Here is a 126,945-nt window from a genome sequence, read left to right on the forward strand (position 1 = left end):
TTCAGCCCCACCTGCCATCCTTACGGAGGGGAGAAGGGCTGAGGATAACTGATGACCATGCCAACAAGGCAAAGCCTCCAGAAAAACCCCTAACAGGAGGTTCACAGAGCTCCAGGGTTGGCAAACACACCCATGTGTGAGGAGGGTGGTGTGCCCCAACTCCACAGGCACTGAAATGCCTTCACTTGGGACCCTATCAGCCCTCACCCTGTGTCCCCCTTCTGGCTGTGAATGCTCCCTTTCTACCAGCTTTTATAATGAGCTGGTAAATGTTAGCAAATGTTCCCCTGAGTTACATGAGCTACTCCAGCAAAGTACTGAACTGGGGGTGGAGGGAAGCCAAGTTGGACAGAAGTGAAGGTACCCTGAGGACCCACTCTTTGTGACTTGTGTCTAAGTGAGAGTAGTCTCCTGGGCCTGATCCCTTAAAACCAGCGGAGCTTGACACTAACTCTAGGTAGCTGGTTTCAAAATTGAATTAAACTATACAATACTCAACTGGTGTCTAGAGAGTTGGGAAATTAGTTGGTAAAAGAGGAAAAAAACCATGTTGGGTGTCAGAAGTGTTCCGAGAAATAATTTTCTTTACCATCCACTAGAATCTAAGTTCAATGAGAGCACAGATTTTTTTTTTCTCTTCTGATTTCTTCAATGCTGATTCTAGAAGACATTGAAAATACCCGGCAACAGCAAGTGGTCAATATATAGACTGAATGAGTCAATGAAGGGGCGTACATCAGAACAGGAATGAGTACATGAGGACCAGAGAAGACCACCCCAAACGGAAGGAAGTATGAGCTGCATGCCCAGTTCAAGGGCAGGTCAAAGGGTCACCGCAGCTGGGAAGAGTTCAAAGAAGGCACAGAACTAGAAGCACAGCGGTGAGCAAAGAGGAAGAAGAACGGGGCAGAGGAACTGCAGGGCAGACGCGTGGTGCCTCACCCTGGGTGGCTGGTAGATACACCAGCAAGGTCAGCAAGGGCTAGAACCTGGGAGCCTTGGAGGCTGGAACTGGTTTGTTCCAATGGCAGTAGAGAGCCACTGAAGGGTTTGGAGCAGAGAAATGACCCAGTCTGAAAAACTGAAAAATATCATTCCAGCTGCCAAGTGGAGCAAGGTCAAGCAAAGGCAGGGAGGCCGGGCAGAGGCTGCCATGGCGATCCAGGCAGAGATGCGGAGGGAGACTCATCACCCAAAGAGCAGCTCATGGGGGAAGTTAAAAAATCCAAGGCTTGGAAATGGGTTCAAAGTGGAGGCAGAATAAAACACCACTTAAGCTTGTGGGTTTTGAGTTGCTAGAAGGACGTGGGTGCTCCATCCTTCTTGGAGATGAAGGCTTTGAGGGAGACATCTAGGACTCTGGGTGTCTTCTGCAGGGAGACGTCAAAGAGATTGGCAGAGAAAGGGAGGGACTGAGTTTGGCACCAAAAGCCCTCAGCGCAGAGACTTGCACTATGACTGCTATGCCTGCTGCAGCCACCATGGGGGAGCGAGATGCGGGAGCATATTGGGGGTATGCTGCCCTTGCTCCTGAGTTAACAGTGCCCACTTCAAAGATCAATGAATCCAGAATCCGAAATATATTCTTTATTTTAGGATTGGAAATAGGATAAGGAAGAGACAGCTTTGTTAGTTGCCACTGAGGTACCATCGAAAGAACATCCTGGGGACACAAGGAGATACATGTATTGGAGGAGGGATTCGTAAGAGAAATATAGGTACTGAAGCCTTGATTTTGGGATCTCAAAAGGTGAGCAGGGCCTGACTCCCAGGTCTGAGGAGGAGGGCTGGGGTCTGGACCCCTGGGTCTGAGGCAGGAGGCACTGGGATCTAGAGTCCTGCGTCTGAGGGAGGGACGACGGGGACCTGGTCTCTTGGCCGGGGGAGGGGGCTTGGTGGGACCTGGACCTCTTAGGTCTGAGGGAGGAGGGCTGGAGTCTAGAGTCCTGGGTCTGAGCCTGGCTCCCTGGGTCTGCAGGAGGGGCAGCTGGACGCTGGGACTCACCACACCAGCATGGTCGCCATCGCAGATGCCAGGGCGGCTACAGCTGCGAGCATGCAGAGATTGCCCAGCGTCAGAGCCTCGGGCCTGGCCAGCAGTTCGCCCAGGCTGGGCCGCCAGGGCTCGATCATTTCCGCGTCCTGCGGCGCCCAGCTCACCACTTCCCGAAACGCTACTTGGAGCTCCGTCTCGCCGCGCGGGGGCGGGCCCGTCACTGCGGGGGGCGCGCACGTCACCGGGCAGAGCCCCGCCCCCGCGGCCCCCCGGCCCCCCGCCCCCCCCCCCCCCCGCACCGTTCAGGAAGAAGTAGAGGCGCGCCAGGGGGCGCTGGTCGTGCTTGATCACGCAGGAGAAGGTGCCGCGGTGCTTGGGCTGCACTGGCCGGATCCGCGCCAGGTACCCTCGGGCCTGGGGCACTTCTCGGAAGTAGGACACGTCCCCAGTGCGCATCTGCCGGGGGCGGCGGGGCGCACCTGAGCCAGGTGGTCCCCTCGCTGCTCCCAAGCCCCGCACCGCGCCAGGCCCCGCCTCCGGCCACGCCCAGGTCGCAGCTCGCCGGGCAGCCCTGCCAGCGCCCCACCAGCTGCTCCCCAGACCCTTCGGGATCCCGCCCCGACTCACACCTCCCGCAGCGAACTTCCAGGTATAGGTGACCTCCTCGGGCGGCAGCTGGAAGCCCACGACACAAGAGAACATAGCCTGCTCCCCCCGATTCACCGTCACGTCCTGAACTGAAGACCAAGGGGCGCTCCCGCGGGCCGCCACGGGTGCCCTGGGCCCCTTCCCTTCCTCACAACAGCCCCTTTTCTCCAGTGGTGGTCCTGGCACCTCAGGCCCCGCCCCTCACCTGGACAGTCCAGCGGAAGTTTGCAGAGACTGGAGAAGCACTTGTTGCAAAAGAAACGCCGGGCGACCTCCTGGACCCCTGTGGGGCGAGGACGCGGGATCTACTCTTCTTTGGGTCAACTGTGGGCTCCCTGGGTCCTCTGGGCCAGGTGGAAGGTGACCCGCCTTCCCCGCGTCATTCCTGAGGTGCTTCTCACTCCTGGCCACCCTCTAGACCTCCCGTTGGTTTACTTGGGGACCCCGGAACCGTCTTCTTTGAGCTTTTAAAGCAACCTGGCTGACTTCTCTCCAGGGTTCTTATTGGCTTCCTTCGGGTCTGAAGCCCACCCATGCCCTGCCACCTTAACTCCCAGATTTCGACCCGACCGCCCCTGTTCTCCGCGATCCTATTTGTATTTAAGACCTTACCGCAGGGAGGGACGCAGGGCTGAACTGCGGAGAGAGGGGACGCATTACTACCCGAGAAATCGCTGGAGGGACTCAATCTAAAGTTCCGCTCGAGGGTGGCACCAGGCTGGACACCTTCCCTCAAGGGGCGGAGCCAGGCCTGGGGCACTCCCCCAGCCTAGATCTGCAATGCCCCACCCAGGAGCGGGCCCAGGTCCTCAGAGAGCCACCCAAGGGGCGAGGCTAGGCCCTCAATGCTCCACCTAGGGGCGGGGCCACGTCCTCAGGGCCCCGTGAAGAAGTCAGACTTAGGCCTGTTCAGGATAGAGGGGACATCTATCACACCTGTGCCCGGAGGAGTGAGGGGACATCATAAGTGTATTCCACAGGGGGAGCAGGACTAGATGCTTGGCGATCTTTGGAGAAGCCAAGACCTAATTATTAGGAGGCCGAGTTAAAGAGGTAAGGCCAATCTAGTCCACTAAGGAGATCCAGTTGGAGAGGGAATCTTTCAGAGGGCGGGCAAGGGGTGGGGGACACGCTGAGATCCAGGAAGAGGCCTGGACAAGTCTGGTCCGCACTGTGCTAAGACTGATGGAACTGAAAGGACACCTGCAGTCCAAGGGGCAGGGCCAGATGCAGAGTGGTGCAGGCGGGATGGACAGCTGCCTACCAAGGGCTCCAGCTCAGAGTCCACCAGAGGATTGTACGGAGTGGTCAGGGTTTTCAGGAGTGGGGTTTTCCAGCTGTGTGTATCTGGGGCCGGGAGGAGGCTGGAATCTATTTTACCTTCTTTAAGCTGTAGAATGGCCTTCTTCATTTCTTCTGCAGCAGCAGGAAAGGCGTCCTCAAAGGACCCTGGAGGGTGGAGGGGCCCTTGTAGAGGTGGCCTTTTCCTCTGACCCACTCAACAGGGCTCGCTGTCGTGCCGTGTCCTTTCTGCACTCATCTGTTACTACTACACCTGTCTTCCTGCCTTCTTCATCTGTCTACTGGGAAGCCTGGCAAGTCCCTCCTTGTGCCTCCTGGGAGTCTCTCTCTCTCTCTCAGACAGAAACCCTGTCCTGAAATATTTGCCCTTACCTTGTTGAGAAAAAAGGGAAAATAATGACAAAATCCTCACCCAGGCCTACAAGGTCCTAGGTGGTCTGGCCGAGAGTTCTGTCTTCCTCTTTTCTTTCACATGAAAAGAACCACATTCCTAGCACCCCAGGGACTTTGCACAAGCTGGCTTCTGATTCCAGCACATCTTCCCCACTGATTATTCTCCAGTGTTTACACCTCAAGGGTCACCTCCCTACGATTTTTTCAACAATCATAAATCTACAGTCTTCTTGAGTTCCCTGTTATTATCTGTCATAGCTCCCCATTCATTCCATACATAGTTTTCATCAGTTTGCAGTCTCTCTCTCACACACGCGCGCGCACACACACACACGCATATACAGAGGTCTATGCTGATCATCGAAGTATCTATCTTAGTAATATGTCCTTGTTTAGATGGGGGGGGGGGGCCTGAGTCTTAAAAAGAGCTCAATAAATATGTGTACAATGAACTCCAGAATCCAGCTGGAATTGGAACCCACAGGCAGTGGCCTATGGCCCAGATCCACCCTCGGATGTGTTATATTTGGCCTGGAAAGTGTTTTTTTTTTTTAAATGAACTGGTTGCCAAGATATAAAATTTGGAAAAGTCACATAAAATATTTGGCATTGCGTTTAAAAATTTTGGAAAGGCTGAAATGCAGAGGCTGCATCTCCACGAGGCAGTGATGGGCTGGAGCTTCGTGCCCCCCCCCCCTCCCCGCCTTAAGAGGCCCATCCCTGCTTGTCCCCAGCCCAGGCCCTGTTGGGATCTCCACTCTTACTGCCTTGCTCCCTGGTGCTCAATGGGGTTTGACCATTGCCATGTCCAAGCTGCTGGGTTGTGGCTCTTTCTGCTGGACCTCTGCAGAGAGCCTGGACGGCTGGATTGATCTCACGGTGGTGGTGGTTTTGGATCAGAAATGTGGCAGGATGCTATGGGATGGAATGTACCCTCCCCTTCCCCAAATTCATGTGTTGAGGTCCTTGTCCCCAGTGTCTCAGAAGTGACTGTATTTGGAGAGCATCCAGAGAGGTGACAGAGTTCAAGTGAGGTCATTAGGGTGGTCCCCAGTCCAGAATGGTGGGTGTCCTTGTAAAGAAGAGGAGTGGGATGCAAACCCTCAGGAGGGAAGGCCACATGCACCCGGGAGAAGACAGCCATGGGAGCCCTCAGAACAGCCACACCTTCACCTCCAACTTCTAGCCCCCAACACTGTGAAGACATGAATGTCGTCTAAGCGGCCCGTCCGCCCCGGCGCCTGTCTCAGCAGCCCTAGCAAGCCAGCCACAAGCACTGTACGCTGCCTCCAAACACCTAATTCTTCCCTCTAATAACAGAATGCTGGGTTTCACCTGGGAAAGCACTCCCCTTCCCCATCTAGCTAAAAGGCTGTGGTCATATGATCAAGTTGTGGCTGTTAGATATAAGTGACAGTGTCATGTGAGTCACAGCCTTAAAAGGGAGGTACTGTCACACTACTGATTCCTTCCGCTGCCTCCATTCTGCTACCTGAAACTTGGTTTGGATGACTGGAGCTCCAGTAGCCACACAGGACCATGAGGACCAAGGTGATGATAGAGCGGAAAGCTGGAAAGAACTTAGTTCCCCATGAAACTGGAGCTCGCCCTAAGAGCCTAACTCAGACTTATTTCATGTGAGAAAAATAAACTTCTAGTTTGCTTAAGCCATGGTGGGGAAGGAGGAAAGGTTCCTCTGTGACTCAGTGAGGATATTGGCAGGAAAGTGGCTTAAGCCGTGATCATCGGGTGCACACTCAGAGGGGTACCACTGAAGCTAAGGAGTGCGTTCCAAATGAGAAGTCGGGGACTTAGAGGTCTTTGCTTGGCCACAGAACAGGAGTGTGGTCTGCAATGGCAGGGTGACCAACACGATGAGGTCACATGGGACGCTCCTGGGAGGCCAGGAATTGAAGGAATCACCGTGAGCTATCTACGGGTCGAACCAGTGACTCACAAGGAGAGTGAGTGGGGGACAGCCCAGTGAGCCGGGGAGGCAGGGGTGTGACCCAGAGAGGGTGGGGGTGTTGGGAAGTGTCCCCCAGGGAGTGGCCAGAGGGAGGTGCTCCATCTCTGGCTCACATCACCTGGGGTTGAGCCCTGGCATGTCTGAGAGCACCTGTCTCACACCCAAGGGATTCCCTGGGCGACCCTGGTCAGCCACTTAACTTCCTGACCCTGAGTCTCCTCCTTCATAAGGTGGACACAGTGTCTGCCTCCCAGGGCAGGGAGGGGGCTAAGTGCCCCAGGATATCTAAGCTGTCTAGTGGCACCACTTAACGCCAGCCTGAGGTAGTGTCTATCAGCCCTCAGAAGGACATGCAGAGGGCACCCGGGGGACACACAGGAGGGCAGCTAGTATTGTCACCACCTCCCAATCTGAGATGGAAAGGCAAGACCTGAAGAAGTCAGGGAAGTGGTCCAGGGTTACACGGCCACCTTGAGCCCTGCAGGCCTCTCCACCCACTCATTCGTGTGACCTATGACTGTCCTCTTTCCCCACAGTTGAGCATTTCTCATCCAAGTGCTGAGACCAGAAGTGTTCCGATTTCTAGAGTTTTATAAATTTTGGAATAGTTGCTTGTACATAAGAGAGATGTCAGAGAGGGGGCGCGAGTCTCTGCATGGCGCCCCGCTTGGGCTTCATGCACACCTGATATGCAGCATTTTGAGTGCACATGTCATGTGAGATCAGGTGTGCAGTCAAGTTGTTGCTCAAAGTTTCAGTTTTGGAGCACGTCAGATTTCAGATCTGGGGGTGAAGGACGCCAACCCTGCCCCACTATCCACCCCACGGTGCATACACAGGAGCGGTCTCCCCGTGGCCACTAAGAGCAGCACTAGTCCCGCCATCCATCTCTCCGGTCCTCCCCGGGGAGTCATCTGTTCTTCCTGTTCCCCGCAACCACATGCCTCTGGACCTGTCCATCTCCAGACATCTGAGTCTGCCCTTCCTGTCCAGCGGAGCCCCAGCTTGCCCCTCTGGAAAGTGGGGCGGTGATGCCGCACCTCCGGGAGCTGGTACAAGGATGCATTTTAGGGCGGTAATTAGCACAAGCCACAGGGCGGACACACTCCTTTCCCATGCACATGCGCGGGGCAGGCCTGGCGCCAGGTCAAGCCCTCCCTGGCCTTCCTCCTGCCCCACCCGATGAGTCCCAGACCTCATCTTGGCCGGCCTGGACCACTGCCACTGGCAGGCCACCACTGGCAGACCTCTCGCTGTGTCCCACATGGCTGCCAGAGGGAGTCCTGTGTCTCTGGGTAGCATCCTGCCGTAGCTCCCCACCTTAAAACAGAAGACCAGGCCATTCCCCGGCCCACAGCAGGCCTCCTCGGTGAGTCCAAGCCAGAATCAGCAGCACTTGTGAACTTGGTAAAAATGTCTATTCTTGGGTCCTACCTCAGACCTGCTGGTCAGAAACAGAGGGCAGGCCCAGCAACCTGCCTTGTAACAACTCCGAGAGGTTCCGACATCTACTAGGGCTTGAGGACCACTGTCTGCGTGGACTGATACCACCTAGTCTCTTGCCACCTCTCCAGGCTCAGCTGTACTCCAGACCCACTGGCCCTGTTTTCTCCTCCTGAGACTATTTCTCCAGGTCTTCTGGCTCTCACTCAACCTCATCCCATCTTTGCTCCACTGGATCCTCTCATCTGCACCCACTCTGACCAACCCACATCTTACACAGTCTCTGCATTCCCTTCTCCCATTGCCTCCACAGCACAGATCACCTACTGACATTATTTCATTGACTGTCTGTGCTCTGACCCTCAACAGTAAGCAACCGAGGGCAGGTGGTGTGCAGTTTGGGGCTTGGCTGTGTCCCCAGTGGTATTCCTGGCACATTCAGTGACCGCCAATTGACGTACTGCACCGCCTGTCCCAGCCTCCAGCCTCTCCCCCGGTCTGTCCTCCACAGGGCCCCGGAGGTCCTTGCTACATCAGAGTCGACCCTCTTCACCCGACATGGTCGTCCCAGGTCCCCAGCTCCCCCAGGGCAGTCTTTGTCTCCTGAGTCCTCTCCTGAACCTGGCATCTGGGTATCTTGCTGCCTCCTGGATGTCCCCCTAAGTCATTATGTCCTTCCTAACGCCCATGACTGTCCCCACCCCAGCTCGTGTTCCCACGCCCCTCATCTCAGGAGTGACCCCAGTCCACCCAGGCATGGAGAGGAACCCCAGGCACTGTCCTCAACTCGGCCTCCCCCTCCCCACGCAGCCAGTCCGATGGCCCACTCCGAGTCCCCTTCTGCTCAGGCCTCCTCCCCGCTGGCCTGGCCCTCACCCCAGAGCCACGCACTCCACTCCAGGTAAGTTCCACACGAGGCCTAGAGAGGTCTCCCGTGTGCCTGGTCTTCATAAAACCTTTGCAATAGGCCGCCCCGTGGAAAGGGCGTTTCCGGGAATCCCGCTCCCGCTCCTTCTGACTCCTGGGCTCCCTTGGTGGGTGGGGAATCCACAGCAAACCCTCTCCAGGCTGCCCCCGGACGCCCCTGGATGGACGGGAACCTCTTTTCGGCTTCTCTGACATAAAGCTTGGTGGGAACAGAGGTACCCTGGGGATGCAGAGTCGAGCCCTGGGCTCCCAGACCCCAGAGGAGGCAGTTTATCCTGGCAACAGGGCTCTGTGGCCTTCCCAGCACGCCCTCCCTACCAGGCACCACTGTCTGGCATGTTTGGGGAACACGGGCCGTGTGGGCAAGGTGACCAGGTGTGACTGCTGCTAAACTGCCTCTTGGCCACCCTGTGTCCTCAGCAGGCTGTCTCTGCACAGGACTCTGTGCATTCCTGGGGAGCCACACGCGTTGCTTCCACCCCGACGCTGGCAGGAGCCATTCTGCATGACCATCACCTGAATGATCGGCACCGCTGTCCCCACCTGTCTTCCTGCCCCCCATAAGCCTCATACATCACGGCTGCAGACTTGCTGGATGGGCTGTCAGGACTACATGTCTGTGTGTCCTGTCTCCATGACTACCCTGGGAGGCAGGAGGCTGTCCCACTTTACAGATGGGTAAGCGGAGGCCAGGCGAGTGATACAGCAGACCTCGCGGGGGGGGGGGCGGGGGGGGATTTCTACACCACTCTTGGGCTCCTTGTCACCATCTGTGGCCTGGTTTGCACTTGCACTTTTCCCTCTCCCCAAAGAATAACCTAAGCCACTCAAGTTCAGGGCTCACCCCGCCCAGACCACTGCCCAACTCCAGGGGTCCCTCCAGCCCTCTCAGTCTGGAGGCTTCGGGCCAATCCCACAAGACACTCACCCTGGGCGGCCGCTGCTTCCTGGAGGGAATGGGCCATCTGGGTGAAGGCGTCCTGCAGGTGGCTTCTCTCCCAGTAGTCTGAGGGTGAGGGACACGCCGGGGCTGGGAGGCAGCTCCACCAGCACCAGGCGCCAGCCTCTGCCTTCTCTGCCCCTCCCCATCACTGCCTCGGTGGCCGTCCTCCCGCCCCTGCCTCTCCAGGTCTGTGGCCTCCCTTCTCTGAGCAATCCACTCCCTTCTCCTGTGCTGTGGCGGCCCTCTGGGCGGGCACTTCTCCCTCTGCCTGTGTCTGTCTCTCCCTCTCCCTGCCCTTCTCCCGGCCTCACCAGCCCCTGCTCAGGGCCCTGGTCCAGGCAGGGTGGAGTCCTTACTGATCTCCACGTTGGAGAGGCCCTTGAAGGCAGCCGTGAAGGCCTCCTGGCACTGCTCAACCTGGGGGCCCCGGGCCCACATCTTGCAGAGGCGGAAGCGCTCAGCGTAGGATGTGAAGCAGAGGAGACAGGCCCAGGTGGATGCCCTGAGGACCAGCAGGGCCAGCAGGGCAGACGGGACAGCGCTCACCAGGGACAGTGGGGCCATCTAGGAAGGTCTCAAGGCCTAGGAGAAGCTGGTGACCTTTGTGAGGTCACTGCAGTGGGGGAGGGGCAGTGGCCTGGGGACAGAGGTTGGGTTTCAGTTGGTGGTCAAATGTCAGGCTCCCATGAAGGGTTCCAGGGGTCAGCCTACAGTCCCTAGGTTTGTAGTTGGTCCAGACGCCAGGCTCCCAAGAACCTCACCTGTGACCCTGGACGTCCTCACAGGTTAAAGGGTCTCAGGGACCCAGAGGCTGGCAATGCAGTGTGTGGTGGCCCCCAATAGACCCTAGGATGGGGGTGGGGGAAAGACGAAGACAGACACAGGGACACTGAGTGCCAGAAAGAAGACCAAACAGAGACAGGGAGAGATACCAACCCACCTCCTGGTGGGAGAGACTGAAGGGGCGAGGTGCAGGGACATGGACAGAGCACACAGCCCAGCTCCTTCCAAGGTCCCTAGGGCAGTGGTACAGGCCTGGGGTCCCTGCTGCCCCGTCCTGTGCAGGGCGCAGCCTGGGGAAAGCTAGGAGGCCGTATAGTGATCTCCGTGGGTGTCCTCCTCAACTATACAACCTCCTACCTCAGCCCGGGGGGCGCGGTAGGTGGACAGACCGGACAGATGGGCAAGGAGGGACAGGGAGGGTGGGGAGGGCCGGGAGGTCCCAGCCGCGATGGTGAGCCCCCGACACAGACCCACAGACACGAGCTTGTGTGCGGCGAAGGCCCCGCAAGGTCGGTTCTACGGGTGGGTGCCAGGACCCAGGAGTCCGGGCCCCCGGCCCCCTCCTCCCCAAGAAACCTAGGAGTCTAGGGCCCAACCACCTCCTCCCTCAGACCCAGGGTCCAGGCCCAGCCTCCTCCCTCAGACCCAGGGTCCAGGCCCAGCCTCCTCCCTCAGACCCAGGGTCCAGGCCCAGCCTCCTCCCTCAGACCCAGGGTCCAGCCCCAGCCTCCTTCCTCAGACCCAGGGACCTGGCCACTTCTCTCCAGGGGTCCAGGCCCAGCCTCCTCCCTCAGACCCAGGGACCTGGCCACTTCTCTCCAGGGGAGGTACAACCTGAGAGAAGTGGCCAGGTACCAGTCCCTGGCTTCCCAGGTACCAGTGGGACAGAACTTCACCAGTCTGGGAATTTGGCTCTTGGCCATCTGTGCTCTCTCCCTCCCAGACAGGCTGCCTGGACTCCAGGGCTGGGGAGAGGAAACCTTCAACCTGGGCATTTCATCCGGGACCTCCTCCTCCTCCTGACCTCTTGGCATTCACAGTGATGACAGCATGACCCCCAACCCCTGACTCTGCACAGCCCAGTCTTCTCGGCCACCTCCCAGCCCAGGGAAGGAGGTGCTAGCTCTCTCCCATTTTTGCAGGTGAGCCGGAGGAGGCTGAGCCCGAGGGAGGAAGAGACCCAGCCAAGGTCTGCCGGCTGCAGGTGGGAGGGGCCCTGGCAGCCCACACCCACCCTCCCCACTGGACCTCAGCCACGGGCCTCGCGTCTCCCAGCCGCACCGGGCCCCGCAGCTCACTCTCCTCAGCCCTGTCCCTCGTCCTGTTTCTCTCCTACCTGCCCCTTCCCATCCCCGCCGGCTCAGCGGTACCTTACCTGGCTCTGGGCTCACCCCTCCGCTGCGGGGCTCCTGGGTCCCGGTCTGCCTCGCCCCTCCGGGCTCCTCCCTCCCTCCCCTCCCTCCCCTCCATTCCTTCCCTGTCCCTTCTGCTGTCCTTCATCCTCCTTCCCTTCCGGCTTTGTCTCCTTCTCCGCGACCCTCGGCGCCTTCCCCACCATTTCGGCCTCCCTCGCGCCCTCTCGCCGGCCTCCTCCCCGGCCCGGCCCTCTCCCCCTTTCTCCTCCCCTCCCCCTCCCCCTCCCCCCGTCTCCCCTCTCTTTCTCCTTCCCTCCCTCCCTCCCCCTCGCGCTCGGAGCCAGGTCTGGAGCTGGGGGTGGGGTGGGGGTGGGAAGGGGCCCGGGCTGGGGAGCGACCTGCCGAGGAGGGCGGAGGGCGGGAAGGGGCGGAGGAGGAAGGGAGGCGGGGGCGGCCTGCGGTCCGGCTCCTTCCCCCTTCCCTCCTTCCCGGCCTCCCCGACCCTCCGCGGGGGCGAGAGTCAGGCCAAGGTGGGGAGGAAGGGGAAGGGAGGCGCCCCCCCCCCAGCCAACCTGGCCCGCCGCCCGGCCGGCTCCCGGCATGCCCCGGGGCTGCCTGGGGCCTGGGGAGGGGGTGAGGGGAGCCGGGAAGCGCGTCCCAGAGATTCCTGGGACCCGGGCATCGCCCCCACTCCCCGCCGGGCTCTCCCGGGAAACTGAGGCCCGGGGACAAGGGTCAGGGCTCGTTCAAGGTCACCGGGCGAGGCGTAGAGGAGCTCCCTAGGTCCGCAGGCCCGCTCGGGGAAGGGGTCGGCACTGTACATCCCCAGGCCTGGGTCCCCCTCCCCCTCTTCGCGGACCCTGGGGAGCCCCCAAGGGTCAGAGAGCAGACCCAAACAGTCTGGCACCATAGCAACCGGATGGCCCCGCCCCCTTAACCCCTGGAGGGCTGGACTCCAGCTGGGGCGAGGGAGGAGGTGGGGACCCCTGGGTTCCGGGGCAGGACCCCCACACCCCCTACCCCAATCCCGGCTGCTAGATCCTGGGGATCTGGACTCTGGGTTCTAGAGGAGGAGGGGTTTGGGGTCCGTTCCTAGGGAGGAGGGGCTGGGGTTCTGAACTAGGGTTTCCAAAGTGGGTGGGGGTTACGGTGTGGACTCCTAGGTCTGAGCGCAGAAGGCGGAGTGGGGGTGGACTCCTGGGTCCTGGGAAGCGTTGGCTAGGGGTTCGGATTCTGGAATTCGGGAAGGGGCAGGGTGGTGGACTCCCAGGTCTGAGGGAGGAGGGGGCTGAGGCCTGGAATCCCGGGTCCCCAAGGGAGCCTGGACGCTGGGCCTCTCCTCCGCCAGACATCCCCTGCCCCCGGCGCTGACCCGGGCCTGTCTGGCAGCCCAGACAACCTCCCCCTCCTCCTCAGCCCCCTCCCACTTGCACGGCTCACCCTTGACCCCTCAAAGCCCCGCAGCCCCATCCCTCCCCCTCCCCCTCCCCTGCAGCCAGACGTTAACCGTTCCGCTGCCGGAGGCACCTCCAACGCCAGACTGTCTTCCTCCACCTCCCCAGCGGTCCCTCAGTCCCTTCCACCCTCCGATCCTACCTATCCCAGCCCACCTCTCTCCTCCCTCTTGAATCTAGGAGATGTTCCCAGCTTTTGCAGCCTCTGGACCCCGGAATTCAGGTCCCTAGCCCCCTCTTTCAGTGATTCCCAGCCCCCCAGCCCCAAGAACCCAGAAATCCAGGCCCCGCAGCCTCCTCCCTTGGGGACCCTGGAGTCCGGCCCAAGCCCCATCCCCCTCTGGTTCCGCAGACTCACGGCTCCCGCGGCTCCCGCGTCGGGGGAAGGGGTCTCCTCCACTAGCCCCAGGCCCGGCGGGAGGCCGGCCGCCGCCGCGAGTCCTCTCCATCCTCTCCCGCCTCCGCCGCCCGCGGCCTCTCCCCTTCCTCCCGCCGCCCCGCCATCCTCCTCCCGGTCCCCGCTCCCTCCGGCCGGCGCCTCCCGGCTCTGCGGTCCGGGGCTCCCCTCCCAGGACCCCGCTGGGCGGCGCGGTTCGGACCAGCCCCCTCCCCGGGGGGCCCCCGCCCGGCCCCTCCCCGCTGCCCAGCCCAGTCCGGCCTGGCTTCCCCCCTGCCCCGGAGCTGGCCCCGGTCCAGGGGAAAAAATTCCATCCAGCCCCGGGGAGGAGGAGCGGGGCGGAGGAGGGAGCGGGGAGGGGAGGCCGGGCCAGGGGAGCATGACGCAGGGAGGAGGGAAGGGACAAAAGAGAGGCCGGGAGGCGGCGGGCGGCCGGCGCGCCCACTGCTCCCTCCCTCCTCCCTGGCCAGTCCCCGTCCTCTCGCGGCGGCTTTCCCTCGGTCCCCTCCGCCTCTCCTCCTTCCCTTCTCCGGCCTCCTCCCTCTTCTCGCCAGCCTCCCTCCTGGCCCTGCGCGCTCTCCCGTGCCTCTCCCTCCGCTCGTGTCATTGTGTCATTCTTTCTTTCCTCCTCGCTCCCGTCTCGGTACGTCTGTCCTTCCACTGCCGGCGTGTCCTCGTCCTCTGCGCTGGGGCGACGGGTCTTCGCGTCTTACTCTCTCTCTCCGCCGGCCCCCCTCCCTGTGTGTCCCCTGCCTGCTCCCGGGGCTCCATCCTCCCCTTCTCCGGCCTCCTCCTTCCGCGTCTCCTCTCTCCTACACCTTCCCCAGGCAGGCTCTGCAGTTCCCGCTCCCTCTCGGCTCTCCCAGCCTCCCTCCCCTCGCTGAGGTTCGGTACCCCCGCCCCCCACTGGGGACTCGAAGGTGAATCAGACCCAAACGTGCCCTTGCAGCGGGAGCTCACGGTGTGATGGGAGAGACAGACCCAGCCGCAGACAGTCCCATTCCGGGGTGATGGGGTGTGACCGAGGGCGAGACCAGAGGCTGAGAGAGCCGGGGCGGAAGGAATCCTCGCAGCAGGTCCACCAGGGGGGACCTCCAGAGAAGGCGTGGTTGTGGCGTGACCTCCAAGAACCAGAAGTTAGACCTGAATTGTTGAGAGGGGCAGCAGTAAGGGCGTTCCAGGCCCAGGGCACAGCTTAAGCAAAGGCCCAAAGGCAGGAAACCAAGGTGATTCCGGAGGACAACAAAGCAGTCAAGTCTGACTAGAGCGGTAGGGGCCGGGAGCCAAGGAGCGTAGAAGAAGCTGGGGTGAGTGGGCGGGGCCGTTCTCGGCGTGTCCAAGGCCAGGCTGGGAACTTAGTCTTCCCAGAGTGACAGGGAGCCACGGAGGGTTGTGAGCAAGGGGAGGGACGGGGAGAGATGGATGGGGTAGGACCAGCGGGCAGAGAGGACCCCGAGGGACTGGGCACTGCTGGGTTGTGGGTGAGGGTGAGGAGCCAGGGGATGGGAGTTGTTCCCAGCGGGGAGCCAGGACGAAGAAGAGGGTGGAGGAGAGAGAAGACGACGCTGTGGGCAGCTTAGAACCTAGGGGAACGTTAGGGGCTGGGCACATTTCGGGAGGACATTCAGGCAGTATAGATTTATGGTTCTAGGGCTTCCTCCCACCGTGCCCCCAGACATCCAGTTCTCTGGGGACAACTTTTGCTTACAAATTTCCTGCGCATTTTTCCAGAGGAATTCTTACACCTATGCAATATGTTATACCATCCTCCTCTTTCTTGTCCCTAGATGGAATCACGTTATTCTGCACCTTGCTTTTAAAAAAAAAAAAAAAAACACTATGCCCCAAAGATTCACCCACATCCATGCCATTAGAGCACCCTCGTTTGTTTAAATGGCTCTATAGTATTCCCTTTATTTATCCATAATTCATGCAATCAGTTGAGAGACTGGGAGTTGAAACTAATGAATATTGCCTATTCAAATCTTCTGGTTTGTGTGTTTTTTTAAAATTGATTCCATTCAGTGTTTTTTAAGCCTCTGAAACCAGCTATTTGATAAATACCTCCAGATGTTTTAATTTTTTTTTTATAATTACTACAGTGGTGCCCCCTTATTTAGTTCCATTTTCCAAAGTTTCAGGTATCCACAATGAACTATAATTTGAAACATTATACACAGAAAATTCCAGAAATAATTGACAAGTTCTAAATCGTGCGTTCATCCAGGCAGTGTAACGAAATCTTGCACCATCATTTCCGGAACCTCTGTCATCCTGTGGACAGGTGTATCCCCCTGTGTATGCCACATGCCCATTCAGACTTTCAGTAGCTGTTTCAGATTGAGTTAGCAGATTGCCTTTTGTGATACTTCAGGGTTGTGTTTTACACAAGCCTTATTATACTTAATCGTGGTCCCCAAGTACAAGGATAGTGATGCTGGTAATTTTATTACAAAATATTGTTATAATTGTTCTATGATTGTTGTTAAGCTCTTAACTGTACATAATTTGTGAATTAAACTTTATCATATGTATGCATGTATAGAAAAAAGAAAACATAGAGCATTTGGTACTATCCAAGGTTTTAGATGTTTATTGGGGGTCTTGGAACATATCGTGTTCCCCCCATGGTAAGGGGGGAATACTTGGATGACAGAAATAATAATGTGAGAACCCATACCCTTATTGAATGACTGCTAAGGGCAGTCCCTACACTAAGTATTTGCTATGCATTACATAATTTTTCACATGGCCACCATGTTATTAGAAACAGTTATTATTTCCATGTAAGAACAAGGGACTTGAGGTTCTGAATAATGAGTTGCCCAAACTTACAAAGTCAGTGACAGAGCTGGAGACTTGAACCCAGGCCTCTCTGACTTGGGGTGGGGGTTCTTCCTCTGTGAAAATGTGCTACTTCTAGGGGTTGATGTTGTGCACATGTGGACTTGTCATGCCCACAAATTCACGTGTGATTCCAAAGGACCCTTTGTCAGACCCTGTACTTTGGTATCTGGAATTCTGTCCCTCTGCACTCACCTTACATGCCCTGTGGTCAGGACAGGACAGCAGCTGCACAACCATGCTGACCTTGTCCTGCCCTGATCCTGGTGTGTTGTGATTTCAGTGTCTGGGTCTGTCTCTGGGAATACACTGAGGGCACAGTCTAGGTCTGAGTCATCTCTGCATCTTCAAAATATCACCCAACATAGGTGTGGCTCAGAGCAGGGTCTCAGGAAAATGATAAGTGAATGAATAGGGGGATGGGTTGTGCTGGGACTTTGATGAAGTCCCTGGGATAAGAGAACATCATTCCCATAACTTCCTGAAACGTGAGGCCTCCATTCCTATCAGTTGGTAAGTCATGGAGACTACTTTTGCCACCATTCTCTAATGTATACAGTTCCAAATCCCTCAGCATGTGAGCCTCAGCTGTAACAATTTCCACAAAGACTGAGACACTCCCATCAGCCCTGGGGACTCAGGGACCCCTCACTCCCATCCCTCTGAGACTCGAGGCTGGCATTCCTGGCAGACATTGGCTCACAGGCATACTAGACCTTCTCTGCCTCCCTACAGCCGTAATTCCCACAGCCCTTACACATAGAGACTGCTATTCTCTTGACACCCAAGTGCCACCATTCTTGTTCCTGGGTTGGAACCATACTCCAATGGAAAATAGAAATTTTCTGCCCTTCACAAGGCCATCCCCAAATTTCTGAAATGGGAACAGCTAAACAGGAAGACACCCTGAACCTGTTCCAAACTAGGTCTGAGTTTAGGACTCTGACATTGATACCATGAAACAGGAGGCAGTGGGTCATAAAGAACATCAAAGTAATGCAGAATCCTCCTCGAATGAGAGATCAAGTCCAAACCCAGGGTAATCCTTGAGCAGCACATAATCCTTACAGGTGGGATAATCCTCAGACCGGCAGAACATAAAAACGCAGATGATCCAAAGGCCACAGATGCTTCCATGGCACTATTAAATAATCCAAAATGGTCACTTGCTCCTGTGGACTTGTAGGAATTGGAGATGGAGGCATCATTTTTGTTTTGGTGAATGACAAATCCCATTCCCATTATCTCTTCTGGTCAAGGAGCCTGGGAGATGGGTGTGGTTATTTGGGGAGGGTCTCCCCACAGCCTTCCTCTTTGCAATGGGCCATACCTACTAATTTTGAAAGAAAGCCCACATTCACATGACTTTTAATATAGTATATTGTTGTAATTATTCTGTTTTTATTATTGTTGATCTCTTGCGGCGTTCAATTTACAAGTTAAACTTTCTAATAACTATGTATAGAGAAAAAAGAGTCTACCTAGGATTCAGGACTATCTGTGGTTTCAGATCCACCGTGAGTCTTGCAATGTATTCCCAGTGATGAGGGCGACGACTGTTTGAAGACACAGAAGAGACATTGGAAAGAAGACCACGTGAAGATGCAGACTGAAGCGAGGCGTCTACATGCCATGGAGCAGAAAGGATTCCTACCAGCCTCCTTGATTTCCAAATCCCATCCTCCACAACTGTAAGAGAATAAATTTCTATTGAACAATAACATTAGAAATGAGAACAAGTCGTGTTGTTCCTATCTACTGTCAATATATTAATAGTCACTTTCAAATGTAAGCATTCTAATGTAACTTGGAGAAGAAATCATTGTCTGTTCAAGGTCAAATTTTATCATTCAGTTGAAGTGTGTGTGTGTGTGTGTGTGTGTGTAATTACATAATTACAGGAGTAAGAGGCTGAAATAATTAATGATTGTGAAAGCCAGCAGGATGCAGGTGGGTTCTTCAGGAGAATGACTCTAAAGTAGATTAGAGTTCAGCAAATTAATTGGGGGAGCCCTCAGAATTCACTTGTGTAGGGGAGCAAACAGGTGAGCCAAGGAGAGGTTGAATGGTGTGCACTTATAGTAAAGGCCTCAACCAATCCCATAGGGAGCTGGGGAGCTGGATGGCTCCACAGACGCATCCTGAATTGGAACAATATAGCTAGGCCTTATACTGCTCATTGACCTGTTAAACAAAACTCTTTAGGCCAATTAAACTTAGCAGAGTTAATATGAGCAAAGAATGATTCATGAGTTGGGCAGCTCTCAGAACCAGAAGAGATTCAAAGAGCTCTGTCCAGCAGTGTTAGCAGAGAAATTTCAAAGCCTGAACACAGAAGCAAAACAGAAATCACTTGATTGGCTACAGCCTAGTTTCTGCCTTGCTTGGGCGTGGTGTGGTTAACCATTTGCATTGATTCAGCAGGTCTGATCAATTATCTGCCTGTGATCCCCTGAAGCTTGGCTGTTTGTTACAATATTACTGCCAAGTTAGTGCTATGGTGAGCGTATCCCCCCAAAACACATGTTTTGCAAGGTTAATTCCCAATGCAACAGAGTTGATAGGTGGGCCTGGTGGGAGGTGTTTAGGTCATGAGAAATTCATCCTCATGGATAAATTTATACTGATTATAAAAGGGCTTGGGGTTGTGGCTCAGTGGTAGAGTGCTTGCCTAGCATGCCTGAGGCTCTGGGTTTGATCCCCAGTGCTGCATACAAAAACTAAATAAACAAAATAAAAGAGCTTGAGGTCACAGGTTCAATTTCCCTGGTCTTTCTTACCCTCTTACCTTCCTCCGAGTGATGATGAAGCAAGAAGGCCCTGGCCAGATGTTGGCACCTTGCTATTGGGCTTCCCAGACTCCAGAACTGTGAGAAAGAAATTCTTTTTTTAACAAAATAAATGGCCCAGTCTGTGATATTCTGTTTAGTAGCACAAAATGGACTAAGACTGTTAGCTTTTCTCTTGTTTGCATACTAAGTTAGGTGGTTTGTTAGGGAACTCAAAGGGCAGCCAGCCTTAGGCTCATGGCCTCCTGCTTGTTTTGACTCAGTCGACCCATCACTGGATATGTGCTGACCGGAAAGGGGCTGTGACCTCCGTCAGGCAGCTCCCTTGCTCCGAAGGGGGTCTTTGTGAGGGAGGACTCAACTGCAGGCTCCCAGTCACCAATACTCCCAGCAACTACATGGACAGTACTCATGTCCAGAGGGGGCAGTCCACCCTCTATGCCATGTCTTTGACACCCAGGAACAATGAACAACTTCCACATAATCAAACAACTCATGAAATAAAACAGTGGTGTGTGTGTGTGTGTGTGTGTGTGTGTAGGTATACATTGATATATCAATAATGATATCAATAGTAAGAGTGACTCAATTAGATACTGTAATTAGGAAGAATATTTTCTCCTCTTGGAACCAACACGTGGATATAAAAACTGTAAATGATAACACAAGGCAGAACAGTAAAGACTAGAGAAGACGGAAACCCAGACCTCGTGTTTGCGCTAGGCAGCCTTTGTACAATGGTTTGGCATTCCAGCTTTCATATTACTAAAGGAAATAATCTTTAATAACTGTATTTAATTTTTTAATCATTTAATTCCTTTTGGGATGTACATCTTTTAAGAAAAGATGTTATTTGAAAGTTCTTTATGTATCTGAAGATGAATTTTAAAAAGATGGATGACTTTGTTGGCTAAAATTTCTTGAAGTGGAAGTAAAACCCTCTAATATCATGTACAGCAACTTCTATGAAGAATCATCTTTGATCCAGACATTGTAACGAATACAGAGAGCATAAAAGAAACAGGAAAGTTTGGGGAATGAGGTGCCTCAAACGCATTTTGTTCTTACTAATCAAACTTCAAAACAACAGATTTTTAAAAGAATACTTTTAAAACTACGTTCTTTATAGTTTTGAGTCCATTGAAGCTAAAACCTTAAATCGAAACTGTCAAGTTTGCTGCATACTACTGACCACCGTTTTACTGCCTCAGGATCTTGTATGTGAAACATTTGGGCATTAAACAATGAGGTGCCTTTTTAGTTGATTTATGACTACCTTAACTGTGACTCTGCTTGTTGCTGCGATATTTCTGGGTCTTGCCCGTAATGGACAACACAGCACGTGTGAATCATGGATGCACATGGAAAGGAAAATCATCATTGATGATGGAATAAGAAAGAGGCTGAGTGAATTAGAAATTACAAGCATATTGTGATTTGTTCTCTCTTCAGTTGTGTCCAGAAATAGACAGCAGCATCGGGCAGAAGAATTGCTGGTCATTATCAGAAAGATGGTCACATCACATCTGATTATTCTTCAACCAAAATTGACTCATGACCTAAGGGAGACTTGGGCATGGCCTTCCCACAGCATCCGAGCAGCATGGCGAAGCAGGTCTTCTATGTTCAAAGAGCTACCCGCACAAAAAGGAGACAGTATACTCTGCAGAAGAGAATCCCCACGTAGCAGGACTTACCGATGGCCAGAGGTACTTGTGGAAAACATGGTTTCTTTGGCGAACTTCCTGAAGAAGCCTCAGACCGACGTGCTCAGAGAGTGGAAGTACATGATGCATGCTGTAGAAGCTTTGCTATTCTGCTTCCACTAAGGTGCTGAAATAGGCGTGCAGCTCTTGAAAGTTGAGATAGGGATGGAAACCGAGGCATCATATTCACAATGTTGTCAGCCTTCCAGAATGTTCCCAGTGATCTCCACTTCCTGGTGGTCATTCATTCCTTTAGGCAATCTCCCCAAGTACACACTGGCCCTGCTGACTTGAGTATAACCTGGAACATGGCGAGGGATGGGATGTCATTGCCGAGATTGGATTACCAAGGGCTGTGACCTCTGTCTTGTTGGCAAACTCTTTGGGCTCCCTGGTTTTTCACATATGAATGATTAATGAAGTACGTGGTTATATTGTGAGCTGCCATTTTGGAAATGCCTATGTGTCAAGACACTGAGGGAAGCCCTTGGCCAACAGCCAGAAAGGAGCCAAGGTTCTCATTCCAATACCTCATGAGGAAATAAATGGTGCCACAGACCAGTGTGTGAGCTTGGAAATGGGTCATTCCCCAGTAGCATCTTCAGGGGAGATGGGGACCCCAAGTCAGCATGCCTGCCTGGTGAGGAACTGTGAGCAGAGGATCAAACTAAGCTATGCCCAGATTCCCAACCCACAGAAACTATAGGATGATGAATGTGTGCCGTTGTAAGCTGCTTAATTCTGGGGTGATTTGTTACGTAACAGTGGATAGCTTGTATGATTTTGAGATCTTGAAGGTCAGTTGGATTGTTCTATTGTCCTATTTCTCATCCAAGATTTAAGGACAGATTCTACCCAAGTGATATGTGATGTGTCAAGTGTGTGCAAAAATCTTAGGGAAAAAAACGAGAGGGCAGGACTTTCTCATTTTTGACAGTGTTGCACCAGGTGAATCAACCCTTCTGCGAAGACAGTTACCAGTGTTGGTTAGAGAACTAAAAGGGCCTTTACAAAAACCCAAAGAACGTTTACATGTTAAGGGAGCCTTTAAGATCACGACAGAGACGCTCCTTTGGGGAGGAATTTCCCAGCTGAGATTTAGAAAGTGAGAACTTGGAGAAGCACACAGGGCACTGGAAGCTGCTCAGACCCGGGAGCATTTGCTTATTCTGACGACAGAAAACGAACTGCAGAGTCTTCAGCAGTCTCCTGGAAGGTACCAAGCTGGCAACATGGCACACGGGAGCCTCCGGAAGAAGGTTCTTCAGTGGCAGAAGGAAAAGGATCCCAGACAGATGGGCTCAGGCAAAGCACCAAGGAAGTGTGCTAGCACAGGAGTCTGGACCTCTGCAGAAATCAAGGGCACTCCAAGGACTTAAGGGAACATAGATCAAAGAAGGGACTAGAAACCACGTGCAGGTGGCATGAAGGGGCTCGACGGGACAGGCAGTGGTGGGCAGCCATGACCACCTGGACCTGATGGGCAGGGAAAAAGGACGGGACCTGAGGCAGGAAGGAGTGTGGGTACCAGTCCAGCTTGTGGACACAGGACAGCGCAGCTGCAGCCAGGACTGTGGGGAGGGACCCAGGGGACTAAAAACCCTGCCTTTCCAAAAGCCCAGCGCTGCCTCCTGCTAATCCCAGAGGGCAAGGGGAAGCCAAGGACACAGTCCTGAGAGGCCAGCCTTCCTGGGAACACCGAGCAGAGAAGAGTGACTAGCAGACCGGAGGGTTCGTGCCTTCTTGCCATTTAGCACGTCCTTGTCCTTTGTTCAGACAGAGAAGCTCACCTGTCTAACACACAGGGGCGCCATCCCAGGAGCTCAGCTGTCACAGTGGAGTGAGGCCCTCTGAGTTACGCTCCTAACTAAGCCACCACTGTGCTTGTCACAGGAGACACTGAGATGAAAATGTCAGGGTGACTCCAAGGACCCAAGTCATCAGTGCTTCCTCTTATCATCCTGCCACAGGGTCCCGTGGGCGTTATTTGGAGATGGAGGTGTGAAGAGATTGCCCAGGGAATACTCTGGGTCCACTTCTAATTCTCCTTCATCCCCTGGTGTAGCAGCAACCCAATTTCCTCTTAGTAACCGGACCAGTCACCCTAGCCCAGTAGCCAGGGCCCTCCCTCTGCCTTTGGTCCAGCATCACGACTCGCCCCGGATGGCCCAGAGGCTCTCTCTGCTCCCTCTTCAAGGAACCAAGACTGTGTCCTCTGGGACAAGTGTTTCTCCTGAAGGCACTAGGAGCCCAAACCCACCCGCTCCAAGGTTGCAATTCAGGAAGCGTAAACGGCTAAGCATGAAATTAGGTGTCTCAAAACACAGGCTGAAAGAAACGTAAAGATCTTAACAAAGTCAAAGCTCTCGATTGGCTCCATTTGCGCTTCTAGAATCGGACAACACTTTCTTCTTCAAAATAGAACGAGCGATCCCATGAGAGCACAGGAGGCTGGTTTTATAGACGGGAGGGCTGAGGAAAGCAGAGACAGACAAAAAGTGGTTTTGCTGCTTCAAAGTTACTTGCCTCGTAAAGGTTAAAGGAGGGGGTTTCCTGGTGGTGCCAGCTAGCGCTGGCCTGTTAGGGATTTGGCTATTATCCGTCTCTCCTAATTATTCAGAAGGTCAGATCAACAGTTTGGTTTTGGCTTGGCGACGTGGAACTTTAGCGTGAGTGATGCCATTTTGGTCTGGTCTGCTGGGTCGAGTGTGGGGACTGAGCCAGACCAATGGCCTCCTGTACATTCTACTTCCAGGTGGAATAAGCAAGAAGGGCCAGTCCTGCTTCCACTTCTCAGTCTGGACACTGTGTATTCGGGCTCTGGAAATGCTACAGTGCACCGGAGGTGGTTTAGGGCAAATGCTGTTCTCTGGACCCCACCCTGCCCCTCCCTGGGTCCCCCAGATGGCACCACAGCTGAGCCTTCAGTAAGTCCTTCCCCCATGACATTGACTCATTGGCTTCTGGGTGATGGGACATAATTTCACTTCTCTGTCCTCCACATTCGTTTCTGATTCAGTGTGGGGGACCCTTGGGGCTCCTCCTTCAGCCGCCATCACGGTAAAGATAAGGGACTCTTCCAAGGTACCACAGAGGCTTTCTGACATCTGCCACCTGTGTCTTGAGATGGGAATGCGAGGTCTGAGCTTATCTTTCTTTCTTTCTGTACCAGGGATTGAACTCAGAGGCACTCAACCACTGAGCCACATCCCTAGCCCCTTTATTTTATTTAGAGACGGGGGTCTCACTGAGTTGCTTAGCAACTCACTTTTCCTGAGGCTGGCTTTGAACTCACGACCCTCCTGCTTCAGCCTCCAGAGCTGCTGGGATTACAGGTAAGTGCCACCGTGCCAGGCCTTATCTTTCTTTTTATTGGTCTCCAAGTCGGTCAGAGGCATACTGTAGGCCATATGGTCTTCATGGTGGCCTTTGTCACCAAGGTGACTGAGTGTCACTTAATCTCCCAGTACCTTGCCCTCTGTCTTATTCCACCACTGGTAACAATCTGAGCACTCACAACACACTAACAATGACTAGGGGGCTAAACCGCAGGGTGGGTATAAAGTAAGAGAAACAGTAATATATCGGAGATGCACAAAAAAATTAAAGTGTTCTAATGTCCTATCTTGGAGAAGTTTAAATAAATTAGCTGCAGATTGTTAAGTGTATGCATTATAATTTTAGGATAACAAACAAATTTAGAGTATAAAAGTTCTGAACTAATAGAAGAGAGATTAAATAGGAAGGAAAAATTTTAGCCCAGCCACCCAATCCTAGGCCAGAAGGGAGGAGGAAATAAAAAGGGAATCACTGAAAATGGAGTATTTAACCCCAAATATGTTAGTACTTGCATTAAATGTAGCATAAGGGTTCTGTTAAAATCAGTTTGCCAGGTTGAACCCCCCTCAAAATCCAAATGTACGCTTTTCACAGGACACATCTAAAATGTAAAGGTACAGGAATGTTGGACTGAAAAGATAACAGAGTGGCAAGTGGCCACCAGAGGAGCTGAGGGATGTAGTAAGGTCAGCTAAATAGACTGTAAAGAGGGTCGTGTCAGGGTTGGGGGTGTAGCTCAGGGGTAGAGGGCTTGCCTGGCATGCACGAGGCCCTGGGTTCAATTCCCAGCACCTCAAAAACAAAAACAAAAAAAAAGGTAGTATCACAACAATAAAAGTCTCAGCTCATCAGGGTATTAAAATACTCAATTGGTACACACTGAATCGCAGCTCCCCAAATGTATAAAACAAAAGTTGACAGAACTTCAAAAAGAAATAAAAATCACAGTGGTGAGTTTTTAACATATTTCTCTTTAATGAGTAAATTGAACATGAAAAAAATCAGTGAATATATAGAAAATCTAAACAATATCATTAATAAATTGATGTAAGCAAAAGACAGACATTGTACTCGTAACTGTCAGATACGTACATTATTTTTAATCTGTAAATATCCATCATCTTTCATGTGTTATTAAAGTTCATGAGGACTATTATAAACATTGACCAGAGACTGAGCCACAGAGAAAAATCTCAACTTTATTCACAAGGTTCACAGCATAGAAAGTGTATTTTATGAACACTTTCCAGTTAAGGTAGAAATTTTAAAAGATGATTGGATCTTGAAGGTTTGGAAATTAATAAATCACTTTAGAAATTCTTGGGTCAGCTATGCAGTCATATTGGAGACTAGAAAACAGTTTGAGGGTATTAATAGCTTAAAATGCTTATTATTGGAAGACAAATAAGCCAGATTAAATTAGGCATTTCTTCTCAAGGGATAAATAAAAATAAAGTAGAAAGAAATAATAAGTAAATAATAAAAATTTTAAAACCCATAAACCAGAATCAACAGAGCTCTTTTCTTTGAAAGAGTAATAAATTGATAAACCTCTAGTGAGTCTAATCTCAATGAAAAGATAGAAGGCACATTTGGCTAATGTCACGAACATAAAAGGACATAGCCACAGATATTGCATGCATTGAAAAATAAGAAAATAATGTTTTAAACAATTTTATATAAATGCCTTTGAAATTTAGATTAAATGTATAAGTTTTCTAAAATAGATAGACATGAATTTCTGAAGTATTTAGGACAACAACGTCAGAAAAATACAGAAAACCTGAATGGTTTTATAACTGTAGAGAAGAATCAGGTAAAAATCATCTCACAAGGAAAACTCTAGGTCCCAAGGGTTTAACCAGCAAATCGTATCAAAACTCAAGGGAGAAACAAAGAATCCCTTCTTCTCCAAATGCTTTGCTTATTTTTGGAGGCTAATGTGAAATTTATACCAAAACTCAACAGAAGTTAATCAGGCAAATATGGTGTGAATAGTAAACCAAAATTAGCAAGTTAAATTGATTTAAATATCAATAGGTGAATACGTCATAGCAGAAATGTATTTGCTCAGGTGGGTGTGGTGGTAATTTTCATTGGCCTATAATCCCAGTGGCTCCGGAGGCTGAGGCAGGAGGATTGCAAGTTCAAAGCCAGCCCCAGCAACTTAGTGAGGCCCTAAAGAACTTAGCAAGACTCTATGTCTAAATGTAATATAAAAAAAGGCTGGAGGAGCGGCTCACTGGTTAAGGACCCCGGGGTTCAATCCCCAGGTACCAAAAGAAAAATGTTTTTGCTCAGTCTTATCAGGCACACTTCAGGTGCTCAAAAGCGACCTGCGGTCAGTGGCCACAGCACTGGACAGCAGAGAGAACATGGCCATCATTGTAAAAAGCACTACTAGACACTCTATACATGAGAATCATGGAGCTATGGAGCAAAACAGTAAAACTCACACAGAGCAAAAATGGGGAAAAGGCATTCTCTGACAATAGACCAAAGAGAAAATCAAAATCAGTATTGCAGAATACCTAGAAGAAAATGTATCAAGCAACAATAGAATACAGTAATCTCCACTGCTAAAGAAACGTCAGTCATTGGCAGTAGTGGTGAGACCCGGAAGTCTACGCGTGAATCCTCAGAGCGAGGCAGAGTCCCACAGGGGCCATTGCTCTGCAAGTGCCAGGAAAGGTACCTGGACAGGAAATGAAGGTGCAGTATAAATAAGAGCCACGAAAAGACGGGACTGTCAACTTTCACAGACAATATGATCATCTACCTAAAAAACCCAAGAATTTACAGAAAAATCTTAGAATTCATAACCAAGTTGTTTGAATTAGCAGACACAGCTCTGCATACTAATCAGGATCTTATAATGAATCAACAAGTAGAATTCGATCCCTGTCTCACACCATACACAAAGCCATTCCAGATGGGGTCACATGATTTTGAGATGATTTAAATATAAATTATTTTGCATTGAAATTTTCCATGGTTAATTTTTTAGGTCATTGATTTTCATAAATTAATTTTACATCAACTTGGGGTGATTTGCAAGTCTGGACCTTTGTGTTTGCCACAACTGGGTGAGGGCAAGGGTGCTCCTGGTGTCTACTGCGTGAAGCCAGGGGTGTGCTAGGCACCCTACCATGTACAGGGCATCCCCCTCTCCCCCACAACCAAGTACTGTCCAGTTCCAATGGCAACAATGCTGAATTAAAAACTCTGCTGTAACCTGACACTTGAATGGGTTATTGTGTTGCCTCTAGTCATTTTCCCAGTTAACTTTGAATTTTCTAGGTATATAATCATACCAATTGCACATAATATAAAAGTATATACATACTAATTGCATAGAATAATCCTTTCCAGTACTTAGAGTTTTGATTTGGTTGTTTGAGAATGATGTTCACGGTGCACCCCTAGACTGTGTTCCCCTGAGGACCCCATCATGGTGAGATTCCTATGTCTCCCCACTGAGGACCCCAGAGCTAGATTTTGCTTTTGCAGGGACCTTGCAGGTGGCGTGCAGGTGGCGTGCAGGTGGCATGCAGGTGTGTGCCTGAGCTCACCCTGAGGCTTTGTGGACGTGGAGAAGGGCTCTGTGCTCACTTTGGTGGCCTTGACCCTGAATGAGGCTGTCCCTGGGTCAACTGGGCCGTGGTTCTCCCGTCGTTGTTTCCTTAGATTCTGACCCACTTTCTGCACTTGGAACTTTAGCACCTGCGATCTGTCAGATGCCAATGTCCCATGAATGGCTTCTCTTTTTTGGCTTAGGTTAACCCAAATTGGCTTAAGTTAACCCCCCCCCCCCACACCTTGGAATGTGAAGTAACGGTCGTGGTATTGGGTGCCCTTCTTTCTGCTGTTCCTGACTGTGAGAAGCCATCTCTGCTTCCCATTCATTCCTGAAACAAATATTGAAATCCACAAGTTCATTCCAGGCCACCAACATAGGGGTCCTTCTGGTTTTCTGTCTTTCCATGTGTGTCAATACCTTCTTCAAGAAACTAGTTTCCCATTATTGGCGTATGTTTGCTCATTTCTTTTTCCCCATGGCTGTCACTAGCGGCTGCTCCTCCCTGCGTGGCTGCTGACCTGGTCCTGCGAGGCTCTGCTTCCCCTTGCCTGGACGCCCTTCGCCATCCCCAGGAGGCTCCCACAGCACCCTGCTGGAGCTCTGACACCCCCACAGGGCCATCCCTGAGTGCACCCACACCCAAATGCCCTCCCTGCTTGAGTTCTGACGCTCCTCTCTGATGTTCTTGGATAGAAACCATCACACTCTTTTGGGGACACCCAACTGCATACAGCCCACCTTGATCTTTCATACCTGCCGGCTCTAAGGCTGTACTGGTTAGGAAAGGTAGAAAAGGGGGGAGAAGGGGCGGGGCCGGGAGGGAAGGGGAGGAGCAGGGACAGGAACAGTGTGGTGGTCCTGGATCTACTTTGATGTCAAGCTGAGAGGGTTTCTGAGTGGAAGTGGGGTAAAGAGGAGGAGAAGCGAGCGCGACTTCAAAAGCTTTGGCCTGAGCTGCTGGAAAATGCAGCTAACATTTACTGAGGCAGGGGACAGGCTTGGAGTGGAAATCTAGAGCAAGGTTTCCACGTGACGAGTTTAAGTCACCTATAGGTATTTGGGCAGGCAGTTAAATGGGTGGGTCTGGAACTCTAGAGAAGGAAGCAGGATGAAGAGCCGTACTTGGGGGTGAGCAAGAGTTGGATAGTGTTTACAGTCTTGGGCTGGATGAGATTGCTCTGGGGCTGGGTGGAGATGGCAGAAGCAAGTGGCTCAATCCTAGGGTGGAACCGAGCCACGTTTATTCAGAAGCATTTAACTTTCTTTCGGTTTTTTTGCAACTAGATAGGTAGGTAGGTGCCATCCTAAATTAAGGAGATGATTTTATTTCAGGAGGCTTCTGTTGGGAAAGGTGCCTGAATTTTAAGAGATGCTCCTTCAGCCTCTAGCAAACTCCTGCACAGCAGAGTTTCCTCTAGTCTATGTTTGAAGATCTATTTTAATGGATTTTCTAGCATTGAACTATATGAGTAATTCTTGGCATTTGGCCATGGTATGTCAAAAACTTGCTGGAGGTTTTCAGTTGCCACCTGTCAGCTTGGAATTCTCCAGGTGATATTCACAGGGAGATTCATCTGCAATTTTTGCCTTCTTCTGTTACCATGTTACATTTTATGTTCTGTGATGCCTTCTCTGTACACATAATTGCAAAGGTCTGTAAAACATTTTTTCTCTTTATGTTGAATCACAATGACCTGTTGATATTTTGAAATGATTTAATAAGATTCTGTAAGCATGTATCATTTCCCAGTCTCTTTAACAGGTCCATCTTTTCTTGAGACTACTTTTATAATTTACAAGTTCCTGAGGAGTCATTTGTTTATTACAAGTTTTTCAGTTATAAGCAAGGAAGTGAACACAAAACTCTCTAATGAACTGGAATCTTTCACAGGGACCACCTTCCTGCTCATCATTTCCATCCTTTGGTCCACATCCTGTGTGAATCTGGACTCTGAGCTACTGATTTTGGTTTTTGTGCTAAGCATTTGAGCTTAGGTCTCTGATTTGATTTGGCTTTTTCACTATGATCATTTTTCTCCTTTATTGTTGTCCATGGATGGTTTTCTTTTTTATTCTGTCTTATTTTTGTTTTGTTGATCATTTAAAAGTCTCCTTTTTTTTTCAAGAGACTGAGTTGCTTAGGAACCTTGCTAATTTGCTGAGCCTCCTGCCTCAGCCTCCAGAGCCACTGGGATTATAGGCGTGGGCCACCGCGTCCGGCCTCCTTTTAATTTTTAATGCTCTATTATTTTTATACTTTATGGTTTGTCGAAAACAGTGCTGGAGCTGGGCGTCTGCACTGGAGTGCTTGGTCTTTTCAAGACTTGCCCAGGAGCTCTGATTCTTGTCCAGCAGGGGGCACACCTGGACTTGGATGGGCTCCCTGCCTCCGCGTGAGCAGAATCCCCTGCTGGGAAACGGAGTTAGACCGTAAATCTCCGACAAGGAGAATTTTTGTTTGATGAGTCAGTGCATCCATTTGCCCAGGTGTTGCAAGATCAAGTGGCTACAGGACAAAGGCAGGCGTAAGTGTGTGCAGTAGCCCTGGGGTAAGCAAAGCAGCAGGGCAGAGGACACCTGAGCTTTCGCTCAGACAGGGGACCGGGGACAGGGGGCGGGGCTCAGTCAGAGGACAGGGGACCGGGCACCGGGCGGGGAGTCCGGACCAGAGGGAGCCGGGCCGTTCCTTCAGCTGCAGCGGAACGCCGTCGGGCTGGATCCCAGATCTTCAGATATTTCAAGGGAAGCAAAGCATTCGGATTATTGGACAAGATCTCCAAATTTTAAACCACAATCAATGAATTTAAAATATTTGGAGAAGCCGCAAGCAAACTGAATGCAACCGTGAACTGGAAGATTTTTTTGGCGCGTGGCGCGGGACCCGCTGTACTTACTCAGCACGGGATTCCAGTTATTCATCACTTTCCCCTAGGGTCAGGAAAACTACAAGGACGTCTGCTGTCCACACTCTGGTCAGTACTGTACAGAAATGGCTAGAGGGCGCAGTGAAGCAGGAAGAGAGTAAAAGGAATCGGGATGGGAAGGGAAGAAACAAAGCGTCATTGTTTTCAACAAGACCCTGTGTGGGGAGAACCCCAGATATCCTACCGCGCAGATTATCGGCCTTAGCAAGTGCGTTTAGCAGAGTAGCTGCGTTCAAAGACCAGCGAGAGAAATAATAATAGCAATATACAATACAATATATACCATGCTCATAAATCAGAACTTGTGCTATTTTAATTCTCCAAGACCCTGGGTGTGGAGGTGGGCAGCGCTCAGAGCTTTGTCCTCCCAGACCCAGCCCAGCCTGGCAGGGGGAGGCTGCAGGTGGCTGCCAAAGAGCCCAGGTGTTCTCCATCTCTGTTAGTTCCTGACGTCCGTCCTGTTTTTTCGAGACCATCCCATGCTACTTTTCTGCTCTCGAATGCTACCTACCTCTTTCTTCAGGCCCTTTCACATACGGATCGTGGTTATCTTTAGATTCCCTGTGAAATCCCACCAGTAGGTACAACTATAATGCATCAGTTTTTAAATGTGTGTGTGTGGTGGGGGGGGGGGAATTCCCTGTGAGATTAGGACACCTCTGCATTGTATCTGAATCTGATTCTGTTGCTTGGTTTGTCTCTTCAGATTACAGAGACGTTTTAAAAGTGGGCCTAATATGGTGGTCCTTTGATTTTCTGGGGGACTGGTTCTGATACCATCATGGGTACCCAAATCCACAGAGGTTCAAGTCCCTTCTGTGGAGTGGTGTAATATTTGCATATTTGCATAACCTGTGGGCTTCCTCCTGCACGTTCAACTCTCTCTACATTACTGAGAATACCTAATGCAGTGTCATGCTGTGTATTTGTTATGCTGTGCCATTTAGGTAATAATGATCATAAAACAGAACCTGTCCGTGTTCAGTACAGATGCAATTAAAAAAAATTCTGTATTAGCAATCGGTTGATCTGAGGGTGCAGAACCAGCAGATAAGAAGGACTGTGTACCTATGAGCAATGACCAATCTGCAGCAGCAGGAAGCCAATCCTCATCTCCAGTAACTAGCCCAGCTGCCAGTCCACTGCCAGAAGTCAGGCTCCGAGGAGATCAGACCCCTGTCTCTAGCAGCCAGCCCAGGAAGCTCAGCAGGGACTTCTGCAATGATTGACCCCAAATGGCCAGGGCGTGAATAACTGACAGCTATCAATAATTGACATTATTAATATTATTAGTAACTGGTAACTTCCTGTATTTTCATCCCTGCTTCCCTCATGGGACCAATCAGAGAAAGTCAAATATGCCCCCTCCCCGGTCCCAGAGGATTTCTCACTCTGGTTAGCCTGCAGACTGCTGCTGCGCCAAGGCCTCCGACAGGCGTGCCCGAAGCCCGCCCCTTAGCCACCACAGAGCTCACCCCCTCTTCTGCCTGTGTGGAGCCTCTGCCAAACACAAGTGGTGGTGGTGGCTCCCTCCGGGTAGCCAGCTGGGATGCCTGTCCTTTGCCTGTCCTCATTGGCTTGGACTTTATTTCTACAGTGGGTTATTCGTTTTGGTTTTGTATCCATGGGCTCTGGAGAGGTTCTTGTTAGAAAGCACGAATGTATGTCAGCATCGTTCCCAGAAGCCCAGGGAGGGCTTGTAAACTCTGAGACTGAAATCAAGCTTCTTGGGGAGGCTTCTGCCCCTTCGGGTGCTGGGCAGAGCAGGTAACCTGTGTGGGCGTGGAGGTTAGGGAGGAGGCTGTCGCGCAGAGGGCAGAGGGGTGCAATCAGGATGGGCACCGCTCCAGCTGTCCTACTGGGGGAGAGAAGCACCAGTGCCCGGATTTGGCTGAAAGTTCTGATGTCCCCAGCTTTGGGAGCAGAGATCCCCAGGCTGGCTGGTCTACCCCCAATCCTTTGCCTGGCCTGTGGGCCCCCCCGCTCTGCCTTCTTCCATGGGCTTTTTCCTTGGGGGGGCTGTGGCCACGTGTTTGGTCTGTGGAGGCTCCGGCTAGCATCTTCCCAGTTCAGGGGTCCTGGGAGGAGGACAGCGGCTGTTTGCAGCAAAAGTCCTGGGACTCGACTCACTGGAGGAAATTGGACGTGGCCCCATCTACGAGCTGGTAAAACTGCCTGCCTGGTTGTGGGGGGATGCGTCCTGCCAATTGGCCAGTGCCGGTCACAGACTCCCCAGGAGCAAGGGCGGGACCCACCATGGAACAGTGGTCCTCACCAAAAAGTAAAAACGGGGTCAGAAGGGAACCAGCCCTGAGCAGTCAAAACCAGCAAGTAAGCCATGGAGCCCAGGAGGACAGCCCTGCGGAGTCACAGGGACACTTGGGTTTCCTCTCGAGCCTGGGAAGCCCAGAAATGCAGAGAGGGAGTGAGGATGAGGGGACCAGACTCAGGGAGGCCGCTGCAGACGGAGCTGTTGTGTCACCACCTAGATGCCCTGGAGCGGGCTGGGCGCCCAGACCGGCTACACCCTTCCTCCTCAGTCCTTGACCCTGCTGGTCCAAGGCCTCCAGTCCAGCCTGTGCCCTGCCGTGGTCCCATCCTTCCTTGGACACGTGGCAGGGAAGCTCCTCGTGCGTCGGGCGGGTTCCTTGTGTCTGCACCCTGCGGCTTCAGTTCGCGACTTCCTTCCTGCTATCGTCATTTCTAAGTTCCGACTCCTGATGTGCATCAGAGCCGACGTTAGAGAATGAGCTCATCCTGGGGCCAGTGTCAACTCTCCGACCCGGCGGTGCGCTGACCTCCCTGTGACTGATGAGGACAATGGCCAGAGGGAGGGTGGGCAGGATCGGGGGGTGGGGTTGGTCCCACGGAGCCCCATTGCCCTACAGTCTGGGGTGTGCAGGAAGGCATGCGCCACCGCAACCCCTGCTCCCCGCCCCTGATCCTCAGGACCACGAGCCCCCAAACTCAGTCTGCTACATCCGAAATCTCCCCAGTTTGCACATGACTTTGGGGCTCCATTCCTGGTATGGTTTGGATGTGAGGTGTCCCTCCAAAAAGCTCCTGTGTTAATGCAGGAATATTCAGGGGTGAGTGGTTGGCCTGAGAGGGCCGCACCCTAATTAGTCCTTCCTAGTTTGCGAGGACTGCCTGTGTGGTGACTGCAGGCTGGCGGGGGTGACTGGGGGAGGAGGTCCCTGGGGGTTGCCCTAGTGTAGGGTTGCTCTCCCCACGACCCCTTCCTCTCTCTTTCTCTCTCTGCTTTCTTGACGGCAGGAACTGAGCAGCTTCCATCCATCCCCCTCCCCAAGGATGTTCTGCCTCACCTTGGGCCCAGAGAGAAGGAGTCGGCCATCTACGGACTGAGACCTCTGATACCATAAGCCAAAATAAACTTTTCCTCCTCTAAACTGTCTTTGTCGGGTGTTTTGGTCACAGTGACACAAAAGCTGACTAAAACAGTGCCCTTCTCTGCATTCGCAGCCCATCCTAGATTCTGGACCTAGGATGGGTCTGTTTCTTGTCAGCCCTTCCATGGTTTCAGGATTTAAGATCATTCAAAACACTCACAGAAACACCCAGAATAATGTTTGGCCAAATGCGTGGACACCTGGGGCCCAGCCAGATGGACATCTGAAGTGCAGTGTTTCCCCGTGGTACTTCCAGCATGGAGATGGATTTATACCCAGCTGTTAGAGCCCCTGGTGGTGGTCTTGTCCTCTTTCCATTCAGACCTGTGCCCTTTGTGGCATCGCACAGGTTCACAACTTCAGATACCACCTGGATCCTGAGGATTCTGTGTTCTCGTGTCCAGCCTGAACTCTTTCTCCAGATCCACGTATCCACCTCCTCCTGCCTTCTCTCCACTTGTGTGATAGTGCACACCCAGCCCGGCCTGTCCCAAGCTGAGCTCTGGCACTGGTCGCTTTAAGCCCACCATGGCTCAGACCCAAAACACTGGCTTCATCCCTAACTTTTCTTCCTCTTCCTGTGGCATCTGATCTGTCAACAAACCCTGTCTTTTCACTCACTCCTCTGCCCTGCACCACACCCATCTGGACCCCAAGTCCCCATCTCCTATCCCTGGCATTGCAACTGGCGAGTTTGTGCAGCAAGTGGGGTGATCACTGGAAACAGGAGAAACTCCTGTTCGAGAACAGTCCTCACAGTGCACTCAGGGTAATGGCTCATCTTAGGCGTCATCCGGACTGGGTCATGGGTTATCTGGACATTTGCTCAGATGTTATTCTGGGTGCTTCAGTGAGGGCATTTGGAATAAGATCGACATTTAAATGAGCAGACTTTGAGTTAATTGTGTTGCCCTCCTCAATGTGGGTGGGCCTGGGCCTACCAGTTGAGTAGACTAACAGACCCTCCTGCAAGTAAGTAGATCTAGTTTGCTGACTGCTTCAACCTGGGGCATGAGTTTCTTTCTACCTTCAAGCTGGAACTGATATGTGGGCTCTTCCTGCCAGCTGTGGACTCGAACACCAGTGGCTGTCCTGGGTCTCCAGCTTGCAACTACACATCTTGGAATCTGTAATTGTGTGAGCCAATTCCCTATCCAGGACTTACCCTTATCCATAAGGGACAGCTTCCATGAACCCCAGGGGTGCCTGAAGCTGCAGATAGTGCCAAGTCTCCCACAAGCATCGAGAACTTTCACATTTTCCCTGAAGGGAAGAAATTTGCACTTCTCTTTGGCAAATCTAAATTGTTGACATAATTTTTCTTGTGCTCTGGGGACATTAATAAGTAAAGTAAGGGCTACTTGAACACAAGCCCATGAAATGGCAACAGTTGGTCTGAGAACTGAAATGGTTAGTAATGGGAGGGTAACCTATACAGCTATGGATATGCTAGAAAAAAGGAAAATACATATCTTGGGCAAGATAGAGCAGGACAATACATGATTTCTTCACAGTGCTTAGAATGGGGAGAAATTACAATTTCTCGTTTGGAAAACAGAGTCAGTCATTGAAATGCTGTGTGAGGGTTCCATGATTCATGTGTCTCTATTTTCCAGATGAGCAAATTTAGACACAGAGAGTGCAAGTGACTTTCATAAGGTTGAACAGCTATAGGCAAAATCTGGGTTCCTCCTCGGGCACTTCCTGTGCTCCAAACACCCAACTCTAAGGCCTGATCTGGACATCGTCACCTGATCTGGACATAGATGAGGACGATCACAGGGTCAGTGACCCAAATCCAAGGGACCAGGAGACACCATGGTAACTGACCAGGAGGGTCCACATCTTTCCTGACTGTTATGGGCCAGTTCACATCCACGTGGTGTATGTGTGGCTAAGAACTTGCCACCCTTCCTGAGGGGGGACACCCCACCACCTGGACACAGCCCAGCCTCCCCTCGTCACAGCTCCTGACAGTGAATTTGCTCTTTGTTCCCCCGAGGAGACTCAATGAGCCTCAGGAAAGGCAGTCCCCACTCAGGGTTCTGGATCTTGAGTCTGGGCACATCCTCCACTCCCAGCTGTCCTTCCTCTTTGCCATCGGCATCCACCCTTGATGATCCACTGCTGACTTACACCATTTTGCAGGGAGGCACTGCCAGCCTCCTGTCTGGACAAGACTCCACCCTCTGGGGACCTCAGCTCATCCCTGAGGCAACTGTAGGCTTGGGGAGGCAGCTGGGTCCCAGCCCCTCCTCAGCACCAGCAGCACGAGGCACCGAGTTCCCCTTTGGAGGGTGACCACAGCTGTCACTCACCACTGGCTTCCTGCCAGGACTTCCTCTGTCCTGCCCCACCCCAGCTTCAGAGGACCCTGGACTGGCTCCGGCCCTGGCACATGCAGGATGCTGCCCCTGCTGCTGCTGCCCCTGCTCTGGGCAGGTGAGTGGGCTGAGGGAGGGGCGGCCAGGGCGGGGGCGGGGCTGAGCTGAGCCTCTGTGTGCCCCCAGGGTCCCTGCAGGAAGATGCAGGGTACAAGCTCCAGCTGCAGGAGTCGGTGGCAGTGCAGGCTGGGCTGTGTGCCCTGGTGCCCTGCTCCTTCTCCTACCCCTGGAGTGGGTGGAGTCCCCCCATCAAGCTCTACATCTACTGGATCCGGGAAGGGGACAGGACATACTATGATGGTCCTGTGGCCACAAACAACCCAGACATGGACTTCAGAACAGAACACAGGAATCGATTCCATCTCCCTGGGGACGTCAGGGACAACAACTGCTCTCTGCTCATCAGAGACGCCAAGAAGAAGGACACAGGAAGCTACTTCCTGATGGCAGATATAGGATGGAATACAAGATATACTTTCAGAGATAAGAAGCTGACTCTGCAGGTGACAGGTAGGCGGGGCCCAGGATGGTACCCAGGTAGTGAAGACCCCTGGGTTAGGACAGGGTCAGGACACTAGAGCTGTCCCTGCTCTGGTCTTGGGGCCGGGGTGCTCAGAGGTGGTACGGGACCCAGGGCCAGCTCGGGCCCTGAGGCTCCAGTCACTCTCAGCGTCCCCCTGGGTGTCCCGTCTCTCTGGGGCCCAGGCATCTCGCTCTCTCCTCCTCAGCCCTCACAGAGAAGCCCGTCATCCACTCTCTGGAGCCTCTGGAGTCCGGCCGCCCCACAAGCCTGAGCTGCCGCCTGCCAGGGTCCTGTGAAGGGGGAAGGCCTCTCCAGTTCTCCTGGACAGGGGCGGTCACTAGCTCCATGGCCCCCGGGGCCCTGCAGTCCCCAGTGCTCAGCCTCACCCCACGGCCCCAGGACCACGACACCAACCTCACCTGTCAGGTGAAACTGCAGGGATCTGCGGTGAGCACGGAGAGCACCGTCCAGCTCAATGTGTCCTGTGAGTGCAGGAGGCCAGCGGGGTCCCCAGGGTATTGTGAGCAGGGTGTGTGTGTGTGTGAGTGTGAGTGTGAGTGTGTGTGGGTGTGTGTGAGTGTGGGTGTGTGTGTGAGTGTGAGTGTGTGTGAGTGTGTGTGAGTGTGGGTGTGTGTGTGAGTGTGTGTGTGTGTGAGTGTGTGTAGGAATGTAGAAGGATAAAATCAGACAACTTGTTTGTGGAACTGAGCGCTTGGAGTCCAGGTGGGGGGGGTCAGAGGGACAGCACCCCCCCTTCCTGGTGTCCATGGCCCCCTTGGGCTCCTCCATGGCCCACGCCCTTCCCACTGCTCACTCTGAAGCAGGACCCTGTCTTTGCTCCCAGATGCCCCTCAGAACCTCAGCATCCGCATCCTCTTCGGAAACGGCACAGGTAGGAAAGCGCTGCCCCTCCCGGGCTGGTCTGGGAGGTCTCCACAAGCCCAGGGCTCAAATCCCAGGGATGGGAACCTCCCTCCTGGGCCCTAGCGGGGGCCATCCCACACCCTCAGCAAGGTCTCCCATGGACACGCCCATCAACGCATTTGGGAATCCCTTTCTCTTCTTTTCCATTTTATTCCTGATCGTGATAAAATAAACATGTGCAAATTACCCTCCTGGCCACTTCTGTGAGTTGGCCTGGGCAGTGCAGCGGTCCATTCACAGGGTCATGCAATGAGTCTGCAGAGCCTTCCCCTTGCAGAACTGAAACTGCCCGTGAACAGACCCCTTCCCGCCACTGCGGCCTCTGCTCTCTGCCTTAGGCTGGCGCTGCGCCCTGCTCCCGCAGTCCTGTCCACCCCCCTCTGATGCGCGGCACCTTTCCTCTTATTGGCTCCTCTGTCCCCAGGGCCTTCAGTGGCCCCTCCCCCCACTGCTCTGCAGGGACCTCTGCTTCTCTCTCTTTCTCTTTCTGGGTGACCTCATCTCTCCTCCCACCCTGCCCTGATGCCCCCCACAGCTCTCTGGCCAGCTCCTGCCCTGGGCCAGGAGCTGCACACTTAGCCGACTCCAGCCGGTGCCTCCCCAGCACTCCTTCCCTTATCCAAGGGGTTATCTGCACATGCACCAAGTAAGTGCCTTTCCCCCAGCTGTGACCCTGCATCAGTGAGTTCAAGACCTTTCCTTCTGAGGTCACTCTCCCCCTCTCCTTCCCCTTGGCCCCTGAACCAGCACAAGTCTTGAACTCAAACCTAGGCCCTAGCTTCAGCCTCTTCCCAGCCTCCCTACCTCCTGTCCAATCTCTCCCGTCCAGGCCCTGCCTGGTCCCCGCAGGATCTTCTGGTCCCAGTGCTGCTCCTGAACTTTGCCTGTTCACAGCTCCCTTCAGCTCTGCAGAACCTCAGGACAAAGCCCAAGGCCTGCAGCCTGGCACAGAAGGCTCCAAAGTCCTGACCCTACTCTGTCCCAGCTTTAGTGCTGCTTTGGGGGCACCTGGTTCTCACCACTTGGTTGCAGATGTGTACATCTTCCTGGACTTCAGAGCTGGGTCAATTGCTGGCCCTTGGCTCTCTGAGTCACCCCTCCCTGTTACTATGAGAGCCATCCTCCTCCATCCTGGCTCTGCCCACCTGTCCTTCTGACCACCTGGCCTGACCCCAGGGCACCTTCTCAGTCCTTGCCACATGGTCTTGTCTTTCTGCTGTGCTCAGTGGGAAGAAGGAGGGAGCAACAGACCCGTCAGCTCCCTGCCTGCTGTGTCTCCCCCCAGCCCTGAAGGTCCCAAGTGGACCCACATCACTGCCCATCCTGGAGGGTGAGTCCCTGCACCTGGTCTGCATGGCGGACAGCAACCCACCTGCCTTGCTGAGCTGGTCCTGGAAGACCAGAGCCCTGAGTCCCTCCCAGGTCTCAGCGTCTGGGGTCCTAGAGCTGCCCTTCCCAGGGGCTGAGGACGAAGCGGAGTTTACCTGCCAGGTTCAAAACCCGCTGGGCTCCCAGCAACTTTTTCTGAGCCTCTCTGTTCAGAGTGAGTAGCAGGTGGGTGCTGGGGTGGCAGCCTGGCCAGGTGTTTGGGTGGGCGAGGGCTGAGGCCTGGGGACAGAACATTACTCCTCCCCTCTCCCAGGAAGCTTCTCTTCCTGCCTGTGTGTTCCTGAGAAGCAGGAGGGCTCCTGGCCCCTGGTCCTCACCCTGGTCAGGGGGGCTGTCATGGGGGCTGGCTTCCTCCTCACCTATGGCCTTACCTGGATCTACTACACCAGGTGAGCTGGCCTAGCCCTCTCCAGGGAGCCCGGGGAGGGGTCCCAGAGTTCTAGGAGGGCTGAGCTGTCCTGCCACCTGGAGCTGGAATTAAAGTGGCAGGCTCTGATCCAAGGCTCACGTTGGCTCTGCAGGTGTGCAGGTGCCCAGGGGAGCAGAGCCAAGAGGCCTGGCTGAGCCCCCTACCCAAGACAGAGTGAGGTATGGACACCCAGCCCAGATGGACCTCCCTGCCAGCTTCTCTCTGAAGACCCTGGGCTCACCTACTGACCACCTCGTTGCCTCCTGCCTGCCCATCTGCCTACCCCACCCATCCCGGCTGGTCTCACTCCGCTGCCTGATTGTACCAACCCACCCCTTCTTTCCTGCCTTTCTCTTCCCCCTCCATCCCCAGCCCTGCAGAGGGAGTGAACTTGGCTCCCTGCCCCAAGACCAAGAACCTGCCATCTCAACACTTGAGTCTCCGGCCTCCCAACTTCCTGGTCAGCAGAGACCGGAATACACGAGGCGTCCTGAACCCATGAGTACACGTGGCGTCCTGAACCCAGCACTTCTTTTCCAGTTGAAGACTCTACCTCATTTTAATTACTGTAAAATATTGTAGCATTTAACTATGAGTACACACTTATTAAACAATGCAACATAAAATTGATTTCCCTATTTACAATCTCTGCAGCAGTTTTTGGAACACAATTATGTCTGAACGTTTCATTCCATTTTGTTGGGCATATTTTAACTAAGGCTTGCTGTGCATTTTCTTCCTTTCTTCCTCTCTTATTTGTGCTGGGAATGGAACCAGGCGCCCCTACATGCTAAGCCATGCTTGCCAGAGCTGACCCCGCCCTGTGTGTTCATTTTTTGATGCCTAAGGTCAGTTGAGTAAGATGAAGATCTGAAGGGCACGGTAGGCGGAAGTTCCCTTGTGGCCACACCTTTGACTCCACCACCCAGCGCAGCCTACCGATGTCCAGCCCCCCACCCTTCCATGGCTCTCTGGGTCCTTCCAGTTTACCCACTTCCACAGGGGCCACCAATCCCTCTTCCAACCATATACTTCTGTATTGCCAGAGTCTGGGCTTCCTACCCTGGGGGGATAGCGTGGGGCCTCCCTCCCACCAGTACTAGGATTGAATGAGCAACTCTGCCCAGCCCCACAGCCCCAGGTGATTTTAATACTTTTATTTTGAGACGGGGTCTTGCTAAGTTGCCCTGTCTAGCCTTGAACTTGCGATCCTCCTGTTCCGGGCCTCCCGAGTCACTGGGATTACAGGCGTGTCCCTCGCGGGGGCGTGTCCCTCGCGGGGGCGTGTCCCTCGCGGGGGCGTGTCCCTCGCGGGGGCGTGTCCCTCGCGGGGGCGTGTCCCTCGCGGGGGCGTGTCCCTCGCGGGGGCGTGTCCCTCGCGGGGGCGTGTCCCTCGCGGGGGCGTGTCCCTCGCGGGGGCGTGTCCCTCGCGGGGGCGTGTCCCTCGCGGGGGCGTGTCCACCACCGTGGGCGTGTCCGCCGCCACAGTGCACAGTCCTGCTCCTTCCAGGCTCTTCAGAACGCGTCCTGGCCTCCTGTTCAGATTTAAATCTGTTCAGTGATTTCGGACTGGACTTTAAAGGTCATGACGTCGTGTTGCCGCGCTCCAGAGCCAGCCCTGCTCCTCCCCGAGTGTCCTTTAGCAGTAATTCGGTTCGGGATAAACTGCAGCTGTCCCTTGGCCCCGCTCCCCGCTGGGATCCCGCTGGCTGCCTGGGGTGAGGGCTGCTGCAGTGCCCAGTGCTGGGCCTGGGGGGCATTGTCCCCGGAGGCTGGACTTTCTCCTGTGGCTTCACCTTAGCCTGGCGTCCTCAGTTACCCTGGGCTCTGCCCCAGCCTCAGGTGAGGAGAAGGCAGGGTTTCTGTGGAGTTGAAGCACCCTGCTTTGCACCACAGCTCTGGCCCGCGCCCTGCAGTTTCCTGCTCATTCTTTGGTTGGTCCCTCCGCCCAACACCAACACTTTGTTTTGTTTTGGTTTTTTGGACTGGGACTGGAAGCCAGGGACCTTTAACCACTGAGCCACATCCCCAAGCCTTTCTATATTTCATTTAGACACAGGGTCTAACTAAGTTGCTTAGGGCCTTGCTAAGTTGCTGAGGCTGCTTTTGAACTTGTGATTCTCCTGCTCAGCCTCCCGAGCAGCTGAGATTACAGCCATATGTGTCCTCTAAAATTTATAGGTTAAAACATTTTAAAAAATATTTTTAAAGTTGTCGAGGGACATTTGTCAAATTAATTTATTTATTTATAATCAGTACTGCGCGCGACTCAAACCCAGGGTCTCGCACGTGCTGGGCCAGGCCTCTACCACTGAGCTACAACCCCAGCCCCATGTAGGTTGAAATCTGAATCTCCCAGATGAGGTCACTAAAAGGTGGGCCTAAGTCCTGATGGATCTGCCCTCACTAATGGGGTTAATGGCCTTGTGAGAGCCAGGAGGGTGTGTGCCACCCCTTCTTCCTGTGAGGACACAGTGAGAAGATGCCAGCTACACAGCAGACACTGAACCCCCTGGTGCCAGGATCTTGAACCACACTTCCTGGACACAGAAATGTGAATAATTAATTTCTGGTGTTTATGAATCACCGAGTCTCGAGTATTTAGCTACAGGAGCCCAGTTGGATTAAGACAGTTGTTCTTCTCTTTTATTACTGTTTGTACTGTTTTTGTTGCAGGAGGTAGACTGGACCTCAGTGGTGGAAGGAGAGTCCAAGCAAGAGAGAAGCTGTGCTCAGCTCCAGCAGATCCATGCCCTGGGGAATAGCTCGTCTTCCCATTGCTGAGGAAAGTTGTCTTCCCATACCATTCCAACAGACTTCACAATATTGACATGTTGGAAATGAATTGATAGTTAATAAGTTTAAAACTATGGCATGTGTGATTTTTTAATGAACAGCGATCACTATGAAAATGCTAATCCAAACTACAATGAGCCTGTAATCCCAGAGACTCGGGGAGGCTGAGGCAGGAGGATTGCAAGTTTGAGGAGAGCCTCAGCAACTTAGCAAGACCTGTCTCAAAGTTAATAAAAATGACTGGGGTTGTGGTTCAGTGGTAAAGCACCCCTGGGTTCAATCCTCAGGACCAGAAGCAAAAGCAAAAGACAAGAAACAAAACGACAGCAACGTGACACTTCACGCTCTTTGAAATGGCTACTAGAAAACCAAACCAGAAAACAACAGGTGTTGGTGAGGATGTGGAGAAATTGGAACACTTGTTTGGGAATGTGAAGTGGTCCAGCCACTGGGGAAAATGATACAGCAGCTCCCTGCCCCGCCCCAAATAAATACAGAACTACATGATTCAGCAACTCCACTTCTAGTAGATACCCCCCTCCACGTTGAAAGCAGAGGCTCTAACAGGTATTTGTGCACCAATGTTCATAGCAGCATTCTCTATGATGGCCAAAGCATGGAAGCTACCTGAGTGACCACTAGTGCTTCAAAGAATCAGCTGAAGGTGCACACACAACAGGACCTAGTACCAAGCCCTAAAAGCCCCAGTGCAGGCTCCAACATAGATGATTCTGAAGACACCTTGGGAAAGGACCAGTGTCTCCTTCTACTCATAAGGGCTGTGCAGCCAGACCCACAGAGACAGCAGGAAGAAGAGTGGCTGCCAGAGGCCCAGGGGAAGGGAACTGGGTGTTGGTTGGTCACAGGTGCAAAGTCGCAGTTTGAAGATGAGAACATTCTAGTTGCCCAGGAAGTGAATGTATTGAATGCCACTGAATAATACACACAAAAAAAAGTTGTGAAAAGGGTAAATCTTAGGTTATGTATATTTCCCCAAGTAAAATATTTTTATAGATACTGTAATTCAAACAAAATAAAAACAGAACCTAGGTATCCTACCTGATGGAAGCCAGCTTGAAGGAGGGACGTCATAACACCTAGGCTGTCCCTCAGCTCAGCCTGTTCCCTCAAACTCCCCCCCCCCCACTGCTGACTTCCAAGCCTTCATAATTGTCCCCTGCTGCATGGACTCCACTCTTATTCTGGAATGCTCCTAGAGGCACCTGCTCACCTGGTTGCCAGGAGTCTAGGACTTTGGGCTACACTGCCTCTGTCCTCCACAGCGGGGAGCCCTGCAGTTGGCAACATTGCCTTATCCAGCATCCTATCAGTTTCCTCTTCAGCTCAGCCTCCCAAATCCTTCACATCCAAAATCACCATTGATGATTCCATCTCATACGAATCTCACGTCAATAAAAATACCATATACCTATGTATGGACTCTCTCGGAGATCAACTCCATCACCATTCTTGCATGTGAAAATGGCTGCTGCTTGGGCCCCAGTTCAGTGATTTGGGTTCCTTTACATTTGATGGGCATTCTGCCCTGAAGCAGGCTAGTCTGGCCTCCTCCCCACCCGGGGCCCAGCTCTCCTGATAGAGGATATGGGGTAATTTCCTTCTCTGCCTCTTTATCCGTGCCTTGTGGTGTCTGGTTGCAACTTCCTCTCCCTTCACCCACTCCATTTTTTTCTCACTCCTAGTGCACAGGATAGGTATGGGCCTATGGGCATAAGACTCTTTGAAAGACCTAGATGCTCCTTCAGGAAGTGTGCCTCTAGTTTTGGGCAGGACTCAGGCTGGAGAAGCTGGGGGTGGGGGTTTGAGGCTGACCCTGCAGGGTTTGAAGCTCCCTCCGCCTGTCTTTGGCTGTTCCCCTGCACAGCTGTTTCCTTCCCTCTGTTTCTAGCAGTTTGGGTTGCATGTGTCAATCAGAACTTGCAACTAGTGGGAGTTGATGCTAGTGTGCTATGGCTGTCCCCCCTGGAACTCATGTGGAAGTGGAACCCCACTGTGGGATAGGAAGAGGTGGGGCGGGCCCTTGAAGGGTGCTGCGGGCTCTGCCCTCCCTGTGGATTCCCGAGCTGGTGGATGGACAGGTTATCTGGAGATGGGTCTGCTGTAACAGCCAGCTTGGGTCCTGTCTCTCACCAGATGCCACTGCCACTTCAAGACTCTGGCAACAAGAAGGCCACCACAGAGACGCGGCCCCTTCCCCATGAAGCAGAACCATGAGCCCAGCCAACCTCTCTTCTTCATAGCTCGCCCAGTCCCTGGCACTGTGCTGTTAGCACCAGAAAACGGACTACGACAGTTAGGACGTACATGCTGCTGGGGAACCAGACTGACCTCATCCTACTTCACCTAGCCATGCATTTTGGATACACTGTGACACATATGTCCTGAATCCTAAATTGTCACTTTCATACTTAACACTGGCTTTGAGCTGGTTGTCTTCCCAGTTCCCCTTCTCTGCATCCAGATCTCTACTCTATTTTCTGTCCTTCTCTATCATCTCTGCTGAGGTGTGTGATGGTTCCTGTGGCTAAGGAATCTATCCAAGTTCTCTGTTGTCCTATTGGTCAATTCCCGTGTCAATACAACACCTTCACAGCTTTTATAGTGTAAGCAATCGTGATATCTCGCAGAGCTACTCACTGTTCTTCATAATTCCTTGGCATACTGGGACATTTCTACTTCAACATAAAGTTTACAATACAGTCATGAGTTCCCCGCAAGTCCTCGAAGGATGTCATGATGTAATGTGGTGATTCTCGTGATTGATCTGGGTGAGGTGATGTTTCTGTAATGTTGTTTCCAAACCCATTAACGTGACATATTTTCAGTTTCTTTGCACCTTGAATGTCCTTAGTACAGGTGATCTAATTCCTCTATAGAGGTGGTGACACCATGGTTTTGTTAGGTAAGCCTCTAAGTGCTTAGATATGTTCTAGTTTTATCATAATTCTTGATATGTTAAGTAAATTGAGGCCCCAAATAATCATTTTTTGCATTTTATTTATTTATTTTACAATAGAATGCATTTTGACCCATTGCACACAAATGGAGCACACCTTCTCATTCCTCTGGCTGTCCTTGGTGCAGAGCCACCCCAGTAGTGTGATCATACATGTATAGGGGTAGTAATTGAAAGAATTCCCCATGCAAAGACACTTCGCTGGGAGAATTCCAATTTTATTGCAAAAAGCTTATATAGAACTAAGGGGGAGATGGTAGGGCTTAGATAAATGGCAGGCAACCCGTTTATTGGCAAGTTCTTCCAGATATCAGCTCCGGAGCCCAGGAATTAGTTCTCACTGGGGCTAAGGTTCCCCGCCAGCGAGATTTGAAATTGGCGCTGGCGGGAGAGTTCACACGGGCGGGAACTTTTCGGGCCACTGCAGAAAAGAAGAAGGTAGGAAGAAGAGGTCCTTAGGCGCCATGTTGGGTTTTTTTCTCTGGGGTATGGCTGCCGTTTATACTTTTCCCAACAGTAATGTGCTGAGAGCCATTGCCAAGTAGGTATGATGCATGGCATGACCCAGGTCATTTGCAGTGACATTGCATGTAAGGTGACCTTGCTCAAGGACCAGGGCGGATCCAGGTTTAGGGTGTATCCTGCTGGGATTAGGGAGTATCCCGCTCCTTGGGTTTAGGGCGGTTCCAGGTTTAAGGTGTACCCTGCTGGGAATAGGGCGTATCCTGCTGCCTCAGGCCCGCCTGCTCCTTGAGTTCCCTTTGAGTTCTCCGGGATTCAGAGAGTATTTGGGATTCAGAGCCCTGTGGAGTACGTGGATTTCCCCAGAACGTGATTGTAGAGTGCCGATGTGAGTTCGGGAATAAAGAATTGCTGTTTGAATCTACAAGGCTGTGAGTGGCTAGTGATTTTGTGCCCAGCCAGACTGCGGCAGTAATGTCTGTCTCATTCTATTGCCCTTCCCACACCCACAGTCTCACCCCTCCCCTCACTCCCCTCTGCACAAACCCAAGTTCCTTCCTTCTTTCCTAACCCTCTCCCCACTATGGATCAGCATCCACTTATCAGAGAGAACAATAGGCCTTTGGTTTTGGGGGACTGGCTTATTTCACTTAGCATGATATTCTCTAATTCCATCCATTTACCTTCAAAGAGGCACAATATAATCTTTTTTAAAAAATTTATAGTTGAGTACCAATGGAGTGCCTTTATTTTTGTGGTTGTTTATTGTATGTGGTGCTGAGGATCAAACCAAGGGCCTCACGCACGCTAGGCAAACGCTTTGCCACTGAGCTACAGCCCCAGCCCCAAAATATATAATCTTAAAGAATTCTATTTTTTTTTTGTTTTTAGAGCCAACAGCAGTTCCTGAGCTGGGCAGCTCCAAAGCAAAGTGCTTTGGGCTCCACGGAGGGAATGCAAGGGTGGCATCTGGGGGACAGACACAGAAGACAGCAAACCTCCCTGAGGCCACAGTTGTCCAGCTGACTTTGTGGATCTATCAAAGGTCCCTTAATGAGTGTTGGCCAGCTCTGACCTTCTTCACAGCAAATAGCTCAAACTTTGCTTTGCAACCCCACACCAAGGGGGGCTCAGGTCAGTGACAGGCAGAGCTGGTTTCAATGGCTCGGGATCCTTCAGACCTGGTCCCTGCTTGTGGCTTCCTCCCACAGACACTACTGCCAACAGCAGCGTTCACAAGATCCCATCTCTGTTATTCCTGTGATACGGAAATACACTTAATTTCTGTAGTTAGACTAATCTCTGGCAGCTTCGCTGACTCCCCTCTTAAGCCCCGAGTTCATCTGTATGCACTCTGGGGTTTTTCTGTCTGTGCAGTCACATCCTTCATGAAGAAAGTCGTCTTCTTGTCTTTCTGCATTTTCATGGGTGCCCTATGGTTGTACATAGTGATGGGATTCCTTGTTATATATCCACTCATGCACACAAAACAACAATAAAATGAGGCCAACATCACCCCCAGCACTTCCCCTGTCCCTTTCCTCTGCTCATCTCCCTATGGTTTTCATGAGATACACCCCAACTGTCTTTTCCTTTTTCCTCTCTAGCTTTCACATATAAGGAAAAACATGTGACCTTGACCTCCTGGGTTTGGCTTACTTTGCTTAACATTAACATGGTCTCTAGTTCCATCCATTTTCCTGCAAATGACATGATTTCACTCTTCTTTATGGCTGAATAGCACTCCACTGTGTGTATAGGGCCATATTTTCTTACCATTCACCCATTATTGGACACCTAGGCTGCCTGGCTGGTTCCATAGTGGGGCTATTGTGACTTGTGCTGCTATAAACATGGGAGTGCATGTATTGCTGTAGTTAAGACGACAAATTCCTCAGGATAAAAACCAAGGAGTGGCCTAGCTGGGTCATATGGTGGGTCCATGCCTAGTCTTTGGAGGAAACTCCATACTGATTTCCACTAAGACAGCAAAAGTCTTCCTTTCATCCACATCCTCTCCAGCATTTATTATTGTTACAATTCCTGATGACCACCACTCTGACTGGTGTGTATGAAATCTCAGTGTAGTTTTAATTTTTTTTTCTATTCTCAATTCTTATATCTTTTACTTATTTTCATGCCTTAGGACCTGATGCTGCTGTTCCATTTGGCGTGATGTTTGCTGAAGACACCTTTTAACTTGTCGGGGGAAATTGCTCTTGTTCCCAGCTGGCTCTAATTTATCATGAAGGCGTTTGAAATTTCCAGTGTTGATCTTTTTATCTCTTCAGATTTAATGAGCTAAGGGTCATATGAAAACAGAAAGAGATTGTGTGTCTGTGTGTGTGTGTGTGTGTGTGTGTGTGTAAAACTGAAGAGGGCCTCCAGGGGCACTTAACCACTGAGACACAGCCCCAGCCGTTTCTATTTTTTTTTATTTTGAGGCAGGGAGTCACTAAATTGCTGAGAGTTATATTAAGATGGTGAAGCTGGCCTTGAACTTGTAACTTGTGATCCTCCTGCCTCAGCCTCCCTCTTCACTGGGATTACAGGAGTGTGCCACTGTGTCCAGCTGTCCTTCCTCTTTGCCATCGGCATCCACCCTTGATGATCCACTGCTGACTTACACCATTTTGCAGGGAGGCACTGCCAGCCTCCTGTCTGGACAAGACTCCACCCTCTGGGGACCTCAGCTCATCCCTGAGGCAACTGTAGGCTTGGGGAGGCAGCTGGGTCCCAGCCCCTCCTCAGCACCAGCAGCACGAGGCACCGAGTTCCCCTTTGGAGGGTGACCACAGCTGTCACTCACCACTGGCTTCCTGCCAGGGCTTCCTCTGTCCTGCCCCACCCCAGCTTCAGAGGACCCTGGACTGGCTCCGGCCCTGGCACATGCAGGATGCTGCCCCTGCTGCTGCTGCCCCTGCTCTGGGCAGGTGAGTGGGCTGAGGGAGGGGCGGCCAGGGCGGGGGCAGGGCTGAGCTGAGCCTCTGTGTGCCCCCAGGGTCCCTGCAGGAAGATGCAGGGTACAAGCTCCAGCTGCAGGAGTCGGTGGCAGTGCAGGCTGGGCTGTGTGCCCTGGTGCCCTGCTCCTTCTCCTACCCCTGGAGTGGGTGGAGTCCCCCCATCAAGCTCTACATCTACTGGATCCGGGAAGGGGACAGGACATACTATGATGGTCCTGTGGCCACAAACAACCCAGACGTGGACGTCAGAACAGAACACAGGAATCGATTCCATCTCCCTGGGGACGTCAGGGACAACAACTGCTCTCTGCTCATCAGAGACGCCAAGAAGAAGGACACAGGAAGCTACTTCCTGATGGCAGATATAGGATGGAATACAAGATATACTTTCAGAGATAAGAAGCTGACTCTGCAGGTGACAGGTAGGCGGGGCCCAGGATGGTACCCAGGTAGTGAAGACCCCTGGGTTAGGACAGGGTCAGGACGCTAGAGCTGTCCCTGCTCTGGTCTTGGGGCCGGGGTGCTCAGAGGTGGTACGGGACCCAGGGCCAGCTCGGGCCCTGAGGCTCCAGTCACTCTCAGCGTCCCCCTGGGTGTCCCCTCTCTCTGGGGCCCAGGCATCTCGCTCTCTCCTCCTCAGCCCTCACAGAGAAGCCCGTCATCCACTCTCTGGAGCCTCTGGAGTCCGGCCGCCCCACAAGCCTGAGCTGCCGCCTGCCAGGGTCCTGTGAAGGGGGAAGGCCTCTCCAGTTCTCCTGGACAGGGGCGGTCACTAGCTCCATGGCCCCCGGGGCCCTGCAGTCCCCAGTGCTCAGCCTCACCCCACGGCCCCAGGACCACGACACCAACCTCACCTGTCAGGTGAAACTGCAGGGATCTGCGGTGACCACGGAGAGCACCGTCCAGCTCAATGTGTCCTGTGAGTGCAGGAGGCCAGCGGGGTCCCCAGGGTATTGTGAACAGGGTGTGTGTGTGTGTGAGTGTGAGTGTGTGTGAGTGTGTGTGGGTGTGTGTGAGTGTGTGTGTGAGTGTGAGTGTGTGTAGGAATGTAGAAGGATAAAATCAGACAACTTGTTTGTGGAACTGAGCGCTTGGAGTCCAGGTGGGGGGGGGTCAGAGGGACAGCACCCCCCCTTCCTGGTGTCCATGGCCCCCTTGGGCTCCTCCATGGCCCACGCTCTTCCCACTGCTCACTCTGAAGCAGGACCCTGTCTTTCCTCCCAGATGCCCCTCAGAACCTCAGCATCCGCATCCTCTTTGGAAACGGCACAGGTAGGAAAGCGCTCTTCCTGTCCACAGCTGAGACCACCTCCAAGTACAGGGGACTCAAGCTTAATGGAATTGGATTTAGGAGCAGGAAGAAAGAACCATCCCCTTCCATCACCTACCCTCTGTGCACCCCACGTTCACACACTAGGTTCTTCTCAAAGTCACAAGCAGTCTCTGGACCCTGCCTGTCCCCTGTCCCTGCCAGGTCCACTTCTTACTAGGATATCCAGGACCCACAGATCCATGCCACCCCACCTCACCATGGCTCGGCTCTGGGGGCTCCTGCCCCTGCGCTGGCCTCCTGAGTCCTGGTCCTGCTGCACTGACCTACCCTCTTTCCCAAGGCCACAGGGCTCTCTGATTTCTCTGCCACACAGTCCACACATGTCCCTGTGAGACGCTGAGTCTCCTCTCAAGACTCGCAGCCAAAGTCTCCAAGGGTGTAAAGGCCCAGCCTTTGATAACCGACAGGAATCCAGTGGGGATGGGCCAAGGGAGTGGGGAGGTCCAGTCAGACCTGGGAGCAGGGTCCCGTGAGTCCCCCACTGGCGGTCTCTTAGCACCTCTTTCCCCCCAGCTTTCCTGGAAGGCCAGGCTGTGGTGCTGTGCTGTGCTGCAGACAGCAACCCTGCGGCCCAGCTGAGCTGGTTCCAGAGGTCCTCCACCCAGAACGTCTCCCAGGTCTCTGACACTGGGCTCCTGGACCTGCCCCGAGTAGGGGCTGCGGAAGGAGAGGCCTTTACCTGCCGAGCTCAGAACGCACTGGGCTCCCACAGTGTCTCTGTGAGGCTCTCCTGTGAGTTCGGGAACCCTGAGGTGTGGACATCTGGATTCTGGAGGAGGGGCACCTGCTGACCCTCCTGCTCCTTCCCCACAGACCCCCCAAGGCTGCTGGGACCCTCCTGCTCCTGGGAGGCCCAGGCTCTGCTCTGCAGCTGCTCCTCCCGCGCCTGGCCGGCCCCCGCCCTGCACTGGCGGCTGGGGGAGGGGCTGCTGGAGGGGAACAGCAGCAATGCCTCCCTCGGGGTCACCTCCAGCTCCGCGGGGCCCTGGGCCAACAGCTCCCTGAGCCTCCACGGGGCGCTCAGCTCCGACCTCAGGCTGAGCTGTGAGGCCCAGAACGCCCACGGCACCCAGAGCGCCACCGTCCTGCTGCTGCCAGGTCAGGGGCCTGTGGTGGAGGGAGACAGGGTGTCTGAGGGGAGCCTCCTGGATCTGGGGACGGGGGCTGGGTCTGGAATAAGCGGCTGGGAGTGGGGCCCTTGGCTTCCTGACTGAGCCAGCCCTGAGCGGCTCCACCAGGAGCGGGGAGAGTGAGTCCTCTGCCCTTCTTCTCTGCAGGAAGGTCCAGGCCAGGGGTGTTGCTCGCAGCCCTTGGAGGTGCTGGTGCAGGGGCCCTGCTCTCTCTCTGTCTCTGCCTCGTCTTCTTTTGCATGTAAGTCTTGGTCCCCGGAGTTGTGATTCAGGATCTTTAAGATGCGGAGAAGGGCTCCAGTGATCAGGATGGAAATAAAGATTTTACTACTCACAGACCCTGGGTTTGGGGGGGTGCAGGTGCCTGAGGTCGTGCGCATGGCAGTCAAGGAGCACCCCGGCTCCTTGGGGGTGGGTGGGTAAGGCATTATCCAGACAGGCGGTGTCAGAGGGGTTTAATGGAGCAGGTGAATGTGAGCCCCAGGGAGTCACATTCACAGGGTGACATCTGTGCGTCCATGCAGGGTGTGGGGGCAGGGGCCACTCAGGTGTGCTGTCTGCAGCTGTGATCTCCAGGAGGGAGGGGCTGAGGCAGATGTCTGGTGGAGCACACTGAGGGACAGGAGGAGGTGGAGAGCTAGAGACTGTGGCTGAGCCCCGCTTCCAGCATAAGGAGCTCAGGCCAATGCAGAATGGCTGCTGAGGCCCCACCAGATCGCGAGAATCCACTAGGAAAGGACAGGGAGGTACGTGGCGGTGAGCAGGCGAGGGGCCCCTGGATCCCAGAAACGCCACACTCAGTAGATGCAGAGGGGCCTCTGTTCTCATTCCTGACAGCCTTATTGGTCCATGCTGCGGGTACTTGCCATCTAAGGGCTGAAGGTGAATAGCTCAAGGGCTTTCAGCGTGTTCACAGAGGAACGCACCCATCGCCACCATCAATTTCGAAGGTTTTCATGAGGCCAAAGTGAAAAAGGGTTCAGCTCCCTCTCGTGGTCACCCCCCCCCCCCCCCCGATTTTCCTCCCGCCCTAACCTCTTCTGTCCCTGGCTTGGCCTAGGTGAAACCCTGCGGTACTAGTCCTTTGCGTCTGGATCCTCTCACTTCGCACAGTGTCTTCAGGGTTCTCCCAGGTTGCAGCCCGTGTCAGAGCTTCAACCCTCTTGGTTCCTAAAGGGCACTTGCTTGGGGGCTGGAGCTGGAGCCCAGTGGAGGAGCACGTGCCCGCCATGCTCAGGGCTCTGGTTAGACCCCAGCATTGGAAAAAGAAAACAAGGCTCCAGTAATATTCCACTGTATGGATGACACATATTTCCTTCATCCATTCACTATGTGATGGGCACTTGGGTTGCGTCCACCTCTTGGCCATTATGAATAACACTCCTATGATCATTCATAACCAAGTTCTTACTTATAAGGGGGTCCTGTAGGAGTGGAAATGCAGGCTCAGGCCACCTCAGCCTCGTCCCTGGGTGTGCACGGGATGGAGTCCTCTCACATGTCCAGGCCTCTGGGTCGGCTGGGTTCTCCATCTTCGCGGGCCAGAGGCAGGCTGCCCACTTGTGCTGGAGCTGGTTTGACTGCCCGTATGTTCCTTCCCTCAGAGTGAAGTCCTGCAGAAAGCACAGGCCTGGGAAACCAGAGGTCATGGATGACAGGGACCCTGTCATGGACACCGTCCCCTGGGTGAGTGATGTGTGTTGGGTCATGTGGGGGGGCGGGGAGGTCTGTGCACGTCCACACTGAGGCCTTCAGCATTTCCCACACCTGCTCCTCCCTGGTCACCTGGCAGAGACCCAGGAGGTTTCCTCTCTCCTGTTCTCGGCCTTCATCTCCTGGAGCCAGTAACGGCTACGTCTGCCCAGCCTTCCTTCTAGGAAAGCTAACTGGCCCTCTACTCATCCTCCTGCTCGAACTCTGCTGGACACTCAGTCTACCTCCCTCCTTGCCTCCGCCTTTCACCCTGGACACAGGCTGCCAGAACCTTCTCCCCAAAGCTCTTACCTTCCAGCCTACCCAGAGCCCCGAGTTGTTGCCCCATTGCTGGGAGAATCAGGTCTGCACTCCCGGGCCCACCATCTGATGGCCAGCCCCCACTATGTCCTGTCCCCTGGTCCAGCCACAGTGGCCTTCTCACCGTCCACACACAGAGACACACACTTCCAGCTCTGGCCTCAGCATGCACAGCTCCTCCTGCCTGGAACACCCTTTCCTCCCCCTTTCTACCAGGCCCCCTGGTCTAACCCTCAGCTCTAACCTCCCACTCCAGGAAAACCACGTCTCCCTCCCTGCGGGCACCCCCCCCATGTCCCCAGGGTCCTGCAGGCCTCCCTGTGCTGAGGGGCTCATGATGCCCTCTTCACCTGTCTCCACCCTCTCACTGTATTGGTGACATTCTTCAGGACCAGGGCTGGCTCTCCCTCAGCCTGCCCCTGTCTAGCATGTTCCCCTTCATAGAACCAGGTCCACGTTACCCCTGACGGAATTACCCAGGGTGCTTGGTTCCTGATAAGCACTTAGCCCAGGAACAAGCATTGTTCACTCTTACTCCCTCATTTTTATTCATAATATGTGAAACACCGTGAGCCTTCCTTCCAGCCCGAGGCCGAAGGCGTGGGCGATGGCTGACACCTCACCCTGCCTGTGTGGCTGCTTGGTCCCCGCCCAGGGCTGCTGTTCTGGGTCTCCTCCTCCTAGTGCTGACAGGTACATATAAGAAGCACACTCCACTTAGTTTTTCCCAACCCACAAAGGGCGCCATGTTCTGCTCACTCTTCTTGGACTTGCTTTGTGGACTCTGGATCACACTGATGATTCAGACACATTATTGTGCAGAACTGCAGCTTATTTCCCCTCATGTACCATAGTTTATCTTGTGATCATGTCGATTATCTAGGCTCAGACAGATGGACAGTTGAGTTGTTTCCAGATTCAGGGAGTTTTTCTTTAGCATCATGTGGGAATTGAATGGCTGGCTCACGGGTATGTGAAGGACACGCACTTTCCCAAAGCCCTGGTATCCACATACACTCCCACCTGTGCCTGTGAGACCCAGGAGGTACGCCCTCAGTCTTCGTAGTTGGTTTTACCGCTTGTCTCAATGTGTTCTCGTCTCACTCTCTCACTATGGTGTCGATTTGCATTTCCTTGGTGTCCAGGAAGATGAAAATCTTTACATTTTCTCTGGCATGTCAACACTTCTCTATGCAATGCCTGCCACATCCGGAGCCCGTTCCTCTACTGAGTGTTCAATCTTGTCAGATTAAACTTGAATTTGTTGGGGGGCTTTATGTATTGATACACTAATTTTTTTTTTTCTGGAAATATGTACCTCCCAGTGAGTAGTTGGCCTTCACTTTTCCCAAGGTGACCTTGGATGAACGTAAGTTCTTAATTGTAATGTGATCATATTCATGATCATCTTTATTCTACTGAGTGTCTTTTAAGAAAATCTTTCCCATCCTAAGATTGGGATATTTGGGTAAAGTTTCTACTAAAATTTTCATATTTTGCTTTTCACATTAAAGTACTGAACCTACCTGGGGTTGGTGTCTGTGTGTGGTGTGCAGTGTGTACCCACAGGTACTTCCTGTGTTGACACACATGCCACTCTGTCATGTATCCTCATACCATGTGGGAGCAGGCCCCTTCTGTGGCCTCTGCTATGATGCAATGACCATGTTTATTGTCTCCGAGCCAGAACGGTCTAGGAGTAAACAGAAAGGCCCCCATGTCTAGTGGGGCAAGAACCCTCCTCCGTCTCCTTCCACAAATAGTCTTGGCTATTCTTGACCCTTTGTTTTTCATGTGACTGTAGAATCAGTTTGTCAAGTTCTAAAACAGACTTCTGTTGGTTTTTTTTTTTTTTTTTTTTTTTTTAAAGAGAGAGTGAGAGAGATAGAGGTAGAGAGAGAGAGAATTTTTTAATATTTATTTTTTAGTATTTGGCGGACACAACATCTTTGTTTGTATGTGGTGCTGAGGATCGAACCCGGGCCGCACGCATGCCAGGCGAGCGCGCTACCGCTTGAGCCACATCCCAGCCCCTCTGTTGGTGTTTTAATTGGAGTTACATTGAGCCTGTTTGTCAGTTTGGGAAGAATTTGCTTATTTATGAATCCTTCTTATCGACACAAGTATATTCATCTTAAATCTCTTTTAGTGTTTTCAAGGAAGATGTAGGATTTCTCCACACAGGGCTTGTTCCTCTTTTGATGTTTCTTCCTAAATATGGTTAGGGTTGCTATTATAATATCTATCTTTTAAAAAGTGTATTTTTAAAAATTTCATATTGCCTAAATGATGAGTGAGAGCCTTTTTTTAAATGTGAGGTTTTTAAAATATCACAGGCAGGACTTTGGTGTCATTTAGGGTCTCATTACTTTGGTAGCTGAAGAATGCTTAGGTCTTTTTCATGAGCCTGCTGATCTGTTAATGATTGATTGATTGACTGGTTGCAGTGCTGGGGATTGAACCCAGGACCTCGCTCGTGCTTCACTAACGCTCTGCCCCTGAACTACACCGCCAGCCCTTTTTATTTTTTATTTTGAGACATAGTCTCGTTAAGTTGCTGAGCCTGGCTTTGAACTTGCCGTCCTCCCACCTCGGTGTCTCAGTCAGCGATTTGGCTGCTGTGACCGAAAGACCTGACAAGAACAATTTTAGGAGGAAAAGGTTATCTGGGGCTCATAGCTTCAGAGGTCTCAATCCATAGAGAGCCAGCTCCATTCATTCCTGGGAGCTCAAAGTGAGGCAGAACCTCATGGCAGAAGAGTGTGGCGGAGAGAAGCCACTGGAGACATCACACCAGGACGCAGAGAGAAACAGACAGAGACAGAGGGGGAGATCCCTTCATGGACAAAATATAAACCCGAAGGGCAGGCTCCGGTCACCCCACCTCCTGCAGCCACACCCTATCCAGTTGTCACTGGTTTCCCCATCAGGGGATTAGTGCACTGATTGGGTGTAGCTCCTCATAACCCAATCATTTCTCCTCTGAGCTTCTTGCATTGTCTCACTCATGAGCTTTTGGAGGACACCTTATATCTAAACCATAACACTCAGCCTCCCAGGTCACTGGGATTACAGGCGTGCACCACTGCACCAGCTGACCTGTTCTTTTCTCAGAGAGAGATGACATCTCAGAGATGTTATCCTTGACTGTCATGATTTGCTGAGTCAGAGCAGCTGAATTTGATGCAGGTGTGATTCTATTTTCTTCAACAATCAGCTCATCCTTTTGGACTTCCTCTCATGTGCCCTGTAGGTGTATTTTCTTCTATGAGATTTCAACAATTTACCCACTTTCCTGAATACTCACTTTGAGGGGAAGTGAAAGCACACAGACCTGGCTGCCTGCAGCCACAGAAGCTGCACCACCTCTCAGACCACAGGGTGAGATCCACTGAACTGCAGACAAATGCTTTTCACTTCCTCACTGTCCGTCAGCACAGAGCTTCTGCTTTTTCTTTCCAACACAGATGGAGCTGAACTCCTCTGGTGGGCTCCCCAGGGCTTCTCTGTGACTGCATCACTTTATGGTGACACCCACCTCCACAGGTGACACAGCACCTCCACAGATGTCTGGGTGCCGAGAACCAGCTCCATTGTCTAAGTAGCTTCATCGAGTGAAACTCAAATTACTAATTTTTTATTGTTGTTTTGGTGCCAAGGATTGAACCTGAGGCCTTGCAGATGCTAGGCAAGTGCTGTACAAGTAAGCCACATCCCCAGCTCAAATTACATTTTTAATTTATCTTGTATCCTTTTTTTTTTTTTTTTTTTTTTTTTTTTAAACATATTTATTTATTTAGTTAGTTATTGGCAGACACAACATCTTTGTTGGTATGTGGTGCTGAGGATCGAACCCAGGCCACACGCATGCCAGACGAGCGTGCTACTGCTTGAGCCACATCCCCAGCCCCTCTTGTATCCTTTTGATTTGGTAAGCTAGCCTATTAATTGAAATAATCTGTATATATAAATTGAATTATTTTGAATAATTTTAAAATTTAAAAACATCATATATTTGTTGGTGTGGGGTATTACTTCGAATCCTTTGGGATTTCGAATTAGATGATTTTGGTCAGCTACAAGATCAGACTGCTTATTTCTTCTCTTTATATCCTTTGTTCCTTTTGCTTATTCTAATGCACTGGCTGAGACTCCGGTCAAACTCAAGGAGAAGTGTGTGACCTTGGGCATCTTTTGTTACTCCTGACTTTGAGGGAAATGAACTCTCTAACTCACTATCCTGCCATTCAGGTTGGTTTCTGTCAACCTTATTCAGGTGAAGGAAATTTCTTTCTATCACTAAATCACTATACATTTTTTATTATAAATTTTATTGAACATTTCAAATAAAATCCAACTGATAGGATTTTTGCCCTCCTAAATCTATTACCATTGTTAGTGACGATTAATTTTTTGTTGATGTTGTACTGGGGATTGAAGCCTGGGTCTTGCTCATACTACACGCTTCTGTCAAAGATTTTTCTCAGGTGAAACTACTCTGTCTTTCCTGGGAGAACCACATTGTTCCGGGCGTATGTTTTTGGTACCCTGTAGATTCAGTTGGTTAGTGTCTTTGCCTCTCTATACATCAACAGACCTGTCACTTCCTTTCTTCTCCTGTCGACTTTGTCTGGACATTGTTCTGCCGCGCGACCAGCACGCTAGCTTCATACTAGAGGTCCTAAGCATAGAAGTTAACTAGTGAGATCAAAATAAACACACATAAACTCAACTTACCTTTTTCTTGACCAGGTCTGAGAGGCTCCTGCCTCGAGCCACCCGGTGGGGTAGCAAGGTTTACACAAGAGACCAGCAGGAGAGAGGAAGGGGCATGCCAGGGAGTGGCCTTTTATTGGGGAACAAGAAATTCAAGGGAAAATTCCATCCGATGAAGGTGGAGGGGGACAGCATTCCAAGGTCAGGGTCAGTGATTGGTCTCAGGGTCAATGGTCAGTCACACCCCCACAGGGATGGGCTCTCCCACCTAAAAAGGGTGGGGATTAGTTCTGACACAGCTTGGCCGGAAAGCCTCACACCCAGGCAGGGAGGTGCCCAATCACGTGCGAGAACGGCTTCCCACACATTGAGATAACACTGAGGTGGTGAAGACAACTGCTCCTTTCTATCGTCTGGAAGAGAGTGCATGAATCTGGGATGGCTCACTTCTTGACAGGCTGATAGATGTCAAGGGCTCACTCCATTTTCCTAGATGAGTCATTTTATGTGTTGTTCAGTGAGCTTTTTCCTGGGGACATGTTAGTTTTTTGACAAAGGTCATGTGTGTGTGCATTCTGCAGTCTCTGTACTAGTTTAGAGAGTTTACTTCCCCTTTTATACTCCTGGTAGAGTGCCCAGTGACTTCTCTCTTTTTCTCTAGGTAGATCTCACTGTCTTCTTATTTATTATCAGTTTCAGAGAACCAACTTTTGGGATGCTTGACTTTCTCACTGCACCTTTGTTTTCTTTTTTTTTTTTTTTTTTTTTTGGCATTATAAGCTGGAGTTTTATTTATTTTTTTTTTTTAATTTTTTATTGTGGGTTGTTCAAAACATTACAAATTTCTTGACATATCATATTCCACACTTTGATTCTAGTGGGTTATGAACTCCCACCTTCACCCCATACACAGATTGCAGATTCACATCAGTTACACATCCATTGATTTACAAATTGCCATACTAGTGTCTGTTGTGCTCCGCTGCCTTTCCCATCATCCACCCTCCCCCCTCCCCACCTCTCCCCTCCCCTCCCCTCCTCTCTCTCTACCCCCTCCACTGTATAACCCTGAGGGTCTCCTTCCATTACCGTGCAATTTACCTTCTCTCTCCCTTTCCCTCCCACCTCTCATCCCTGTTAAATGTTAATCTTCTTCTCCTGTTCTTCGTCCCTACTCTGTTCTTAGTTACTTTCCTTATATCAAAGAAGACATTTGGCATTTGTTTTTTAGGGATTGGCTAGCTTCACTTAGCATAATCTGCTCTAATGCCATCCATTTCCCTGTAAATTCTATGATTTTGTCATTTTTTAATGCAGAGTAATACTCCATTGTGTATAAATGCCACATTTTTTTTATCCATTCGTCTATTGAAGGGCATCTAGGTTGGTTCCACAGTCTTGCTATTGTGAACTGTGCTGCTATGAACATCGATGTAGCAGTGTCCCTGTAGCATGCTCTTTTTAGGTCTTTAGGGAATAGACCAAGAAGGGGAATAGCTGGGTCAAATGGTGGCTCCATTCCCAGCTTTCCAAGAAATCTCCATACTGCTTTCCAAATTGGCTGCACCAATCTGCAGTCCCACCAGCAATGTACAAGTGTACCCTTTTCCCCACATCCTCGCCAGCACTTGTTGTTGTTTGACTTCCTAATGGCTGCCAATCTTACTGGAGTGAGATGGTATCTTAGGGTGGTTTTGATTTGCATTTCTCTGACAGCTAGAGATGTTGAGCATTTTTTCATGTACTTGTTGATTGACTGTATGTCCTCCTCTGTGAAGTGTCTGTTCAGGTCCTTGGCCCATTTGTTGATTGGGTTGTTTGTTCTCTTATTGTCTAATTTTTTGAGTTCTTTGTATACTCTGGATATTAGGGCTCTATCTGAAGTGTGAGGAGTAAAGATTTGTTCCCAGGATGTAGGCTCCCTATTTACCTCTCTTATTGTTTCTTTTGCTGAGAAAAAACTTCTTAGTTTGAGTAAGTCCCATTTGTTGATTCTAGTTATTAACTTTTGTGCTATGGGTGTCCTATTGAGGAATTTGGAGCCCGACCCCACCGACTGTAGATCGTAGCCAACTTTTTCTTCTATCAGACGGCGCGTCTCTGATTTGATATCAAGTTCCTTGATCCATTTTGAATTCACTTTTGTGCATGGCGAGAGAAAGGGATTCAGTTTCATTTTGTTGCATATGGATTTCCAGTTTTCCCAGCACCATTTGTTGAAGATGCTATCCTTCCTCCATTGCATGCTTTTAGCCCCTTTATCAAATATAAGATAGTTGTAGTTTTGTGGATTGGTTTCTGTGTCCTCTATTCTGTACCATTGGTCCACACGCCTGTTTTGGTACCAGTACCATGCTGTTTTTGTTACTATTGCTCTGTAGTATAGTTTGAAGTCTGGTATCGCTATACCGCCTGATTCACACTTCTTGCTTAGCATTGTTTTTGCTATTCTGGGTCTTTTATTTTTCCATATGAATTTCATGATTGCTTTCTCTATTTCTACAAGAAATGCCATTGGGATTTTGATTGGCATTGCATTAAACCTATAGAGAACTTTTGGTAATATCGCCATTTTGATGATGTTAGTTCTGCCTATCCATGAACAGGGTATATTTTTCCATCTTCTAAGATCTTCTTCTATTTCTCTCTTTAGGGTTCTGTAGTTTTCATTGTATAAGTCTTTCACCTCTTTTGTTAGGTTGATTCCCAAGTATTTTATTTTTTTTGAGGATATTGTGAATGGAGTGGTTGTCCTCATTTCCATTTCAGAGGATTTGTCGCTGATATACAGGAATGCCTTTGATTTATGCGTGTTGATTTTAAATCCTGCCACTTTGCTGAATTCATTTATTAGCTCTAATAGTTTCTTTGTAGAGCCTTTTGGGTCTGCTAGATATAGAATCATATCATCTGCAAATAGTGATAATTTAATTTCTTCTTTTCCTATTTTTATGCCTTTAATTTCTTTCGTCTGTCTAATTGCTCTGGCCAGTGTTTCGAGAACTATGTTGAAGAGAAGTGGAGAGAGAGGGCATCCCTGTCTTGTTCCAGATTTTAGAGGGAATGCCTTCAGTTTTTCTCCATTCAGAATAATGCTAGCCTGAGGCTTAGCATAGATTGCTTTTACAATATTGAGGTATGTTCCTGTTATCCCTAGTTTTTCTAGAGTTTTGAACATAAAGGGATGCTGTACTTTGTCAAATGCTTTTTCCGCATCTATCGAGATGATCATATGGTTCTTATTTTTAAGTCTATTGATGTGGTGAATAACATTTATTGATTTCCGTATATTGAACCAGCCTTGCATCCCAGGGATGAATCCTACTTGATCATGGTGTACAATTTTTTTTATATGTTTTTGTATCCGATTCGCCAGAATTTTATTGAGGATTTTTGCATCTAGGTTCATTAGAGATATTGGTCTGTAGTTTTCTTTCTTTGAAGTGTCTTTGTCTGGTTTAGGTATCAGGGTGATGTTGGCCTCATAGAATGAATTTGGAAGTTCTCCCTCCTTTTCTATTTCCTGAAGTAGCTTGAAAAGTATTGGTATTAGTTCTTCTTTAAAGGTTTTGTAAAATTCTGCTGTATACCCATCGGGACCTGGGCTTTTCTTAGTTGGTAGCCTTTGATGGTTTCTTCTATCTCCTCAATTGATATTGGTCTGTTTAGGTTTTCTATATCCTCCTGACTCAATCTGGGCAGATCATATGACTTAAGAAATTTATCTATGCCTTCACTATCTTCTAATTTATTGGAGTATAAGGATTCAAAATAGTTTTTGATTATCTTCTGTATTTCTGAAGTGTCTGTTGTGATATTGCCTTTTTCATCCCGTATGCTAGTAATTTGAGTTCTCTCTCTTCTTCTCTTCGCTAGCATGGCTAAGGGTCTGTCGATTTTGTTTATTTTTTCAAAGAACCAACTTTTAGTTTTGTCAATTTTTTCAATTGTTTCTTTTGTTTCGATTTCATTAATTTCAGCTCTGATTTTAATTATTTCTTGCCTTCTACTTCTTTTGCTGTTGTTTTGCTCTTCTTTTTCAAGGATTTTGAGATGAAGTATGAGATCATTTATTTGTTGGTTTTTTCTTTTTTTAAGGAATGAACTCCAAGCAATGAATTTTCCTCTTAGAACTGCTTTCAATGTGTCCCATAGATTCCGATATGTTGTGTCTGTGTTTTCATTTATCTCTAAGAATTTTTTAATTTCCTCCTTGATGTCTTCTATAACCCATTGATCATTCAGTAACCTATTGTTCATTCTCCAATTGATGTATGCTTTTTCCTTCCTTCTTTTATCGTTGATTTTCAGTTTCATTCCATTATGATCAGATAAGATGCATGGTAATATCTCTACTCCTTTATATTGTCTAAGAGTTGCCCTGTGACATAATATATGATCTATTTTTGAGAAGGATCCATGTGCTGCTGAGAAAAAAGTGTAACTGCTTGATGTTGGGTGGTATACTCTATATATGTCAATTAGGTCTAGGTTATTAATAGTGTTATTGAGTTCTATAGTTTCCTTATTCAACTTTTGTTTGGAAGATCTGTCCAGTGGCGAGAGAGGTGTGTTGAAGTCTCCCATGATTATGGTGTGGTGGTCTATTAGACTCTTGAACTTGAGAAGAGTTTGTTTGACGAACATAGCTGCACCATTGTTTGGGGCATAAATATTTATGATTGTTATGTCTTGTTGGTGTATGGTTCCCTTAAGCAGTATGTAGTGTCCCTCTTTATCTCTTTTGATTAACTTTGGCTTGAAATCTATTTTATTTGATATGAGTATGGACACGCCTGCTTGTTTCCGAAGTCCATATGAGTGATATGATTTTTCCCAACCTTTCACCTTCAGCCTATGTATGTCTTTTCCTATCAAATGTGTCTCCTGTAGGCAGCATATTGTTGGGTCTTGTTTTGTGATCCATTCTACTAGCCTGTGTCTCTTAATTGGTGAGTTTAAGCCATTAACATTTAGGGTTATTATTGAGATATGGGTTGTTCTTCCAGCCATATTTGTTTATTTCTGTTACTAAACATTGTTTGTTTTCCTCTTTGATTGTTTCCCCCCCCCTTTACTGTCCTACCTCCCACTGTTGGTTTTCATTGTTATTTTCCATTTCCTCTTCCTGTAATACTTTGGCTAGGATGTTTTGAAGAGATGGTTTTCTAGCTGCGAATTCTTTAAACTTTTGTTTATCGTGGAAGGTTTTAATTTCATTCTCCATCCTGAAGCTTAATTTCGCTGGATACACAATTCTTGGTTGGAACCCATTATCTTTCAGTGTTTGAAATATGTTATTCCAGGATCTTCTAGCTTTCAGAGTCTGTGTTGAAAGATCAGCTGTTATCCTGATTGGCTTGCCCCTAAATGTAATCTGCTTCCTTTCTCTTGTAGCTTTTAAAATTCTCTCCTTATTCTGTATGTTGGGCATCTTCATTATAATGTGTCTAGGTGTGGATCTCTTATGATTTTGCACATTCGGCGTCCTGTAGGCTTCTAGGATTTGGGATTCTGTCTCATTCTTCAAGTCTGGGAAGTTTTCTTGTATTATTTCATTGAATAGACTGCTCATTCCTTTGGTTTGGAGCTCTGTACCTTCCTGTATCCCAATGACTCTTAAGTTTGGTCTCTTAATGTTATCCCATATTTCTTGGATGTTCTGCTCATGGTTTCTTAACAGTCTTGCTGAGCTGTCTATGTTCTTTTCCAGTTGAAATACTTTGTCTTCATTGTCTGATGTTCTATCTTCTAAGTGTTCTACTCTGTTGGTAGTATTCTCCATTGAGTTTTTAAGTTGGTTTATTGCTTCCTGCATTTCTAGGATTTCTGATTGCTTGTTTTTTATAACCTCTATCTCCCTGTATAGTTGATCCTTTGCTTCCTGGATTTGTTTGCGTAATTCGTTGTCTAAGTGATCTTTCATTGTCTGATTTTGCTGTTTAATGTCTTCCTTGATACTCCAGATCATCTGAAGCATGTATATCCTGAATTCTTTATCTGACATTCCATCTGCTGCAGCTGTTACCTCTTCTAAAGTTGCGTTGACCTGCATTGCTTGTGGTCCTTTCTTTCCTTGTCTTTTCATACTGCTTGCGTATCTTTCCTGCAGGTGCGGGCGGCGGCTCTGCTCTCTCCTTATTCCAATTGGGGTGTCGTGGCTACCACGCCGGCAGGTCACTGGGCCTGTTCTGGGAGCTGGTGGCGGCTCTGTTCTGCCCCTACTCCAATTGGGGTGACGTGTCTGTCGTACCAGCAGGCCACTGGGCCTGTCCTGCTGGTCGGTCGCAGATCTGCCCACCTTTCGGGCACGAGTGGAGTCTCTGCTTTGCCCCTACTCCAATTGGGGTGTCGTGACTACCCCGCCTGCAGGATGCTGGGTCTGTTCCTGGCAAGGGAGGCGACTCTGCTCTGTCACTACTCCAATTAGGGTGGTGTTTGTACCCCGCCGGCAGGCTCCTGGGCCTGATCCGCCGGTCTGTTGTAGGTCTGCCTACCTTGAAGGCGCGGGCGGCGGATCTGCCCTGCCCCTCCTACCACGCCTGCGGACCCCTGGGCCTGATCTGCAGGTTGATCACTGGTCTGCTCACCCTGCGGGCACGGGTGGCGGTTCCGCTCCACCCCCACTCCAATTGGGGTCACGTGACCACCACACCGGCAGGGCCTGATCCGGGCGTGGGATAAGGATCTGCTCTGCCCCTACTCGAGTTGGGGTGACGTGTGTACCACACTGGCAGGCCACTGGGCCTGACCCGCCAGGCTGTCACAGGTCTGTTTACCTTGCAAGCGCGAAGGGCGGCTCTGCCCTGCCCCTCCTACCACGCCCATGTACTGCTGGGTCGTGGGTCTGCCCACCTGGCGGGTGTGGGTGGCGGCTCCGCTCCGCCCCCTCTCCAATTGGGGTCACGCGGTCACCACGCTGGCGAGCCGCTGGGCCTGCTCCGGGGGCTGGCGGTGGCCCGGCTCCTTCCCTCTGGCTCGAGGACAAATTGAGGAGACTCGGGTGACTGAGCCTCACCCCCCTTACCAGGAGACCAACTGCTTATGTCACCGCTGGTATTGATGAAGATCTCTCCTCCACCGCTTTCTGCTGACATCAGATCTCTGCCATGTTGGTATCCTATGCGAATGGCAGCATTTCGTTCCCCTTGCCAGGCAACCCAAGCAATGGGTGAGTCCTGACCTGCCCTCAGCAGGACCCGGACCGAGACACAGTTTCCGCGGGCTCCTAGCCCCGGTCCAGGGAAGTTCCGGGAGCCGGAACTCGGCCGCTCCGTGCTCGGTGGAAGCTCCTATAAGTGTAGGCTCCAAGAAGCAGCCCCCGCGGGCTCAGTTCCGGGAGCCGGAATTCGGCCGCTTAGTGTTTGGTGTATGCTCTGATAGTAGCAGGGTCCAAGAAGCAGCCTCCGCGGGCTCCGCAGCCCTGAGCCAGGGCGGTTCCGGGACGGTTCCGGGAGCCGGAACTCGGCCGCTCTGTGCTCGGTGTAAGCTCCTATAAGTGTAAGCTCCAAGAAGCAGTCCCCGCGGGCTCAGTTCCGGGAGCTGGAATTCGGCTTCTTGGTGTTTCGTGTTTGCTCTGATATTAGCAGGGTCCAAGAAGCAGCCTCCGCAGGCTCCGCAGCCCGGAGCCAGGGCGGTTCCGGGACGGTTCCGGGAGCCGGAACTCGGCCGCCCCGCGCTCCGTGTTCACTCCGATAAGATCAGATTTTAAGAAGCCCCCAGGCGCTGAACCCTAGCAATCTGTCTGCAAGCCGCAGGCGAATTGCAGCCTGAAATTACCTGTTCTATGGCTGAATGAGCTGCGGTCAGTCAAAAACAGGTGTGGTGACGTCAGTTTACCAACATGGTGGCTGCTGGCCTCCTCTGTGGTCTGACCGGTGTGGAGAACCGAGATGGACCGCTTCCTTCCCCGTCTCGAACCCAGAATTCAGCCCTGAGTGCGGTGCTTGCGCGGCTGGCAGAAACTGCAGCGCTGTAACCCTGCGTCTCTATCCCAGCGCGCCTTGCAGACTCCAGCCGCGGGGCGATTTGCTGAATAAGCAGTTTTACCCTCCGTGCGACAAACCTCTCGTGTTTGAGTCCCCGTAGCCGATCCTCATGCGATGGAAATCCTTCCTCCAGGTTCCGGCGCACCCCACTATTGCTGGAAATTCCTAACAAGATATCCTTTAGCCGTCCTGACTTGTCATACTCCCACACAGTGAAGCAGCACACGGGGGTAATGCACTCCCCTCGCCGCCATCTTCCCTCTGCACCTTTGTTTTCTACCTGGTTTGGTTTTGCTCTCATTTTCTCAGCCCCTGCCTTCTGCTTCCTTCCGTTCATTCTGATGTGCGTCACTAATTTTTAAGCGGAATACTTAGCTTGTTAACTTACAGCTCTTTCTTCTTTATGAAAGTAGTTATGGATGCATTTCTTTAAAACACCACAAGTTTTGATATGTTATTTTTACATCAAATCAGTTCCAGATATGTTAGAGCTCATCAAAATTTCTTCTTGGAATCTTACATTATTTGGTGTTTTAAAAAATTATACAGATATTTTTAGACAACTTTCCATAAAAGATCCTAACTAGATGCCTTTTGGTGAAAATGCATGGTCTTTATTGTACCGAATTTTACGTTGTATTGAGGCTTGATCTGTGACCTGTACCTAATGAGGTTTTATAATGTTTCCTGTGTGCTTAAAAATATGCATATTTTTATTTCTTAAATTATAGATAAAAGTTCCCAGACCAGTGCATTCATTGTAATATTTAAATCCAGATCTTTTCTGATAGATTCCCTGATCTGCAAATATTCGGGAAACGTGTCTTAAAATTTTAGATGATGATAACATATTTGTCAATTCCTCCCTGCAGATCTACCATGTGTTTCTTATATCTATGTGCTTTTAATTAAAACTATTTATTTTAGAAGCCTCAATTCTCAGTGTATTGAACATCTGATCACACATGCTTTAAAGTTTATTTGGTTGGATCTTAACACAGCTACCCAAATTTGTGGTGGGTTAGATGGGGCCTTATGCTTTTCAAGCCTCATTTTCCCCAACATTTTAAATATTTATGCTTTAGCAGTGGTTTTTGTACATGGTGTGTAAGCAGCTGTTCAAGAGTGTCCTGTGACACCCTCTTGCGTTTACCCTGTCGGTGTTGATTGTGATCATTGATGTGGAGATTTCACATTTTATTTTTACTTGGCTCTACTTCTCTAATGTTTTGGTTTCCTTCTTTCTTACTTAAAAATCAATGCCTCTGTGTCACAGAGAACACTTTCTTATCTCTTGGTCACTCTTCCTTCTACTCTGTAAAATGTTGGTATTTTCTATAGATCTAAATTTTCATTCTGGGTCATTAAGAACATATTTGTGATTTTTCCATTCCCTTTTTGAAAATATGCAGCTACACGTTTCACCAAGCTATTTTGCACCTTCATATCCTGTACTTATCACAGGATATCCTGGGGTTGCTCTCTCTCCCTCTCTCTCTGTTTTTTTCTTTTTTTAATTTGTCTTCCCAGTGGGGCTTCAGTCTGGGTTTCCCTGTGCTGAAGCTTGGGGGCGGGGGGTTGTGAAAAATTGAAAACAATTTTTTTTTGCCCCGATTTTTACCCGGAGAGAAGAGGAATTCCAGGATCTGATGTCCCTCAGCCCTTGTCCCTTCAGCCCGACTTCCCCTTGAGCCATGAGATGTTTTCCCCAATTGGACCTGGGGTCTCTTGGGGAGTGGTCCCCTACCTCAGCTCCCAAGGGCACCTGAGGGGTCTGGTTGGGGCTGTTCACAGGTGCCTTCCGCAGGACACCTCTTTTCGGATGGACTGCTGGATGCCCCAGGACCCCCTGTGACCTGGCGGCCCTTGTTTATATGGGCAGGTGCCTTGTGGCTCCCATCTGGCCAGCATCCGGTTCATTCCCACCAAGACGGCCACTCTGGGGGGAGCGCTGGCCAGGAGAGCCCGGTTTGGGCGTGGGGTCAAGTCACAGTGCAGGCCGGTGGCCCAACACCTGCAGTGCAGCGGCATAGCGGTGCTGGGGACCCGGAGAGAAGAGGGCAGGTCCCGGGGGCAGCGGGAGGGGCGGCGCAGGACGCCTCCACCAGGCTCGGGCGGGACCTGCAGGCTGCCGCCCTCACGGGTCGCGGCTGTTGGAGAGGGGGGCTGCCCCTGGGCTCTAGAGCAAGCCGACGGGCTCCGGGGGGTCACGCAGTGACGACAGGCACCTGCTTGGGGGCGGGCACCAGGTCAAGTCAGGAAAGCTGCCCGGCTGCCCCGTCGGGAAGCGGTTACAAGGGGTCCAAGGAGGCCAACTCCGCATCGACCACCTTGAGGAAGGAGCAGGGCGAGACCCCGGAGCCGCCGAGGGCGACTGCGCCTGCTGCCGTAGGGGGAGCAGATGCCCCGGCGACGGGGGTTAAGAATTCGCAGGTGAGGATCCCCACCTGGCCCGCCTCCTGATCCCGCCTTTCTCCCTCCTCCCCTCCAGGGTCCCAGGCAGAAGTCCTGTCCCGACAGCTCTGGGGACCAAGCCTGCCCGGCTGGGGGCGCTGTCCCCCCAGGGAAGCAGGAGATGCACTACGCCACGCTCAGCTTCCGCGGGACCCCGTCGGCAATGCCTCGGGGGCGCGAGGCCACCAGCAGCACAGACTACTCAGAGATCAGGACGAGCAAGTGAGGACACCCCAGAGCCCGGCCTGGCGGGAGGAGAGGAGAAGTCAGGACTGACTGCGGACGCAGGAAGCCTCGCCACCCAAAACTGAAAGCGCGGCCCGGGTCGAGCAGAGAGGGCCACTGCGGGATGGAGAGACTTGGGCTCAAACCGGCCCCAGCGCCTTCTGGGGCATTATTATCAAGAGAGCCACCTCACCTCTGTCCTCATTTCCCATCCTGTAAGTCAGAGAAACCGAGACACGGAAGCCACAGCAGAGGTGCGCTGCAGGGCAGCTGCTTCCTCCTTCTCCTGGCAAGTTCCCCTGAGGCTGGGGGACCCGGGCAGGAACTGGCCAGCAACTTGTGGAAGTCCCTCCAGGAGAGGCCAGCTCCCCTGCCCAGCATCGGGTTCATGCTGTGACCACCACTGTGCTCTCCAGGTCATCTCTTCACCCCACCATGTCCACCAAGGGCTCCAGCATCTCTCTTCCTCCCCAGTCCCTTCCTCGGTCCCTTGGGGGGGGGGGTCCAGAGGGCCTGTGCACAGCCTAAGAGCTGAGAATGACTTTCTTCCTGGCCTCAGACAACCTGTCACAGGCCTCTCCTTCCTCTGGTGCTCCGGGCTCTTGATGGTCTCCCTGCAGCCCTCACCATTCCCTGGACCCTCCACGCTGGTTCACACCACCCCAGCTTTGCAGCTGCGACCCTCCTCCTGGAGGCCATGCCCCTGGCTTCCGTCTGGCTTATGCCTTCCCGCTGTCCATCCTGCTCTCCAGACGCTGGTCCTTGGTGGATGGTGGAGAGGGTGGACCGAAGACAGACCACATACATGCCCTTCTCGAAACCCAAACTCGTTGGGTTTTTTAAGTGCTAAGACAAAAGCAGTGACGGGTTTTCAAGCAGCACCCAAACGTAAATAAACAGCAATGTTGTCTCCTAAACGTTCAAGTGGCCATGAGGAAAGGAGTGGGCAAGTCCAGTGTGGCACAGAGTATTGGATAAATGCTTCAGTTAGAGACAGAGTCAGCTTGGGTTAATATCCCAGCCACCGGAGCTCCTTGGGTCATGATGGCGGTGCACATCAGACCCTTAACCCTGGGACAGCACAGCTCAGGGGCTCAGCACACTACCATGGATCCCTCATTTACCCTGATAACGGTGGGACTCGCTGGGAGCTGAACCCAGGGCCTTGTGCAGGCTGAGCAAACACTATTCTACTGAGCAGTATCCCCAGCCCTGCTTTGTACCACTGTCAAGTTGAAACATCATAAGTCAAGTCGTGCAAAGTCAGGGTCAGTCTGTTCAAGGTCTTCACCATACACACACCTAACGTAAAACACCAGAGAATGTCAAGGAGCAGAAGGAGACAAATTGTGCATTATGCCAACTCTGAGAAAAAGAAAACTTGTGTAGTCCTTTTTGGTGATACCAAATACACAGGGCCACACTGTTATGTTCTTACAGGATTCTAAAGCACCCACTCTTATTTCAGAATACGTACACAAGGATGGTGCTTATAGTCAAAGGCAGAAAATGAGACGCTCTCAAGTGTCAGTATAGAGGTCACTCATGAAGAGGACCTTCTTGTCCTGCTTCTGGGACTGAGAGATGACCGCACAATGTGAATCTTTGTAACAAAAACGTGAAAATATAGCAAGATAGGACAAGTCTGGTGTTCTGAGAGTCATCTTTTGTTGGAGATTTTGAATAAAAAATAAAAGTTCCTTAACAGAGATTATGGCCCAATGTCAAGGACAACTCATCCTGCCTATCCAGAGGCTTGATAGATTTGACAACACTAAAATTGGAACAGTTTTCTCAAAGGACTCTGGAGATAAAGTTAGGTCTGCAAAGTATAAAGCTTACCACACATTATTGGTTGTGGGGACACAGGGAGAGGTCCTGACAGTCAGCAAGACCCATCTGACTGAAGGCCAGGGGCCTGGCAGGGCCTGGCATATCCTGAAATGGTGAGGGGGTAAAGCCAGGGCTGAGTGAACGCTGAAAGGAAGTCGGTCCTGGTGGAAGTGGGTCCAGGTCCCCACAGCCCCTCCCCAAATCACAGTAGCCCCAGGGCTGCTCAGGGCAAGAGGAAGAGATGGAGGCTGCAGGCCGGGCTGGGTTCCCTCTGCAGTAGGGCCGAGTCCACCTGGCTGTCTTTGCGGCTCCAATGCCTGCACGGTGTGTAGCCAAGGCAGAGCTCAACGCTGATTTATGGGTGTTTCCAGTATCTCAGCCTCTCCCCAACACAGTCTATTCCATGAGGCAAATCCCTGCACTCTGGTTGCAGTGAGGAAACAGCCACAGGCCCACAGCTCACACCGCTGCCGGCCCAGAACAGGCAGCAGGTGCCCCTTACCAACTCCAGCCTCGGCCGGTTCTTCCTGCTTCAGCGCAGCTCATCCCCCGCCTCCTGCTTCCCCTCGCTTCCCCCTACCCTCTCTGCAGGCCACATTGAAATCCCGATTCTCCGAGGTGCTCTGGCTGGCTTGGTCGCTCCCCTAAGACCCACGGAAGTTCACCGGGGACCTTCCTCCTCTGGGAACCTTCCGGTGGATCACTCCTTGCCTGTAGTAAGCAGGTTGAGAATCCGCTGGAAGCAAAGCATCTTGAACTAGGAGGAAGGTGGTGCTGGGAACTGGTCCTTGGAGAAATGACCTCAAACCCCCTGGACTCCCCTCTGGTGGCAGCTCCTGGGCTATGGTCTGATGGTCCATCCCTCTTGAATGCAAACCCGCCCCAGAGCATGTCTGGTCTCTTTGGGGATCCAGTGTTTGATACAGGGTTCAGGAGCACGCTCTGTGGTACCAGGTGGGTGTCGGTTGCCATCCCAACCCCAGAATGTAGGCGATGATGTGAGACCCTGTATGGCCACTCCACGAGGAGTCTCAGTTTCCCACTCTGTCAGATGAGAGTTACCAACCGACCCCTCTCAGCTGGTGGCGAGGGCGAAATGAAGCAGTGTGGGGAGACAGCCGGGGCCTGGCACCCGGGGCCTGGCACCGGGGAGCGCCAGCTGACACCCAGCTCCCTCCTGGTCTCCTGAGCGAGGGGACAGCCAGCAACACTGAATATGTGGTCTTCGGAAGAATTCCTCCTCTCCCCTGTCTCTCCACCAGAGCGGAGGAATAAGCACAGGGCAAACAGAGGGTCTGAGGGAAAGCACCCAGAGGCGCCCACCCGCCCCGTTTCTTCCCGGATCCTGCTCACCTGGGCGTCCTGCGGGCCTGGGGCTCGCACCTTGTGCCTGGGGATTTGGGCGAATGGCAAGAGTGGGCGGTTTCCTGGATTCAGAGACCTGCGGTGCTCCAGGACCACGGACAGCGCCAAGCCCGCGGCCGGGGCGCCCAGCAGGCCCTGGCGGGTGGAGCGCCCCCTGCAGACAAGCTCGGGTCTGTCTCAGGGGCAGAAGGAAGCAAGTCGGGGAACCGGGTTGGTGACATTCTGTCCTGCAGGACAGAGGGGCTGTTAAGGGGTCCAAGCTTCTCCTCAGCCTCCCCTCTGAAAGCGCCCTAGGGAAGAGAGGACTTAGCTGCAGAGAGACAACACATTTCTCACAAGGCACTGGGTTCCTCACCCCTCAGGGCCGACTACCTGTCCATACAACACTGTGTCAGACTCCTTCCCCTCCTCCCCTCACTGTCCAGTGGGCTAGGATTCATCTCTTGATTTAACTCCCTTCCTTCTACTGTTATGGAGCTCTGGACAACACTATTTTTGAACAACAACAACAAAAGAACATTTTTGTGGCCCTATTCTGTGCCTGGCTCTATGTCAAGTCCTGCTTGATCTCACGTGAAAGAATGACGTATCAGGAGACTCATTAGAAATATGTATTTTAACTCCTGGGTTACAGAAATAATTTCTAATCTCTTCATTCGGTATGAACAGTAATTACTCAGATTGGAAAAACGATCCTGTGGCCTTAGGGGACCCCGGGATACAAAAATGTGTCATGAGGGGCAGAGAAGACCCAGAAAGGGCAAAATGGTGATATGGTAAGGAGAGGAGAATTGGTAGATACCATGAGGGGGCAGGCCTGTGGGGATGAAGGAACTATTTAGAAGTCGAAGCTCATTCTGAAGGTGTGAGTGCAGGGCCCGTGGGAGACGTGAGAACTGGCTGAAAGATGCCAGCAAGTCCAGCTGTTTTCTGGACTCAAACTGACACAGGAAGAGCACAGTGTCACACCCGCGTCTGCGGCTTGAGCCAGGGGCCCAGCTCTCAGTTACAGCCCTGACCATGGAGGAAACCATCTCAGAGGAGTTTGAATTCAGTCATCCTTTCTGGAAGCTTCTTGGGTGGCCAGACATGGGCTGATGGCCAGGGAGGTCTTGGCCCCAGACCCTCCTGCTCCTAGAGAGAAGCTTCAAGAATTCCAAGTGGGGAGCGGGAGGGAGGGAGGGAGCCAGGCCTCACATCTGAGGGGAGTGGAGATGGACACCTGGGAAGGCAACACCTGAACTGGCCATGGGGGGAGGAGCCATGGTCAGGCGGCCGCTGGACCTGGAGTGAGAGGAGCTCAGTTTCATTTCCTGGGTGGTCCTGGGGCTACCCTGGATTGGGGAGCCCAATCTAGAAGGTGTCTCCAGCTGCCTGCTCCTCCTATGTCTGTCCTGGGGCCCCAGACAGAAAGGGCTGGTCAGGTGACATCAGGGGTCCCAGACCTGCCCACTCCAAGTCTGGTTGCTGCTGCTTCCTGCTCTGTGAGCATGCAGAGGAGAGAGGGCTGCTGCTGGTGGACTGACCCCACGGAGGGTCTCTGGGCTCCGTGTTGGGGTTCAACGTGGAGAAACGCGCAGGTAGGGGCTGCAGTGTGAGAAGGTGCATCCAGCGCAGGACCAAGAGCCTTTGCCTCCTCAGGCTCTGACCTTCCTCACCACCCTGAAAGCTCTGTTTTTATTCTAGAATCATCTCTATCTTTTGAACTGTGGAAGAGGCCAGAACATACCACCGACTTCTTATACCCACAAACAGCTGCAGCAAGCCAACCAAACGCCCTGGGCCAATGCCACCGCCTTAGGGACCTCCAGACCAAGCTCCCCGGGCCACAGGGATGGCAGGGTGAGGGAGAGGAGGACATTTTTCATGAGACACTCTCCCAAATAGAAAACACCATCTTTGCATGTGCCAGAGAGGGACAGAGCCTCCTCCAGGGGCCTGGGCTGAGGAAGTCAGGAAGGCCTGAGGCTGAAAGGGAAGGGTCAGCGGGGGCTGTGCAGAGGCCACTCCTGTGCCACCCTTCTCTGTGCTCTAGGTCCCCCGGTGCTGACCCAGGTACCTGACATTCACGTCCTGGAGTCTGGGCACAAAGGGATCCTGCCTTCCCCATGCAAAAGTTTGTGGGGACAGGACACAACAACTCTCCCGGCAGTGGGCCACCCTGAGACACTGCACCCCAAACCACACTTCTTCTAATCCAAAGATCCTCTGCACAGGATCCCCAGGTGGACTCAGATCCGGTCACATTTGCTGGTCCCGTGAAGGGGCCGTCCTCACCCAGATGCTCCAGGGCCACACAGCAGAGTCCTCAGCACCAAAGGCCAGGGCAAGCCCCCCCCCCCCAAGACCTCCAGACCAGCACCGTCCTGCCCCCGATTACAAGATGCTCCAGATGTGAAACACAGGGACACCGGGGCTCTTTGAGGATGACAGGCATGTCCTAGAAGAGGGGAAGGTCATGGAGTGTGGGGACGTGGAGGAGGATGGGGGCAGGGGACTGCTGACTCCCCTGCTGGGCGACCTTCACAGCTGGTGATGCCACAGAGTGGACGTTGTGTGGTGCAGCTCTTGTGTCAGGTCAGCTGGCCATGAGACAACAGGCCTCCGGGGGTCCATTCATGGCTGGCATCCTAGAACCGCAGGGACAGAGGCACCAGAGCAGGAAGGTGCAGCAAACTCTCTAGTTCAGGTGACCAGATTCTGACCACAGCTTTCCAGGTCATTTCAAACCAAATGCCTTTGTGGAAAAGAAACAAACGACCAACCAAAAAGTAGAAAAGCTGGATAGAATGTTTCAAATATTTGGAGTCAATGGAGAGAAAAAGTTCACGGTTAAGATCTGAAAGAAGTGGGAACTCAAGAGAGAAAAGCCAAGTATCTGGACATGGTTTTTATCCTCAAAATCGTTGCTGAATCCAAGCAGATGTTGAAAAGCTGAGTAGACTACTCTCAGTTACAAGGAGCTACAGGGGTAAAAACTGTGGTTGAGGCTTGTCAAAGACGAGCATCAACACTGACGTGTTTCTATAAGTTTACAGAAACTTATAGAGTGGGGGACCTTATAGAGTGGGTTGGGCCAAAATAGGTGAGACCTGGTGAGGACTGAAATCAGACTTAGCTCTCAGGAGTCTGAGGCAGGAGGATTGCCAGTTCAAAGCCAGCCTCAGCAACTTATCCGGGTCCTAAGCAACTCAGCAAGACCCTGCCACAAAACAAAAGATAAAAAGGGCTGGGGATGTGGCTCAGTGGTTGAGCACCCCTGGGTTCAATCCCCTGCACTGAAAAACAAGAACAAACAAAATGGAAAAAAATGTGAAAACAAACAAAATTAAAACAAAACAGACTTGAAATTTCCTCCATCTCTGATCAGTCGAAGGTGATTCACCTGCTAGAAGCAAGAGTGGATATGCTCTGGAGAAAGATAATTTGACCCGGAGTCTAAAATTGTTTCTCTGCTTTTTCAAACTGTAACTGAGCACAGCTGGGGAAACATGGCCACCGAGGGAATGATGAGAACAGGGGCTCACCAGAGGACTTGGTCCTTAACCCAGCTGTGCCGAGAAAGCCGGTGGTGGTGTTCCCAAGGTTCCCGGAGGCGCAGGTGCAGTGGACAATACGGAGCATTCAGAGAAACCTGCCGAGCCAAGCGTGCCCACTGCCCCTGGGGGAGCCCACGGGGTGCTCACAGGAGGCCTGTGAGCTCCTGTGAGCACTCGGCCAGGGCAGTGGTGGCGTGAAGCTGGTGCTGTCATGGGCTGGCAGTGGGGAGAGCCCTCTGTGGAGGAGGGCGGAGCCAAGTGGAGCCAGGTGCCCCTGTAGCATGTCATTCCGTAGTGTCCAGGGCAGGAGCCCACTCTGGTTCTCTGCCTGATTCCTTTTAAAATGTATTCCAACTCAGCAGTGAGCTCTTCCAGTGCGTCTCTGTTTTCCTGGGCCTGTGGGGACAGTCGAAGCCCAGGCCTGCTCTCCTCTAAGTGGGTGACCTGTGAAATCCTCCTGGTGCTCAGTTGTTCTGTCATGTCTCCCAGAAGGCTCGTAAAAACTTTTTTTTAATAGAATGTCCAGTATTTTGAGTGCTGTCTGAAGTGTCCTTCCTCTGGAATCAAGGACAATCTAGGACAGCGCTGCACAGTGATGGCGGAATGGTTCTGTGGTCTGTGCTGTTCAACGTGGCAGCCGTGGCCACGTGTGGCTGTGCAGCACTTGAAAGGCATCTACAGTGACTGAGGAACGAGTTTCAAAGTTAACTTTAGTTAAACCTAAATGGGCTCATGGGGCTGGGAAGAGCCTCTTTTTGCCTTCTGGCAAGCAGATAGCATAGGGATAGATCCCCTCCATCCAGTCCAGGGTCAAGTTTGAGGCATGGCTGGCCTTTTGTGGGTGACCCTTACTTCTCATCTGTATCCCTTCTTAAGTCCTAAGAAGGTGTGGGTGTTCACTGGGTCCCTTCCTGTGGGATCCTGAACATCAAGTTCTACTCACCCTGCCCCGCGGTTGCCCAGGGAAAGTCTAAGCACTCTGCTGGGCTCGGCCGCTGCACGGTGGTCCCTCGAGTTCTTCCTGCGGCAGTAGCTCCAGACAGCACGACGCTGTCTCGAGCCCACCCGTGACGCAGCTCAAAGCTAGGCTTGAGTCCCGCCTCTGAGCCGGTGCTCTCTGTTTGCTTCCTTAGCCTTCTGGCCCCTTCAGCAGAAGGGGCTTCCGGTTTTCTAGGTTACTGGCCACCTGGTAGCTCTCCAATGTCTTTGGACTGGTGTGTGTGTTCCTCGGTTTTCCAGCTGGTCTCACAATCTCGGTTGACACAGGCCACTCCATCATGGCTAGGAACCTGCCTTTACCTCAAAGAGGCCCTGACCTCCCAAACTAAAATAGCATCCCTTTATGCCTTTTCCCTTTATGTTGCTTTATTTTAAGTTCACAGCACTTATCGTCACCTGACCTGGCAATATATATTGATTTATCCATTATCTCTCTCCTGTGAGACTGAGCGCGCGCGCACACACACACACACACACACACACACCATGACCCATGCCTAGAACAGCCCCTACTGGAGCTGTTATTATGTATGTTATTATTTGATCGATAAATGTTTCTAGATGAATGATGCTATGTGATCCAATGGGGAGAAAGATGTGGTTTTTGCCCTCAGAGATCAGTCCAGCTGGGTAGAACTACACCCAAAGGGTCGGATGGTCACATGGGAGGGCCCTGTGCCCAGGGTTGGGTGAGGTGGGTGGAGAGAATCAGGAAAGGCCTTTTTTCCAGGAGGACCCTGGAGGATTTAAGAGGAAGGTGGGAAAGGAAGGGCATACTGATAAGGGATCCAGCCCAGCAAAGCTCCTCGGGTGGCTCTGAGAACCTCATCTCTTCTAGGACCACAAAGCAGCAACTCTGAAGCCAAGAGCCCCCTGGTGGCCAAACCTCAAAAGTAATAAACAAGTGGTTCACCCTCCTTTCTGCACTTCGAACCCCACCCCCGCAAGTCCTTTGGAGGGTTTTGAAGCTCAGAAAGTTTAAGTCACTAATACAGGCTCGCCCAGCTCTGCCCCCAAAGCCTGAGGTCTGGGAGCCACCAGGCCCTCTTCATCCATGCCAGAGACACCAGGATAGATTCAGGTGGGGACGCATAAAAGAATAGGACAGAGTGGGGGAGGGGAAGTCCCACAGCATCTAGGAGCTCTGGAACCAAGCAGGCGGGGGTGGGAGCCCCAGCTCAGTTACCGAGGCTTGGCTACAGGCAAGGAGGTGGACACGGGGATGGAAGGAGAGGGCGCAGCACCTGGTGGACTTGAGCCCTGGAAGGGAGGCATTCTCATGGTGACTGGGACCTGTATCTGTCACTTCAATTGACTTTGTTCATCTCACTGCACGAAGCTCTCAGCGGCTCGCCAAAGCCCCACAGAAGCGCTCAGCACACGGACCCCGAAACTCCACTGGCTCTGAAAGCAGGTGGCTGGGCCCCAGGCCTCTGGGGCGCAGTTCCCACAGAGTTCCTGGACCCCGTCCCCTGCGAACCCCCTGTGGACGGCCAGACACAAGCTGCAGGAGTTTAATCACAGTGCTGTTTACAGGCATCCCCGCCCGGCTGGCCCGGACCCTAGGGAGACCTGAGCCGCTATAAAGCAGCGACCCCTGGCGCTTCCTCGTGGCAAACACTGTGATCCCAGGCACGTGGGAGTTTGAGACAGGAGGCTCTTAAGTTTTGAGGGCTCTGCAACTTAAGGCCAGACCCTGTCAAAAAATTTAAAGGTGGGGGTGTGCATGCTGGGGTTGCAGCTCAGGGGTAGAATGCTCCGGGTGGATCCCCAGTACCTCAAAAACAAAAAGAAAGCAACAAACAACACACACAAAGCAGTGTTTTGGTTTTTTAAAACCCCCCCACACACACACACAAAACCACAAAAGCCTTTTAAAAAATGACAAAATGTCTTTTTTAAGTAGAGAACTCCATCGCTAGCCCCTAGAAGGCTCCTTTACCCCTCTATTTGCGTGGACCAAGAAAGAGGGCAAGATCAGATGTTTTAAAGCCTGTCCTACTCCATCTCGGGGAGGCGCGCATCCTTCCGAGAATCTTCAGTGGGCACCAGCCCCAAACTGGAGCATGCGCATATGCCATCACTTTATTGGGCTCCTCCTCTTAGGTTACGCGCAGGGTCTCCTTTTTACTCCTTGGGCATGCACCCAGTTTCCTCTCGGCGCCTTTTCTTCCTCGCAAACTCCTGACCACACCCTTCCAGTTACGCGGCGCTCACGCGTCACAATGTGCGTGGCTCCCAGGAGACGTGCCACACCATCTTGCAGAAGGTGCAGCAGGAGCTCCGTGGTGCTACCGGCAACTGCTACTGCGTTCCTAGTCCAAGCCCCAGAACAGGTCTCCATAGATGGTGAAGGTGAGTGGCAGCTCCTAGCGCGCCGCCTGGCCGCCAGCACCACGTCTGGGTAGTGGTGGATGCCCTCGTCCACCTCAACGAGGTGCAGCAAGAGGTCCCGGTGCGGTGTGCGTCACGTGCCCAGCCCCGTGGAGTCCTTGCTGCCGGAGGCACCCACATCACCTTGGCGCCACACAGTAGCAGGGGGCGCACCTGGGCCTCAAGGCAGAGCAGCGCGCCCTCATTGTGGTCGGAGGAGGCTCACCTAAGGGCGGGCATCGTGGGGTTGGCTTCCCTTGGATCAGAGGGAGAAGTGGGGGGAGGCTGCCTGGACAGCGCCCCTGCCTGTAATGGACCAGGCACAGGTGTGCACAAGAGGAAGCTTTTTCTGGCCAGGGGCTGGAGGGTTATATTTGGCTAAAGAGAACACCGGCGCCTGAAAAGCTGCTGAAATTGCACTCATGCACCACAAAGAGGTGAGGCCTAGGGATTACCAGGGGCAGAGAGAAATAAACAAGTATACTCAGAATCAGGTTGTGTCCCTTCTAGAGGGATGGGGTGCCTTTCAGGACCAGTTGCACAGCCTCCCCTGTTACAGCCCTGATCAGAGGGGCACGGTGGAGATCATCGACCTGGCTGGCCCTCCAGGGCTGCTCAGAGTGCCTGAGAGGAGGTGCAGGACTCACAAGGACAGAGGGAGGTCAGGGCCTGCACAACCATCGGGCACATCTGTCACAGCTGAGCACTGCATTCTGTCAAACCTTCTCTCCCCCAGCACTTGATCAAGTCTTCCCTCTGCTGCCCTTGGATTTCTCTCCCTACTCAGTCTCTTGGGGAGACCCCTTTGCGGTTCTCAGATTGTCCCCAGCACCCGTCTTCTCATTCTCCTTATGGGTGACTCTGAATCTTAACGTTTCCAGCCTGGACCTCCAAATGCCTGACTGAAGATCATTGGCTCTTTCACATCTTCTTGGTGCCCAAACTGACCAGGTGCAGCTCCCAAGGCTGAAGGTGACTCTCAGTGATCAGTTCCCTGTCCTCCCAGAGTAGCACCACCTTCCACCTAGCATCTCTGCAGGACAGCATCGTGCCTGAGGGAGTGGGTTTCCCTTTGGTGGCATGGGCTGGCTGAGAAAAGCTAAGAAAAATAGTGCGGAGAAATGACCACAGAGCACAGTTTCAAAGAGTGGGCAGTGATGGGCAAAGCTGACCAGACAGGTCCAGCTTCTACCAAAGAAAGGAGCCTGTGTTTGTTTTATTTATATCAGAAGACAGCAAAGGCTTTCTTCACCAAAACAGGATAGAGGCGGGGGCAGGTAGGCTGCTCAGTTCCTAGCGGTTACGCCCATCTCCAGAGCTGCGCGGGAACTTCTGGCAGAGCAGAGGGGGAGTTCACTTGCTTCGGGCAGTCTGTCCTGGTGGGACTGCCACAGGAAGTTCCCAATGCCAGATCTACTCTCTCTTTGGCTATGATGCTGAAAAGGTCCTCACACATTTCATGGATGGCTTCCCGCAGGACAGGACTCATCTTCCACACTAACTCTACAGCCAACCTAGTCCAGGAATCCACCTCCTGAGGTCCTCATCAGAGTCTGTCCCACCCCTGATAGAAACCCTGATTTGACTCCCCACCCTGAGCCAGTGGATATTTGAGGTCCTTTATGTCCCTTTGGGGTCTGGCCCCTCAACCTCAGCCAGATAAATGCCTGGTGGGCTTCTCCACCCCCTGCACTTCTGGCCAGGCGGAACCCATCAAATGCAGGATGCTGCGGTGACTGGACCTTACCTTCCAGTCTCAGCTTTCATCCACTCAGTCTACAAATGTCCACTGAGTGAGTGCCTCCTAGCATGCCCCAGGCACTGGGAACCCAGCAGTGCACAAGGTAAGAAAGGCTGCTGCTCTCTAGGCCCCAATTCTAAGGAAGAGCCAAGCCATGGATACACAAGTAAATGGCCAGGGTGCTTTCCAAAAATGAAAGGCAATCTGAGAAAACTATTTGATGGTGTGACTGAGGAAACAGGAGAGGGAGTTTCTCAGGCTGGAGCGATCAGAGAAGGCCTTGAGCTGAGGCGAGCAGGATAAGGAGCCAGGCATTAGAAAAGCTAACTGCAAAGGTAATAGCAAATGCTAAGTCACAAAGAGCAGGGCCTGGCCAGGTCCAGTTGGCTGGGGAGTGAGTTGTGGCTGAAGACCACAGAGGGATGGCATCTTGGAGGCATGCGAAGTGAAGAGCTTGAATTTTGTTTTGAAGGTGGAGCCTGGGATGATTTTAGGCTACGGGTTGGCAGGATTTGATTTATATTTTAACAGAAGCCCGTGGGCTGCTCCTGAGATGAGAGGGAGGGTGGCAAGGACAGGAGCAGGCAGAACAGTCAGGAGGCTCCTACAGTTATCCAGGGGATCCTTGGAGAGTTAAGGCAGTAGAGAGGAGGAGAAGTAGATTGTGGCTCTCTGGAGATAAGAGCCAATCGATGGGACTCCGGAGACTTGGTTGAGGGAGGCAAGTGGATGAGAAAAAAGAACTCCAGACGAGTCGGAGGTACTGTCTTAAACACGTGGGAGGAAAGCCGGCGCATTTAGTGGAAGAGACGGTAGATAGGCCTGAACGGAGACAGGGGTGGGTTTAGGGCGAAGAATATGGAATTTCGCTTGGACAAGGTCTGGTCTTTGTGAATTTTCCTCAGCCCTGAGCTGGGTCTGGCGGCCCCCCTGGGCTTCCGCAGCTGCCTGTGCACCCCGTGACCTAGTCTGACCACTCCGGGTTTATCCAGGGCAGAGGAAGGTGCGCTCGCGCTGTACCAGGGTTGGAGGGCGAGGCTTCATATAGGGCCACAGAGTCCAAAGCTGTTCATCAGGTGCAACAGCTGCCCAGAGCTCTCCCGCCGGAACAAGGGCACTGAGAGGTCACAAAGAGCCCACTTTCTCCAGGGGAGCCTATGGGAATGCGTGGAGAGAAACCCAGAGGCATTTAATTCCGACACGACAGTGCGACGGCGGCGCTCACCTGGGCTGAACCGGAACTTGCAGGTTGCAACGCCAAGGAAAGGACTCCCGGCGCCAGCGAAGCGCTCCCTCCCCACCCTCCCAGCGGAGGAGCTGCGCCTACAACTCCCGGCGGCCCCGGCACCCCGCGCGCTCCGCCGCGCCTGGAGCGCACCGCGCCGTGCGGGTCTCCGTCTGCGCCTGCGCACGCGCTGTGTGGACCCCGAGTTCTGCTGGCAGCCGCGCAGTTTATGCCAAAGCAGAACGGGTATTTCTCAGACTTTCTGCTCTTATGGGGTGTAAGCGTTTGTGGCGGGTGGGGCGGGGTGTGGAAAGGAGAGGTAGCGCCTGCGCTGAACGCGAGCCCGGGGTGAGGAGTGGCTTCTGCGCGCGCCTGGGGCAGCCGCGGTACCCCGGCCGGCGGGTGGGCCGGGGTCTGCACGCGGAGCTCACAGGGAGCGGTTGACGCCAGGAACAGTTATGCACTGGCGTCGGTGGGTCGCGCAGGCCACCCCAGCAGGTGGAGTAGGCAGCTTGGCTCAGGCTCGAAGCAGGTGAGTCCTCTAAGACCAGCACCCAAAGACGACGAAGCACGCTCCCTGGAGTCCACTGGAGCCCTGCTCCCCAGGCCCAAGCCCTCGACCTCCTTCCTGCCCGGTCTTCTGTATATTCTGAGATCTTGTCCCCCATGAGGCCCGTGATGAAGATTGACGGTGGGGGCTGATAGGGACCCCTCAGTGTCTGCGCCTGTCACTTCTGAGGGTTGAACTCTGGTCTGGGGGTGAGAGGGTCATTGCCCCACGCCCTGTCCTGTGGGACACGGGTGTATGGGGCTTGGTCAGGAGGTAGGAGGGTAAATGTGAGGTAGCCGTGCTGCAAGCCAGGACGTGGTGGGAACGACAGCAGGTAACCCACCACGCCCCAAACCTTAGTCCTGCAAATCTCTCAATGAAATGGACTCAGGTGCATTAAAATAAGTTTAAAACCATAATGTAAAGCTTATGTAATTAAGTAATGTTAGATTTGTTGTAATTATTACTATATAATTATACACTGAAGTTTTATTTAATTGCAGACTACATTAGTTCTTATTAAGTTCTTATTAAGCCCATGTGGGGTGACGGACAGAATGGGTTAGTGAACGGTTAGCTCCTGCTGGACTGAGTGCTGTACTTCCCACTCACAGGAAAATGAGGATAAGAATTGCACCTGCCTCCTAAAGTGTTTGTGAAGATAAATTTAGTCACATTGCTCTACCAAACAATAACATTTGTTTTTTTTCATCTCACTCCCCATAATCAGGAATGCCTGCCTTTTCTGGACCAGGCCTGATTTTAAAGTCCTTTTAGAAGAAGCTATGAAGTAAGTTCCAAAACTCAGACATCCTAAACATAGTCTGTCGTTGGCTCCCAGCTGGGGAGGGCAGGGGCCATTTGGAACCCACAGAACATTTGGCCTCCTCTGGGGACATTTGTGGTTGTCATGTGGAGAGGAGACCAGGGGCAGGCCTGAGAGTTAGTGGGTGGCAGGCAGGCTGCTAACGCTCGCTGTACGGGGGAGCTTCCACAGTAGTTCCACAGTAGTTGGCCCCAAAAGTGAAGAGTACCAGAGTGAGAAACCCCGACCTGAGCTGTATTCTCTCCTGTGGGTTTTTACCCTAAAGCCACAGTCTACAACATTCAAGGGTTTCTATGCTGGTTTAAGTTTTCTGCTCCAGTTGATTTAATTAAATAAGTGGACCTCAACACCACATACTGAAGCCAGCCTGCCTGTGAGACTCCTCACTCCACTTGCTTAGTTGTTGACCTGAGTGTGACCTACCCTTTCTGCACCTCAGTGTCCTCATGTGTTAAATCGGGTGGTTATATTGGTGGAAGGATTAAATGAGTTAATATATATAATGCATTCAGATCAGTGCTTGACATATAGTAAGTGCTGTTAAAAGGGGCAGGGGTTGGTTCTTTCTGTCATTTCCTTTGGGGTAACGTTGATAAGCATTTTTTTTTTTTTGATACTAGAGATTGAACCAGGGGTGCTTAACCACTGAGCCATGTCCCCAGCCCTCTTCCTCTTCCTCTTTTAATTTTACTTTTTTTATTTTGAGACAAGGTCTTGCTTAGTTGCTAAGACTGGCTTTGAACTCATGATCTTCCTGCCTCAGCCTCCTGAGCCGCTGGGACTGCAGGCAGGTGCCACTGCAGCCAGTCTGATGAGCCGTCTTGAGATCCAGTCATGGCTTGAGGCAGGTCCACTGGACAGGCCCATCGAATTCTGAGTGGCCGTGCTCATCAGCGTGCACAGTTTGGGCAGAGGCTTTGCATGAATACTTCTCAGACATCTTAGGTCTTACCTGTGGCAGCACATTAACCATGACCAGGCTGGGGTGGGGGCTGGAGAGGGCATGCAACCAACCTCTCATCACTCATGGTGAAGGTCCAGCTCCTCAGCCTGGCTGCTTCCAGCTGGCCTCTGGTGACTCCGCAGTCGTAGTCTACCCTGGGCCTCTGGCAGTTCCCCATGTCTGCCATCTGCTTTGTCAAGTAAACGGGGTTCTCTGACCTGAAAGGCAGTTCTTACCTCTTGAAGGTCAAGAAGTTGAGAGAGTGACAAATATCACCTTCGAGCAGAAGCACCCTATGGTTTTGACATGTATTTCTAAGCCTGACAGATCTAGCCAGGCTTAAATTCCATTCTTTAAAACAAACATTTCTCATGAGACATTATCTTTGGAAAGAGAGTGTGTCAGTCAGCTTTTCCTCGCTGTGACCAAAATACACAACAAGAAAGCAGAGGAGAAAGAGTGTATTTTGGCTCATGGCTCCAGAGGCTCAGTCCCTGGTAGGTTGAACCACTGTCCTGGGCTCAGTGAGGAAGAGCATCATGGCAGAGGGGTGAGGTGGAGGAGCCCTGCCCCATTCTTGGCCCAGGAAGCAGAGAGGAGGGAAGGTGACCCTTCCAGGGCTGCCCCAGGGCCCTCCTCTGCCAGCCACGCCCCCACAGTCTTTCTGACTAGGATGGGCTGAGGAGGTTACAGCTCTCAGTCTGATCATTTCATTAACTCGGGAGCTTTTGGGGGACACTTCATATCCAAACCATAACAGAGGCCTCTGGATGGTTTGGTTTCCCACATTCCCTCTGCTCCCTGGCACGGAGGTGTTTCCTGTGGAGCTGGAGGGCTCATCTTTACTTGGCTCTTAAGGAGACAGCCACACTGTCCACAGCAGGGACAGATGCCCTATTTCTCTGGTGTCATTATCAAAGATGGAGTTTCCATAGGAAATACTGCGACTGTCAGTTCAAAGAAGGCATCAGCTAGGAAACTGAAGCACAGGAGAGTGCCCCCGGATTCATCCTCATCCTACAGATAGAGGGAGACCCTCAGGGCCTGTGAATGTCCTCGTCCTCCATGGGTCTCTGGAAGAGCAGGACTCTGCACTCTCTGGTCCTTAAGGAGCATCACTGACACTCCAGGAAGAGGGGGGGAGAGAAGGTGGAAAGGAGAAGACAAGGGAAGCGGGGCGGCAGAGGCACCCTCCGTTGGTGGGGCTGTAGTTCTGCCTCCAGAACCGTTTCCCTGCCTGGCACTCCTGACGTCCTTTGGTAGGTCGGAAGAAAGGCGGCCATCTTCTGCACTGCGGGCATTTAGCAGCACCCCTAGCTTCTGACAGTGGCACTCTCCCCCTGCAAGTTGGGACAAAGAATGGCTTTAGACACTGCCAGAAGCACCCCAGGGGAGAAAAGCTCCCCTGGTGGAGAACCACTGCTCAGAGCCAGTGTGAGAGTCAGAGCACATCCCTCCCTGCTCCCTCACCCTGACCCGGAAGAACCTGCGTGACCCACCCTGGCTGCTACTCTGGCCTCTGCCTACTGCCCTTTTCAGCATTCCCCGCTTCGCACTCTGGGGCCTTTGCCAGAAGTGCTTCCCATGGCTGCCTCCTAATCATCTTCCAGGTCTCAGGTTAAATGTCACCTCTCCAACCCTCCTAGCAGAAATAGCCACACACTGTTCCTTTCCTCTACGTCACTGCCCTTTTCTTTTGTAGATTGTTATTATCTGAAACCTGCTTTTCACTTCTGCTTCACATGTCAGTGTCATGGAAGCAAAAGTTTTGACAATTTTGTTTGTGGTCTTTGTGTCTATGATAAAACCTGGCACAAAGTGGGTCCTTAGGAAATACAGTGAATGAATAAATAACTGAAGGCTTGAGCCTTGTGCTGGGTGGGGCTGGGGACCTAGAGATGAGCCATACAGAAGGCCTGCCCTCACAGGATTCCAGGCTGGTGAGGGAGAGAGACCTGGACACAGATGATTCTAGTTCTGGTGACCAGAGATGTCACAGCAGTGCCAGGGACCATGAAAGCCCAGGGTGCAGGAGGGTGCAGGACTTGGAGGACACTCCCCAGACAAGGAGCACTCATGATTGCTCGTGGCTGAAGAGTAAGAGTTCACAGGGCAGAGAAGAGCACTCATCACTTATTCTCCCATTTCCTGGGGCTTTACCTGCCCCAAAATGTGGGGTCTCCAAGAAGAGGCCATCTTGAACCCTGCCCTTGGCAAGCTCCTCGTCTGGTGGGAGGGGCTGTGCAGTCCCGATCCAGGATAGATTGCAGCAGAGGGAAACACAGGCGTGGAAACCATGAGGGGCTACTTGGTTCTTGTTGGGGTGTGGGAGGGAAGAGCGTCCAGTATGAGCGGTTGTCTAGCACTCTTCTGTGCAGGATGCTGGACATTGGAGAGAACTCGGCCCAGTCCTGGAATAATGCTGAGCCCATGTCGCACTGACCTATGCACGTTGTGTGTCCGAGTGCTACAATCCAGAAGGCCAACCCGGCCATAGGCCCCACTACAGACAAGGACATGGAGGCTTAAGAGATGTTGAGGTGCTCACAGGGAGAGCAGCCCAGTTGGTATCAAGTATGACCAGAGGGTTTGGAGGGGCTGAAGTGGAAGAGTGGACACATGCACAAGACAGCCATCTTTTTGCACAGGTAGCATGACTCTGAGTGGCCTTGGGCCAGTCTCACACTGGCTTCTCTTCCATGGAGTCTGCAAAACCAGTCAGGGAAGGCTGTGTGCAGGAGGCCAGGACAGAGCCCCACTGGAGAACAGGGAAAAGTGGGAGGAATCATGACCTGTTTCCCTTCCCAGGATGGAACAGCAGAGGGGGCTCCTGTTATCGTTCGTGGGTGTACAGCTGCTGTTCATGGGGGCGTTGTTCCACCAAAACCATCACCTCCGTGACCTCACCTCCTTTCTGCGCCTCCTAACACAAGACAGGGCAGAGGTGAGAGAGGCTGCCCCTCGCTGACCCGTGGTTCTGAATGTGCCTCCTGAGCTCCAGCTCCTTTTGGTCCAGGTCTGCCCGCCAGGAACCTCTCAGCAGGACGTCTACTCCAACCTCAGCCAGATCCACCCTGTGGACGTCAGTGAGGATGATCTGCCAAACTGCCCCATCAGCTCACCCTGCATCAGTACGCGTTTGGCGGGCCTTCCAGACCCCCAGCCCCGTCCCAGGCCATGGGGAGATAGTGGCAATCCCTGGGAGTCCGGCAGAGCCTGGAGGCAGAAAGCAGAGGATCTGGTGGCTGTGGGTGATGTTGTGGTTACCTAGCTGTATCTCCACAAATCACCCCAAAGCAGCGTCCGTGAGCAACCATTACTTCCCAGAGTTTATGTAGGTCAGGAATTTGGGGAGGGGCTCAGTTGGGTGGTTATGGTACAGGTTTTCCATTCAGCTGACGAGATGGGACTGCGGCTGCAACGGCAATGTGCTGAAGCCCTGGGAGCTGGCTGAGTATCTCCCTCTTGACGTCCATTCTGCTCAACTCCAGGCCTGTCTGTGTCAACTCATCAAATGGGCTAGTTTGGCCTTCCTGGAGGCATGGTGGCCTTAGAATGATTACTTCTTACATGGCAGCCGTAAGCTCCAAGAGCATGTATTTGCACAAACATGGTGGAAGATACGTAGCTTCTTGTGATCTAACCTCAAAAGTGACATGGTGTCACTTCTGCCATACTACAGTGATTAAAGCCCATCTATCCTCAAGGTGTCAAGGACAGAGGCTACCCACCCCTTCAGGAGGAGGAATGTCAAATTCACATTGTAAGGAAGGCGTGATGGGTGAGAGATACTGTTATGGACATCAGGAAAAGTCTGGAACAGGAAGGGAATGGGAGTCTGGGGTCCTCAATGAGAGGGAAGTGAGAAAGTAACAACTGGGGGAATCTGGGAACCATCTGGAAGGAAACATCTGGGATCTCAGGAAGCAGATTTCGAACTACAAGTCAAAAGGGGGAAAAGCAACAGGCGATGAGCTTACTAGAGAATAGTGAAGAACAGTGAGGTGTGGGAGCCATGTGTGAGGCCTAAAGGAGCAAATATAATCAGGAGGGGGGTGAAATGGGATGACGGAGACATTGAGAGGCGTCAAGAAAAGCAAGACGGGCATTCTGAAGTCCTCATGCATGACTCAGAGCCCTCTGTATTGGCATAGTAGTTTCCCAGGACTCGCCAACAAAGTATCACAAACTGGGTGACGAGAGGAATTTATTCTCTAAGCTATTCTGGAGAACAGAATTCTAAAATCAAGGTTTTAGCAAGGCTTGGTTCCTTCAGGAAGCTCTTGGGGAGGAACCATCCTACGCCTCTCTCCTACTTTAGGGTTGCTGGCAATCCTTGGCACTCATTGATTTGTGGCATGTCACTCTATAATCTCACCATGGTTGTCTTCTCTCTGGGTCTTCACATGGCTTTCTTATATGAATACCAGTCACTGGGTTTAGGGCCCACTCAGATCCAATGCAGATGCATCTTAACAAATTAAAACTGCAAACACGCTCTTCAGTAAAGCCACATTGAAGTTACAGATGGACATGAAGTAAGGGGAGCTCTATTCAACCTGGAGCAACTGGGTTGTGGGGCTGCTGGGATAGGTCCCTAAACATCCTGGGCTTCTGCATCTCTCAGAAGGTCCTTTGAAAGTGATGTTCCCAGAGAACCTGACAATGGAGAAGGCAGTGGAAAAGAACCCATTGGTGAGGCTGGGAGGTCAATACAAACCACCAGACTGCTGGACCTGGCACCACACGGCAGTGGTGGTACCCTACTATGGGCCAGCCCAGCACCTGCAGCAGCTTCTCTTCCACCTGCACCCCTTCCTGCAGCGCCAGCAACTGCATTATGCCATTTATGTAGTGAACCAGGTGAGACAGGGATGAGGAAGGACATGGGCAAAAGGGTAGAGGGTCTGGGCATGGGCTTGGAGAGTTGGGCTGAAGATGGCACTCCCTGAGGTGAGACTGTCTGAGTATCTAGGAGGTTGAGTCTGGGTCAAGAAGATCTTGAATTGGGTGGATCTGGAGCCAGGACTGTGGGTTGGGACTGGACTTGCCAAGTCTGGGATCAGCCTGGGGCTCTCTAGGACCAGAGCTGGCCAGGTTAGACAATAAACCTAGGGGGTAAATTGAAGCACTGGGATTGGGGGCAGTTGGATAGTAGTTTGACTCCCAGCTTTGTCTGTTACTAGCTGTGTGGTCTGAGTGTGGGAATCATTAATTTATTCAACACACTGGTATTCAGTAGAGCTGTGTATGAACCAGTTTCCCCTTCATGATAGGGATGATAATGACACTTCTGTCACTGGATTGTGGGAGGGATTAACCAGGTTAACGAAGGTAAAGCACTTTCGTCAAGGCCTAGCACACAGCAGGCACTCCACAGGTGATAACAATGATGGCGGTGATGATGATGATGACGACTGATGCTGTTGCTGCTGCCAACAACAGTGCTGATGGTGGCCATGCCGATGGCCGTATGGAAGATGGTGATGGAGATGTGATGCTGTGACAGGAGTGATTGTGTTGATAGTGTTAAAGATGATGACATGACAGTGACAATACTGATGGTGGAAACAGTGAACATGATAAAGTGACAGTGATGGTGGTGCTGAAGATGGTCATGATTAAGGAGGTGATGAGGACGAAGGAAATGATGGAGGAGAGTCGAACCCTGTGGTGGTTCTTGGGGCTCAGACCCAGTCTCCATTTGGCAAGAACAGAAACCAAGACACAATCCCTCATCACCCCTCACCTCTGCCTCCTTCAGATGGCCCCTTGAAAATTATGGAACCTTGAAGATGGCCGAAGGAAAGCTGAGGCTGAAGTGACCGGTTGACTGGGGTAGGGGTGGGATACAAGAAAAGCTTCCCAGGAGAATAACTTGAACGGCATCTTCCTGGTCAAGTATGGGGTTTCCAGATCCGCAGTAGAAATGAGAAGGTATTCCAGGCGAGGAAATAGCCCTTGAGAAGGCTGGAGAGCACCCCTGTGGCAGGTGGAGGAACAGACCACTGCCTGACTGGGAGGGCAGCACCGAGCATCTGTGTCCACCCCAGGTAAACAACACCGCCTTCAACGGGGCAAGCTACGCAATATGGGGTTCCGGGAGGCCATGCAGGAGGAGAACTGGGACTGTGTCTTCTTCCATGATGTGAACCTACTCCCAGAGGATGATCGCAACATCTACACCTGTGACATCTTCCCTGCTCATGTGTCTGTGGCTATCAACAAGTTCAACTACAAGTAGGTAGACAAAGGGAGCTACTACTGTGAAGGACTGCTGTCCCTGTCTTTCCTTGCAGCTCACCCTGCCAGTCGGTACAGTGTGGTAGATGATCTCTGCCCTGTTCCCTGAAACTAAGGGTGGGAGGGGTGATGGGCCTGGGGAAACTCTTTGCAGATAGTGAAGAACCTTCCTCTTAGACATGGGTGTAAACTGGGGTGGAGTGATAACTGAAGAGGGGTCAGAAGATCTGCTTAATATAGTGACGGGCAGAGAGGGCTGTTACAGAATCAGGAGGACATGAGAGGAAGGTCTGCCTAAGGGTGAGGAAGGTTATTTTAAGGGTCTGAGGAAAAAAGATCATCAAGAAGGTCACAAGAGGTGCCAGATGATTCAGGGAATGAAGATATTCTGAGACTTACAGGGAAGCTAACCCCAGGCTTGAAAAGGAGATGAACGGAGACAAACACAGGGATCAGGAGATGTTATTGTGGAGGAGTGAAGAAGGGCTGACCCAGAAATGGACCTTGGAGACTCTTGCCAGCAGGGCCTCTGTGACCTGAAATTCCTGTGCTTCCAACTCTCTGCCTCTGAAGGCTGCCCTACCAAGGCTACCTTGGAGGGGTATTTGCCCTGCGCCCCATTCACTACCTGAGGATAAACGGCTTCTCCAATGTGTACTGGAACTGGGATGATGAGGACAACATTGCTACCAGGTGAGGAGCCTGAGGGTCCCACTGTGTGGGGACAGGATTCCCTAGACTGAGGCTGGCTTGGGTTTCCCAGACTGGGGAGACGTGGCATGGGGATGGTCAGAGGAGGCAAATGTATGATGTCCCTGCTCTTCCTCCTGTCCCCGAAAGGGTAAAACTAAGTGGGATGCTCCTGTCACGGCCCCACCTACTCTTTGGCCGCTACCACATGCTAGAGGAGGGGCAGGATCATAGCCAGAAGCAGAGCGTCTGGAGGTGAGTCAGTGGGGAGGCGTGGTGGTCAGCCTTGGGCTCCCTGAAGCCTGGGCTCCCATGGCTGCCCCTTGCCACCCTCAGACTTGGTCTTCGGGCCTGGATCCACCAAAGGTGGAGACACGATGGCATCAACTCACTGGGCTACAGGCTGCTGGCCAAGGAACGGCATCCCCTCTATACCAACCTCACTGTGGACATCAACTTCCAAAACCCAGAAGCCCCAGTGCCAAACAGAGGTATCTGGAGGCTGAAAGAGAGCTTCTGAGGCCAGGGTTTCGTGGCATCCTTCCCACCCACCCCACCTGATTTTTTAATAAAGGAATTCATTTTATTGGTGTCTCCTGTCTGCCATCCCTAATTCCCATCCATCCCTCCTCTCTTTTATCCAACCATGCCTAGGAGGTACCTCTACCAGACATTAATGACACAGGGAAGGCTTCCCTTGGAGTGAATGCACTGAAAATGGGAATCAGAATTTTGTGTTAAATAGAGGAAGCTCTGACAGGGACTCCAGATTGAATAACAGAATTCTACTTCGGAAAATATCTGCATTTCAGATTTAATGAAATTCCACGCTTAGTGAATTATAAGAACAAACATCTGTGGAATACTTATAGTGGGCAGCCACCACTTTAATGCTTGGCTTCACATAATTAATGCAAGTAATTCACAAAGGAAGCCATGAGTTAAGGACTACTAATGGGAGTATCCATTGTGTACTTGAGGTAATAATGGTATGAAGAGGTTAAGTCACTTGTCATCAAGTTGGTGAGACACTGAATGGGGATATACAGTGCCCAGGCAGGCTGGCTCCAGAACCCATAAGCCTAACTCTGCTATGCCCAAGCCTTGTGCTAATTCTTGGAATGATTTGGGCTGGGGGAAGGCAGTATTTTTTTTGTTGTTAAATCACATAATATGAAATTCTCTATTTCACCATTCCCATCACTGCCCAATATTAGAGGTGTCATGGAGAGAAGGATAGTTTAATAGTGAGTCAAGATACTGGTATCAGGCAGCCTGGGTCAAATCTGAGCTTTTCTCATGAATAGATTTGTGGTCTTGGTAAGATTTGTATCAAGTTCTCTAGGCCTAGGTATCTTCAGCTATAAAATGGAATCTGTCAGGGTAGATTACCTCCTAATGGCCAAGAAGAATGAATGAGTTAATTAACACAAGCTGCTTATAATAGTAGCTGCTTCTTCTGAAAACTCAACTCTGGACTCCTCAATCTTACTTTAAGACCCTTGCACGAAGAGTTATTCATCTCTCAGTTCTTGAAGCCCACAGATCTTTTCACAAAGCTCTGGACATGGCTCACATGACAGGAAACTTCGTATTTCTCCCTGGGACCCAGCAACTCCAAAGCCATCACCCAGCCACCCTCCAGATTCTTCAGTCTCTGATCCAACAGGCACTAAGTGCCAAAGGCTTGTCCCAAGAATTGCCATGAATAGGCAATAGAGAATTAGTAGAAGTCAGAGATTGAGAGGGAGATGAGCAGAATGGACAGAGAGGCCTGGGGAGGAAAGGGACAGAGAAAGGAACAAAGGGGCTATGAACCATGGGCCCTACAGGAGTGAGGTGTAAGTCAGAGGTGTGGGCAACATTCTGGAAGAGGACGGAGGAGGCTGTCCTAGGGTGTGTTTGTATGTGTGTATGGGGGGCGGGGGTAGAGAGGACCTTGTGAGGAGTGCATACCTGCTGGAGCTAAGGATCCAGGCAGGCTCAGGGACACAGTCCCATCATCATCCACCAAGCACTTGATCGCTCCAGGAAAGTCCAAGGGCTTAATATACTTACAGTTTGCTTCTCACTCATGGAATAAGGTACAATTGTATTCTCCTGTTGAGATAAATAACTTGCTTAGTGCATGCACAGACCTGGACCTGCTATTTCCCTCTTCAGAAGGGAATACAAGAGTTTTTGTTTCGTTTTAAATATTTATTTGTTTTGGGTGGACACATTTTTTTTTTTTTAACGTGTGCTAGGCGAGCGTGCTACCACTTGAACCACATCCCCCAGCCCATTTTAATACTCTCCAGGTGCAGTGGTTTGGAAGGCAGGAGGATCGCAAGTTCAAAGCTGGCCTCAGCAACTTAGTGGGACCCTGTCTCAAAATGGTCTGGGGATGTGGCTCAGTGGTTGAGTGCCCCTGGGTTCAATCCTGATACCAAAATAAACAAATAAATGAAACTATAATATGGGTATGATTACAAGCCTAGTAATGTGTGGGTACCATCTGCTGCAAACATCTTCTGTAAAGAGCCAGAAAAACGAACATGTTCAGCATAGGGCCACAGGGTTCTGCCACATCTGCTGAGTTCTGCCAGTGGACTCAGCAGCCATAGGCAGGACATAAGCAGATGAGCACACTATGCTCCAATAAGACTTTTAAAAAAGCAGAACTGTTGGTTAGTAGGTAGGCCAGATTTGGCCAATGGCCACAATCTACTGACTCCTGGTGTATACGACTAGGTGCCTTAATAAATAATGCCAGCAAATCCAGAGAAAAAGGCTGGTTCTGGTTATCTGTGGAGACACACACCACAGATGGTAGAGACGGAAGGAAGAGGGAGTAGAGAGCTGAGCTAATATGAAAGAAAAGTCATAATATGAAGCTCACTACGCAGTATAATATCTGGGTTGCGCTGAGGCAGCCACCATAGTCCTTGAGTCACGTTCCTGGCGACAAAAACACTCAGGGTCACTCCCAGGGGAACTGGGCAGCATGAAATGACCACACAAGGGACAGAGATACCTTTTTCTTTGGGGTCGCTGTGACGGCTCCTCTGACCTTAATGGTCCACAGAAAGAGAGAACGAGCCAGGCTGACCCCTTTTATCGAAGAGAAGCCATTCAAATGAGGAAGGGGTCAGGTTTCAGGGGACTGAGTCTAGCTTTGTGATGGCCACTGTCAGCAGGTTGACTGACCTTTAGGAAGGCCACACCCAAGGGCAGAGCAAGAGAAGGGGACACACAAAGGGCGTTTCCATGGAACATTCTATCCCAAACAGGGAAAGGGGGTAATATCACAAAGGAACAGGTGAGCGTAGCTGGACCCATGGGGCTGCAGGAAGGCGTGCCTACGCATGAAGACACATTTGGCGACATTTTTAAGACCCTCAAGATCGGGGGCACAGTCTACAGCCACTTTGATGTAGCCAGATCACGCAAAGTGACTGACAGGGCCTCACCAATCAGGAAAATGGTGGCCACAAGGCGTGGCAGCCTCCTACATCCTTGGGTGCAAATTCTATGACTCTGCAGCAAGAATGTGAGCAAAACACAGAGTACTGAGAAACAATTGATATAGAGTGACCGGACTGCCTTCAGCAGGGGCTGCAGGACCCCTCCAAGACGGGACGGTGTGCAGTTTTTAAGGGAATGAAGTCCTCTGTTCTCCTCTGGATTTCCCTGTCTCCCCCAAGCTGGTTTACTGCCCTCTGGATAGCCCCCCGCAACATCCCTTGTGAGGGAAGGATATCCTGGTTGACAGGGTGGCTGGACAGTTTCACTGGTGACGCTGGCACTTACCTGAAAGCCACAGTGCCCCTTGAGGGGTCGTAACTAGCTATAGCTGGGGGTCTTGATGTGCCAGACCCCACTTTTCTGATACTTATCTGTTTTAGTTAGGTCCCCAGGATTTTAAGTAATAATTCCCAAGGGGTTAAGTTCTTGCAGCCTGGGGAAGGTTAGGCATTCCAGATCTCATTTCCCAGCTCTTGCCTGTTTAGATAGGTTCTCTGCAGTTTCACTTTTATGGCATCTGGATTTTTCTTGGTGCACAGGCCTAAATTCTGTTCTTCATTGTCCTTTCTCTCTACCCACCTGTTCACTGCTAACCTGCTAACAATATAATAAATTAATAATCGTTGATGGCACAATTCCATGATAGAGATTTTCAAAAGGGAATAAATTCAATTAACACAAATTAGACTCTTTTTAAAAAAATAATTATGATCTACTCCTGCTTTGCAGTAAATTTTACAGCAACCCCACTGAACTACAGGAATACATACACATAAACATATATAAACATAAATATGTAGGCTGATATATATAGCATACACGTATACATACATATATAATATACATGCACACATTACTGACCCATGTACATACCTTGTCCTATCAGTCACTTTGCTGACACTCTATTTTTATTTTTATTTATTATTGTTTGTTTATTTTTTTGGTCCTGGGGATTACAGAGAAGCTTTTTACCACTGAGCTACATCCCCGACCCATTTTATCTTTTATTTTGAGACAGAGTCTCACTAAGTTGTGTAGGGCCTCGCTAAGTTTCTGAGGCTGGTCTCAAATTTGTGGTCTTCTGCCTCAGCCTCCTGAGTAGCTGGGATGATAGGAATGTGCCACTGCACCTGGCTACTGGCACTTTAGAAAAACTGATATTCCACAATAAATGCAATTATAAATGAAATAATTTTTTAAAACTTTTCCACCAAATAATCTGGTAACAAGGTGTCTTGTACCATTTTCTATAGAAAGTCTGTTCTCAACATATTAGTCTTATTTCTTCCTGAGAGAAAATTCATAATCCTTAACAAGACCACACATTTCTAATTTTTTTCTAAAGCATTAATACTATTAATGTATAATTGGATCTCTATGTCTGCTTAGTCACATAACTCAGGGAGTACATTTTGGCTAGAGATATGCTGATGGATTAGGAATTGATTTCTTGGTAAAGCCTTTCACAGAGTAACTGCATCTGTAAGCACTGTCTCTGGTCTGGGTTGCCTGGAGTTTATTGAAATCTGACCTGTTGTTGAAGGCCTTCCCACATTCAGAACACACATAAGGCCTTTCCCCTGTGTGAATTCGCTGATGGACCTTGAGCTGTGGTTTCTTACTGAACAATTTTCCACAGTCACAGCATTCATAAGGCTTCTCTCCAATATGAGTTCCTTGATGGGTAGTCAACTCCGATTTACGGAGGAAGGCCTTTCCACATTTGTGACAGACCAAAGGTCTCTCTCTAGTGTGAGTTATCTGATGTTTGTGGAAATTCGACCTGCCGTTGCAGGCCTTACCACATTCAGTGCACACACAGGGTTTCTCCCCTGTGTGAGTTCGCTGGTGCTCTCTGAATCGGGACTTGGATGTGAAGGCTTTCCCACAGTCGTTGCATCTGTGAGGCTTCTCTCCTGTGTGCGTTCTCTGGTGCACGCTGAGTATTGACTTCTGGTTGAAGGCCTTCCCACATTCACTGCAAACATGCTGTCTTTCTCCAGTATGAATTTTCTGGTGTATGTTAAGGTGTGACTTTTGGGTGAAGGTTTTTCCACAGTCACTACATTCATACGGTTTCTCCCCAGTGTGCATTCCATGATGTATGTCAAGCTGTGACTTAGAAATGAAGGATTTCCCACAGTTACAGCACTGATAAGGCTTCTCTCCAGTGTGGCTTCTCTGATGAACAGTCAAGTGTGCCTTCTGGATGAAGACCTGCCCGCAGTCAACACACACATAGGACTTCTGCCCTGAATGGATTCTCTGGTGCAGGTTGAGGGTCGACTTCTGGGTGAAGGCTTTTCCACACTCGCTGCATGCCTACTGCCTCTCGCCAGTATGAACTTTCTGATGTCCGCTGAGGGTGCAGTTCTGGGAGAAACCTGTGCCACATTCGCTGCATTCACAGAGTTTTTCTCTACTGTGAGTTCTCTGATGCCTGAAGAGAGATAACGTCTGGGAAAAGGCTTTTCCACATTCACGGCATTTATATGGCTTCTTTCTACTGTGAGTCCTCTGGTGGGTAACCAATTCTGATTTCTGAATGAAGACCTTCCCACATTCCTTACAGATATAGGGTGAGCTCCCTGTGTGGCCTGTCACATATACACTGAGTTTTGGATGTGGGGTAAACGCATTCCCAAATTTGCTGCATTTATGAAGCTTTTCCACACTACAAGTTCTCTGCTGGGTAAAGATGTGTGGCTTCTGGGTGAATTCCTCCCCACACTCAGTACATTCACCTGGTTTCCCCTGAAGATGAATCTGATGTTGCATAAGTGGTTGTTTACGGCTGAGAACTTTTCCACACTGATTACCTGTGCATAAGTTCTCTTCTGTAGGAACCGTCTTGCAGCTGGCATTAGAAGAGCTATGAATGAGCAGCTGACCAGAGCCACCGATGTCTTCAGGCTGTTTTGTGACACTGCTTTGATTTTGAACATTTGCTTCTAGGTTAGGTTTCAAATGTTTTACAAACGAGCACCACTTCAGAGGTCTCTTTTGTGAAGGAACAAGGAGAAGCCTCAAGAGAATGATGTTCCCGGGGTCCTTATGTACACAATTGCTCTCGATGCTCAATGTTTTCTTGCTGATGAAGGCCCCATGACTCAGGTGGTGTATTTGATTTTGCTGATCTCTCTTTGTAAGGTCAGCATCCTGCCACAATTCTTCTAAAATGGAACACCCTGAACCACTTCTTGTGATTTCACTCACCATATCATTTTGAAATGAAGCTTTCTCAGAAACTTCCTGTTGTAGGATATCAAGCCCAAATTCTTCTGGGAGGAGAAACAGAAGATGAAACAGGCATGACAACAGGATAGAGGAGGGATCACATGGAGTTGATTGTAACGGAACATGAGGAAATCTGAGTCATGTAAACATAATGCTGATGATGGTGACAGGGAGTAGAACACTCACTCAGTCCTAAGTACACACCAAACTCTGATCTACACAGCACTCGCCATGTGCCAAGCAGCAACTGATACATGATGAAGAAATGGAAGTATAGATGCTTACATAACTGGCAACAGCACTTTGCTATCTGTGGGACCACTGGATTTAGACAAAGGCAACCTGACTGACCTTACGTAGGCTACCTAGACACCCAAACCTCGGAGAGTGAGTAAGGGGTGACAGCCAGGGCTGAAGGAGGGAGCTCAGAGTGCAGGACTTCCGTGGTTGTGGAGAAATGCCTATTCATAGCCTTTGTCCATTTTAAAAACAAGTTTCCTCTTGCATTCCTGATAGCAACTTTACCCATATGTTTGCTTCATTTATTTTGGTGATCTTACACTCTTACATCCCCAGGCACAGATCTGGAACATTTTTAACTTTTCACTTCATGTAGATCATACAAATCTTGCCAAACCTGATAATATTTAAATTTCTACCAAAAACGTCCAACATAAACTACCAGAACTGTGCGAAAAAGCTTTTCCATAACTTTTTAATGTATCTTACCAATGTTGAAACGAAAGAAATCCAGTTTACTCCCAAATCTAAGCATATACTCATATCCTCCACCTCCACTAAGCCTTCATCCTCTGCTTCTTCAAAACTGCTGCACGGAGCAGTGACTCATACTGTGCCTTGAAAATTAGCTCCCAAGGTCACTTCACCTCTCTTTTCTCTGAACTTAAAAAAAAAAAAAAAAGTTACTCTGTACCCCTCCACTTGGATACTTTTATTCCAAGTAGCCTTCTCCTAAACAGGCTGCTGCTTCTACAACTCACGCCATCGTCCTCTCATTACATCTCCTTTTCAATTTACCTCAGCAGATGTTAAAATGTTCTTCTAAAATACAACAAAACACTCTTTTTTGTCTTCAGAAATTCACCAATTCTTGTACCCTAAATGGTGTCCTCAGGCTTAGCATCGATGTAATGAAAGGTAGAGAGAACACAAAATACTCAGCGGACTGATGCAAAGTAGATCATCGACATGGCAGACATTAAGGAAAGTATGGAAACAACGATCAGAGCATGAATAATGGAAATATTCAGGTGTATTTTTAGACTAGAAATATGGGCCATGATGACAATGTCATGAAGAGTTTGTTAATCCTATAGAGAAAGAAATAACAACATGTTTGCATCAAAATCTATTGGAAAAAAAGCAATGTTTGATGTGATAAAATCTGTCAGAAACATCTTGACTGAACTCAAGAAAGGGCAGAATGAGAAAATAGGGAGCTGATTTATACAGATACCACCAGGATTAAGAAAAAGAGCCATGTAGACAGCAGGGTGTGGTGATGCACACCTGTAATCCCAGCCACTGGGAGGCGGAAGCGTGGGATTGCAAGTCCAAGGCCAGCCTCAGCATTACGTGAGGTCCTGGGGATGTAGCTCAGTGATAAATCGCCCTTGGGTTCAATTCCCAGAACCAAAAACAAAAAACTAACAGAAAAAAGAGCCATGTAAATTGTGTAGTCAACAAGAAAAAGAGATAAGAATTCCAAAGTAATAAATTAGAAGACTGAGAGAAGAGCCCAGAAATGGAAGAATCTGACAAAATTTGTCAGATTATAAGAAGTTCTAGTTTGGATGAGGATAATTCAAATTTCTGATCTTCCAAAATTAAGGAAGTGAGTCATCTCAAGAGAACTATTCTCCAGGTAACTAACTCAGGCAGCAGAATACAGCTTACGCACAGGAACTAGATATATACATGTAGGATCTGTTGCAATACAAAAATGGAGAGTGGGGATGCAGAATGGATGGGTTCTTTCAGTCAATTCCTACATGAAGCAATGACCAGATGAACATGAAGATCACCAAACTAGGGGCAGCACAACTGGGAGCAGGGAGGACAGAGGGGATCCAACACAGAAAACAAAATCAATGAATTCAGGGACAAATAAACAGCAAAATTTTAAAAGGCAGAAAACTACATGGACACAAAGGAAAACAAGATGAAAAGGAATGTACAGATGAAAACCCCAACTAGGATGATGATGGTGAGATGCTCTATTCAGTTACTAATGAAATAAACAGCAATGAAACAACCCTGTTACCCAACACAGGGGCCACATATAAGCCAGTTTGGTTAATGTCAGGGCTAACAAGTTGTTCCAACACCAACCCTTTTGCGTTTGCACATGGGAGTGTGGACTGGTGCCACCCATCAGAAGAGCAACGTGCTTCAGTGAGTTAAGTATACCTACCTCCATGATGAGACAAGCCCACTCCCTTACTCGCCTGTAAGACAGTCTCACACTGTCTCCTGCTCTACATTTCTAACGTCATGTACTGAAGCATTAGTTGTAGAAACAGGAAGAAGGCAGTACCAGTGCCCACCACTGGGGAAAAGAAAAAGGAAGACAGAGAATGCCCCCCAAAGATACTCATTTCCACTCACCTTCACACCTCTGAGGAGGGAGTTCCGTGTCCCCCTGCTGTGAAGCCTTTCCTGCATGTACCCTGAAGATCACCTCTGAGCTGGGAGTGAGGTACCCCGCTTTGAGAAGGACACAGGATTGGTGTGTGGCTTCTTGGGTATTATGTGGTGCACATCATTTCTTTATTTTTGTAGTACTGGGAACTGAACCCAGGGGTGCTATACCACCAAACTACATCCCCATTCCTTTTTATTTTTTGAGACAGGGCCTCACTAAGTAGCCAAGGCTGGCCTTGAACATGCAGTCATCCTGCCTCAGCCTCCGAAGCTGCTGGGATTACAGGTGTGTGTCACTACACCCAGGGGCTCTTTGGTTTTGGAGGGCATCAATAAAACTTTGCAGTCACTCATTAGCTAAGTCAGCGTTTCCCACTGGGCATGAAGCAGTATTTGGAGGTACCCAAAAGGAATGAAAAATCACCAAGGAAAAAACCATGACATACTCTGATATGTGTTCTACAAGGGGGAGAAAGAAAATCTCACAGAAGCCCATCCAAGATCCCCAAGTCAGTGGTGCTCACCCACTGAGAAGAGGTGACTATAGACCTCCAGCATCACGTCCTTGTTCAGGTGTCTCTGGGCAGGGTCTAGTTGCTGCCACTCCTCCCTGGTGAAGTCCATTGTCACATCCTCAAAGGACACCAATCTCTGTAACAAGATATCCCAGCTCACTGTAAATTATTCATCATTAGTAATGTAGAAGTTACACATAAAGATGTTTCTGATGATTTTTCACAATGACACATCATTAGCCTTCCCACTAAATATCTATTTCATATTATCTCTTGGGAGATTAAAAAATTTATATGAATATCCTGCCATCCATTGTGCAGTCTTGAACGGAAATGGATTATCTGTAAAAATCTAACTAACGAGGATAACCAGCATGACGTTTATTATATGCCAGCTGTAGATGTGCTGGGTTCTGGGGGCTTGATAAAATTACCTAAGCTACTCTTTCAGCAGTTCAGTGATTTGCACAACAGGAAGTAAACAGGCTCAACCACGGGGTTAAAAGGGAACCTGGGAGAAATGTATGCAGAGCACTCTGTTGGGAGAGGCAGTGGGGACAAGCAAACATTCCTGGAAGTGGCAATCATGCTACTTAGGGTTGGTGAAGAGTGGACTGGAAATGAGGTCTGATGCAGGATGTGGAGAAAATCATTTTCCAGGAAAAAAAAAAAGTGTAAATACAGGTGGAGACAGGGAGCAGCAGATATTCCAAGGACAGAAGCAACCTGGTGATGTTGGAAGGTGGTTGTCATCTAGGTTCCAAGGAGGTGGGCTGGGGCGGGTGGGATTGTAAAATGGGTAGGAATTTTTAACTGTGATCAATGAAGTGACAACTTCTTCAAGAAATGAACTGAGTGGAGCCAGGCATGGTGGTGCACACTTGTGATCCCAGCAACTCAGGAGGCTGAGGCAAGAGGATAACAAGTTCAAGGCCAGCCTCAGCGATTTAGCAAGGCCCTAAGCAATTTAGTGAGACTTTGTCTCAAAATTAAAAAAAAAAAAAAAATGGCTGAGGATGTAGCTCAGTACTTAAGTGCCCTTGAGTTCAATCCCTGTGCCAAATAAGTAAATAGTGAAAAAAACATAGATCAAAAAACATTTATAGATTAAAAAGAGACTAAAGAAACCTAACAGTTAAGTAAAATGTATTCTCATCTGAAAACCTGCATGCAGAATTCAACATGTGGCCATTTCCTTCTGGAGTTGGAAATATTTTTTAAAGAATTATAAAAACATTCTTCTTGAAGAATCTTCTATTAATCTGACATTAGACATTTATAGAAATGTAAAAAGTGCCATTCTTGCCAATAAACATTATTTTATTTTAGAAACAGATTACTTTGAACTAAAATTCTTCACATTAACACATTAGGCATATTATTTAGTTATAATGAATTAATGAATAATTTTAGAATTTCAGTTATAATGAATGTCTAATCTGCAAAATATGAATAGATGTCTACCACACAGAATTTTCTTTGGTGCCTTCAATAATTTTTAAGAGGACGGGTCCTGTTACAGACTAAATGTTTCAGTCCACCCCCAAAATGCTGAAATGCCAACCCCAATGTGACTGCATTAGAAAGGGGTCTTTGACAGATAATTAGTTCATGAGGGTAGATCCCTCATGAATGGGACTAACTACCTCTCCTTTTTCTTCTTTGTTTTTTTCTTTTTTTCAGTACAAGGAATGGAACCCAGATGCCCTTTAACCCTGAACCACATCCACAACCCTTATTATTTTTTGAGTCAGAGTCTCACTAAGTGCTAAGACTGGTCTTGAACTTGTAATCCTCCTGCCCCAGCCTCCCAGGCTGCTGGGATTACAGGTGTGTGCCACAATGCCCTGCAAGACTAGTCCCTGCCGGGTTTCTGTTCTCTCGACTAAAAGGCTCAGGGGTCACTCTAGTTAAACTGGGCTAACTGGGCTGCACAAAATAACCACACAAGAGACACAAATACCTTTTTCTTTGGTGTTGCTGCGACGGCTCCTCTGACCTTAAGGGTCCACAGAAAGAGAGAGCACGCGCTGACCCCTTTTATTGAGGAGAAGCTATTCAAATGAGGCAAGGGGTCAGGTTTCAGGGGAGTGAGTCTATCTTCATGATGTCCACTGTCAGCAGGTTGACTGACACCTGGGTAGGCCACACCCAAGGACACAGTAAGAGGAGGGGACACACACAAGGCACTTCCATGGAAGATTCTATCCTAAACAGGGCAAGGGGTTATATTACAAAGGAACAGGTGAGCATAGCTTCACCCATGGGGCTGTAGCAAGGCACACCCATTTTTGTGACTGAGCGCCTCAGCACCCAGCTGGGGAGTGTAACTCAGTCACCTGTAAGGTTGGCCTCCCACAAGTCCCCTTATAAGAACAAACATGAGAGATGAAGATTATGAGGATACAATGAGAAGATGGCATCTACAATTGGGAAGTGGGCTATCCCCAGACACCGGGCCTGCTGTGCCTTTATCTTGGACTCCCCAGCCTCTAGAACCCAAAGGATAAATGTTGTTCCAGCTGTTAGGGCGTCCTGTTGTAGCAACCTGAACTACAGACAGTGCTGAGACCAAAGTGTTCCAGACCACTCCTCTCAGCTGCTGATGCTCTCTCTCATGCACAGACATGCACACACATCTGTCATGGAAGCGTATGAGCTGGTAGAATGGTTTTAAAATCAACAACAACAACAACAAAACCAAACAAGAAAATGTAATAGCTTTATAAGGATAATTTAATATTTACAAGACAATTGGTTCCATCAAAATATTAGGTCATACCATATAATGATTTAGTATTCTTTAGTGTTATATAAATTAAATGTCATCAAAATGACAACACCAAGAGAATTTCTAAACTTAATTCCCAGTATCAAGAGAAAAAATTAAAAAATGATAAAAGAAAGCAAATGATGGAAGTGACGTGTATGAACCCTTTAAAATGGTGAACAAGCATCTGAATAACGTAACAGAAATTCTAGAAGGAGACGCCAGGCACAATGGCATGCGTATTACAATCCCAGTGACTGGGGAGGCTGAGGCAGGACGACCCCAAGTTCTAGGCCAGCCTTGGCAACTTGGTGATACCCTTTCTCAAAAAATAAAAAGGGACTGGGGGCTGTAGCTCAGTGGTAGAGTGCCCCAGAGTTCAATCACTGTACTTCAAAAAAAAAGAGAGAAAAAGTGTAGGAAGGGCAACAGTATGGAAGGCTTTAGGAAAACAACAATGATTTCCAATCTATAATGTGAACCCAGTTAAAGATAAATACAATGGTAAAATAAATAATTTCTATGATATCTTTGAGTACATATACTCAAAGTATATAGTACACACCTTATAGTAATTTATATTATAATATAGTAACATATTATAGTTATTTATCAAAGTATGTGAGTGTATAGTACACACCTTATAGTAATTTATATTATAATATAGTAATTTTTATTATTATATAGTAATTTACAATAATTCATATTATAATATAGTAATTTATCAAAGTGTGTGAGTATATATACACACACTTTGATAAATTACTATACACTTAATATATAAATATTGGGTTTTTTGGCCTTTGGCATTCTCATAAGATTTACCTGCCATGCACATATTTCCAAGGAGTTCCTATAGGATGCACTCCACAAAAAGAGTAACTATAACCTGAAAGAGAAAGCCAAAGGATTCAGGATATAGGGAGCTACATGCATCAGAGAGAAGAGAATTCCCAGGTGATGGTGAAGGGAGCCACCATGACAAGCCTGAGTGTCCAGTGCTCAGAGAACTACAGGGCTCCATGCATAAGTTAGAAAAGTGCCAGAAGAGGCTTCATCAAGAAGATAAAATGGCTGGGCACCACAGCGCACGCCTAAAATCCCAGCGGCTCAGGAGGCTGAGGTAGGAGGACCACAAATTCAAAGCCAGCCTCAACAGCTTAGTGAGTCCCAAAGCAACTTGGCAAGACCCTGTCTCAAAAAGTTAAAAAAAGGACTGGGGGTGTGGATCAGTAGGTAAGCACTGCTGGGTTCAATCCCTGGTACCAAAAAGAAAAAGAAGATAGAATTGACAAACTGACTCTCCTGAACTCTGGTTGGCTTTACTCCCAGACTGGCTGCTTGCTGACCGTATAAACTTGAGCCAACTGTTTCATTCTGAGGCTCAGCCTTCTCTTCTATAAAATGGGAATGACAGCCACTCACAGGTCTATGGTGAAGATGAGAACATGGGACACAGGAAGCTCTAAATGTGCTGCTCTTGATGTTAGCTAATAAATCAATTTATGAGAAGGATATCCACACACTTGGAGGAAAATTTGTCGATATATTTACATAAAATTATTTGGTCAATACATAAAATCATTCAGTCCAGTTAAAAACAAAATGTTGTGCAGAACAAAAATCATCACATTATACACAGACAGCTGTCGAAGCAGGTTAGATAGTCATAACCAGGGAAGATGGATCTGACCAGAAGTGATCACACGTCTTAGAGGCGTGGGCATGGCAAGCATGCATTTGCATGCTGGGGACGGGAGCGTGTGAGAGACATTAGTCCAAACCCAAGAACCTGCGAGGCGGCAAGGTGAGCATGTCACTAAGATTAGGAGGCATGGGCATTAGCCCCCTGTGGTCCACTCTCACAAATACTGAGTTCAGGATCCGCTGTTCCCTGCTGCAGATCTGGACAGCTGCTCCGGGGCAGCTCTGCTTACCTCACAAGATCTGTGCTGCTCCTCTGGGCCCAGGACCTGGGGCTTCTGGGGTAAGTGCACACCAGCTGGCATCCCTCCTGGACTTCTACTCTTGGTTTCTCTTGCTAGCAGCTCCACTTTCCTCAGAAGCTGGAAGCTGGGTGGGCACCAGAGGCTCCAACCAGAGCCACTGGGGAGAGACAGGTGGACAGCAAAGAGAATTCCTGCAGTCTGGACGACTCAGCCTAACCCAGAGGCTCCACAGACACCAGGAAACCCTGGAAAGGCAACGACTGTGTGGTCACTCATCCAACGGCTGCCCCACAGAACTGGAGGGCCCTAACATGAAGGTTACCGTGTAGACACTGCAGAGAAAACAAAGCCCAACTGTAGTTATTAGGGAAAAAAAGGCTATGAGTTGAGACTGAACTTGAAGGACTCTTGTAGCTGGGCCACCTTAACTGTGAGAAGAGGAAGATTACCAACTACCAATCACTGACCTTGCCACGTCCACAGGGTCTGGGGGATACACCAGCCCTGACCCACCCATCCATCTCCAAAGGACCCCAATGCGGGCTGCCCAGAAAGCAACGCAGTCGCTCTGGCAAACGCCCGTCTGCAATCCTCCAGCCGGCTCCCAGGGGGCACCCTTGGCCCCCGACTCTACTGGCGCCCTGGGTGGACTAGGAGGCACCTCGACCTCCGGCCCCTGGAGCACCCGGCCCCCAACCCAGCTCTGTCTACATGGGGGCCCAGCAGGACGGCACTGTCCTCCAGTGCCACCACTAGGCGCTCTGACGACTCACGCGCTCCGTCCTCCAAGGACATCAGAGTATTCCTGGAAATCAAGCTACGAAAAGTGTGAGTGTGTGTGTGTGTGTGTGTGTGTGTGTGTAAGACAGCGAGAAAAGCGAAAACTACAGCTTAACCGTCCGCCCCGCAGGGCCGTCACTCAGCCCCGTCCCTGGCCGGACACGCCCAGCCGCACGACGCCGGCCCTCCCCTCTCAGCCCACGGCCTCGTCTTCACCCAGCTCAGAACCCCCGCATCGCTGACCGCAAGCCGACTTCCCCTCCCCGACTCCAAAGAATCCCCACTGCAGATATGCCAAATCACCTCGGCGTCCCGCCACTGGTGTAGCCCCCTACGGTCTAAACGGAAGTGCGTTCTTCGAAACTTCCGGCTTGCCACCCTTCGCGTCGGGATGGCCTTACACAAGTTGCGAGATAGGCGCATGCCCACTAGCACCCCCGAAGCTACGTCTGCCAATGGTGATCAGGGCTGACAGCGTGGGTGGGTGGGTCGTTAGCGGCTCTGTAGAAACTGTCATGGCCGCGCCCATAGGATTATGATACCGGAGGCCACCATCAAAGAACTCCCATTCCGTACAGCCAGGGAAGGCAAGTGGAATGTCAAAGAATTAAACTCTTGGGCTGTCACAGGATGGCAGAAGACTTATTCCAATACTTGCGTGTGTGATATATATATATATATATAATCACACACACACACACACACTGTATATATATGTGATACATATGTATATATAATAAATTACGTGTGTGTGTGTGTGTGTGTCTGTGTGTGTGTTATCAGTCCGTTGCAGGTCAGGAACCGGGTTCATGTTCCCCAGTGTTGAAGATTCAACAGAGCAAAGCCTAGACAAGCGTAGAGAATAAGTTTTATTTAAGAAAGTGATAGAGATAGACTTCTTCAAAGAAAAGTAGGGCTTCAGAGCCAAGAGCCCGTGAGAAGATGTGCAACTAGCTTTTTTATGTTATATCAAAAACGAATATTACACGGAGACCCTCGAATAACTCCCAGACCACACAGTTTTATGCCAATAGAGCCTTTATTGCTGGCCAGCGGCAGACACTCTACTCTCTATAAGCGAGATGGTCAGAGTGTCACGCCTGCTTCAGGTGGCCTCATATTTAAACCAAAACAACACAAAAGGGACATTTGGGTTTTTAGCCAATGTAAGCAAGCAAGTACAGAAGCTGAATTGGGCAGTTAAGGACACAATGCAGTGGGTAAATTGGTATTTCCCACAGGACTTTCCAGGTTGGCAAAGAAGCAAGCAAGCAGAAAGGAAGTGGGTCAAAATGACCCTATTTGAGTACAAGTTAGAGAACGTCTAGATGATTAATCTCTGACAAGGCTTCATTGCCCAAGAAATATAGAAAGCAAAGAGAACAATTTTACATTGTATAAGAATTTCTAGGTAACTATTAATTTGGGTACAGAGATGGGGCTTTCCCACAGGAGAAGCATTTCTTACATGATATGGAGAGTCTCAGGGTAAATGGAATCTGTTTGGTCATTGCCTAGCCTGGCCCATAACATATAGACCCTAGAATCCCCTTTTTACTGTCTTCTCTTTCTTCCCTGCATACATTTCCAAGAGCAGTGGTGCAGAGGATAGTTGTTAGCAATCGATTTTCTCTCTTTGCCTACCAGTCCTCATCCACTGGGACCTCATCCTTCATCACCTACACTGACTGCCTGACCTTCACCCCTGCCTCCTTTTGCTGAGGAATGTGATATCACCTGTCCACTTCGGCCAGTCAGGGCTGCAGGAAGATTGCTTTTAGGCAAAAAAGAAAGCAGGTGGGGTGAGCACAGTGGGCCCATTTTGTAGAATTATCCTCTTAGTCTTGTGTTCCCACCATCTTCTCTGTCTCCTAACTTACACACACACACATGCATGTAATATATTCATATGTATAATATATAATATATGCGCATATATTTCTTAGAGAAACTGGTGTGTATTCTGAAAAAAAAACTTTTCTCTGTATTTTTCACACTAATTAAAAGGCTTTTTTATTTTTCTTCTTCTGAATTACTAAAAATTGAAAATCATGTGGGCTGTTGGAAAATGGGAAGTAGAGCCCAGGGAGGATCGAAAAGGTGAACAACTGAAGTGAACTTTCTTATACATAATGATTTGGAAGCAGTGAAGCCAGATCAGACAGGCAGTCAGTTTAGGCAGGTAAATCGAGTCAGGTGGGATCAAGGAGGCCAATTTTGAGTGAGTCCAGGAAGTTGGAGACTGTCTCCTGAGGGTTTGAAATGTGAATTCCTTCAGCCCTTCCTCCACCCTTATCAAGAACCTGCCCCTGCTCCAACCTGCTGCTAAGGTCACCTGTCCCAGGAGTGGCCCTGCCTACGGGGAGCTATAAGGTTGTTAATCAATGTGTCCTGGGCGGCACCATCCTGCCCTCCCCCCTTCAGCCCACCTGGTGCCCACCTTTTGGCCATCCCTCTGAGCATTTCCTAGGCCAAGTCACATAAGTAGGAAGGAGAAAGTTAAGAGGAAGAGGGCAGGAGAACAAAGGAAGCCAAAGACCTATAGAAACAGAACACCTGTGGCTTCTGGGGATGCCAGGATACCAGCTGTGGCCCCCTCCTCCCTCCCAGGAGAAGTCTATGTTACCCCTTTTTCAAATAAACCCTGATTTATATGCTTGCCTCCAGGTGGTTCTCCAATGTTATACTTCATCACGTGAGGAAGCAGGACTCGTCACCAATAACCGGCAGTACCAGCAGTTCATGGTCACCAAAGGACTAAGCTCCAGTCTCACTTATATAGAGAAAAAAAGGGGGAGGAGAAGTGAAATATATAGAAACAGTAGATCAGGAGTGTGAAGGGCAGAAAACGGGGAGAGTCAGGTTAAAAGGTAAAAGCATGCACTTACATAGGAAGAGTAGTTATGCAGAATGAATAAGTCCATAGCCCTAACAGTGGAGGACCAAAGTGGATAATACTGAATCTATGAGTTTGCAGAAGCTGTTCATCTGGAGAGCAGGTGCAAGAAGGAGCAGATCCTGGACTTGCTGTCCCTGAAGCCAGTTTGATCCTCCCTCTGAGAGTGGACCACAGGGGTCTATTGCCCCTACACCTCCTTGTCTTTCAGTGACATGCTCATCTTGCTGCCTCTCAGGTTCTTGGGTTGAGACCGGTGCCTCGATCACTCCAATCCCCAGCACATGCCCATGCCTCCAAGAGCGAGTCCATTTCTGACCAGATCCATCTTCCCTATTACATGACTGACTGAACTACATAGGGCTGCCCATATACACTGCGATGACTTTTCTTCTCTTGCACAACTTTTAACTTTTCTCAGGAGTGAATAATTACATGTGTCAGCTATTCGTTTACCTTTTACAGGTTCATTTTACCTTACCAGAAATGCTTGGGACAAAAAGTGTTCTGGATTTCTGATTTTTTCAGACTTTGGAGTACTTGCATATACATAATGAGATATCTTTCTAAACATGAAATTCATTTATGTTTCCGATACACCTTAAATACATGGCCTGAAGATAATTTTATATAACAATTTGAGCATGCCTGTGTCACCAGCTGTTCATGGGTTGCATGTGGGTCACCATTCTTGGATGCTTCGTGGATAGAGATACCTGGTGTTTGGGAATAACCAGTGGACATTTCCTCTGGTCAATTGCCCAGGGACAATGTGAATCTCTTTCCTACTCTGCTTTGGCCCACACAGCACCTGAGATGGGTGTAACCTGCTGTAAGAGTAAAAGAAATTGAAGTTAAAGTGTAAAAGACCGGGTACTGTAAAGCTTCTAAGCTGAAAAGCCTGAGTTAAAATGTAAAAGACCAGGTATTGTTAAGTTCCTATGCTACACTCAAAACCTGAAATTCCTGTAGCTGTTAGGACAATTCACCGGACTGCCCAGTAGATATTCCCCCTGACCATTTAGTTGTTAAATAACCTGGGCCCTGTGCAGTTTAGCACGTAGGCATTCAGGGCCCAAACCAATCAGTTTAAATGTGTACCCCGCTTTAGGACTAACCTATCACCCCCGCCCGACCTGTTCCCGCCAATGAATGTACTAATCATGTTCGAGAGTTGTTGTTTGATTTTCCCGCGCCTCATGATGATTTGCTCTGATGTATGCAAAGCCCCCGCGCTCCCCAAAAAGTGTACTTAAGCACTGCTCAACCCCTGCTCCGGGCTCTGGGCCGCTCTCCCTTGTTGAGTGAGCACGGAGCCCCAGCATGCTGGATCTTCAATAAACCCCCTTTTGCGGTTGCATGAGTCGGTCTCTTGGTGGTCTCTTCCTCTGTCGTTCGCCGGACCCTTACACTGCCAAGATGTCAATCAACCTGCTGACTGCAAGATATCATGAAGCATGCTCCGCCCTTGAAACCTTACCCCTGCCTTTGATGGACCCCCTTAAATAAACCACGGGAGCCATTTTCCCTTTGTCTAGTTCCAGAGCCCATGTGGACTAGATCTGTCAGCGGCTTCACTTCCTGTAAATATATTTCTGAGTATTTGTGCTTTGTTATTCACTAATCATCTGAGATTGTAAGTTTTAGGGTGGCTTAGATTCCCCTGGGCAGAAAGAACCCCACAAAGAGATGCTGGCCATCATCCTTTCCCCTAGCAATTCCTGCATTTTTTTCATTTTTTAAAAATAATTTCGTGATTTTTTCTTTTGTTAGTGCTTTGCAGTTATACCTAGGAGTTGGGCTCATTCTGACAAAAACATCGTGAATGGAATTTGATTTACTCCATTTCAGCACTTCCCCCTTCTTTCCTCCCCTCCTCCCCTCCTATTCTCCTTCCTCTACTCTCTTGCATTTTGACTGCAACACGTCACATGAAGTAAGGGACAGAATTTTCCCCTTGTGGCATCATATTGATACCCAACATGTTTTGGATTTTGGAGCACTAAAGATTTCAGAGTTTCAGATGAGGGGAGCTCAACCTGTACTTATTAGCACATTGCCAGATTTCCCTCCCATTGTGTGGCTATTCTTCTAAAAACCTGGCTTTATTATTAACTAACATCAACAGTAGCAATGACTGCACTCATTTAGAGCTGCCTGTGTCCCAGGCGCTGTTCTGATCTTCACAACAGACCCATGAGCTGCGATTATGACCCCTCTGTTTTACAGAAGAGAAGCCCGAGGCACAGAATGAAACAACTGACCCAAGTTCCTGCAGCCAGCAGGCAGCCAGCCTCGGGGCAAACCAGCCAGTCTGCTGTGGATGGTCCCACCACTCCACCTTCTTAAGGAGATGAGGTCAGAACCCTCAAGATCCAATCACTTCTCAAAGCCCCACCACTGAATATTGCTGCACTGGGGACCACACCTTCAACACGTGAGCCTTCAGGGGACATCCAGATCCAAACCCTAACACCAGCACTGAAAGATGATCGTAGGATGTGTATCCATACGTGTGATATGTGTGTGTACATGTACACGTATATAGATATTTATACATTATCTGGTCATATATTTCTCGATCAAGGAGGAAGAGAGACAAATTGCCAGTAAGAAGAATGCAAGAGAAGATTCCACTGTGACTCCTACAGATATTAAAGGGTAATAAGGGGAAAATATAAATAACCCCATGTGAATTCATTAGATAGGTAGAGAAAACAAATATTTTTGAAGGAAAAATAAAAGTTTAATGATCTGAGAAGAATTACTGAGAGAAATGAATATATTTGTATGTAAACATATATATTTACCTAGGTATGCAGAACATATATATTTACATATTTTCTTAGATGGATATCTCCTATGATCAGGAATTGGAAGACTTAATATAGGTAAGGCACACGTTTTCCCCAAATTAGGTTACAAATTCACAGCAATCCCAAACAAACTCTCAGCAAGAGGTCTTACAGAAATTGGCAAGCTAATTCTAAATTTTATGGACAAGCAAAAAAAAAAAAAAAACGAGAAAATGTTAAACAATATCCAATAATGTACCCATTAAAGGAGAATCCTTCAAGTCCCTGATTCCCATCACTTCCTCCTTAGCCCTCACCTACACAGATGGAAAATGTTTTCCAAATTCAGAAGCAGGAGTTATTTCTAACAGACCCTGTTGGCTCCCAGGGGTCCATTGCTCCCAGCCTGACAGGCAGTCTCCATTCCTGTCTCTAGAGACCAGCAGGCCCAGCCGAGAGTCCAAGGAGCAAATCCCCAGGGGCAGAAGGGGCTGGCAGTTCTGGGACGATGACCAGGCAAGGCAGTGGATGTGAGAGTGAGTCCTGGCTCATCTCGGCCCACAAAGTCTCCAAGCAGCGCCCAGTGTGTGTGGCGTCCACAGACTGTGCACCTCCTCACGCGCGGGGGTCCAGGTCACATCCCTTCTGCAGATTCCTTCCCAAGAGCTCAGGCTCCACCTCGGAAAGAGCAGCCCCAGCCTCTGCACATGTATCCTCCACAGCGGAGCCTTCTAACAACCCGCCCAGCTCAGCACTGGACACTGAGGACAGCGTCCAGTTCTGTCAAATTCACTTCTTCCCAGAGGAGAGAAGGACTCACATCCAAGCCTTTGCAAGAATGAATAAAACACAAGAGCCAGAAATAAAACGTGAGGGCTCACAGGGTTGATGGGAAAGACTGCAAAACTCAAAAGCTTTTGCACACCAAGGAAATGATCAACGGGGCCAAGAGGCGCCCGCAGGAACCTGGAAAGTGCACGCCAGCCACTCTGACAAAGGACTGATGTCCGGAATCTATAAGCACTCACAAAAACTTTAAAAACCAAGTAATCTAATTGAAAAAAAATGCAAATGATCTGAATTGGCAGTTCTTTAAAAAGAAATACAAGTGGCCAACAAATATATGAAAAAATGTTCAATAACATTAGCCATGGTAATAGTTAAAATAGATGTTATTTAAAAACAACAACAAAAATAACAAATGGTGGTGAGAATGTGGATATAAAGGAACTCTTATATGCTGTTGGTGAGAATCTCAACGCTACTATGAAGAACAATATGGGCTTCCTCAAAAACAACTAAAAATAGACCCACCATGTGACCAGTTAGGCCACTTCCAGGTGTCTAGCCAAAGGAAATGAAATCAGCATACCAAAAAGATGCCCACACACCCATTTTTTATTGCAACAGTATTTTCAATAGAGCTAAGATATGGAATTAACCAGGGTGATCATCCATGGATGAGTGAACTTAAAAATGTGTGTATATTCACCATGCAATAGTATTTAGCCACAAAAAAATGAAATCCTGTATTTGTAGACAAATGGAAGACATTACGTGAAATAATGTTATTATTTCTTAAGTGAAATAACAGATGCAGAAAGACAAGTACCGGATATTCTCTCTCCTATGTGGGAGTTTAAAAACAGTAGTCAACCTAAATGTAGAATAGTGGTGACTAGTGGTTGGCGCAGGAGGAGCAGAGTGGGGATGATGGAAGACTGCATTTGACTAGTGCACACTGTAGGCATGTATTAAATGTCGCAAAACCCCACTAACATACACAATATATGGTCATCAAAAATTACAGATGGCAAATGATACAGGCAAGCACTAAACAGAGTGTAGGTGGTGCCCCTATCCTACCATCAGATGAATGAGTTTTTAGTGCAAAGGGCATTTCTACTAGATAACAAAGTAAACTTCATAGAGATCAAAGATTTCATACAAAAGAAAAGAATACAATTTCTTTTTTAAAAGTATTTTTTAGTTGTAGTTGACACAACACCTTTATTTTATTTATTTACTTTTATGTGATGCTGAGGATCGAACCCAGGGCCTCGCACGTGCTAGGCAAGCATTCTACCACTGAGCCACAACCCCAGCCCCCAAAGTATAAAATTTCTAAACGTCTACACGTGCCCAAATAGTCTTCAAATGCACAAAACACAAATATTCAGTCTTAGCTCCTTTCCCCAGAAGCTTTGGGTGCCTGGGAACTTAGCATCAGGCCCTAGACAGCGACTCCTTGGAGACTGTCCAGGTCTGCTGTGTGTAGGGAGGACGTGTGCACTGTCCAGAGGCTGACACCACACCGGCTGTTCCTGACCCTGAGTCTCATGCCTCATTCCAAGAACAGCGAGGGCCTCAGGAGTCGTGCAAGAGTCTGGTAAGAGAGGAGCCATTTCACACTGCAGAAAATGTCACCCAAGGGGAAGGATGTCAACAGGGAGGGAGGAGATGGGGTGTTCTATCTCTGTCCTCGGGGCTACAGGGTGGTGGTGGGGGCTGCTCTCCAAGGGTGGATGCCACCCTGGTACAGGTAGGCAGATGTTCCTCCTCTAGGAGGCCACCGTCCCCTCCTGTCCCCTTCCCGTGGGCCTCCTCCTGTGAGCTCTTAGTTCCTCAGAGAGGAGCTCTGGGGGCAGACTTCCCCTGCGGCCCTGCGACCCTGGCCAATATGCTGCTGCTGCTGCTGCCCCTGCTGCCCCTGCTGCGGGGCTGTGGGCGGGTGGAGGGACAGGGGAGTTATGCCCTGCGGGATTACACCCTGAAGGTGCCCAGGGAGGTGACAGTGCAGGAGGGCCTGTGTGTCCATGTGCCCTGCCAATTCTCCTACCCCTGGAGCCGCTGGACTAACACGGACTCAGTTCATGGCTACTGGTTCCGGCGACGGGACAGGAAAGAGGATGCTCTACTGGCCACCAACGACCCTGGCCACAAAGTGCAGGAGGAGACCCAGGGCCGGTTCCACCTCCTTGGGAACCCAACAACCCACAACTGCTCCCTGAGCATCAGAGACGCCAGGAAGACGGACGCGGGGTCCTACTATTTTCGGCTGGAGAGAGGACACTTGAGATACAGTTACCTATATGTCATGGTCTCAGTGCATGTGACAGGTAAGGCACCGGCTTCAAGGCAGTCTCAGGAGGTTACGAGGCAGCAGGGCAGGGCAAGATGGGACCCTGAAAGGTTGGGGACCAATCATAGGGGCTCAGGGAGCAGCTGGGTCAGAGCCTGAGCTTCTCTCAGGGCCCCACCTCCCACCCTCCCTCCTGACCCTGCCTGTCCCCCTCTGCTCACCAGCCCTGACCCACACCCCTGACATCCTCGTCCCTGGGACCCTGGAGTCTTGCCGTCCCAGCAACCTGACCTGCTCTGTGCCCTGGGCCTGTGAGCAGGGGACGCCCCCCACCTTCTCCTGGGAAGGGCCCTCTGTGTCCTCTCTGGGCCCCAGGACCACCCACTCCTCGGTGCTCACCCTCACCCCACGGCCCCAGGACCATGGCACCAACCTCACCTGCCAGGTGACCCTGCCTGGAGCCCGTGTGACCAGGACAAAGACCGTCCACCTGAACATCTCATGTGAGAGCTGGGCTGGGTCACCTGGGTCTCTGATGGGGCTGGTCCCTGAGGGAGCAGGGAGAGGGGTCAGACCCTGGACACTGGGTGCTGGGTCCTGAAATCATGTGGGGGCTGGGCCAGGAGGATGCAGCCTCCACCCCTCCCCACCATGAGGCTCCTGGGACAGAGGGCTCATGTCCCCAGCCTTCCACTGACAGGTCTGCGTGTCTCCCTGCCCCAGACTCTCCACAGAACCTGACTGTAACTGTGTCCCCAGGAGCTGGCCCAGGTAGGGAGGGGCCTCGCTGGGGCTGGGGGGCAGGGCCTCTTCAGCTCAGGGCAGGGCTGGGTCCCCTCACCCTTGTGACAGAGCCCCTTATTGGGGAACCCATTGACCCCTCCCCACCTAAGCCCCACATGTGCCTTGAGCTCCTGTCCCCACCCTCCCAGGCTCCCTGGACTCCAGCACCTGCCCCTCACCCCCACAGGGACAGGGTGACACTCTCACAGCTGAACTGGGCTCCCAGGCCCCCTCCCAGCCTCCTCCTGGACCCGCCTCCAGCCTCCTCTTCTTATTCCCCAACAGCTTTGATCTAAGTGCTTGTGGGAGGAGGCACAGTCCAGGGCACACGCAGAACACGCCCAGCAGGCTGTCCCCAGAGCCTAGGTCCCTCCCAGAGGTGACCAGTGTCCATGCAGGCTGTGCTGAGCCTTGGACTGTGCACCTGAGGCCTGAGAGGTCACTGCAGGTCAGTAGCACTCAGGGTCCTCATTCTCAGTGGTGAGGGTGTCCCACTGCCCAGATGGACCCCGTTCTGTGGGCGTCCTCTGCCAACCAAATTGGTGCCATGCGCCCAGCACTGGTCATCTCCCAACAGGACTGTGCAGGGAACAGTCTCCTGTGTCCCTCCCGCATGGGTCAGTGGCGTAAATTCCTAAACCACAGGAGCTGGCTCGTCTGTCCCTCTGACCTGGAGGAAAGGCAGAGGGTCTCCAGGGAGTCCCCTCCCAGCACCGAGGGGGAGAGCGGGTCCGAGGCCTCTTTGCCCGTGTTGGTGACGACTGGGTGGCGTGATCTGCATGAGCACTGTCTTCCCTGGAGGAGGCCTCTCCCCAGGGGCAGTTCTGGGGACTCCCATCCCCCTCTGCTCAGTGCCCAGGTGATGTCCTGTTTGACTGTCGGTTCTGGGGAGCTCTGTCCAGGCCTGAGGGGCCCCTCCTCCTCACACCAGGCCTGGCCTTTCCCTTGGAGCTCGCTGACTGTACAGGGAGCGGGTGGAGGTCTGTCCTGAGTCATAGGAATCAGGCTCTGTGGCAGCTCTGGTGTCCCCCTCTGAGTTTCCAAGAACAAGCTCCTCCCCTGACCTCTGAGGCCCTGTGTGAGTCCGCCCCCCACCTCCCCTACACACCCCTCCCACCTGCCCTGCAGGTCCTGGGCTCTCCCTGGTGCACTCGGGCCTTGGTCCTTGGGCACTCTCTGTTCCCCTTGGGGAGCCCCTTCCACCTCCCATCACATTTGCCAAACTTGACCTTCACTGGGTACTTTGTGTGTAAGGAAGCTACGCCTCCTCCAGGAAGCACTCCTGACCACATCGTCTCACTGTCTCATTTACATTGCTGTCCCCATCACTTGTCACAGGGCCTTAGGGACACCTGCTCCTGGGTCCCCAGTCCATCAGACTCTGAGTGCCTGGGAGTGAGTCCCTCTTAGAAATAGGCTGATAAACCAGAGGCTGGCGTCAGGTGAGGATGTGGTACAGCGCAAGAGACCCCAGGAAAGTCTGGCATCTGAAGTGTCACCGAGGGCCCTTGGGGACCTGGATTCTGGGGCTGGACTCACAACTTGCCTGAGGATCCTGTGAAGCCCAAGATGCTTCCTCTGAGATACCTGGGGCCTGAGTCCAGGGGCCAGAGCCCATCAGGACAGAGATGGATCTACACCACCCAGGGAGGGGCAGGGGCTGAGTCAGGCCCCAGGGTCGTGCTCTCCATCTCTGGGTCTCTGTTCTCTCAGTCTACGTGTCTGTCCCTGAATCGACCCCTCTACTGTCTCCTGAATTCTTCCTCTTTTCTTTTGCTCTCTTTGTCACTCTGACCCTCTGTCTCTTTCTCCACAGAATCCACAGCCCTGGGGAATGGCTCATCTCTTTCCGTCCTGGAGGGTCAATCTCTGCGTCTGCTCTGTGTTGTCGACAGCCGTCCCCCTGCCAGGCTGAGCTGGTCCTGGGGGAACCTGACCCTGTGTCCCTAGCAGACCATGGACCCTGGGGTGCTGGAGCTGTCTGCAGAGCACCTCAGGGGGGGAGGGGAATTCACCTGCCGTGCGCAGAACCCTCTGGGCTCCCAGCACATCTCCCTGAGCCTGTCACCACAGAGTGAGTGTCACAGTGGGCTGCTCACCAGACCCCAGCCCAGGAAGGACCTGCAGGTCCCAGGCCTCTGAGTAAATGCCCACGTGCCCAGCAGGGGGCATGAGGGTCCTCTGTTCAGCCTCAAGTCAGCTGTGAGGCTGGACAGTGCTTGGGGTCCAGCTTCTGGTCAGTCAGGGCCTGGGGGAGGCCTGGGCTGATGGCCCCACACTAGGGATGGAGGAGGCCTGAGGAGCCATGTCCATGGCCTCAGGTGGGAGGAGGGACTCGGGTTGTGGATTAGCAGGTGACTCTGGCCTCGTCCACTTTTCTGCAGGGAGGTCAGAGCCCACGGCCCAGGTGGTCCTGGTGGCCATCGGGGAGGTGGCTGTCAAGATCCTGCTCCTCGCCTCTGCCTCATGTTGCTCAGGTCAGCGCTGCCCAGGGGTGGAGAGGAGGTGTGGGCAGGGCAGGCATCTAGCACTGAATCCCAGAGTCCCAGCGCTGGGGACCCAAAGGGGTGAAGATTGCTCCGGCCAGGCAGGGGCTGAGTGGGTGCTGCCTGGGCCATGGGCCATCGCTGTCTGTCCCCAGTTCTGGCCCAATGTGGGGGGAAGTGGGTCTCATCAAGGAGGGCTTCAGGCCAGGCCTCCTCGGCTTCCCTCAGTCACCTCCAGCCCCTGACAGCGACAGGGCAGGGACCACTGCCCACTGTACCCAAGCTGCCCCCTGAAGGCCCTGGTCTCTTCCCTCAGAGTGAGGTCCCCCAGGAAGACGGCAGCTAGGCCAGCAATGGGCGTGGAGCTTGGAAACACTGTCACCAGTTAGTCTCAGGTCAGTGATGCAGTGTCTCAGCCTCCCACATGCCTAGGGACTCCTAGGGACAACCAAGACCCTAGGTTGGCCACCTCCCCATGGCTGCAGGTGAGCTGCCCATCCCCCACCTGAAGCCCACCTTTCCTGCTGGGGTCCTGTGTGGCTACTGGCTCAGGGCCCTGTCTCTGTAGCAGAGTCAGGTGGGTCCCACCTCGACATAGCGGTACCTCCCTGGTCCCTCAGCACCTGGCCTTTGTTTCCTCTTAAGCCTGGCCTCCCTGATGTCTGTCCACCATCACCCTGGACAGGCCTGGTCATCATCTGCCCGGCTCACTGGATCTCGTCAGCTCTTGCCATCTGTCCCAGTACCAGCCTCCAGCCTGTGCCCACTTCCTCAATTGCTTTACCAGCTGCGTGTCCCCCCCATGGACGGTGACAGGGGAACAAGGGATCCTGGACGAGAGGGCCTCCCAAGGCCATGTTGTGGACTCTCCCCCAGAGCCATCCTCCCTCCTCTGCAGACCCCCACACCCTCAGGGCCAGGCTGCTGGGATCCCAGACTTGGCAGGTGCAGACCCTGCTCCCGACACACAGCTCTGCCCCTTCCTGCCTCTGCACGTCACGGTCCTCCTTCAGGTCCTGGTAGAATGTCACATGTGTGCGCATGTGCGTGTGTGTGTGTGCGTGTGTGTGTGTGTGTGTGTGTGTGTCCGCACGTGTGTGTTCACTGCATCGCTTTAGAGGAAATCGGACATTCAGTACTTCTGATAGACTCCCTCTGCAAGAACGATTGACCACCTGTCATTGTCACAACACCAGAAGAACCTCAGGGCCACAGCCTCAAACACCTGCCACCCCAAGGGTCTGAATAGACGCTTCTGCAAGGTGATGTGTGTGTGGCAAAGGAGGACGTGAGCAGATATTCAATCACTAGTCACTAAAGAAATGCAAAGAAAGACAACAAATGAGATCCTACTCCACACCCAGGAGGTAGCCGTCATAAGAAAAAAAAAAGGGTTTGCATAAATGTGGAAAAACTGGACCCTTTTGCCTTTCAAGTAAAATGGTAGAGCCCCGAGGAAACCTTCTGGTATTTCCTCCAAAAGGGGACTGCAGAATCACCCCCTGGTCCTGCTTTGCCACCCCTAGATCTGTTCCCTGTGGACGGGAGCCTGGTCTAAACAGGTCCTTGCACACCAGTGTTGGTGGCGGCACGCTTACGCTGGTGACAGTAGACACCACACGGGCGCCTGGGACAGATGCACACATCGACAGAATGTGAACTGTCCACACGAGGGGACATCCTCCACCTCACACAGGAAGGAGTGGAATTCTGACACCTGTGCCAACACGGCTGAACCTGGAACCCACATCCAAGGGAGAGAAGCCGGACCCCGGGGGGCACCACAGCCTGACTGCTCCTGTGCTCAGCAGCTACCCAGGACAGGCGCGTCCATGCCCACAGGAAGTAGAGTAGGAGGTGGCCAGGGCCAGGGGCACGCAGGGATGAGGAGCTCTGGTGCCTCTGGCTCGTGGTGTCCTTGGATGACGAGAAAGTTCTAGAAATGGAGTGGATGTTGTCCAACACTGTGACTGTGCTTAGTGCCATTGAGTTGCGTCCTATAAAGTGTTACAAACGCCAATCATTTTTGGTTTGCCATTTTACCAAGATGAAAAAGGACTGGGGGGAAAGGGACCACTTGTGCCATCAAGGTGCTGTCATGGTGGAGACAAGAAGAAAAAGGTCAATAAACATAATGAGAACACATCAGATAGGACGTGTGTTTGTAGGAAGTCATGGGCCACCTTGACTTAGGCAGAACCCTGAGCTGCCCTGGTCAGGAGGGCCAGAGTGGGTCCTGGGTGCACAGAGAAGGGGCCACGCAGCCTCCTGAGGAGCTGGGGAGGCAGGACCAGGCAGGGGTGTGGGGAGGACGCGCTGGGAAGGGCTGGAAGGTCAGAGTGTCCAGGGATGTGGTCAGTGTGGGGAGAAGGGCAGGGGTGGTGGCAGCACGCTTCCCTGAGCAACCAATGGACACAGAGGGGCAGGGCTGTGGGGGGAGGGGGGTTCTGAGAGGCACCTGGCCCCACAAGGGATCCCGGGATGGGAGATGGCTGCACCCTGGGGACAGAGGAGAGAGTCCAGCCTTTGGATGTCACACTGTGTCACTGGGGAACAGTGAGTCACCTGGGCAGGTGGAGAGGAAACAGTCGCCATTCGGTGACCTTCACAGCAACACTTTGCGTGTGTTAGTTCTAATCATTTATGTGGATACCTTTGATATTTTCAAGAAATATTTCCAGGTCAATGTGGTCCAACTGATAAATGTCCCATATTTATGCACAATGTGGCTCTTGTGAATATTCACCGCTGTGCTCTGTTGTTACCATCACTAATGTCACTATCTTATGGACAGACAGAGGTGACATCTGCTCACTGTGTGCAGCACTGAGCTGTGACACTCGCCTACAGCATGGAGGGCTGAGCACAGGGACTCCCAGGTGGGCACCCTTCCACCCCAGCAGCCCCTCTGCACTCCCACCTGGCACACCCTGTGCTGTGGGAAGATGCTCTGTGCCCGACTGAACCTGGAACCCACATCTAAGGGAGAGAAGCCGGACCCCAGGGGGAACCATGGCCTGACTGCTCCTGTGCTCAGCAGCTACCCAGGACAGGCGTGTCCACGCCCACAGGGAGTAGAGTAGGAGGTGGCCAGGGCCAGGGGCACGCAGGGATGAGGAGCTCTGCTGCCACTGGCACATGGTGTCCTTGCATGAAGAGAAAGTTCTAGAAATGGAGCGGATGTTGTCCAACACTGTGACTGTGCTTGCCTGGCACATGTGAGGCAGTGGGTTCAATCCTCAAGGAAGGACCCTCACAACCAAGCCATCTGCAATTGACCATCTGCAAAAGGAGTAAAGATGGTCCTCACTTGACTGGTCATCTCTTCCATAAGGAATAAACACATGGCTGTAGACATTTCTCCAAGGTATACAAATGGTGGCTAAGTTGTGGACACACACCAGCATCAGGAGTCACCAGCGAAGTGCAACCCCAAACCTCCACGTCACCCTTTACACTGCACCTGTTAAATACGTGCCCCTCACACCCACCATGAGGGTCCTATGTTAAAATGGGCAATGCCAGTGAGGAGGAGGACGTGGGGCTGGAGGCTTGTGCTCTGTGCTGAGAAGGAGAAAGGGGCAGTCACTGTGGAGGGCAGCGCCGTGTTCCTCAAAAGACCAGGAACAGCTGATCCGGTCACCAGAGGTTCCACTGTGACCACCCCCAGGGAGCCCACACAGACCTGGGAGGCATTTCAGCTGTGACATTCCTGCATTGGCACAGGAGATTTCCAGGGAACACCTCATACCCAACCATAACAATCCCCTAAGGTACCAGCTGTATGCTGCTCTCCACCTGCCCCCTGATCCAGGGAGTGTCCTGTGGTCACAGGGGAAAACCTGCTGAAGTCCCAGTTAGCAGATAGGAAGTATTAGATAATGTTTCTATAAGGAGAAGTTTCCCATGGGCCTGGCCAGGGTTGTGTTTCACTTCTCCCTCTCCCTCCCTCTCTCTCTCTCTCTCTCTCTCTCTCTCTCTCTCTCTCTCTCTCATGGCCCCTTCCTACAGTCCCCAACTTCTGATCTGTGCCCTCTTCCCCACCTCCAGGTCCAGGTTGTGACCTCTGTTCCCCAGACCATTCCTACAGCCTTCTCTCCAGCCTCTGGGCCCCCTCACCCACAGCCCATCACCCACAGCATCAGCAAAGGGAGCTTCCTAATGGTCCCCACCAGCCCTGTCCTCCCCCCTAACCCCCTGCAGTGAGCCCCTGGGGGACTCTCCATCTCCCCTCCACACCAGAGCCCTGTCTCAGCCCCGCCCTGCTCAGCACACCTGGTCCTTCCTGGGACTCTCAGGAAGCCTCTCCAGGCCTCCTTCGCAGTTCTGCCCACTGCAGTCCCCTCCCCTGTCTCCATCGTGGCAGGACATGCTCACCTGTGGCTCAAATCCCACCTCCCCACCAAGTGCTCCCCTGCCTCCCCACCCCGCACTTTCCCACGGGGTGGCCTGGAGCCGGGCTCAGTCCCCTCAGCACCCTTCCATTTGGGCATTTGGGGCTGGTGACTCTGTGGTGTGGTGGGCTGTCCTGGGCACTGTGGGCAGCCTCCCTGGCTTCCACCTACAGGACATGGGCAGTGTCCTCTGTGCAGCTGACAAGCAAACCTGTCTCCACTCTGTGCAGACATTCCTCCAGTGTCAAAAAAGAAGCCTGTGCTGGGAGCCTCCTGCATCATTTCCCTACTTGTTCCTTTCAAAGTCACCACAAGGGCCATGACTCCTCTCCCTGTCTGGTTTCCAAACATTAAAACAATTAAGTGCATTTGGTTCCTCCTCGTCACACCTGTGAAGGAAACCCTGGGGGTGGCTGGGTTCTCCTGATTCTCTGCCTCATGCTCTGCTACATGCATGGTATCTGCCACCCCCAGGAACCTCGGAGGAAGGAGGCACAGTGCTTCCCTCACCTTAAGAGATCAGCTTAGGGGACATACCCTGTTACCCAGTAACTTGGGAGGCTGAGGCAGGAGGATCAAGAGTTCACCGCCAGCCTCAGCACTATGAGTCGATGTTCATTTTCTTTACCTTGAAACCCCAGAGCCAAGAGCCAGATCTGGAAACACTAATGGTTTCCCAGTTAATTATTTCTACCAATGGGTGGGGCTCAAATTCATGAGTGGTTGGGGTTTGGGGAAGGGACAGAAATAGGTCACTTCCTAAGACACAATGTGACGAGGTTCCTGTAAATAGGAGCCCAAGATATTGAACAGGTCATTAGGGCCCAGGGTCTGGGGCCAAGGGCACGAGCTCTTGGGGAGGGGAGTTGTTCAGCTTTGAGACTAAGAGGTGTCTGAAGGAAAGGGCTGGTGAGCAGCACGGATGCTGGCCCAGGGGAGAGACCTGGTCCTGAGACCAGTCCCCTGGGCCACCAGTAGCGTGGCCAGATGGCAGCTGGAAAAACACCCACCAGAGTTAAGGGACCAGGAGGGTTTGAATGACATTATGGGGTGAAGAAACGTAAACCATCTCCCCTGAACTTACACTGGCTGTGGATATGAGGGACAAGGTGACACAGAACGAGCAGAATCCTGGGACAGGGGCAGTCCAGGGAGGGAAGGTGTTGCTGCTCCTTGATTGGTTGGATCTAAGAGCAGAAGGATGTCACCTTGATGGGGGGTCTCCAACCTGCAGGAGAGGGAGGGGGAGCCATTTTTTTTCTTTCTTTTTTGATTTAGCTTGGAACCGTCATTGTCACAAACCTCCCTTGTCTCTTTCCTCCTCCGTTCTCCAGCCTGTGACTAATGAGAACATCTCAGAGTCCTTTCCTGGCAGTGGAGGTTGGAGAGGTTCCCTGGAAGAAGTTCCTTCCAGCGGCACCTGGAGGGGAGGCAGGAGTTGGCCAAGAGAGAGGAGCCAAGGAGCAGCCGGGTCCTGTACATCAGGGTCCTCCAGAGTTACCTGGGTCTGTGCCCAAGGGCCAGGCAGCCAGGATGAGGGCGGACGTCACCCTGCAGTCTCACGGAAAGGACAAACCTGGACTCAGAAGGAGATTTATCAACAGGATAATCTGCTGGGGCAGGAGGACCCCTGGGCCATACACAGGTCGTCATGGATTTTATAAGGTTGGAATCGCGCGGCATCTTTTCCTATCATGATGGAAGGAGACCAGAAATCCATCCCAAGAGGAGAGCAGAGAGCCACAGGGATGTGGAAATCCTACACCAACTGCGAACACCCCGTGGGCAAAGAACTCCCCAGGGAGACCCGACAATTCCTGCAGATGAGGAGCAGCGGGACACAGTGTGAGGATCCACGGGTCCAGGGGGCAGAGCTGGAGAGAAATGTGAGCATAAGAGCTGACCTGGGGAGGAAAGGTCTCCAACCAGCGACCTGACGTCAGGCAAAGACCAAAGTACAAACCTAACAGAGGGGAACCACGGTCACACAGACACCATGACACCGGGACAGAAAAGTCACAGAAAATCAAGCAAACAAGAAACTGCTTCTTAAAACAATCAAACAGAATTGACCAACGTGTAGCTAGACTGACCAAGTAGAGAATCTCACATCATGAAAGTCGTAAATGAAAATGAGAATATCCCCATGACTTTAGAGAAATGAAGATGATTAATTGTGCCCCTGGGACAGTCCTTGCTAATGAGTGGCCCCACCTGGGTGAGAGGACAGATTCCTGGAACCTGCAACCTACACAGTCTGAGCCATGAGCAGGCAGAGCCTCTGAGCAGACCTCACACCGGCAAGAAGATGAGTCCCTAACCCCAGACCTCCACCAGGACAGTCCTGCCCAGATGGCCTCACTGGTCACCTCTACTGACCATGTGGGGCTAACATGGACCTCAATCTCCCCATAATGTGTGGAGAGAGGAGCACCAGCTCATTCTGGAGGCCAGCATCGTGCTGAGGATGTGCCAGATACGCAGGACCACAGGGAAATGGAGCTGCCCACCAGCAGGAACGTCCATGCCAGGGTCCCCACCATGACACCCCAAACTGAAACCTCTGTCTTTAATGACACTGACAATTACACCTTAAAATGGTTAAAACCATAATTATTATTTCATGTTTATTTTCACAAAAACAATTAAAAGAATATTGTACCACATTTGTGATCATTTCACCCCAAACTTTTCCTAAGTTCAGTAAATTCCAATCAAAATTCTGGCAGGTGTGTGTGTGGAGGGGGGTTCACAAGTTGATTCAAAGTTATAAGAAAATGCAAAACAGTTGAAAAATGAAGACATTCTTGCAGTAATAGAAAGCTGGAATCCTGAAGATGCCTGACTTTCAGACTTGGATGAAGTTAGAGTAACTAAGACACTGGTTTTGGTGGAAGCAGAGATAAACAGGCCACTGGGACAGAATAGGGCACCTAAATAAAGACCTGTGAACACAGAGAACTGGGGGGTGATTAAGGGCCACAGGGATTCAGGGGAGAAATGGTGTTTTCAATAATTGGTGCCAAAGGCATTAGAAATCTAAACAAAGAAGGATTAACCTGGATCCACATTTCATATCACACCCAAATATCAATTTGGTATATATAATAGACTTCAGTGTGACTGTAAAACAGTGAAGCTCCTAAAGCAAAAAGGAATAATTTACCACCTTGTGGGGCTCATATTTCCTAACCAGTACACAAAAATAATTAGCCATATTTAAAAAAATAATTTTTACTTGTAGATGGACACAATACCTTTATTTTGTTTATTTTTATGTGGTGCTGAGGATCGAACCCAGTGCCTCATAGGTGGGAGGCAAGCACTCTACCATTGAGCTACAAAACCAGCCCCTAATTTTTGAAAAATGTTAAATTAAATTTCAGTAAAAATTCTAACAACTTCTCTCAATATTAAAAGCATTATGTCAGGTGTGGTGGCACACATCTGTAATCCAAGTGACTCAGGAGGCTGAGGCAAGAGGATTGAAAGTATGAGGCCAGCCTCAGCAACATTAGGAAGGCCCTAAGCAACTTAGCAAAAGTCTCAAATAAATAAATAAATAAATGGGGCTGGGGATTTAGCTCAGTAGTAAAGCAGGCTTGGTTTAATTCCTAATAAATAACAATAATAAATATTTAGAAAAACAACACTAAGAGAGTGAAAGGCAAGCAAAGACTTGAAGATATTTGCAATGTGTGTAACTAAAAAAGTATTCCTATCCAAATGCACAACTGCTATAAAACAATAAAAATAAAAATAAAAAACAACTAAATGTTATTTTAATGAATATAGACTTTACACTGGTACGCCACAACCCAGAGACATTTCGAAATGGTTTATAAGAATAGAAAATAACATTAGCCCTCAGG

General features: G+C 50.9%; 5 protein-coding genes, 1 long non-coding RNA gene, 1 other non-coding gene and 1 pseudogene across 12 annotated transcripts; 6 read left to right on the plus strand and 2 right to left on the minus strand.

The window, feature by feature from the left end:
* Positions 1–1,572: 1,572 nt before the first annotated feature.
* Spaca6 (sperm acrosome associated 6) lies at positions 1,573–13,700 on the minus strand. Of its 2 annotated transcripts, none has more exons than XM_046466088.2 (9): positions 13,572–13,700; positions 9,607–9,684; positions 4,025–4,093; positions 3,257–3,280; positions 2,850–2,927; positions 2,624–2,733; positions 2,296–2,452; positions 2,006–2,216; positions 1,573–1,663 (listed from the first exon to the last, which is right to left on the minus strand). In XM_046466088.2, the coding sequence occupies exons 1-9, from the start codon at positions 13,660–13,662 to the stop codon at positions 1,630–1,632; spliced, it is 852 nt and encodes a 283-aa protein (XP_046322044.1). In that variant the 5' UTR covers positions 13,663–13,700; the 3' UTR covers positions 1,573–1,629. The 2 variants fall into 2 exon arrangements, with proteins under 2 accessions (XP_046322044.1, XP_046322043.1); XM_046466087.2 differs by lacking the exon at positions 13,572–13,700 and adding an exon at positions 9,978–10,369.
* A 244-nt stretch (positions 13,701–13,944) lies between these two features.
* On the plus strand, positions 13,945–27,517 carry LOC124107852 (uncharacterized). 3 transcript variants are annotated; one of them, XR_006856534.2, is made up of 3 exons: positions 14,016–14,917; positions 17,965–18,145; positions 23,705–27,517. It is a non-coding gene; the product is annotated as an uncharacterized LOC124107852 (long non-coding RNA). The 3 variants fall into 3 exon arrangements; XR_006856536.2 differs by lacking the exon at positions 23,705–27,517 and adding an exon at positions 20,696–23,688 and having other exon boundaries at positions 14,017–14,917; XR_006856535.2 differs by lacking the exon at positions 23,705–27,517 and having other exon boundaries at positions 13,945–14,917; positions 17,965–18,175.
* Trnaa-ggc (transfer RNA alanine (anticodon GGC)) lies at positions 25,013–25,085 on the plus strand. The gene has a single exon. It is a non-coding gene; the product is annotated as a tRNA-Ala (tRNA).
* A 9,018-nt stretch (positions 27,518–36,535) lies between the features above and the next one.
* Positions 36,536–40,476, plus strand: Siglec14 (sialic acid binding Ig like lectin 14). The gene is made up of 8 exons (XM_046466091.2): positions 36,536–36,644; positions 36,713–37,096; positions 37,315–37,593; positions 37,954–38,001; positions 39,319–39,576; positions 39,676–39,811; positions 39,944–40,010; positions 40,204–40,476. Exons 1-7 carry the CDS (start codon positions 36,608–36,610, stop codon positions 39,984–39,986), a joined length of 1,185 nt encoding a protein of 394 aa, XP_046322047.1. The 5' UTR covers positions 36,536–36,607; the 3' UTR covers positions 39,987–40,010; positions 40,204–40,476.
* An 8,398-nt stretch (positions 40,477–48,874) lies between these two features.
* LOC124107845 (sialic acid-binding Ig-like lectin 5) lies at positions 48,875–70,531 on the plus strand. Its single transcript, XM_046466076.1, has 9 exons — positions 48,875–48,999; positions 49,068–49,451; positions 49,670–49,948; positions 50,254–50,301; positions 50,876–51,094; positions 51,176–51,460; positions 51,640–51,733; positions 53,097–53,178; positions 68,701–70,531. The coding sequence occupies exons 1-9, from the start codon at positions 48,963–48,965 to the stop codon at positions 68,887–68,889; spliced, it is 1,617 nt and encodes a 538-aa protein (XP_046322032.1). The 5' UTR covers positions 48,875–48,962; the 3' UTR covers positions 68,890–70,531.
* An 11,618-nt stretch (positions 70,532–82,149) lies between these two features.
* On the plus strand, positions 82,150–91,801 carry LOC124107850 (beta-1,4-galactosyltransferase 3-like). Of its 3 annotated transcripts, none has more exons than XM_058586004.1 (5): positions 82,150–82,209; positions 83,244–90,522; positions 91,099–91,218; positions 91,366–91,470; positions 91,552–91,801. In XM_058586004.1, the coding sequence occupies exons 2-5, from the start codon at positions 90,374–90,376 to the stop codon at positions 91,733–91,735; spliced, it is 558 nt and encodes a 185-aa protein (XP_058441987.1). In that variant the 5' UTR covers positions 82,150–82,209; positions 83,244–90,373; the 3' UTR covers positions 91,736–91,801. The 3 variants fall into 3 exon arrangements, with proteins under 3 accessions (XP_058441987.1, XP_058441988.1, XP_058441986.1); XM_058586005.1 differs by lacking the exon at positions 82,150–82,209 and having other exon boundaries at positions 82,251–89,145; positions 90,336–90,522; XM_058586003.1 differs by lacking the exon at positions 82,150–82,209 and having other exon boundaries at positions 82,251–90,522.
* Positions 91,802–95,410: 3,609 nt separating this feature from the next.
* Znf175 (zinc finger protein 175) lies at positions 95,411–106,845 on the minus strand. Its single transcript, XM_046466100.2, is given in 4 exon segments — positions 95,411–98,003; positions 100,588–100,686; positions 101,148–101,274; positions 105,846–106,845. Coding segments are annotated over 4 exon segments (2,163 nt in total). The 5' UTR covers positions 105,918–106,845; the 3' UTR covers positions 95,411–96,138.
* An 8,163-nt stretch (positions 106,846–115,008) lies between these two features.
* LOC131425012 (sialic acid-binding Ig-like lectin 13) lies at positions 115,009–120,827 on the plus strand (annotated as a pseudogene).
* Positions 120,828–126,945: the final 6,118 nt, after the last annotated feature.

The sequence above is a fragment of the Marmota monax genome, unplaced genomic scaffold, assembly GCF_021218885.2.
Source record: "Marmota monax isolate L192 unplaced genomic scaffold, Marmota_monax_Labrador192_F-V1.1 WCK01_AAM20220418_F8-fsc00160, whole genome shotgun sequence".
Lineage (NCBI taxonomy): Eukaryota > Metazoa > Chordata > Mammalia > Rodentia > Sciuridae > Marmota > Marmota monax.

Coding starts and splice junctions, on each gene's coding strand:
- Spaca6 (XM_046466087.2), bottom strand. CDS start 10,185: ATGGCCCCACTGTCCCTGGTGAGCGCTGTCCCGTCTGCCCTGCTGGCC. Junction 9,685..9,977: donor CCTCTCCAACGTGGAGATCA/GTAAGGACTCCA, acceptor CCTCACCCTCAG/ACTACTGGGAGAGAAGCCAC. Junction 2,217..2,295: donor CCTCTACTTCTTCCTGAACG/GTGCGGGGGGGG, acceptor CGCCCCCCGCAG/TGACGGGCCCGCCCCCGCGC.
- Siglec14 (XM_046466091.2), top strand. CDS start 36,608: ATGCTGCCCCTGCTGCTGCTGCCCCTGCTCTGGGCAG. Junction 39,577..39,675: donor TCTGAGCCTCTCTGTTCAGA/GTGAGTAGCAGG, acceptor CCCCTCTCCCAG/GAAGCTTCTCTTCCTGCCTG. Junction 39,812..39,943: donor ACCTGGATCTACTACACCAG/GTGAGCTGGCCT, acceptor TTGGCTCTGCAG/GTGTGCAGGTGCCCAGGGGA.
- LOC124107845 (XM_046466076.1), top strand. CDS start 48,963: ATGCTGCCCCTGCTGCTGCTGCCCCTGCTCTGGGCAG. Junction 51,095..51,175: donor TGTCTCTGTGAGGCTCTCCT/GTGAGTTCGGGA, acceptor CCTTCCCCACAG/ACCCCCCAAGGCTGCTGGGA. Junction 51,734..53,096: donor TGCCTCGTCTTCTTTTGCAT/GTAAGTCTTGGT, acceptor TCCTTCCCTCAG/AGTGAAGTCCTGCAGAAAGC.
- LOC124107850 (XM_058586004.1), top strand. CDS start 90,374: ATGGGGTTCCGGGAGGCCATGCAGGAGGAGAACTGGGACTGTGTCTTC. Junction 90,523..91,098: donor ATCAACAAGTTCAACTACAA/GTAGGTAGACAA, acceptor CTGCCTCTGAAG/GCTGCCCTACCAAGGCTACC. Junction 91,471..91,551: donor CAGAAGCAGAGCGTCTGGAG/GTGAGTCAGTGG, acceptor TGCCACCCTCAG/ACTTGGTCTTCGGGCCTGGA.